This window comes from Augochlora pura, chromosome 1 (assembly GCF_028453695.1).
Source record: "Augochlora pura isolate Apur16 chromosome 1, APUR_v2.2.1, whole genome shotgun sequence".
NCBI classification, from domain to species: domain Eukaryota; kingdom Metazoa; phylum Arthropoda; class Insecta; order Hymenoptera; family Halictidae; genus Augochlora; species Augochlora pura.
Genome location: NC_135772.1, coordinates 5765139 through 5905766, shown reverse-complemented (window position 1 = coordinate 5905766; position 140628 = coordinate 5765139). Strand labels below are relative to the sequence as shown.

At 36.4% G+C, this 140628-nt stretch overlaps 1 protein-coding gene across 1 annotated transcript; it reads right to left on the bottom strand.

Annotated features, from left to right (window-relative positions):
* Positions 1 to 58145: 58145 nt before the first annotated feature.
* LOC144478688 (uncharacterized) lies at positions 58146 to 123277 on the bottom strand. The gene is made up of 6 exons (XM_078197270.1): positions 122861 to 123277; positions 94262 to 94403; positions 85690 to 85832; positions 78475 to 78613; positions 73840 to 73954; positions 58146 to 72843 (listed from the first exon to the last, which is right to left on the bottom strand). The coding sequence occupies exons 1-6, from the start codon at positions 122922 to 122924 to the stop codon at positions 72727 to 72729; spliced, it is 720 nt and encodes a 239-aa protein (XP_078053396.1). The 5' UTR covers positions 122925 to 123277; the 3' UTR covers positions 58146 to 72726.
* Between the last annotated feature and the right edge of the window lie 17351 nt (positions 123278 to 140628).

Genomic DNA, 140628 nt, shown 5'->3' with positions numbered 1-140628 from the left:
AGATTTTATACAAGCAGCACAGAAAAGATTAAACAAATAATTTCACCAATTACATTTCACATTTGTTTTTTATTTGTGCAAGTTTTGCATACGTTACACAGGAAAAAAATAAATTTATCAATTGCACTTAACATCTGTTTGTCATTCGTACAGGTTTTGCATAAATTATACAAAAATTAAATCAAACATTCTTGTAATTGAAATTTTGTTTTACATATACTTTTTAAAGGTACATAATATAACGGGCATATCCTAGCAATAAAAGAAATACAAATTTATTCAAACGACACACAATGGTCCAGATTTTAACGAATGTGAAGAGAGTTCTGTTCTTTCATTGCATTCAATGTCTACCAAAATTGTGGTTACACATTCTTTCACCTATAACCTAACTCGTGGCGCACCTACAGAATACCATAAGTTATTTAGAACTTTTTTCGGGAAACTTTGAACATGGGAAGAACGTCTGTTCTTAAATAGTAACACATAATTAACAATAAAAAAATTTAAAGCTGGTCATTCAAATAGTAATCGTAAAGTAGGCGATGATGGTCCTAAAAACAGATTTCAGTAAATCCTGGTTGCTCGATATAGCTTAATACCAGCTGAACCAGTCGATTTCGATGAAACTTTTAATATGTTGATTGCGAGAAAGGTATAAATAAATCCGAACGTTGCTTTTTCAGCTTGTCAATGGAATAATTGCTTCGGAAGTGAATTAGATCTGAGTTCGGCGACTTTTTTTAGAAACAGATTCCACGTCTCGTCTGAAACCCTCCCGAATTCCAAGCAGGCTACTTTCCTAAAAAAGTGCTCCGGAAGATCGCGTATCACGTTTGCAGTTTTAATCAGAAACTAGATACTCTTTGAGAAAGCGAAGGTTCTCGAAACAACATTAAATAGTCGACCCTTAAGGAAAGCTCGCGCAACTGTAAGCGTGGCGTATACGGTATGTCGAATGTAGAATTTCAGTTGCGATTGTAACATTTCCTATACACGTGTAAATTGCTGTGTCGAAGCCAATATATTGTCTATAGACAATGCGATCCGATGTTAGCGTCTATTTGACTAAAACAATAAAGTCAACATTAGTAAATAATTGTCAATGGCATAATTGTCAATTAACATGATAATTGCAGTGTGAAATATTTGTTGAGACTCGAATCGTATAATATTTCGTACGTTATTTGTTTTAAGTTTCTCTCTAATTCTTCTCACTTTATTCGCAATTCTAATTTTGCTGACTTAAATAGTTCCACACAATTAATGTATACAAATTGCTCATTCAATTAATAAGATACGGCAGATGAGAGTCGACGCCATCGGTGGATGAAATGCACAAATTTCCACAAATTATGTGAATAATAAATACTTATTTGCCGAAATGCTAAATATTTGCATATTGAATTTGATGATTGTATTGTTATAGAATGCGTTTCCTCAATGATTCGTCATTGTATAATGAACGTGCAAGTATTTCATAATCATTTCATCCATGAGTATCGAATACGTTAGCATTTCATTTTATTTACCGAACATTAGCAACAGCGCATAAAGAATGTTTACGTTAACCATCACTTCAGAAAATGTTATTTCCAACTTTATACTAAAAAAATGGTGTTAAATTGTATTATTAGCAATTTCCAACTTCCCATTTCAGTCAATGTAAATTTTTAATTATCGAAACTCCAATGGTCGTGTATTACTTATACAGTTGCACTTTATTTGTTTCCTGCATTTGGACGTAAACAAGTATGACGCAGAATATTTGTCAAACATGGTTCTCTGTGCAAAAATGAATGGTGAGGCTGACACAGATAAAACTTCTATATTCTCAGAAGCTATACCTAGCGGGCGTAATTACCGCATCATTTATGAACGAAATCAAAGGGAGTTTTCGAACGTGAACAAGTAAAGAATATTATAAGCCAGTAAATTGCAATTGTTTAAAAATCCATGGATACTGCTTTTACGAAACGTTATTATTATTTCGAAGCATTAAGGAATTTATTGTTAAAATGCATTCTATTCTCTGCACAAAAGTTTTGTATAATTTCATTAACAACTACGGTTTTGTTCCAGTTTCATATTAAATCGAAATACATAACGATATGGGATTTTATTATCTATTGATACTTCTATTGATTTCTATACTATAAAAAAATGTAGAACCAGATACGTATGCGAAATACAATAGATTTTTTTACTCCTCTGATAGGTACTATGAAGGAACGTAAAACATTCTAAAATATCCTGTCGCATTGCTGCAGAGCGTGGCTTTATAGTCCTCATAAATTCCACTTTTAATATTTAACACTTAAAATAGACTTTGACAAAGTATTACGCTTTTAAGTATTCAATAGTGGAAAGTGGCTGAATCTGGAATAGAAGAACACTACATTCCATCATTCTAATACGATACTATCAAGTGTTTTTCGTATTATGTTTATTAATTGTTTATATGATATCATTCTAGATGCATAACCCGCAACTTGTGCTTTTCATGTGTACTAATCGACTATTTATTGTAATGGGCAAATATTGTATTATATTATATTGTATCGTATCGTATTGCGTTGTACTATATAGTATTGTATCGTATTGTATTGTATTATATTATATCATACCATTTTATACAATATTATATTATATTATTGTATTATTAGTACATTGCATACAATACTATACATATATAATAGTATATCTCGCTAAAAGATCTGTGTTCTCCTCAATATTACACAAATTTTATTTGGGCCATTTCTCCACATATCAAATAGTGTTTAAGAACTAATGATTTTGGTGTCAAATCACTTTATGATTGAATAACTACAAAATTCTTATTTCGTATAATTGATTCGTAACGATGTAATTATAACAGCATTCCATGTGTCTCTATAGACAACGAATTCGAATGTTAGACGGTATTAGGGCAATTACTAGCATACCGTATTGTCGAGTTCAGTGCATCCTTTTCCTACCGGAGTCACGTTAATAGGGCAGGCTAAGTATGTCGAGCTCCTCGAAGTTCTGTGAAGCCGTGCATCAAGATCGAAACTTTTGAAGGAAACAGGACGCGTGATTCGTTATGACGAACATCACTGCTCTGTCGGCCGATCAACTGTCTGACGCGTTAATTTCACACTATCTGCCTCCTGCCGTAACTATTATATCTTTCATGGCTTGCCTTTCATGACTTCAGGTGAGTCATTATTCATATTGTGTCTAGAGTTCAGTTTAAAACTTTGATGATACCACATCCAGGTTAGAACCGGTCGCTGTTTAAAATAAGTCGCATTAATTACAAATTGCCGCTTGCAGCAATTATTCACGACGCGAAGGCATGCAGCCATGTATGGAACACCGTTCAATTTTTACAAATGCAAATTTGTGAAATTTACAGCATTCGCAATTTTTATAGACAATTTGAAACAGATTTTAACAGATTTTCCATACTATAACAAGTATGGAATATTGACTAGTATTGACTAATATTCGATATTTTTATACCAATTAATTTATTTTTATTCGAGTTAAGATAAGTACAAGTTGTAGAAATTTCAAAGTAACACAGCCATGGAATGGGTTACTAAATGTGGTACTTTCCCGTTACGTTAGATCGCTACGGCAGCGAGCAGCCATTTATTGGGAAACCTAATTCTAAACTAATTGGCAATTATCAATATTCCGATACCAATGAAGACATTTCGTGAATAAACTTCCTGTATACTTCCAATTAATTAACAGGCATATCCTGCAGTTTCGAACAATTGTACAAACAATTCTCCGTCGTGTGATATGCCGTACAGTTCATTTACCTTTCATAAATAGTAATTTTGTACTTTTGCTTCAGTTTTATCCTCTGCATAATATATCTCAATTTTATTTTAAACGATCATATTACTTACAATTACTTATTAGGAGGTTAACCCGTAAAGTGTCATTATTTGAGACTAGTCCTTTAATTTTATGAAATAATACATACATTATAAATATTAAGTATTAATAGTAATATGAATTAATAATATCAATTAATAACATTAATATTAATTAAATAATAATATAATTTAATAATGACATTGTAATTTAGACACATGATAAAAATGTATAGTTAAACGATACAAATAGTAAGATACAAAACTAAATTAATTATTAATGTAAAAGGAAGCTGAATTGATAAATTAAATATGTTTGTTCGAATATAACAAGCGTAATAAAATATTTTCTTAGTTAATAAAAAACTATTGCAAATCATATAGATGTATTTTATACATTAATTCTTCACAGCTGAACACTTCGTTCTTAATATAATATCCAGAATTGTTTTGGTAACTATGATTTTCATTGTGAATTCGCAAAACATTCCTATGTTCAAGAATATTTGAAACTCGTTAGGTCTAAACATCCTGTTTCATTAATAGTCTATATCTGTGTTTAATGGCTCGTTATCGTGTTCACGAAAATGCGTGCGATAACTTTGGATGAAGATAAATGAATCCCATGGCTGGGACAAGACTGCTAATTTAGAATTTACTGGTGTGGCTGTCAGTTGGTCAACAGTATCTGAAGCCACCGCATTGTATACCGGTGTCCTCGATTCTAATCTGTAATATCGCCATTCTTTTTTTACATCAATTCTGCTCCTGCAAATGTTCGAGAATATCCCACTGAACCAAGTTACCACTGACGCATAAGAAATGTATGTAGTTTCGTATATATGTATATATATATTATGGGCAAGCACCTATTTCAGCTTATTCTATTCCTAGCTGACATCGTTGCTAATACTATGGCATCATTTAGTGTCATCAATACTTGTTCTAATAATGGAAATCAAATGTCTTCGATTATTGCTATGACGTTAGAAGGCCTGAGTAACTAAAGTTTGCCAATAATTTCTGTAAAAAAATAGCAATTGGTTGGAATGAAAAAGAAAATAAATTTGTGTCTGAGCTAGTAATGACAATTTAAACAATACATTTTGTAGAATACTAACCGATATGTACGCTGAAAATTTCATCGAAGTTATTGGATTTATAATAATGTAATTCAAATAACAATAGACTATAAATATTTAAAAAATGGAAAATAACATCTCCCAGCACTCGACATACATTGCAATTATAATAATTAATAATTCATGCATATTATTCATGCAATTATCTTTTTTATTTCTTATTACAAGCTACATTCATTGCAAGCATTCACTAAAGATTCTTTTACATTAACTAATTAACATTTAAACTAAACTGTATGACAAAATTGAAACAGTAAATCAAAAAACACAGATGGTACAACATTAAAACTGGAGGAAAAGAAAATAGTCTCACACAGTCATTCCGTTTCGCATCCGATTCTCGTCAAGCCTCCGCGCGTGTATTCAGTCTATTCTCCGACATTTTCTTAGAGCTTTGAACACTGCCGAGAAACGGGTAAGAAACCAACGGAAATTAGCGACAACTGTAAAGAGAATTCGTCAGCAGATCTGGCGCACTCGTGCGGCCACCATTAACATTCAAGTTACTTTGCATGTTGCCCAGTGAAACGTGTTGTCGCTTTCCTTGCTTATTCCGCGACGTATATACCTGCGTCTGAAACATTACGACCGTGTCGATTTTCTGCCACGACTGCAGCCGAAGAAAATGTCATGTAATCTAAATTGAAGTGAACGCGTGTTTCCTTTTGAAGGGCCTCTTTAAACCGCTTGGGCAAACTTCTCTGAAAATAATTTCATGCCCGACTCTTCTAGACAGAAGGGAAACGTTTCTATTTTTCGAGTGAGCAGAGACCGTTCATCGTTTGAAAGCGAAATATTCTATGAATTCGTAATGGACACGAAATATTGGAATGAGTTTACCACCCATTCAGTTTAAATGAAAATCTAAAACTGATGAACGGATGAAGAAATGGTATTTTAATGGGTGTTATCTGTTTTCTGTTTTTTGTATGGTTTCTAAACCATTTTAAGGGATCATCCTTTCGATATGGAAATAACCTTGACTTTTAGGAATTCTTTCTGAAGAATTAATGGACCCCTTTTGTAGAACCATTCCATCCATTAAACACCAAAAACGTCGCGATTACATGAAGAATACCTTTATTATATCAAATATTTCCATCGCGTTGTCCAATGGCTGGACAGTTGTCGAATATTTTTCCTGTCACAAGCTTCCCATTTTTGGTTCATAATTCTTTCAACGGAGAATGAAGTGCCAAGAAATTTAGGTTCTATAAATACACTGACTTTTAAAGGTAGCACCGAGAATGTGTGTGTCGATACTTTTTTAATGCATCGTATTACTTGTGCCGGGCGAAAAATATGGCTTACGGAGTGATGCATGGGAAAAAGGAAAGCTGATAGATGAGTGAAACACGGCGGAAGCAGTTAAGTTCGATCGTGGAGAGAAAATCCACGACAAGCAAAACTGGTAAACGATCGAATTCGTTCGTCAGGAATTTTCACATTTTCGTTTAATCTCCTTACGAATTCTCACTCGTGCTATTCTGAATTCGGATTATTCGTGTAACCGTGGTTCGCCGGAATAATTGTAATAGTCTCTCTGAACCTACACACACGGCATCGGTACTGCCAAAGGAATTTGTCGCAATACGACGCCAGACACTGCGAAGTTGCCACCGCGAAATTATACGGGAAGATGCGACACAGAAAATTGAACGATTTCGAAAATCGACAAGACTGTAAAGTCTAAGCAGATGTCTATTTGAAATTTTCTTGTTAAATATATTTATTTAGATTTGATGCACCATTAGCCGTTGAATTAAACGCCAGTATTTGTTGTTGCAGTTATTTTTCACGGTTTTTGAAAAAGTTTTGCGAAAAAGAAATCGTTCGCCCTTTTATTATATTTAGAGAAAATTAAAATTGGATTCGAAAGTATCTTTAAAATATTTAAAAAATCACAAATTTGATAATGGAATGCGCGTCAAAGTATATCGATATTTAATTAGTATTCACAGATTTGTTTAGATACACACATTTATTTTGTCCACATTTACACTCACATTTATTTACGAGAAATATTTTTACGTTTATTTTAATTAACAAGATAATATCTATGATCACATTAAAAATAGTTCCTCGCTTCTTTGTTAAACATACCTTTCCAGTTGCGTCACTTTCCTGATAAGAGTATGATATATTTATTATCAAAATTGTAATGCAGGAAAACATATTTTTTAGAGTCGTGTCAAGAATCTCAATACATTACATAATTATTTAAAAACTTATTTAATGAGAAAATTGGCACATTTGACCATATTTCTAAAATAAGAGAAAGTTCGTAGAAATAGACTATACACTACATGTAGTAAATATCCGAAGATCTAAGTTCAGCTAATTGTTTAATAATAGCACTCTATTAGCGGGGCAGACATTAATAATCGAGGTTTCATCTTGGACTTTTGGAGTAGAGCACTCAAGGGCAGCGGTTCATTGGTAAGAAGTTAGCGATCATGTCGAATTTATAAGAAATAAAAAGAAAAGAAAAGAAAAGAAAAATAAATGAAACCGCAGCGTGCAATCTTTAAATTCCAGAAGAACCGTCACGTAAAACTTAATTGGAAGCTCTCCGACATATCTTTACCACAGCGATATCGTGATTCACGGTTCTGCAGACCGACGGAAAGGCCGAAGAAATGAGAATAAATGTTCCACGAGAGAAATTACTGGCGTGGAATTTACCTTTCCTTGTTGAATTCGCAAATCATCGATATCTGAAGTTTTCATTACTACTGAAACGAGGAAACTTTCTAATTGGTAAGCACTATTGTACGAAAGCAAGGAAAGGAAATTCTTGCCACTGGATTCGCTCTTTCATATTTATTTAATTCCCATTTGGCGCTATTCACTGACTTTGATCACGTAATTATTTTAAAACTCATGCCACAGACGTCTATAATATAGGATTTTTAAATTAGTCTTTTATCGGGTTGCCTTGAATTAAATTGCAGATGTTATATTTATTACGCAATATGCCGTTTAAAGCGACGATATCAGTTCATTATATAAAATATTCGAAATAAAAATATTTTTCAAATGAACCTAATTCGTTCTTCTGCTATCAAAGCTTAGGAATAAAAACAGATGAAACAATGAAACAAAGACTGTTTCGTTCTGTCAGGAATATGATTAAGAGCAAAGAAATGCTGAGGGGTAAGTGTATGGGGTTAACAAATTCAACACCTATTTTTTTTTAAATAGCGAACACATTCAAAGTGACTTTTATAGTTCCAGGTCACTGCTCGCAGAATAAATTCCATTGAAATGTTCAGTAAGTATGAGACACATTCCTCATGTTATTCGCTGATCGTGCAACCATGCGTTCCTTCCGCAGATCGGATCGAGCTCGGCTCCATAGGACAATAGTTCACGCATAGGAAAACGCAAGCAAGCTTCAAGAAAGCCGGGATCATCTGTACCTACTTTACTTTAACTTATCTACGTCAACGTGTGCCGTATATCTTGGGGAATCAAATGAAATGGTTTTGGGATGTTACTTACACCGAAGTAATCCTAAGATACAAGTTTCTTCAGAGAGCGGCAATGGATGGCGGATATCTACAGAAAAGCCAAAGCTACCATTAATGCATTCACCCATTTACTCCGAGGAAGCTCGGAGCTCCATTTCCAATGAAATTACTTATTTATGAAGTTTACATTCGTCCACTAATATTCTATGGCTTTCAGCTTTCGAGCCAGAACTCGTATATTCGTCTTACGACAGTTGCGGAATAAGATAATAATTAATATCAAAATTTTGAACATCCCTACGGCTGCTTGCGTCGGGAAGCCAACTTTCACCTGATTGAGACGAAAATCTCTCCTTCTCGTCGTAATTGCAACGCGATTGATCATTTAAATAAATTAATGGAGACTTCGGATCTTTTTGAGCAGAAGCTCATCTAGTTTTATTAGCGTTAGTGAAGATATCATTACTATACTGCTAATTGTATGTATTTGTGGCAAATTTGGATAAGTGAAACATAATATGATCACGGGAAGCTAAGAATGTTGACGTATGAATTTATACTCATTTAAATCATTTAAAAGAGCAGAATAACTTGGCATAAAGCATAAAACTTGGCTCCTAAGTCTCGCAAGACGGTTTCTATTTTTCACAAAAATCCGCAGTTTATGCAAAGATCCGTTTACGTTGTTTCCTCGGCACGTCTGAGGATTTTTGTAGATTTATCCACTTTGGAGGTTTTTACGCAAAGTAGACATTTTAAATTCTTTTATCTTTCTACATGCGCTGCGTTTGGTCTTTCCACGAGCTTTCCTTGAACCAATCTACCGCGTGAATGATGAAGTAGGTGTACTTTTTTAAGACCTCGCGGAAGAAGGTCGAGATCTCCAATAAACTTTATTTTAGACTATTCCAGTCGTTCTTTGGTCTTATAAAGAGTTAATGTCAGCTGACTCTGAGCAGTTGTAGGGTAACTTTTCTTAGAAACACTGTAGAATTCTGCTTTCTTTCTATTTTCAATCGAGAGTAATCGGCGTTTTTTTCTGGTACCATCAATTCAACTTTGTAACATAAAAGCAGACAGCTTAGATTATGTTATTCGGTCTCATCTTAAGGAAATTTTTGGGAACATTTTGTTGGAGAAATTGCAGCACATAATTGTTCATTTACTCTATCTAAAGATCGTAAAAATTGGTACTACAGCGAACAAGTTTTTAAAAAGATTTGAATAAGCTACATTAGTTTGTTAAAAAAATGGTAAGACACAAAACTTCTGTGAGTAAAGCATTCAGTTGTTTTCATTACATTCCGTAACGAATCCGAAAGCAGCATTCGAAATGGCAGTATATTAGTGAATTTTTCATTGAATCTATCATGTATAATAATTTGTCGAAGCAGCTGTCGTAACTAATATACGAACGTGTAATGCGTTACTCGTGACGTAGGAACAGTTTGATGGGTATGCATCGTGAATCGTGATGCAGTAAGGTACAACGTGTCAACACGTTTCCTCCTAGAAACAAGCTGCTGGCTGGAACGATCGTAAATTCAAAATTAATTGCTGGTACGATAGTTGGATTCGCCTGCTAGTGGCATGCAACGAATCCTTATAACATCAATGCGGTGGTAATTAATATTAATTACGCTTAGGCGTTAAATGTTTAAAATCTACGTATACTGGTCCTTAACGCGTTGACTATCACACCAATGTTTATAAGAGTAGTAAAAAATCGGAAAAGCATAGCTATCAAACTTTGATTGATTTGAATAGAAATCGTCTTTTGAGTTTGATAAAGAGATATTCTATAAACAAAATACTTGACAGCCAAAATGTTAAAAAGAATATTGTGTCACAAAAGTTCATTAATTTCCTGACACGAACCGATCAAATATAATTGGGTCGCATAATTTTGGATCTATCAATCTTGTTATTAAAAATGAATTGACATAAATTAGATCGCGTAAATAAATAATTTTACATGCGTTAACGACGAAATGTGAATAGGCACGTTGTACTTAATTATAATCAAATATAATCTACGATTTAAAATGGTATAACACACGAATAGTTTTATTCTAAATGTTGAAGCAATGAAAACTGAAATTATTTTCCCACCGATCTGATACATATTACCCCATGGTATCACCCGGTTAAAATTAGGAAGCGACCCGTAAAATAGTAAGTAACGGACTTCCATATTCCATTGTTCTTATCTCGATTCTGGTTTCTACCAGATTACTTGCCTTCACAGTGTACCCGTATCTAAAAGCTAGTGCTTAACGGGTTACATAACATTAAACTATTATATAAAAGGGAATATTAAGATCATTTTTGTACATGCAAAATTGTTCTTCATAAATATTCAATATTTACGTCTTGTTATTTGTCATTTCTTGTTTCTGAAAATTTTAACTATAATTTATCAATAGAGAAAAATGATTTGAAAAATCACTATTTTACAAAATGTAGTATTTTACAAAAAAAGAAAAATGAACGATTGAAGAATTCATATTGTGAAGGATTGGGCAAATAACAGTGCTTAAAATATTAAAATTTTGTATACTTTTATTGAAGTTTGCTTAAATATCTCAAGTACTGATTATGAAAAAACACGTTTAACATTTTTAGAAATATAAATCCAATAGAGCCATGAATCCCTAAATAAAATTTTAAGAGAGCATTTTCAAAATGTCGTATTAACAGAATATGCAATTATTATGTCACTTTAGTATCGAAAAATGTTTCACTATAAATTCTCACCATGATATTTCAACGAAAGTATTTGATATTATTTATTTATTTGTTTAATGCTTTAAACCAAGTGCTTATATTGCGATGAAATATAATTTAGATAATACTAGAGGTGGGCGGGTACGCGAGATTCTCGAGAATTTTTCGATACCCGAAATCCTAAAAGCGGATTGGGGAGTATTTATAAATCACAAAAACTTTTTAGAAATTGTCATGTTATATGTTCCTATACGAGACGTTGGCTGCGTGTGGCAATAATATTCTGCGATAACATTTGTGACATTTTAATAATGTAACAACACTTCTTTTTTTTTTTTTTCTTAGAGGTTTTACGTCGCATCAGCTGCAAGGCTATTAGCGACCTTCTATTTAAATAGACCTTATATTTTGTTTATTAAGCCTGTATCTCTCAGAAATTTTAATAGGTCCTTGATTTTGTTGCTGTTTATGTTATCCTTGAGCAGTGGTTTTAGTTTGTGTTTGGTGCGCATATAATTGTATTTTCAGCAGTTTAAGATTAGGTGGTCCGTTGTCATTTGGGTGTTGCATTCTTCACATAGTGGGGATGGTTCTTTAGTTAGCAGATAAGAGTTTGTGTATCTGGAATGGCCAATTCGGATGCGGGTAATCGCTACTTGGTCCCTCCTGGGTAGTGTACTGGTCATTTGATAGTTATTGAAAAATTTTTCTGTAATGTTATTTATATGGAGTGAGGCTGATTGTTTCCATGTAGCTTCCCATTGTTGCGTTAGCTGGCTTTTGATCGTTTTTATCATGTCTTCCATGTGTAGATTTTGGTCATCATTTGGCGGTGTTAATGAACAACACTATTGATTGTCCCGAATTTGCACTTGTACTTCACGTATACAATTCACTGTACAACATAATATTCAATTCAGTCTTGAAAAAAGTCATTTAGTTTAGTTTTAAAACAGTTATACCGTTTTTCAATAATCGCAGGGTATGGCATTATTGAATAAAATAGAACGAATTTTTCAGGTTAGTAACAAAGCCTTCAAGTATAAGAACTATTAAAAAATATTAATCGAGATTATACCAATTCGTAAAATCTAGTTCATTATCTCCATTAAATTCAAGCCATCAGGAAACATTACTATCTTGGTTCCCGATGTTTATATCATAATGCAGTTCGGTACGTTGTGCTCACCGTAGACATTTCTGCGATCAGAACGTCATAATTTGCTGCACATGTGCCGCTAGCGATTCGCAGCTGAACGATCAAAATTGCACGATGTATATAACAATAACACCGCTAATTAGAGTAACGAACGATATCATGCATTTTATAACTTAACGCGTTCTGCGATACACAACGTGCGAAAGGAATGATATTACCTATGTGAATCTGTTTGGTATTTGATGATGATGTGTTAATCGTGGCGAAATATTTGGCTATCTAATTGGCACGATCACTTCCGCGTTTCGAAACGTTCCATAGCTACTCAACACTTTGTCTATTGAGAATAATTTAATAGTATTTCAACACTGAATGCATCGAGTTGTAACTATCATTTGATGAATTTGACTAATTACTACGATTATCTCGTAAACAGGCAACGTATTTGGCAAATAGAAATTAGCCAAAAACCAAAATCAGCGCTTTAGAGTTCATTACGTAGTGTTTTCATGGGAAGGTCCAAAGCAATACATTCAGTTAACTGATTTCCTGATTTTGAAATGACTTCATTCCGGCATTAATCGCTTTCTCAATTAATAGCTGTTACAGCATTGTTGCGCGGTGCGTTACAGCGTCGGCCTTAGTTGGTGACGATTAAATAACGCGCCTACCTCGCGATAAATTAATATGTTGAGGATAGATTTGAGGGTGAACTGAGATGGGGCAAGGTGTCGTATTTAACAAGGTTTAATAATAAAAGAGACGAACAACTTATAACAACTATGTACAAAATGTCGGTTGTCGGACCAGATGAGAAGTTACCGAGTGCGACGCGACAAGCATCCTGCAGTTCAGATAAGAATTTACGCAGTAACCACATTTAAGAAAAAAGAAAATGAAAAGTTTTCAACGTTTCCCTAATTTTTTATTTTCAATTATATTTATTCAATCTTTATCACGTTATTTTGTATAAGATGTTTCAAACGTCGTAGAAGAATTTTTCATGTCTTGATGATTTGATCATTTTACCCCTAAATTTTATTTAATTTCGTATTTTAACAAACCGGCAATATATTTAAGTAAAATAATAATACTAAATTCATTACTAAATTTAGTAGAGCTTAGTAAATTTCTTTTATTAAATTGATTGTTATTATTCATATTATTACTACATTTCTTAACAATTTTTCATACGCTCGTTGTTACATTTTTTAGAGGGCATCTATCTTATGTTCAAAAATGTTAATAACAATTTTGTAAAGTATAAGACGAATGTTGGAAAAAATTGTCTTTTCTGTTCATTGTTCCTTTTATTTTTTTGATAATATCTCTATACAGTATTATTATTATACATAAATCTTTCAGCATACTTGTTCAAATTCGAAATTTAATAAAAATTCGGGTAAAAGAGCTAAAATTGTAAACATACAAACTTCGACTACCACTTTTTAAAGACCTAGGAGATTTTAAAAATAGTCATGCTTGTGATATTCACAAAAGTGTCCCATGCCTTGTGCTGTGGTTTCGGCGTTTAATAGAACTATAACAAGTGACCTATTGGCATAACGTCTATTGGCTTGCTTAATAATGTTTGTTGTATGAAGTAGTAATTTGTGGTTTGCCCGGGACCTACAATGCCAGTTATAATTACTAACATACACTTTCGCAATTGCGAAAGCATGCCTCTGAAATAATTGTGTACTTATTGGCAATTCTGGGGCATTGTGCCGGAAATTATCGAGGAACAGTATACATACATGGTTTTTGTCCAATATGAAGCAATTTCTATACCTTGTTATGATATGACTTAAGTCAAATATTGATTTCGGACATATCTGTATGAAGACTATTTTTAGCGATCTTTTTGGGAGAAATTAAATTTCTTTGCTGCAATCATAAATCTCTTGTGGAAATGCATTTCTTAAATTACTCTTCTGACATAAAAATATTAATCCTTATAATCATGGTATTAACCTAATTAATCATAGCATTAATCTATTTCATTATAGCATTAATCTATTTCATTATAGCATTAACGATAGCATAAACAATTTTCTTAAATTACTTTTTAGTTGTTCTTCGTGACCAAGATTTCAAACAATATTTACTAAATACGAATACTAATCATATCATTAAAATTCAAGTGAAAATTTCTTTCGCTAGAAATATTTGGCATAAAATAAATATAATTTTCTACTTTCTGTTGGAAAATGTTACTGTCGAAGAAGTTTTAATCATTATACCTGCGAAAGAAGTAAGACGAGGGGTTAAAGCTTCGTAATATGCTTACAATGTTACGGTAGCAACTGCATCTCATAATCAAGATTTTTATTCAAGCAAAAGTTCGCGTCTGGTGATTTATGTGCGGGAGTGTACGTAGTTTGATAAATACATTAGAATCTTTTATCTCGCATTTTACCTCGCTAAATTGGCGATCCGTCCGACGGTGTGTCAGCCCGACCAAGAGTAGTTTCACTCTTGCGGTTTCCATGCAATTTTTCCACCGTGCGACAATCATGAGCCTCTTTATTCTACGAGCGGTTACTCTATTCCCCTTACTGTCTCGCATTTTTCACTTGTTTCTCACACGGTAAAATGAAGCGATCATGAAACCGGTGTAAAACAAGGTTCGCGCGATGGTTATGCATTTCCGTGGCATGATGATGATACCACTGTCGCTCGCAGATCATTAAATCGCAATTATTGACCGTGTTCATTTTGTAACCGAAACACACAATAAGATCTAATTCACCAGGACCACTGTTGATTTGAATATTTCGATATGTACTCGTCAATCCAAATTAATTGCCGTAGCTAGGTTTGAATAATTAAGGTGTAACAGACAAATTAAATCCCACCGAAAAATCATCAGTGAGTAAATGTAACCTTGATAATTTCTACGTATTTGTTGCGTCGAGTCCGCGTACGCAATTGCCGCAAATCACTCGAAGGCGCGTGTGTTGAGATAATTGAGGAATCAACGGGTTTTAGTAATTAATAATTTATTGAAATTTAATGATATTTGAAATGGGATATGTTTCGGATGTGACGGAGCCGATGTTGGATTTCCTAAATGCTTAGGAAATGTATGATTTAAGTTTAAAAAAACACACACACACACATTCATCACGTTCGTTTGGAATAACAATAGCTTGAAAAAATTATACAGGATGGGTCGGAATTCGTAGTACGGTCGGGCAGATGGTGATTCCACGTGAAAAGAATAAGAAAAAAATTTGGTATAACATTTTTTATTCGGGGATCCGGTTTCTCAAATATTATGGAATAAAATATAAAAGGTTGTTAGAAATGATCCAGTACTGTTGGCGAACTGTTAAAGTTGATTTTCTCCAAAATGGAGCATCTGATCAAAAAATGTTATACCAAATTTTGTTTCTTATTTTTTTACTCAAACACCACTTCCATTTTCAACATTTCCCGATACAATTAAATGACTCGCGTATACTGAAAGACATGTATTGATCTAATACTCCCACGATTACAGCAAACAATTGCAGCAACTTCTTACGTGAAATTATTCTTATTTCTTAAATGGAATTTTAGGGAATGTTACTTTACCAAATTGTATATTGGAGTATCTCTTGGCAACGATTTCAGGTCCCATTTCAAGCTTAAGCTTCTCTACTCTCCTCTATCTAAGCCGAGGACTCTTACTTGCTCCCCGGAAATCTATTCTCTTGGCAACGGCTTAAGCTCTCAAGAGATAGGCTTAGAGTTTTACTTTGGTTCAACCTTATTATCCTTTCGCCTACATGTTAAACTCACAAAAATGTTTAACCAATTTAATGATACCCATTTATCTTCGTACGCAATGACATTTGCACAATTTCATATTATCGATTTTTCAGTAGATACATTCACACGATATAGTTTAAGATTCGACAATTGAAAACTTTACTGTCATTAGGTCTGGACCTCTTACCAATAAGAACGATTCGGAACGGACAATCTAATAAAGAGCGATAAATTCTGATAATTAAATCAAAAACTATTTTCAAGAACTATTTTCTATATTTATCGTCGATCCGAAATTATCGCGCGATACATTGGAATAGGCCTACAGGGAATACCACTGTCAAAGAAAACGCATTAACAATAGTAACTAACAGCGTTGCCCTAATACGACACGATTAGTTATTACGGTACGCGCCTGAGGTGCTGTGTGCCGAAGGGAACAATGCGGGGAGCGAAACGGTGCAACGTCACGTTGCGTTCCGAAACGTTCTAAGCTCTGGCTTCGACGATAAGTTTGATTGAAGAGAAACCGCAAAAAATAAGAAGTTTCAGGTTGTGATCATCTCTATCACAATTAGTAAACTTCTAGCTCATGAAACAGTTTCATTGATTGCAAAGTCCATCAGAGCCCAGAAATGATTCTTATCCGCGTATAATACTTGTTTGCGCTGCGGCATCGTTTCAAAACGATCATTTTCTGAATCGGGCGCAGAGAACTGGCGACATACGAGGACCGAACAAATTCTGCATCGTGAAATGATAATCGGGGGGTTGACAATCTGCTCCCCTTAGCGGGATCACTTTGAACGTCTCGATTGAAAAACGAATCGACTCATCGCTGTGTTTTTTCACCCCGATATCCGATGGTTACAGAAAAAGAAAAAAAAGATGAGAGAACCAGGCTTCGGGAACAAAGAAGAAAACGAGGAAAAACGGGAGATTTTTTTCTGAAGCGATCCCTCTCTCGTTTGAAGTTCCACGGATGACAATAACGAACGCTTTAGCGGTGTGGCGCTTTCGAATCGATCCGACAAAGGGATCGGGGCTCGAGAAACGGCAAAGCGGGAAAATCAGGGATGGACGTTCCCGTGGAGTAAAGACAGATATGAAAGAAGAGGTAAATCGAACGACGAAGTGGCTACGTACCCGTTCGTGGAAGCGGCGGCGGTGGTGGCGGGAGGCCCTGAATGAGAAGGGTTAGGGGGCGAAGGAAGAGGCGGTGACACGAATAAAAGGTAAATTGTTAGATGAAAGCGGTGAAAAAGGAAATAAAGTATTGGAAGGAAGAGGTAAAAGTACAGGCAGACGAGAAAGATTTCAAAGTGTGAAGCTGGAATGGAGGAGGCGGAAACGACGGAATTTATCTCCTCGCAGAACCGGAAAGAATAAAGGAATGAACAGCGAAATTGAAATAGGATTGAGTTTCTACAAGCGCAAAATAAAATGCGGGGGCAAACAAACATTTTCGATTCTATGAACGGCGAGCTATGAAATGCTATTAGCGAACTTTGGATCATTATGCAAAGCGAATTCTCTTCTGTCTTCGATTTTGCGATCTTAACGAGTTAAAAATAAAATGCGGTTCGAAAACTGGTTCATATTACCTTTCAAGCATTTTTAACAGTTGATCGGATAAATGACCTGAAAAGAAGTTAATCGTTCTATAAACGACTATAGTTATATTAAGAATTTCAAGAAAGCTTCAGTTCGACGAAAACTCGTGAAATCAATGCCTGCGTGACAATTAGTTACAATGGCTAGAATTACAACAGTCGTAATCATTTCTTAGAACAAAAAGTAGATTTATTGTGAGCTTACGTTTACTTGAATACTGAAGTTTTTATGTTGAAACTGTTTAATCGTAAAGACACTTTCACAGGAAATAATTCAATGAATATCTTAATTCAAGCACGCATTATGACAAAAGTGGCAAAAAGTCTATATAAATTTAGCGCTGTTAATTATGACAATGGAACAGAATTTTATATCGATTTAAAAAAAGGTATCGTATTTATACTTAACAGATTATTCCACTTCTTAGTAATTTAAAGCTTGCTTCAAAATTATTAGGAGCACAAATTAGTTCGGTCCGTTTTCAAAAGATAGCTTTTCAAAAGATGTTATGACTATTTCATAGTAACAACTGATTTCAATTGTTTCTGAGAGATTAGATATCTGCCAATAACATTCAGTTTCTATTGCTTCGAGTTTCATTTAATACACCTGTTTTTTACTCTGTTGAATATGTCAAGTTTTGTGTTAACTAAGCAGCATTTGCGGGAGATTTCAGTTTTCCGCTTTAATTGGAAGAAAAGTGCAGCTGAAGCACGTCGAATGCTTGTTCAAGTCTATGGTGACAATGCAAAACTGATAAATCATGTAGGGAATGGTTTCGACGCTTTAAGAATGGTGATTTTAGCGTTAAAGACAAGCCTCAGTTACCCAACAAGCAGTTTCCGTACGATTGAAATCCATGGGAATGATTGACAAGCAAGGCAATTGGGTGCCGTATGACAATTGGGTACGATCGGAGACATGACAAAGTCATTCTTCTCCATGATACCGCTCGAACTCATGTCGCAAAAGTTGTGAAAAATTATTTGGAAACGCTCAAGTGGGATATTTTACCGCACCCGTCGTACTCGCCGGACATTGCTCCTTCTTATTACTCCTTCTGGTTGTTCCGGCAGATGCAGCACGATTTGGCAGCTCACAGATTCACTTCTTTCGCAGAAATCGAAAATTGGCTTGCAACTTGGATCGCCTCAAAAGTCGAGATATTTTTTTGAGCTGGAATTCGAAAATTGCCTGAGAGGTGGGGATAAGTAGTAAACAGCGATGGACAATACTTTGATTAATCTGTTAATTCATTTTGTTCTCGAAATAAATGCATTTTCCACCACAAAAGAACGGACCGAACTAATTTGTACTCCCAATATTTACCCAAAAGTTGAACACGATGAAACAAAACGAATTTCAAATTGGTTAAAAAGTTGGTGAAGTATGTTCAAATTTGTTGGGCAGTGTAATTAGAGAAGGAGAAGGGGCAAAGAAAAATAAGGAAAGCGAGCTAACAGCCGAGCCAAAATTTCAGAACTAAAGGATCGAATGAAAGCTCTCCGACTAATACACCGTTGCGTTGGAAGGTAATTTAATTGAAATCAAACGCCAACAGCGATTTCCCTAAACGGTTGTCGATTGATATCTGATCGGGCCCTGGCAAATCGAAATGGACGCATGTTGTGTACGGCCGACTTCAAAGACGACCAGATGTTCGTGAAAGGAAGAGAAAGAGGTAGAAGGGTTTTTTGATCGTGGAACTGTCACCGTCAGTGCCTCATTCCCCCATTACTCTCATTCCGATCCTTAGCCAGACTTTTCATCGTAACCGGATAGTCTGAGTCAATAATTATCCGCAATGTATAACACTTGCAAAATTCATTACAGCATCAATAGAGTAGTTACATTCATTACAGTAACATTCATTTCTCACATAGCGTCCTTACTTTTTAGTGGAGCTATTATTTACCAACTAGAAAACGATTCCGTCATTAGGATTGCAAGAACTGAACTGTAAAGTTAATTAAAATTTTCTAATTAATATAAGAAAGACTCACACATTTGCCAGGGTTCGAATAAGGAAACCTAAATGCATGAATGCAGCCCAGCGTGAATGCGTGACCGCTGCTCGATGGGCCAGAATTTTTCATTGCAGCTCAGATGGAAAAATCTAGTTGCGCATCGAGCCCAATAGAATTTCATTTACCTCGGCCGGTTAAATATTTAGACGGGTCCGTAGAATCGGATGTAGCCCTTTTCGAACTGATCGCGTCTGCCTTTCTCCTCCCCACTTTTTTTTCCGGTTTCAATCCGGTTTTTACCATCCCCGCACTCCTGCTCAATCCCCTTTCAATGGCGTCAACCGTTGGTTCGTCGAATAAGGGAGAAATATGGCGATTCACACGTGCCAGGTTTTTTTTTTATTGAACCCAAGCGCGTATTCACGTTCCAGAATTTTCACCGGCAGCAGTTTTGATTGGACTTTAATTGCGTGTTGCCTTCGTTGTCTACTTTATCATTCCGTTTTTAGCAATAATCGAAGAATCTGAAGATTAAGGGAGTCTTGACTGTGCCTTTGCGTGTTAAAACGAATCTTTTTTATTGTTGGCGCGAACTTTGCTGCGCTTCTTCTCTTCGGTTTTGATACGGACACGTTTCTCTTCCGTCGAGTATTCGATGTTCGAATCTTGAAAGAGGTTTATTTCGAGTACACTAATTGTAAGGTGTAAACGATAGATAATACAAATTCTTAAGTAACAATTTGTAATATTTGATGCGGCGATTTTCATTGACACAATGAGAGAGCTTGAGAGAACGAAATATTAATACGCAGATAAATATGTCTGATTTCTCGTGAAGTACAAGATCAGAACTATAATTCGTGGAAAGGTTGAATCACTTTATTAAATACATTTATCGTCAAATTCATCGATCCAAGTATTAAAACCCGTTCTAACGCTTTATCATGTTCGTATTTGATTTATACTATATACGAGATTATTTTTCATTTTTAATATACGTGAAAATCATTCTTTCCACAATCGTATTTACGGATTCGATCACATATTTTCTGTCGAAGGTTAGTATGAGCGATATTTCCAGTTGTACTTTAATTAATGCTTGATGAACAAAATTGATTTCAACTTTTATGACACAATTAATTATTTTTTAGAACCGGTTGTTAGGTGACGAAATCCATATTCCTTTTTACTATATTTTAGGTAGATAATTATATTGTTTCTGTCGCAATGGGGGAACAGATTTGTGAATACTTTTATGTGAAGTAGATAAAAGCTTCCCGTATCGATTCGGAACAGTATACAAGAGTGAAGTTTCCTAACTCGTAGACAATATTAATATTCGGTTAAATGAACTGGAATAATCCGTACTTTATCGCCTTATGAAATCATGAATTAAATTTTAAACAGATCGTGCCTCGTGTATGCAACTTTAGGCAATATCGTGCAGTGCATACAGCACTGAGCAATTCTGAACTTGCCAATATACGTAGAGAAAGTTTTAAATTATCGATAAGCGTTCCTGCGGGGCCTTATATACGGCTATAACGTCTCACCAGAAATAAATTCTGCATTTTTTAATATCCTTCGACTAAAGCAAACGAGTCAACTGGATCAATATTTGTTATGAAATTGAAGCATGTCGAATATCTAAATGTCATAGCCAAATATATAATTTATGGAACATATCATTCGACTGCAGTATTTTAAGATCAATTTACCTTACCGGTTTTACTAATATAACCTCATAATTTCAAAACGGTGAGGCAGCTTGAATCTAAAATAATACTGTGATCGAAAAGTAAGGTGAATTTGTTTATAAAATGTAAATTCTTTATTTATTCTTACAAATCAATTTCATCTCCTTCAAAGTAATCCCCGTCCGATAAAACGCACTTTTGCCAACGCTTTTTCCAGTCCTCGAAACATTCGGAATAGTCTTTTTCCGGTATAGCCTTCAAGACTATACCTTCGATTCGGTTTTTATCTTCTCAATCGTGTCAAAACGGGGTTCCCACATTGGCCTTTTGAGTTTGCTGAATAGCCAGAAGTCGCACGGAGCCAAATCAGGCGAATACGGTGGTTGCGGAACGATATGAGTAGAGTTTTTGGCAAAAATGTCGTGAAGAACCAATGCAGTATGACATGGCGCGTTATCGTGATGAAGGAACCAAGAGTTGTTCGCCCATAATTCCGGCCATATCAGACGAATAGCTTCACGCAAACGATGCATAACGCTCAAATAATATGCTTAATTGTCCGTAATTGTCAATCTACGATTTTCAAGCACCAAATCATTGATTTTTTGGACGTGGCCCGCGTCGGTAGACGTTGATGGTCGTCCAGGGCGCGGCTCGTCTTCAACGCGTTCTCGTCCCGCTTTGAACTCGTTTGAAATCATTTTATTACGTGACAGCAAGAAGAAAAAACGTTGTTGATCCTTATTTCACAATGTTTCAAAAATATCCACTAATTTTTCGGGACTGGAATAGCAAGAAGTTTAACCGTGACAGCTGTCTTAATTTTCTGGTGTGCATGGCTAAAGTGGAGATTGACATTAAGTAATATGGCACTTTAAATAACTCCGTGTAGAAACAGATTCAGCGAATAATTTGCCAAGTTATGTTATAAATAAATAACCTCGTTAAAACGTATCGTATAGTTGTAAATTCACATTATTTCGACGTAGAATTTATTGACCTTGAATCACTTAAGAAAAACGGCATAACTGAACTGTATACGACCATTGGACCCTCTCAAGATTGTATTGGTTCCGCTCCCTTTTCTATTGGCTTCACTTCCTTTGTATTGGACCTGCTATTTCTTAGTTCTGCTCCTTTTGACTTAGTTCACACACTTTTGTATCATCCCCACCCTCTTTTGTATTAGTCCTTCCTCTTTGTTCGTAATTGTCTCCGCCCCGTTTTGACTTGGCCCCGCATCCTTTTGGGTTAGCACGCTCTGGCGCAATTTGTCCTAGATTTATGTCAAAAAGGCGTCCTTAATCTGTCCTAAAACTATCCGAAAGTTGTTCTAAATCTGTCCTAAATTTTACGTGAAACTGCACTAAATCTGCCTGATAACGGTCCTAAAATTGTGAATTTAACAACCTTAAAATATAGAATTTAAAAAAAAAACATTTATCGCAACAGTATTAACACTATTCCTACCAGGACCGGTCAAATGACCGTTTTTAAATTTTCAATTGGAATTTCCTACATTCAACGTAAGTGAATCGCCTTTAAACTTTACGACTTTTCCTCATATATATGTATGATACATTTTTCAATATTCACTTATTTTTTTATTGTTTATTTTCTGAGAAATATTTGTAGTCTGCCTTACCTACCACGACCGGTCATTTGACCGGTAGTACGATTAATACATTTTTATAATAGTTTCTCTCTAAGACTCAATGCTAAAACTATAAAGTCGTTACAAACGAAAGGTAATGTAGTTGTGGCACGATTCTATCCGAGAAGTGAATTCCAGAACATGGTTTACGGCACTTCCAAGTGTTTACAGTTCTGGCTCGACTATAGGGTTAGCGTTGTTTATTTGCTTGATCGATATCCGATACGGTCCAGATCCTCGAATGTTCTTACGCCATCTTATCTACTATGACGTAAAATAAAGAAACTTATAAGTGAAGGAAATGTATAGAGGTCTTCTCACGAATTCAAATCAGTATAGTCTTGCGACACGAACAGAGTGCATCGAAACGTGAAAGTCACAAAGAGCATACTTGGCAGTCTTTTATTATTATTTTGTAATATTTTATATCGTATTACGTGTTATAAGTGCAATTTTGTACGATGTACGTAGCAAATATATAATAAACGGCTTTCCATATTTGGGAAAAGATGAAAGTAGAGAACCAACAGTTCCTCTTGGAGAGTTTGTCACTATGAAATTAGCAGAACCGTATGTGGAAGAAATATAACCACGGACAACTTTTTTACAAGCCTACCTATAGCAACAAAACTTTTTGCAAAAAAACTACGATTATTGGGACAATTAGAGCAAATAGAAAAGTGCTACCAGGACTGACAAAACTGAAAAACGACGACATGGCACTTTTCTCAAGCAAACTCCATCGCTCAAATAATTGTATGTTGACAATTTACAAAGCCAAACCATGAAAGAAAGTTCTAATTTTCAGTTCAGTGCACAACTCCGTACAAGTTGAAGAAAATGACACCCGAACACCGGAGACAATTCAATTGTATAATAGCGCCAAATTTGGCGTAGATGTGACCGATCAAATGGCCAGAAATTATTCGATAAAATCTAAATCTCGGAGATGGCCTTTGCAAGTATATTTTAATATCTTGGATTTAGCCAAGATAAATGCATGAGTGTTATATAAAGAAACTACGAAAGGAGAAATTACAAGACAGGAATTTCTATTCCAATTGGCAGAAGAACTTCCCATCGAATACAAGAGCTCGGCAAAGAAAATCAACCAATACCCATCGCAAGTACAAATACAGGTTTCCGTGAACGGAAAACATGTCAGATAAGGTATTGTAAAGATAGTAAGACGAACAAAATCTGTTTAATAGTGTCTGTTTTCTTCGACATGATTTACGCTGTTTTTTCTAATTAATTTATTGTTTTTAATATATTCTGTAATACAAGGGATAAGTAGCCCTTTTAATAAATGAATGAATAAATAGTACAATGATTTTATAGTGCCGCAATTGTCGCAGATATATTATATGTTCAGAGCTAGGCGTTGTCCGGAGTTAGGTTCACTCTCCTTACAATCACTGAAGTAGAGTAGCGCAAAGGAAGTGAACCCAACAACTAGCAACAAAACTCGCTTGATCTCTTTTCATTCGTTGTGCCACCTAACGCGTCGTAGAAATCGGCGATGTTGCAGAATACGCCTAAAGCCACAGCAGTCGACCCCGAAAAGCTGGCGTTCTGTAAACTTATTGTAATCCGGAAAAATCCTGTGCCCTCTGGCTCGGGCCCCGCGAATTCACCTCTTTTTCTGTCAGCGGTCAGTGGCAAGTCACATGCATGCTACTCCCACACACGTACGTATACTGTTACAGTTTCAGAGCACATCTGTACTCATATCTACGTTCCTCCAGTTTTGGTCTTCGTCTACCAGCAGAGAAGCCCACCAATGAACGACAAATACGAGTCTCTCTGGTAGCTCGGGAGAGATCGCGTTTCCTCGTATTAACTTTCAGAAGAAACGCTTAATTCCAAGACGAACAATGCCAGCTTTGCCGTGGCCGTAGATTTACGGGTATGATACCGTTTTCAGGTTTTCTCGGTCCTTTTCCGGGGATATTGGAGGCCAATGAAATTCACTAGCATTGTCGGAGCTCGTAAAAAGGAACGTAACGAAATTTTGTACTGTTTGATACCGGGTCACAGAGCAAAAGATGTCGTACGACACACGCATTATGTCATTAACGTTGGAACTACTGGTCGACATGATTGCTTTCTGCTTTCATTTTGTATTGTTGCTGGCGGTATGAAAATGTTACTGCGACAATAATTCTTTTCATGAAGTTCTTTATCCAAGGATGTCGTCTCATTAGAATTCTACGGGGCTTGAGTAAATCTTGTCATTCTCCTAGAATATCATACGTTACACGTTAGTCACGTTTTCTTTGTATCTGTAGTGTGCAGTTATACGTAAGCGTGACACGTCAATTTTAATTTGGACATAATTTGTTTCAGAGTAATTTTCATTTAGAAGGTTCGGTATTATGCTATTAACATCACTGTTCATAGTAAAATCGGAGGAACTTCTTTATCACCTTGACTATCACGATCAAATTGATTTCTAAGATAATTTAGAGTTAAGGTAATTTATCGCAACTTTATCATTTATTTAGTTTGTATTTTTAACATTTTAGCACGTTAGATCACATTTTAAGACATACGTTGTAATTTTCGAAAATATGACTTACGTCACTATGATGTAACTATACATGAATTATACTATCTTTGGCAATACATTTATAAAGAAATTCATGCTGTGACATATTCGTGTAGATTATATTGTTATTGGTATTTGTAACAAACAGAAAGGTGTAATGTATTGAATTCAATTCAATTTTTCTGTTTGTCAGTTTCCTTGAAAAGTGCGACTGACAAGTTTCATTACAGTAATTGTTCTCGTAACCCTTTTACACTTTGCTCATCTCCAAAGAAAACAAAAATGGCGTTCGTATGCAGTTATTACTCTCGAGGTTATCGGTTATGTTCTGACCAGTGTCGGTGTGTCTGTGAGTCACAGACTGTGAGACTCTCTGACGAATCTAGCTGCAATGCTTGCTAAACGTTGGTGAAATAATTCTACCAGAACACGGCTAATACCCAAAAGCCTTGATAGTAAGAACTGTACGATGTCGAGACCTGAAAGTCGTAAATCTCTGCCGTCAGTTGTATATGCCTGATATGACGCCGAAAATGTTGAAGGATAGCGTCTACGTATTAGGTTGGGGAGAAAGAAATCCATTATTTTTACGTGAACTTCAAGACTTTATTTAACATGTTTCGGATTGTCCGATTTAGGTCAAATATGCATTGTTTCGTCCTATAATTTGTTGCCATTTTAAAGGTGTCTTCATAATGTCTTTCTCGTAGAAGTCTTGGTCCCCATTATCGAAAAACTCTTGTAATCGATTTTTACAATCTTCTCTCGATGCCAATTTCTTATCACTAAGGAAGTTTTGCAATGCAAGAAAAACATGATGATCGCTTGGTGCCAGGTCCGGATTATATGGTGGATGCATCAAAACGTCCCAGCCAAGCTCCTGAATTTTTTTGCGAGTCACTATAGATATGTGTGACCTGGCGTTGTCCCGATGGCACACAGCACCTCTTCGGTTGGCCAATTCTGGCCGCTTCTGGTCAATCGCTAGCTTCAAACGGTCCAGTTGTTCACAGTAGAGATCCAAATTTACTGTTTGGCCATATGGAAGCAACTCATAATAAGTGATTCCTTTCCACTCCCACGAAATGCATAACAGAACCTTCTTGACCGTTACTCCTGGTTTGGTCACCGTCTGACCTGCTTCACCGAGCTTTTACCATGATCGTTTTCGCACAATATTGTCGTATGTGATCCATTTCTCATCCCCAGTCACCATGCGTTCAAGGAACGGGTCGATTTCATTCCCTTTGGAATGATCGGTTAAAACCGTTTCATGGTCAATCTTTAGCTCCTGGGCGATGCTACTATGAGGACCACCCTTGCTTTCCCAGAACTCCACTATCTACATCCGGTCACTCCACGAAATCTGCACGCGGCTCTACCATACTAGATGTATATAAGGCGTAGACTCAATAAAAAAATGTTCAGTTTTGTTTCAATCAAAGCCCTGAAGCTGTCACTTCATTACTCGTTTTCGCGATCTTAAAAGTTGTTTTTTTCGTGACGTCTGGATTCGTCACACTACGATGCTAACATGCCGGTCAACTTCGATTATTTCTATGATTTTGTCTACATTTTCTACGACAGGCCTACCTGTACAAGGCGCACCTTTAACATTAAAAATTCCTGATCGGAATTGACGAAATCAAAATTGCGCGTAATTGGCTGTTACAGTATCGGGACCATAAGCACCATTCACAATTTCAGCCGCTTGACTTGCATTTTCGCCTTTATCAAAGAAAAATTGTAAAATGTATCGAATTTTCTCAATGTTGACTTCCATTTTTAACACCCTGTAGCTCAGAACTGAATGGACTAAGTAATAATCAGAAAAAGAATGGTTTGATCGATACTTTAACAGATATCGATCGCTACAGCCGTCTACCGAAAAAATAATGGATTTCTTTTTCCCCAACCTAATATTATTCGTGGAATCTTAAATCTATCTCTGGCGACGACACGTGTGTACTATTTTTTCATGGGAAACGCAAAAGATCCTCACAAAAAATATATCTACAAAGTGGGTACAATTTCCATGGACGATTTGTTTCTATTTAATGAATGAAGCGTTACAATTGGTATCTTCAATTTTTCAATCCTCTCAATGCAACAACTGTGATTCCAATTCCGTGTGACACTATTCGAATTACTAAGGAATAAACGAAAAATTGCAGATCGAATCACGTCAGTCTTGCATCGTATAGAGATCCGTGCAACGAGATAAAAAGTTGTAACGAACCTCGTGCGGCACGGTCTCTATGCAAGTTACTAATGCATCCACTGCTGTGCCAGTCATGCGTGCGGCATGTTCCGACTGAATGTAGAAAAATCTGTTATTTTCAAGTTATTGAACCCACAGAAAGCTTTTTAATTGAAATCTGGCTGATGTAGGGGCGTATATCGTTTAACGAGAACAGATTTTTGTTAATGCCATTATTGACGTTCGATTTTGTTGACTTTTTATTAGCGACCTTTTTTGCTTTCCACTGATTTTTTATATCGGCTATAGCCAAAGAAAATTGTTCAGGAATTAATATGATGTTTAATAGCTTAGAGAAAATTGAGAGATCACTGTTAAAATTATTCGCCACTATTATATATAACCAATTCAAGTGGTCACAACACCTCCATAAAATCGAAGTTATCGTTAACACTTTGCTGACCGGTAGCCTATAAATCCGCTTTTTCCTCCGATTGGTAGCCTATAAATCGTTTGCCCTGGTAACTAATAATTTAATATCAATTACTAAAATAAACTTGTTAGATTGTACTATCGTAAACTTCAATATTACTAAATAATTTTCTAAATATTAGATACCTCTCGCGATTAAGAAAATAAATAAAGTCAAAATAGAAACGAAAATTTAACATTGAGCTACATTTTTACGGTTGGTCGATAAAGTGTTAACATGCTACGGAAACAGCATAAGTAAATATTTTTGACAACAATATACATTTTGAAAAGACGCAGATACAATATCTAAAGCTATTTAAAAATATTATAGATATTTAAAAGAACAATACAATTTTAAAAGGGAAACTATCTATACATTACAATACATATTTTCTCTACTTAAATGATTAGTTTTTGGTAATTAATAGATTGACTATCAAAACTGCAATAATGATTCAGCAACATGTTATAATTGTGAAGGCAACGGATATCGTTCTTCAAGATAAGAAATTTTTAATTTAATGGAGTACTATTGTGTCACTTTTCTTCGAATTAGTACCAAAAATACACGCGAAGACGCGTTTCTCTATCCCCGTGCATCTTGGTTTACCGCAAACTTCTTAATTCGAACTAATTTCGAACTTCTCCTAATATTCCGGACAATACGATTTCCGATCGTTCCTAACGTTTCCCAGCATTCTGTCCAAGAACGTAAATATTCGCATTCCATAATGAAACACGAACTCAATAAATTTGTCAGTGGAAATTAGTATGAACGTCCAGCCCCCGACGTTCCGCATTACGTAACGAATTTATCCATAGCATGGAGGGAATTAAATTAATGCATTAAATTTTCTTGTTTGGTTCCGTGCAGCCGTATTGTCCTGCAACTGCACTGTGCCGACAAAGAAATTGCGTCCATGACGCGGAAACGTTGTAACGAATGCAATATTGCCTTCTTATTAATGGATTCGAATTACGTGCTGGTACAAGTCGTTGTATCAGCGCCATTATATCAGCCCGGTTTAATTAGTAAGTAATAATTAATGGACATCAATATTAATAAATCATCAAAGGAAGCTGCGAATCGATAACTGTGTGATAAATCCTTGGATGCATAGATTCCGCGGAAGGTTTTTCATGAAATTTTATCCGCAGTTATGTATAATCAAATTTTCCATAAGATTTAAAGAAATTCTCGAGAGTACCGTAACATTTGAGATCGGCGGTGAAGCTCGTAAATAAAGTAGTAGCGCCAAGAATAAGGATCGTAAAGGTCACAGGTCAAAAGGCACGTAACTTTCGTCGTAAAGCTTGAGGAACCGTCGATTCCATCCACCGTTCTAAATCATTGTTATCGGGAAATCGTTGCATGTCGATGAGAATTATCGCCAGACTGGAAAATTCGAGTTGCGCGTTCCGTAGACTAAACAAGCGTTGTAGTATTGTTCGTCTCGGAGATTGTGGGGGGCATTGTTGTAAATTGTTGCATTAAAATATGATTCAACATCCCAGTAGAATTTGGTAAATAATTGTTCCCCGGGGAATTGATTGACGAACGCGATGAAAACATTTCCGGCGTTGGAGCTCATTGGCTGCGATAACAAATATGTACGTATTGAGTGTAGCGCGATGTCGCGCAATGTCGCGCGGTGTCAGTTATCGAAACCCTGGAACAGTGGTCCTTTGTTAATCTCTGCACTTCACGCTCCGGTGCCGCTGATTTTTGATAGTTCAACAATTTTCTTTGTGCCTCGTACACCTCGGAACAGTTGGCAGATAAAATTGACCCATAATCGTCAACGATGCGAAAGTAATTTCAATGTATTGGTGTGCTCGGTTTGTTCCCGTGATCACTTAAATTTTACAAATTCCACGCTAGTAGAATCCCAGTTTTTTAGCAGTTTATTGTGCAGGATAGTCTAAAATTAATTTTAGTTTTAACACTTCGATCGAAATCTCAATTATCACTAATCTGAAAAATCCAATACAAAAACAATTTCATGAGCAATTTTTACATATAAAGATTTGCAAAATTTGTAAAATTATATTGCATTTTTTATTCATTTTTTCCATGTCAATGTTAGCGTTTAAGTGGGCCAACAATGTATTTTAATTGTACAAATTTCTTCAGACGTATTAACAAATTAAAATAGTAAATTATATTTTCATGTATTTTATACATGATTGATCATCTCCATTAAGCGAACAATTTTACCTGCAACATAAAAATAACAAAAACGTATCAGTTTCAGTTCCTTCAGTTTGAGAAACATTTTCATTCAAATTGTTATTAACACATATCAGATTGTTACCTGAAAATGTACAAGACTTGTGTTTCTTATATGCCATTTCAAAATAAAGATATACTATTATATTTATATTTCTCGTTTATGCCTGAGATTTCAATTGTATCGAACTGCCAAACAATTTGGAGGTGTCTGACAAGTTTCGGATTGTGCGACAATTTCGGACTGAACGTTCGTGTGTTACGGACGTTCGACTTTTTCCGTGCCTGAACGAGTTCGATAACTCGGTACCGGCATACCTCTCAAAATGAACAATTTAGTAGGAGGAGGTACGATTTTTCAAGCCTCATGACATCGCTTTTATAGTCACCGATTGTGAACAACTATAGAAACGAAAGGCAAGGCTCGAATAATCGAATCTCCTTTTCCCAAATTGTCTAATTTTCTTCACAAGCTGAAGGACAATTGGGGAGAATTTACTGTAGCTTCGTTAGTATAACCTTTATTAATAATCAACTCTAACAAGGAGACTAGAAGAAATAATTTGATAAATATTTAAAATATAAGACGTATGTATCTATCAGGAAAAATCATCATTAAGCTTTCGAAATGTTGAATGTTGAAGACTTAAATTAAAGAACATAAGGTGAAACTTAAATTAAAATAAAATAAATGTTGACGAAGCAGCATTCAGAAGTAAAAAATTTCTAAATAAGTTTAGTTCTTCAAAGTTTATAAAGCTGGTTTATAGTTCGAAAATCATGTATGAAATATCACAGAATCATAGTACACGTGTAAATAATTTGTTTCAGATCGTAAATGGAGATTAGTTGATTATAATTACGTGATTTTATTGTAGTAACAATATTATAGATATTTATTAATTATTACAAATTGTGGATTCAATAGAAATTAAGACTACATTGTACGATAGTTGCGCGGTTCAACAACTTGTCAATCTATTACTACAACTTATAAATACAACTTTCGACTTTATACGACCACGACAACTCTCTACTTTTTACAACTTAACTTACGACCCTTTCGCAACGACTTTCAAAACAAAAATCTCCGAATGTGGGCATTCGCGTCGCCGATGGGCCTTCGGTCCATCGGTACTCGCGGCTTGAGGCAGGTCAACAACGCTTTCCTTTTTACAACTATGTCCTTAAAACTACTCTTAAAATTATCTACAGGGTGCCGAAATATTCCTGATACCACATTATTCTCATTACTTTATACGTAGGGCGTATATACTATTCGAAAATCGTATACTATATACATGTACGTAATCTGTTAAAGTCACACATATGTCAATAATTTGTTTCGGTGAATGGAAATTAATTTTATATTTTAACGACCCAGAATAAATTACCATCATATAGTGCAAATTTTAACTCGCACGGTATAAAACGTATGAATGAAGATAAAGGAAGGAAAACGAATGTTAATTGAAGTGTGTGGAAGCGAAAACGGAAAATCGAATGTGCACGCGTGCACACATTCGTTACTACCGGATGAAGAACATAATGTTCATCAACTTTCGAGACACGTTTTTACGAAGGACAATACGGACAACAGGAATGTTAATTTTCTGTTTGTCGTCAGCTCATAACGTGCCAATTCCAGAATGCATTTGCATTCACTGTAATTACGAGCGACAGTCGCGGTATTTTTGGGATTTGCGTTGTGCGTCAAGTCTTCTATAACCGGAGATTTAATTTGTTTTGCTGCTCTATCTCGTTTACGGCGTAGTTTCAATGTTCTGACATAAAGAGGCTAATGAAATTCAATAAAATATCGTCGAGAGATTGAATGATCACGCTGAAATGACAGCTAAAATCCTGTATTCATTTGTACTAGATTATTTAGTTTCCAGCACTAAATTATTTAATTTCGGTAAATGCGGTCGGGCGATAATTCTTTCGAATCTGATATAGAAATTGTGTCGATATTATAAGCTCCAATAAGTCGGCTGCACACAAATTAATACTAGATATGCCGAGCGATCAAAGTGATTGATCTTAATTTATTTTGCTCGACCTTGTTGAAATGTGCTGATAAATAAATCAACCCATTTGCGATACAACAAGCAATTTTCTTTCCTCATAAATGTAAAATCAGAAATCTGAAACGGTAATGTTGGATTGCGTAATATTTGTAGGTTCATATTAATAATGAACTATGAAATATTTATTCGCATAACGTGTTTCCAGTCTGTAAAATATTAATTCGTCATGTGCCACCAGTACCTGTGTCGATAGAATAATCTTCATTAACAAAGTATACAAATCAGAATAAATTGTGACGGTAATAATGAAAATTATTTGAGATAAATATGTTTGTATTCAAATTGAAAACACGTGAAATAGTCGATTACAGTAAAAATAAAATGTTGGCAAACAGCTAGATTATAATAAAAACATTTAAATTGTTATAATGTAAAATAATATAATATATAATATAATATTTAACGTGTTGATGAAGAGATCGTTAGATGTGCCAATACTCCGAAATTATTGGCGCTTCAGTAATTAATAATAAATTTCTGCAAATAGCATGCAACCTAATAATAATTACAAGTGAAATATCAAATATACGGTTACAGTTATTGTAGAATTCAATAGATATCAACCGTTTATCAAGCATTGAGATATAGCGAAGTACTGTTTTTATTTCACTGTGAATTGATATGAATAATGTTCGTGACGTAGCTAATAAAAAAAATGGCACTTTGTTGATTACATGGGGCCCACTGTAAATGATACTGAATTATCGAATACTGAGGTATTTTAACAAAAATATGTGTTCAGGTTTGTAAGTTCTGTTTATATGATTATACTATCTAGTTTATATTGTACTATATTAATAAGTGAACAGTGAGTAACGCGAGTCTTTCACAAAACTGAATTAGCAAACGCACGAAAAAATTAGTTGGATAAAATTTCATTTTTCAGTAAGCCAAGGATTTTACTGAAGCTGAGAAGATTGTCAAGGAGTACTTTCCTTCCGAAAATATCCCGGATCTGCAATGGCCGCCTTAATCCTTCGATTTAAATATAATTGAAAAACTGCTACGGAGAACTCTACGAGTACAGCATACAAATGAAAAGAACATTGAAAATTAAGTTAGTTAATATCACTTCATCAATTTGTCTTAAATTCAAATGTAACCATCTTTTACGGCACGAATTAATATAAATAGAAAATGAAGGATATTCCAGATGCTACTTTACCAGATTAGTTCACTCTTTTATACGTGACTATACCTGAAAATTCGTAGTACAACCGAGCAGAGGTTAATTCTTCGTGAAAAAATAATAAACAAATTTGGTATAACATTTTTTCATCCATTTATTTTTGTAAATACCCCAGATGCAATAATTTTATCATGTTTATTTACGCTGGAACTTTTTAAAGTTATTCTATGAAAATAATAAGAATATATTGAATCAGCTTCTTAGTGATTTTGATCAGGATCTATTTATCCAGACTTTTAGTGATTCTTATCGGAAATCTTATTTTTTTGAATTTCAATAGTTGTCGAATAAAGAGGACTTGACGTTAAAAGTATACCAAATAACAATTTGTAATACTTTATTCGGAACACTCTGTACATTGTATACGTGCACCATTGCTGAACGAATGTTGTCTGATTTACAGGCTGGCTCGGGTAACTGATTTTAATTCGCATTCCGATCCGCGACCGGGCTTTTGTCTCTACAGTTTTACTCGTTCGGCAACGATTCCAAAACGTCAATCACCGTTGATCAAATCGCCTGTATTTTTCAGCATTATCACTGCGGAGCTCGCACTCTGTGTGTTCATAGGTCCATCCTCACGTGTCATGGGAAGGGTGATCGATCACCGTTTCAATTTTCTTACTATTGGATAGGCTTCCATCTCTATCGATCCTATGCCAGATTACTGCATTGACTGCCAAAGTGGTCAAAAGCCGTCAATTATTTTGTAAACAATATATGTATTTTGTTATACAAAGTAGTTATTTTTGCGGATAAATGATCGAACTTTGTGATTCACGTTTCTTCTCATGGAAGTCGTCTTTGCGACAGTTTTCTTAATTATCGGCCATTTTTAAACAACAATGTTATATCTCTATCATTGCATTATTGCGGCTGATGAAAGATGAATTTTAAACATGTAAATACATCAACTTTGAAACGATCGTGTTTACGAAACGTGTAATAATTTTTATTTTAATTGGTCAACTTTGACCATTTCCATAGTTTTACTTAAAATTTTTATTATTTTACCAGAGCGAAATATTTTACAAATAATTTACCTACCGGATTCCTGTTTAGAAACGCATGAAAGTGAAGTTCATATTAATTACATATTTTACCACATCAGAAAACGAGGGGGGATGGCTTCAGCAGTGTAATTCCTTCGACTAATGATTCAGCAAGCATCATTGCAATGCAAAAACAATCCACACACATAGTAAAATGTAAGAACCTTTAAATGTACTGCATTGGATTCGTCTTTACTTTACCTCAGGAAAATATGTTACGCAAGGAGTTGCATAGGTGACGCATGCTCCGGAAGTCTCACATAGTGGTATGGCACGTATACTGGGTCAACGTTATAATCCTGAACTGCGATCAGATAGAGGCTTTACGTCGCGAACGTAGTTTAGAATTATAATTGTAGTCAGTAATATACAATCTGATTTGAGAAACATCGATACCTTGAAATCTTGAAAAATGTGACCTTTAGAAAAAAATTATTTCCACTACACAAGCCCCCTACGAACCATACAATGTGTTCCTTCTACATTGTTCAGCACCTATCTTTAACGATCATGAAGAACATTGCTCTGAGACACTTTTAGTGGAACACATAGAATAATTACAATAACTTACACACTTTTCAAAATGATTGCAGCAACAAACTGGTTAAAGAGTTAACCTCTATAAATAGAAACGCAGAAGCGGTTTATATTATTAAATTAAATATCAAGTGAACATCAAAACATAGTTTTTTTTTGTAATTGAACTGCTCCACATCGAAAACCGAAAGCTTACAAAGTAACCCGACTCCACAACTAAATATTGGAACAGATCGAAAAGTTGCGCGCAGTCTACATTCGCGAGAATTATCACGTGAAAAATTCACGGCGCTGGTTGCGTGTGCGTATGCAGCCGAATACCGGTCCCGATTCGAACCACTTTTGCTGGCCTATTTCCATTCGCAAATGAACCGTCCGTGCAACCACATCCCGCGAGCTAAAGCAGACTCCTGCAAAGTTTCCGACCAATCTGGCCCGGATTCGAATTTGAATTTCGCCGCAGACCGACCGTTCTGTTCGATTGTACGCTTTGCCGTCGGTCTCTTACGGCAAACATCGGTCGTCTGACGACCGAGTAAACCGGGAACTGCAGCCGACGCGACGACGGCGCCGAATGTTGTAACGACGCTTTTAACCGCGCTTACATGCCACTTGTCTCAAATCTCGACGATTTCGACTGCTACTCCAGACCGTTTTTCCCCTTAATAAGAGCGATGAGTCTGCGAGCTTTTCGCGAGATCTCCTCGTTCCCGGGAAAACCGCTTAAACTCGACATCAAGAAATTACGATAACGCGAACGGAGCAACGAGGACATCGGTCTCATTGAATCACCATTATTACGTCATTCAATTTTTCCCTTAACGAGGAGATCAAGATTCAAGGAGGCGCAACTTTAAATTATAATTTCAATTAAGCGCTTTGGAAACAATAGGTTTGTTTACGTTTACATTCACATGATGAACATAGACAATACAGTGAATAGTACGGAGGTAGGTTGGTTGATAAATATTCTTAACGCTATTGTTACTAAATCGTGGCTCACCGCTTCGTGCTAGTAGAGCTCGCCTCTCATTGGCTACCGTTTTTCTATAACTGGTAAACACAGCTGCGAATGGAATTTTCGTAAAGGAAAATGTTATTTCCAATGACTCAAGGAATCCTTCATTTCCCGATTGCAAGTGACGTTTGGGACACCCTGTATATGTATACCATATATAGGGTTAAAATCGACACAGAATACTGAAAAGCTCGTATATAGCAAATATTCGTTTAACAGCTTCAGAATCAGTGTATTTCTCCGTTACCGCTTATTACTTCCGCTTTGAATATCCTTAAGCCAGTTGATACGAAAGGAACGTAGAGGGTCCCTGCATAGCCCCGGGGGAAGTTTTCGATAGGAAAAGCATCACCAGAAACTTCAGGGATTTATCAGTAACCGGGACGTTCCAGGATGAGTTATCGTTCTCGCAATACGAAGCCGTGCGCAGGGGGTAATGCGTATGTCGGTGTGTAGCGTCAGCCCACTGTGATAGAAGTCCGAAGAATTGGTCGACGAATAAATGTCCGCCAGATAAGAGCGGTAGCTGCACTCGGGAGATGCACTTCTTGATTGTACATAATGCGAATACACACGGGACAAACGCTCCAAGCGATCGATCAGAGAATTCTTGGATTAATGCCAGTTATTTGCATGGAAAATTGAAATTTGCGGTGGTTTCTCCAAGAAAAATAGTATCAACTAAACTCTGGATTGAATTCATTTATAACAAAATTGAACAGATCAAATGAAAAATATTGTGGACAATAAAAGAAGAATTTAAGTACATTATTAAATGGTTTTCAATTTATTACAATTATTAAAAATAGGAAGACAGTTCTATCTAATTTATGTTTCAACGATTAACTTTAACAACTTTTATGCTGCATAAAATTCGGCAGTCTAGTGATAACTAATACAACGGGGAAAATGGTTTCGATGTATTAAATGAGAAATTGCAGAGTATACAGAGTGTTAAACTGAATTTAATAATTCACATATACCATGCACGTGGAGATATTAGACAGGACGAAATTAGTTTAGCGTTTACAATTATGTACCGTAGTTAATGAACATCATTTTGGGCATCTGTTACACTCAATTTTATTTATCGATATTTCTGTTACGATTATTTTATGATTACATTAATTTTCATTCATTTCATTATCCCTGCAAAAGAAATTTAATTATTTAGAAACGTGGTATAATTTGACAGATTTGAGAATTTTACATGATGAAAAATGCAGCGTAATAAGAAATCGTTAGAGAAAATTAATGCAGGAGCCACTCTAATCTCCGTTATTACAGAAGTTCTACTGCTGAATTATGTAAATGGTCTACGGTGGAAGTATTTGTCATGTTATTTCGAATTTCGTTAATACAGTCTCTTTCTCCCTCCCCTGTCTGCACTTCCCCAACATTTGCCCATTAAGCCGAACAATTTAATCAGCCACGAACTGTTCATTTCACGTTTCTGGATCGAGTTAGATACGATAAAGCGTCGGACTAACGACTTTTACCTCGTTACCGAAACGACGATTGCGATGAGACCCCATATTGCTATACCTTCTACAAATCTACGAAACAAAGGCAACAAACGTGGGCGCCTATAAATGCAGAAGAATTTTTTGCTCGGAAATGCCATCGACACAGCTGAAACCCCCTGGCTCGTTTCGGATTCTGAAATATCCTAACTATCTCTTTCAGTTTCAATGGTTATGAAAAAGATGAGCACGAAGTAGATGTAATAGATCTTTAAAAATATCCTGATTTAATTTTTCATTTCTAAGAATTATTAAGACACGTGTATCTTAGAGACAGTTTTTATTTTGCATACAAATTCGCAGTTCTGTTCATAACATGATAGAAAAGTTAATTGAATGTTGTCTTCTAACCGAGGTGAAATTTATATCCTGAATAAAACAGTAATTCATATTTTTAATGGAACATATCAGAAGAAATATTTCCTTCAAATTTTGATTTTAATTTTCCTTCTCTTTATTATTTTCTTAGGATCGTGTGAAGATGATTTCAAGGCTATGTCAAAGATACGTGTTCTTAGAGTTTTAACAGTAATTCAAACTACGTTCCTTTTGTGATTTGTAACATGCTTTCCAAAATTACTTCTCGAATCTTTCGCGTGCTTGTTGCTAAACCGTTTGTACAGATATATTCTCCAAAATGATCGCAGAAAACCGCTGCATTTGCAAGTATAATATAATCTGAACGTATCGTCAATTACGGAGAAAAGAAAGGTACGCGTACAGTTTCCACCGTTCTATCTTTTTGCATTGGTAACCAAACAAAAGATACAGTCAGAGTTCCGATCGCATGATTTACTTTGTATAAATGCAGCAAACACGGTTGCAAACTGATTGCGCAGATAGACTACATTGATAAATCGTGGTGGAACGGTTAAAACAAACGACCCGAATAAATTCTGACAAGCAGAATATCTCGAAAGAACTTTGACAATGAATCACTCGATGTAAAACACACAGGGATTATTATAAAAAATTGAGATGAATTGCGCGTCAAGCTAGGCGCACTATGATTTATTTCGTTTCAACTTTTTCGTACACTGGATCAAAATCGTGAACCCACAGACTCGACTAAAAAATTTTAGCGAAGTTTTACAGCACGTCTGTATGTTTTTCTACCGATCCAATTATGGGCTGTGAATTCAATAAAGCATTAGTACTACAGCATATTATTGCACTTTTTTGTTGAGATAAAAAAATGTTATACCAAATTTTCGTCTTATATTTTTCACGTAGAATCAACCCCTATTCGATTGTACTACGAATTCCAGCACATACATATATTGGCCCACACTGTGTTATCCCAGTTATGATTTCCATTTAAAAAGCAATGTCGAAGAGCAAATTGCAGAATTTTCATTTACACATCGAACTATACAAAATTTTGTAACAATCGGAAGACTCGCGTCCGAAAATATTTTGCGTGGAATAACCTACGTATAGTACATGAAACATCGATTGAGCATTGACTCATAAACAGATGTATAAAATAATGCATATATAAGAATTCAGATTTATTGTAAGTAATAATAAGAACTAATAATAAAAAATAATGAAGAAACTTCTCACAAATTAAATAGAATTTTGGGCATATACAGAAATAGTTACCATCGGAAAGTAATTTTTTCGGGAAACGTATGAATATCTGAAGAAGAAGTTTATGAATAATTTCGACTTGTCAAATGTCCTAAAACATGCAACGTGATCGGATCGTTCATACGTGAATACTGGCACATAAAACTGTCTGCGACCTAATTCCTACGTGACTACTAGCCAAGAACCAAGACTAGAGCAGTGTTTATTACACGTATATTCATATCCACGATTGATGGTAATTAAAATAATATTTCAACAGCGAGTACGATTATTTATTGCAGGTGGTGAATTGTAATACGTAATACGTCCTCTGTTTGTTGTTACAATTTTCTCAAAATATTTGATGTTGAAATAAATTTGGTATAGAACGGAATTTTCTGTTATATAACCACTAGACTGTAGATTTTTATGCAAAATAACAATTTCCTGTTTCGATTTCATCAAATAGCGGTCAAATAAAAATTTAGTTTCATTCTTACCTTTTCTGGAAGGTTGAAAATAAACTAGCAGTATTCTTTAATTCATCCCCTATATTTACTATATTCTACCAACTTACTTTTTCCATAAATGTATCAAATCCATTGTCTAATCACGTTTCACACGTAATTAAATATCCAAGGCGATCTGTATACAGCAATATTTATTGTACAAGTCAGAAAACATTGAATCTAGTAATGTAAAAAATTTAAATAATCAAGATTTTATTGCATTTATCAAAAAATCAGAAGTCTTACAATTACCATAATAATCGTCGAAATTACTCTATACTTACAATAGATCTTACCATAATGCATGATTTTCTATGCAATCCAGTTTTTTGCTAACATTTTATCATTTCTTAACATCCTGTCATTTTCTGGATGTTCATTTTATTCATTCATGCGGAAGGTTCTTCATATGATTAAAATTAGACTTTGACTAAAAATAAATTTGCTCTTCCTCGTCGCTCTATTCATAAAACGTTCGTTATTATACATAAATATATGTAATTTATTTTATCAATAGATGTTCCCCCGGGCTTACATAGAATACCTGGGGGTATTACAGATCTACCGCTATTTGCGGGCGCTTAAAAGGATAATATATAACAGATAATAGTCGCGATTTAACAAATATATAAGATATAACTTGGCTAATCATAAATAAATAAATAAATATAGAAAAAGAAATAAAATAAAACAACATCACGTTCGTTATTATACATAAATATTACTATATCTGCGACTTACCATGAATTTTGTTACTTTTTATTTGCGACTTCAAATATTATTTTCACGTCAATTTTTATGTTATTGTATGTGAAGCATTTTTGTTCGAAAATTTAGCAAGCTTTGCTGGCCAGGATGTAACAATGCCGTAATAATCGTTGTAAAATGTTACGATGTAATTTGGGTTTTAAAATTTTCAGAGGAGGATTGACAATTTTACGGCCGAATTTCAACAGGAATTTTAAATGACAAATTTTTTAGAAATAGGATTTGCATATACGTACATACGGCGCATCCCGTTTAAGCATAAATATAAGAGACGATTATTTCGAAACGATTAATAAAGTGGGAACGTTTTTAAACGAAATTATATATATATATTATTACCACCAGATTACGAATCTGTACGCAAAATTTAAATCGTGAATAACAGAAATTGAACGAAATGTATTTCCTCTTTTAATCCTTTTATAATAACTTGTAAACGATATAAAAATTTCTCAATTCTTTTTAGTTTTTTCATTGAATTTGCAGGTTAATTATTACCTGTAGATACAGTGTCTAAGGTATACATATTAATTTTATATACAGGGAACTGTATATTTTGTTAGAACCATTTCCATAATTTTCAAAGTATAAATAAATTTTTATTAAAGTATATGTTACATCAAATTAGTGAACTAGATTTACAATACCAACTATACCATTGTTATCTCTTCTCAATAGAAATCTAATGCACATTTTCTAAATATTGTTACAATTTTATTTCACTGCGATTATGTCAGGTATGAAGATAAATAAAGAGAGAATGCCATTGTTGGGAAGCTTACGAAGATTTTCTTTTGTTTTTATAATGTCTCTAGAATGTACACGAAAATAGTTCTTAAGTAATCTGCTTTGAAAAATTTACATTAATTGGGGTATATTGTGCATCTTTTTCGAAATAATCGAACAGATAAATAATGGGAAATCCTGCAAGTGGATGTATTGTCTTTCAAACGTAGCTAGCACAAAACGGGTTGTGTGGCAATTACCAACACTGAGAGAGAACCATAAAACAAAAGTGGCCGGTCGGATCGGCATTCGCTTTGAATGACGGTGCACCCCATTGTAGCAAATTTGAAACTTTTTCGCGCAAAGTTGAAAACGTTGCCTTGACCCGATTTCAGTACCTTGCGCCTTGAAAGAAGGAAATAATAGGATGGCTCACAAGTGGTTGGAAATCGAGTGCATCCACTTCAAGGATTTTGAATGACACTCCTTCATAAATTATTAAGAATTCTCGTACGAGGGAACTTGTTCGCTGTCAATTCTCATTTATTTTTGGTACAGAAGGTTCCGCGAAGCTCGTAATGACATACAGTGAGTCACGGAAGTATTTAAAATGTGAAATAAATGTCAGATCCATTACGAATTACAGATTATTTGTATTCCTCTAGTAACATATACGTATCACGGCTATATATGTTAAATTTCAAGCGTCTGCAATAACGTGAACCATACTTATGAAAGATTTGTTGCCAACATCAGCTAAACGGACGCCACAAAAGTATTCGAACGTTTGAAACTTGTACACAAAACAATCCTTGAATTCGACAAATTGTAAACATTGATTCCTTCAGTAGATATTACACACTTCCCCTGTTCAGTACTGCAAGTGTTAAGAAAATTGTGGAATTTGTATTAATAATGTGTTCAAAAAAGTCCGAAACTATTGATAGAAAATTGATAATCAAGTGGCACAATGAAAGCAATGGTCTTGGAAACCTCGTCATTATTGATGGAATATTAGATAAATATAAACATATGCAGATATTAAAGGATAATTTGAAACGAAGGGCGGAAAAACTAGGGATAGTAGATCATTTTCATTTTCAACAGGACAATGATCCTAAACATACCGCACATATTGTTAAACAGTGGATCATATACCATATAATGTACCCCACATTTTAGAAACACCTCCACAAAATCCGGATACCAATCCCATTGAGCACTTAAGAGCAGAAATTAGCAGATAACTAAGTAAATATAATATTAATTCCAAGGAAGGATTAAAAACAGCAATTTTTGATGTTTGAATAAAATAGGAACAGAAGTAACAGAAACTTTGGTTGACAGCATACAACGACGTTTCAAAGCCATAATAAGTGCTCATGGAGGACCGACAAAATATTAAAACTCTACATTTATGCAATAAATATATTACTAATTTAATCGTTCGAATACTTTTGTGGCGTCCGTTTAGCTGATGTTGGCAATAAATCTTTCATAAGTATTGTTTACGTTATCGAAGACGTTTGAAATTTAACATGTATAACAGTGACACTTGCATGTTATTACAGGAATAAAAATATTTTGTAATTCGTAATGGGTCTCCTATTTTTTTCGCGTCAAACTTTTTATTTTAGAGCGTTCGAATACTTTCGTGGCTCATTGTAGGTTACCGGATTTGTCTTGACCTTCTCATAAAATCGATTTGACAAACAGCACATTGTTCTGCAATTAAAATTTATTTTATTCCAGTTTTCAAGAAGCTGGAATTATCAACATAATGAATAATAATGATTTAAGAGAAATTTTCTGTTAAACGAACTATAATTTTTTAGATTTTATTAAACTGTTCAAAGCGATGCGTAGAAATTGTTTTATTATTTGTATATTTTTCACACAGTTCATAGAATCGATCACCCTATTTAATACGCTATAAAAAGCAATGAGATCCACGAAGTATACGTATATTATCATGTCATAATATTTATAATTATTATCGTACACAATTGCAAATGCAAATTCGCAGAGGTTATTTTAATTCCTTCATTTTATTATATTCTGTGTAGAAATATTTATCTAGTGTGCACAATTGCTATAAACAATATTAACTGCTACATAGTTGTAATGGTACATTCGCAAATGTTCTTTCTTAGGTATGAGTAATTAGAAATAAAAAATTCTCAAATCACAACTATACTTTGTTTAAGGTGAACCGGCACAACACATAAACAATTGTACGCGAGCTACGCAACGTGTGATCGGGCCAGGGTCGAATCACAATTTTGGGTCCTCCTGCATGAGGCTACTCTCCATGCGAGGGCCCTCGATGAGGGTCCTCTAAAATTCGTCCCCGAGTAGCGGCGTCTAACAGCCACTCAGCTGCAACTGCACCACCGATCACGTGAATGTTCTGTTTACATTTTATGCCAGTTCTCGTTCACCGTAATATAGACTGTGTAAAGATCCACGTTTATATGACATAATTATAATATTACATGAAATGATTATAGTATTGTATGAAATTATATGTATAAATTACTAATGTAATGTAAAAATAATTATATAAATCATTATTTCAATAATGTTAGTAGCTCAAACGTGATGTAACAATATTCTTAAAATGTTATGTTAACGTTTCAAAACGGTGTTAATAAAGGTTTGAATTCTATGTTACTAATAATGAAAGATAAAGTAAATAAATAATACAATACAGAGATAAATAAAGAGATTAGAACAACCTAATAAAATTGAAACCATGAAAACCGTGCGAAGATAATTTCATACATTAAAATAAAATAATTTGAAGAATAAAAAACTAATATTTACTTTTCCAAATTAGAACTATTATTTCCCTTGTTTTATACCGTAAATTGCTGTTTGAATTTTGTAACAATATCTTTTGCAGTATTAGCGGCGGCATCATGATGCAGCCTGGGGCTTATCAAACGTAGAATAAAGTCTAAAGGGACTTTATTTCATTCCTCCATTAAAACTTTATACAATTCTGCCTTGTTTGAATATAGTTCTTCTCTATCAAGGGACATGACCGTGTTCTAAAATGTAAATTAACATGGCAGACGGTGTGACAAATAAAATAGAAATTCCACGAACGCAAAGTGTTTATATCTAAATAATGATATACTATAAATATATATGCGCATATAAAAATATACAGTAGTACAAAATGATTCAACGTTGCTTCGATACGAAATTATTTTCATCAGTCTGACTTTTATAGAAGTAATCTTTGAATTGAATAGTGATATTAAAATAAAAAACTCACTTATGTAAAAATATAATCTAATTATCTAGATGTAAAAAAAATCACTTATTTAAAGTGCAAAGCTAAATAATAAAAAGGTTAATATTGTAATGGCATTGTTGTAATGCATAATCAAAAGAACGTTATAGTATGAATAATCATAAAATGCGCTGAAATTTAATGCTAAATAATTATGTTGTTTAATACCAACTGTGCAGAAGCAAATTATGTTATTTGCAATAATGTATAATTTAAGTTAGCGATATATTAATTGTGCAATTTCACGTGTCTTCAAATCTTTACAAAAGTCGGACGATTTCGAAGATCGAAAGTTGACTTAATTAAATTTGTCTACAAACAAAAATTAATTATGATTTCTTTAATCGAATTATGTATTTTTTTAATGCATTTGCCGTTGTTCATCCTTTCGTATAAAAGAGTACCATTGCAAGGAACAAATTGCTCGATTGGAGACACATTACTTTCGGTTCCGTTGTTTGGAATGTACAATACAAATTGCTACCGCTACCGTGTAAAAACATTCCAGTGTCTCTACTATATACTGCTGTGTCACCGTACATGACGTTGCTCTAGCAAAGAAAGTAGTGAATTTCAAAGATCGAACCGAACGCCTCAGTGATTTATTTATTCACACGCACACAGCAAATACCGGTGCGCGAAATAGTGAGCTTTGAGCATCGATGCATCCTTCGATTCGAAAGCGTTCCGATACGTATCCACAACACAGCACGTCAAACTTCATTTGAATCGATCGCGGTGGAAACCCTTCTGCTACCTTGTTTTATCTTCTACGATTCGCAAGCCGCATTTTATTTTAATTTTACAGGAAGAAAATCCTGGAATAGCTAGAGTACTCGCGGACTATTTCTGGTTTCTTCACCGAGAACTCTGACGAGTTCCTGTTAAAATACTTCACAAGAATCTGGACCAAGTAGAATGTCTACATATATAGTCCGAGTAACGTGAACATCTTTGTGCGCGTGAAACGAAATGCCTGTAGGTTGGTAAGCAATAAACAAACTAAGATCAATGAAAGATACTGCCAGGCGTTTATGACTTCTGACCTACATCTTGCGTAAACAGGTTTAAGGAAGTTATAGTTTACCGGTGTATCTTATTCTCGAATTTAAACGTCAGATGGTAAAATGTAATTTCTGTAGAAAATTTTCGACGCTCAAACTGTGCGAACGAATATTAGGTTCGAACTAAAGGCAATTGCTTATGATACTCGAATAAACAGTAACGGTAGTAAAACAACGAGTAGCTGCATCGTGTGAACACTGTTACTGAAGTAATTATTGCGAAATAAAAACAAAGGTGTGCAAAACATGTAATGTGCATCTGTGCTTCATTTTGAATCTACAAACGCAATTATCACCAAAACCGGTTATTACTGAAAAAATATTTCCAAAAGAATTTATTCTGTTTCGAACAGACAATCCCCTCTACACTGATATTAATCTTTGTGTGCCATAAATGCAGTGGTTTAAGAAACATTTAATTTCAATGTTAAAAATATGTATAATATATAGTTGTACTCGCAGTCTACATGCTCCATAAATTAATACCTATTTAAGAGACACATCTCCCTGCATCGATTATTATAAAGAGAAATATACGATTCCGGAAGCTTCACGTGTCAAATAAATAAACTACTCCGTAACTAATTGAATCTAACAACCCCCAAAATATGACAAGTCATTTTACAAATACCTGCAAGTTATAAAGTGTTGTATTAGGACCTTGAATAAGTTCTCGCTGTTTTCTTCCCAAAATAAAAACTTTATTTCAAACATAATGTTCAAAATCAGTTCACTCAAAGTATTGCCCACTACTAGACACCACTTTCTCCCATCTTTCTGGCAGTAAAAGAATTTCGAGTCGGAAAAACAATTCGTCTTTTGAGGCAATCCATTAACCGATCCATTTTTTAGTTTCTTCGTAAGAATGGAAGCACTGCTCAACCAGGCTATGTGCCATCGATCGGAATAGGTGAAAATCGGAAGGAGCTATGTCTGGTGAATACAGCGGGTGGAGTAGAACTTCTCATTTAAGCGTTTCCAGGTAGGTCTTCACTGGTTTTGCAAGATGTGGCCGAGCGTTGTCGTGTAACAAAATGACTTTGTCGTGTCTCTGCTCGTATAGCGGTCGTTTTTCTTTTAGGGCTCGACTCAAACGCATCAATTAAAGTCGATAGCGATCTCCTGTAATAGTTTCATTCGGTTTGAGCAGCTCATAATAAATTACAGCCTTCTGATCCCACCAAATGCGGAGAAGAAGCTTCGAACCATGGATATTTGGTTTTGTAGACGATGTTGATGCATGGCTTTGCGTACCCCACGATTTTTTACGCTTTGGATTATCGTAATGAATACACTTTTCATCGCCAGTGACGATACGGTGCAGAAAACCTTTTCTTTTCTGCCGTTGAAGCAGTAGTTCAGACATCAGAAAGCGCCGTTCAACGTCTCCCGGCTTCAATTTATACGGCACCCAATGCTTCTGCATCATTCCTAACCTTTTTAAACGTTTTGAAACTGTTGACGCGTCTACCTGTAATATTTTTCCAAACTCTGATAGCGTCTGACATGGGCCTTCATCAAGCAATTCCTCTAATTCTTCGTCTTTAAACTTTGTCAGTGAACCAGAACGTTCCTTATCCTCAAGTTTGAAATCATTATTATTGAAGCGTCGAAACCAGTCTCTGCATGTCGTATCCGAGAGAGCATTGTCACCGTAAGTCTCAACAAGAATTCTGTGTGTTTCAGATGCAGATTTCTTCTATATAAAGTAGTGCAATAAAATTCCCTGCAAAACCACTTTATTCGGCACAAAAGTAGACATCTTCGGAACCAATAAACAAACACGTGGTTGACACTATAGTGAACAATCATATACTGAAATTTAAGGTAACATACAATATTTTCTTGCCAATGAGTCACCATTAGAAATTCTATGCATGAAGTACTATTAATGCTATCTTTTAAGAAACAGCCGGAACTTATTTAAGGACCTAATAGTTGTACTCGCAGTCCACATGGTTCATAAAATAATACCTTTTTACGAGACAAATCTCTCTCCATCGACTATTGTGAAGAGAATTATACGATTTCGGAAGCTTCACGTGTCAAATAAACAAACTTCTCCGTAATTAATTAAATTTAACCATCCCCAAAACGTAAAAAGTTATTTTACAGACACCTGCTAGTCATAAAGTAAGGTAAAACTGCAACAGAAAGCGAACATGAACCGCCGCCCAAGCTTGTGCCGCTCGAAACGCGAATGCCACGGACCTTCTTCGCGAAGCGTCCTCTTCCGCAGCCAATAGAGTAATAACTCGCAGAGAAACACTTCGCGTATCGTAACGGTTATGAAATTATTTAAACGCAATCATCTGCATATTCGGCCAGCTGATGCTCGAGACGCAAAAATAAATGGGAAATACGGTCGGGTTGCCGCTGGGAATCATTCCGCCGTTACCACCCAACTCCCCGCGGCGCCCCTCTTATCTCAAACTTCTACCTGGCCGTGGCAATATTTTCCAACGAGAGGTAAAAGAGGAAGCAGTTTCGAAGATCGTCCGGAACATCTCGATGCATCATATCCGATCGAGAACTCGAGCCGGGAACGTGATCCTCCTTCGGAAATCGAGGGAAAGAGGGGGGGGGGGGGGGACGCTGAAATTCCACGGAGGGTGGTAAGGCACGTGCGCCGTATGTACGACGTCGAATATTCATACGTCATCGGGGCCCTTTTATTTACGACGTGCAAGAGCTCCCCGGGAGGCCGGTAAAACTCGGCTGCCGGATCGCACGAAATCATGATCGCGGCTACACCACCCCCCCCCCTTGTTCGCCCGACTTTCATGTAGCGCGACCGAGCGAACAGTTGGCAGAGTGTCGTTAATTTTCATTAGGCTATGACAAAACTAGGACTGCTCGCGGTACCGGTTTTTCCTCGATTTTGCGTCCTGTAAAACTGCAACGGCGGAGAACGCGAAACAGTGACGATTGCACCTTGGAGTGCAATTTGGACACTACGCAGTCTTCCCTTTATTCCAGGGAGGCGAGCTCGAAAGTAACAATTTCACTAAGATTACACAATAATTAAAATAATTACAAAAATAATTTTAAGCTAAATAAATCCATAATAATAACGTTTAGAATTATATTTATAATTTATTACACGTTGCAGTAGAATTTCGATTATCTACATGTTATCTTTATTGATTTGTATAATTAATCGTTCTGTATTAGGTTGGCGCATATGAAACGTCGGATGTTTAAGTAAATATATAAAACTATATATCTTTTTTCAAAAGTTGTTGATTTAATCAAAATATGCTCTGTTTGTTTTATTACATCTTTTTCAACGAGATTTCAATACAGAAGTGTCTGTCTTGAACAAATCTTTTCTGTAGAATTAATAAACTCTGATATGGAATATTTCATTTACATATTATTTGGCCCGTAAAAACTGTCCTAAATGTTTAAAATAGTGAAAGTCGGTTGGTGTAAGATCTATATTTTATAAAACTTTATATTTTACTTCGCTTAATTTCGCAATTGTTTTGTACGACGTATGCGTAGCTTGTATGGGCTGAACAGTATATAAATGGAAACAGTTTAAAAAATTCCATACTATAGTTTATTGATCCGAAAAATCAGAATTTCTTGAAGACAGACATCTATGAATTAAACTCCCGTTGGGAGAAGTGTATTGAAATAAACGGGGTACATTTTGATTAAATAAACAGCTTTTGAAAAAAGACATGTAGTTTTATTTACTCGCTTAAAAATTCCGATATTTCATATGCACCAACCTAATATATGATACGTCTTCGACTGAGATAGTCACAAATAAAAAGTACTTAAATAACAATGATTTCGATATCGGAGAATTGCGCCGTGCTTCGCTATTTATAGTAATGTTAATGCATATCTACATGATCAAAATGATGAGTATGTTGGAACAGTAGTGTTGCATAATGTCTCGAAAATTCGTAATGATAGCCGTACTAGATTTGAAATTATTTACAATGCTAAATTAATTATGTTCAGTTGCGTATCTCATTGTGACAGCATCCAGTTAATAATGGCACCGAGTTTACTAGCACAATATGCAACGTTTACACGATTTATGTTTGATGTAGGATGTTATTACGTTGATGTAACAAAAAGATACTGTGTAATAAATCATACAAGAATTAGATTGACTGTAAGACAGCACTGATAATTTACTCACAGATTTGAGTGTCTTATTCTAAAAGTATTAAACCGAGAATGAATAAGTTCGTATATTAACGAGTTCTAGTATCGACAAATTTTCTGCAAAGCCATTTTATTGTGAAGTAACTGTAAAACTTTTTATCGCTGGAAAAAATAAAAGTTGTGGATACGAGTAAGGAGAAGTGAAAGTACTTGGATGTAGAAGCATAAAAGTACACCTTACAGTGGCTTTTTCAACGTTGACTCTTCTGACATGGAAAAAGAATGAAATGCTTAATTAGCAAAGGTTTATCGATCGACGATTCACGGAATTCGTCTCCTAATTACGATCTGTAAGCGATTCGACTTATGCAGGTGCATAGCCGCACTCCGTGTTTAACGTGGGAGACTAGAGACGAATGAATATCCAGAAATTCCATCACCGATTGCCGCAAGCTTGCGGTTTGAAAAATCGATTCATTTATTAATTCCTTGAGATATAAATTAAAACGTTCAACGTTACACCCCCAACGATTAAACAGAATTATTTGCCTAAGCATTAGTGGTACTTTTGTTTATGATTTGAAAAATACGAGAGAATCGATAGAGTAATTAATATCATAATAAATAAATAAATAAATGAATGAATGAATGAATGAATGAATAAACTCCTCTCTCTCTCTCTTTCCGTTTCATTAAATAAAATTCTTTTATTTTATCGAATTTTCCTATTTTCGCACTTTGTAACTTGCCATTTATGTGATAATAACAGAACTTTTTAAATGCTCGATATTTAATGTCGATTATAATGGAAATGAATAAATTTATCGCGGTTGATTTTGGTTCACACGATAACTAGGGGAACGTTGCCAAATTCGTACTGGTCACCTAAATCATATCTCGCGTAACTAATTCATTATTATTTACTATATGCAGCATCTGGCGATAAACATCGCATCTATAATCTGTTGTTTCTATAATGCTGACTTTTGCATAACAATTTGTTGATTTGCATTCTCCAAACCGAGTTTAATAAATAAGATCAGTTACATGTTTGCAATTTAATTTCGGCTTCATCTGTACTTTTTGCGCAGTAGCGTGTATTTTTCATTGCATTGTGTAATGGTTAAAAACACATTTGGACATATGTAAGCGTATGAACACAGAGAAAGATAACGACACCTGCTAGCTTTCATGTTGTGCTAGAATTTGAAAGACGGGCATTTCCACGTGTTACTTCTTTAACCTCAAAAGGATCCGCGCAACAAATTGCACGAACATTAAAATTTTTAATGACTTGAAAGTGTATGCACCGCGTTTTCCGACAAGCGAGAATTTAAAAGTGGCAAAATTGTAACAAGGAGTGCCTTTATTTGTGATACGTAAAGAAGCATGTTTACATATTGCACGTAATTATGATTCCTGAGAGACTAGCGGAGGACTGTAATATTCAGAGACTGTGAATGAATTCAATTTATAGGTACCCATTGGTTTAGATTACCATTTGCTTCGAGGAACAGGTTCCTTTCAAGATGTTGTCAGAGAAGTAGTAGTAATATCGCAGTTTGCACCGACATTGACTAATAGACTGCAGATTTTTTTATTCGGGATACAATCTGTTTTTAACCCCTTGCACTATGACTCCTTGTACACTGCGTCGATTAGCACGGATTTGTCTTTAATATTTTCCTTAAGAGAACCAGATAATTTCTATTTCTTGTATTGTCTTTATTTAGATCCGTTTCTAGACTTTGATAACAAAGGAATTCAATTTGATTTCGATTTGGAAGAAATGAATAATATTCATACTTAGGAGATGTTGCATAAAATCTTTATCACGAGCCTGACTCGTTATTATAGTGTAAGGGGTTAGTTGAAAGAAGACGGGATCGAAAAGGCGTGACATTCTGCTACTGTTCATTTTAATCAGTTAATATTTGATTAGTTAATTAGTTGATCAGATAATAATCTTCAACTTCGTCCAAACATTTGATGACTCCTCATTTAACAATTCTTTTGCCACAAACGTTCAAAACTCTGTCTATCGATTTTTTCGATAGCATAATGTTTTACTGAAAGAATAGCAGGGTCAACAAAATCGGGAGAACAAATTATAGTTGTTATTTATACGCTTCGATATAATAATTCTACAATACATACCGCGAGATCGATGCGATAATTAATTAGAGTAAAGTGACTCGAAGGAACAAATTCTTTCGATCTATTTGTGCAAGGACGACTAAAAATCTCATCGTTCGTTTCGTTTGCATTCGTTTTTAATTTTTACGCGTGACCAGCGACATATTTTTCCGCAGCTTCGGTACACAGGGAGTTACATATTTATACATACGATATCGGCGTGGCCGTAAACTAAACTCTCGAATAGTTGCAACGATAAATGTCGATACGTTTCGTTCTGAGCGCGTCTATACTAAACAAAATGCGATTTATTTTCGTTGAAAGAATTGCAAAACTCGTAAAAATACGTAATAAATAAACTGTAAACCTTTATGCATTTACGCGCAGATTTCCAAAATGCAAGTAAACGTATAAATTAACGTCTGATAACATTTTTATTTCGTTAATACAATGAAGAATTCGTTATTTGACGTAAAAAATGTTATTCTAATTCTAACTTTCGTAAAATTACCTATGGAAATGAGAATTCGTTTAAATATTTGTTATAACATGTATAATCGTTCCAATTTTTAAGTATCTTTGAAACGCGGAAACGGAACGAATTTATATTGATACACGATATGTACATTGATTACAAAATATTATGTCGATTGAACACACATGGAACCTTGGTTGACTTTTGTAAAACACCTAATAGAGAGGTCTGTAGCACTATACATCGCAGATCATCTGCTCATACTTTCCTCTCCATTTCACTCGCACTCAATTTCGTTTCCGATAAATTCAAGAGGCAGGCGAACCGTGTGTTGGTTGGGAGGTTGGACTCGTCAATTCCCAGAACAGCTACTACCCGCATAACAGACGTGTCGCGATGCTTGCAGCATTTGGGGGACCATATAGAACTGTCCACAAGTATCTAAACTCTTGTCTATTTCGGACACTTAGAAGTATCTGACATACGATATAAGGTATTACGATATTATATTTGTTCCTCAATAAAATTCATATTGTTTTAATAGTTTGTTATTGTAAAAATAACAGAATTTATTCAATATTAATCAGGTATCCATGTTGGATACACTGATCTCACGACTGTTTTGGTTTTAATTTTCTAATTTACTTCAGCTTACAATCTTTTAAAACCGTAAATAGGGAACTTAACCCTTTGCATTCCGTTGTCCCCTCTCAGGGGACATCGTGACTCTAGTATATCACTAGACATTTAACAATAAAACAATTTCTCTGACTTATAGCATTTTCATTTTATATGACAAAATGCATTTTATTGAATATTATTATAATATTTTACTTTATTCCAAACGTATACTATACTATTATAATATACTATGTATACCATATAATATAAAACTCGATAAGGGTTGGTAGATAACATCCATGATGGCGCGGAGTGCAAAGGTTTAAGATTACAGGTAATTATATGAGATGCACTGCGATGAGAAAAGACGATGGAATGAGATATTGTGCATATTTCTACTTACGTTTTGTAGTACAAAATTTAAACTCTTGCCATAGCATTTTCTTTACAATTACTATGATTCGAATATTTTCGGTCGCACTAATTTCTCAGACGAAAATGGAATTTTATATTTATTGTGTGCTTACGCCCTACTCGAATGTTTAAATATTGATGACGAGAGTATAACAGTTGATCCCTATTTAAAAGAACCGATGAACTTTCACACCTAATAGTTTATTATTATAAATCTCCATTACGAGTCTGACTCGTTAAAGTACGGCAAGGGGTTAACGGTACCGTAAGGCGGCTGAACTCGGCATAAAAGAAATCTTCTCCCTGCAGAACTAGATAACATATATGTACAGCCAGTCCCATAAGAATTCGTACACTCATTGCTTATAAGAGAAATTTGTTGAAATCAAGGGACTCATGTAAGATAATTTTGCAATAAACTTTTTATTATGAATGAACACATGTATAAAGTTTATTTACATATAACAAAATTGATTAACTAATAACAAAAATATATTGATTTTATTCCACGTAGTACGTAATAACAATCCACAAAAGTATTCGTACCAGTGTAAATTTTGTCAAAAAATCGCATATTAGAGTATCTTTTTTACTTTATATTAATGTTCTAGCATTTAGTGGGTCCACCTTTATGCATACTTCCTACCACTTTTAATATACTATTTGATTCAATACTATTCCAAACTTCCAAAATTTTATTTTATCGCATTTGCTTATTGAAAATTTCATGCTCGTGCAGTCTTTTATCTATTTCCGCCCATAAATTTTCTATAAGATTTATATCTGGACTCTGAGGATGTGTATGTAAAAAATGGGGAACGTGGTTAAGTATCCACTCACGAACAATCTGAGCAGTATGCTTTGGGTCGTTGTCGTGTCGAAAGTAGTAGTCATCTTCCAGACCAAGCTCAATGCCACTTGCGTGCAGATTTTCTTCGAGTATATTTTTATACTTTATCTTATCCAAAATTCCATCGATAAAGACAAGTTTGCCCACCCCGGATGCCGCCATACAGCCCCACACCATTATGGAGCCTCCGCCGTGCTTTACGGTTGGTTGTACATTTTTTAATTCTAGTTCTCTATTAGGCTTTCTCCAAACTTTCCCTCTTCCCTCACATCCAAAAATATTAAATAAGATAATAAAAAGTTTATTGCAAAATTTTACATGCATCCCTTGATTTAAATAGATTTCTCTTATAAACAATAAGGGTACGAATCCTTATGGGACTGTCTGTATATAAACTAACGTATGCGTAATCTAATGTTCTCCATATTTCAAGAAATCCATAATGCCCCGAACGGTTCGTTCCGTGTAACGTACGTTCGTATAAACGAAAGGAGGGCGAAACAAAAAACACTGAAGCATTGTAATATAGTGCTAGCAGCAGGGAACGGCGGAAAATCTTTGGTGAAACATGATGTACCGTAGTAATAATTCCACTAACGATTTCACCGAGCGATTTAAATCTTCTCCAAAGACATCCCCCGATCGCTGGTATTAAAACGCAATGCTATCGACGAGAAAGAATATCGTTAGGAAACGGAAACAATTGGAAAATAAAATACACGAACTCGAAAACGATTACAGAAATTGATTTCTCACATTACCACTGGTCTTCAAGAGCATGCGATTTACTATAAACTTTGCGCACACTATTCTCGTAAGTGACATTATTGGAGCATTGAGGTCTGCAATAATTCTCTTGTTTGTTTATTTGCTAAAATAAATTTTCTCAACTCGACGTTTATCGAATTTTTGTCGAATTCTACATCTTAAATTATATCTTCGAGAATAACAAAAATAATGAAAGAAGAATTATAATAATTAGAAAAAATATTTAGATATGAATCTATCGTGACCACCATTGTGCTGCAGGAAGTTACTTTTCTTTTTCAGGACGTGTTGTCGGGGCCAGGTATTTTAGTTTGATCACGTAATCAAGAACGGTGTAGGGTTCGTGTCGACTAAAGAGCCGCGTTTTAAAGAGTTAATCGCAATGTAATTAATGAACTTTTGTTATCGAAAGCTACTAAATCGGCTTGTCACTGGCTACGTTCTTTCTCGACATTTTTGGTTCTTGTTTGACAAACTGCTTCCGAATATTCGATTCTGATGTGTCACCAATGATAAATGCAGTCGTGGCGCATGAATTACCACCAAGGGTTTGTAGCTTTAGACTTACCGCGTTTTGAAATTCAAATCCGTGGCGACTCGACTATACCATAAGCATCGAGCCATTTGTCATCAATTCTTAATACTGTTCATACATTGTTGTATATTTTATATCGTTCACATTAGAATGTTCTTTTCCTAACTATCATCTTCGTGGCTGAACCGAGATTCGAATAAAGAGCAACGAGATATGGACCGTTTATTTTAAAAGTGGTGTAAGTCCATTTTTAAAAAAAAATAAAATATCACGTAATTCATGCTTAATTTAATGTAAATTTTTTATGTGTAACTAGTCTGTATTTAATTTCTTAAAAAATTCCCATGTTTCGTACAATTTAAAATTGGTCGGTAAATAAAATTGCATAATCATCGATTAGCCTGTTATTTTACATTTGTTTTGTATTACGTGTTAATAAAATGTTTACGTTTTTTTTTACTTACGAGAGAATTTCGTTTCAATAAAAATCTTCAAATTTCGATTAAAAAACAGATAAGAAAAAACACTAATGGAGATCAGGTAAATTGGTTGCAAATATGTTGGGTGAGGTATCTCAAAAGTGCACCATACATTATTTTATATAAAACATCGACGAAGGACAAAGAATTTAAAACTATAATTTTATTACCTACACGTCCTGGAAGACCGCTAAAATTTGAAAATATCACACTGGCGCCTTTGTATCAAGATGCCAGGCCCATTACTTATGAAAAATATAAAACTAACAAGCAGTTATTACCTTATATACCTCCGGTGCATCATGCATATTTGCATGCAAACACTGCCACATGCAGAACATAAGTAAATACTATCAATATCTTGTAATTTTAACAATGTAATTAGAATTTAAAATTGAAAATACTACTCCTATTTTATGTCGTGTCATTATTTGTAAACAAAATTAGATTAATATGAAGTATATTTTAAGTGATATTTGATTTTTCAAAAGTGAAATTAAACGATTTTTACAATTGAAAGTGGTGTAAGTCCATCTGCAGCCCGTATGTATACATCACTTTAGTAAAATACGGCTAAGACATATTTAGATAACCAAATGACGTATTAATAAAAAAGTAGAAACATTGCCAGACTTCATATAATTTGCTTAAATTTTTTAATTAACAGCTATGTTAACCTTTAATTTTCTCGAAACAAGAGAAAATGGACTTACACCACTTCCAAAATAAACGGTCCATATAATTCCGCGAGAAGAAATTCGCTTTTGGAAAAACATAAGGAAAAGTAAGATAAGAAAAGCGTAGGCTAATTAGCTTTTCCGTAGTCTCAAGAGCGCAGTCGAATCGCAATCATAAGGAGTGATTTTAATTAGACGTTCCCCGATGTCACAAATTCGGTACACATGCTCGGCGAAGTCTAATCGACGAGCAGCGATTTCAAAGAAGAACGAATCTGTGTCTAACGCGTATTATTCTAAATGCGGAGCTGGCTCTTTCACAGGCAGCGCGGGAGTGCATTACGCGTATTAGCCGAAATCACGCGTCACAAAAGCGGCGCGATGTAACGTTCGGTGGAATGCGGAGGTGGCGTATTAGAGCAGCGTAGAATTTCCGGCTTTTGAGTCACTGTGAAAGGGAAATTATGTCCGATTTCGCTGCTTCGATCGTCGCGGGCGGGCCTGTGCGCGTATCTATGTGCAACGAGGGCTCGACTGGCAGGGGGCGCATGGCTTGGCGCGTACAACTATCTTTTATGCGAGCAAGCAGTCGAATACTACTCGACGAATAGTCAATGCCGTTGTCCCGAACTCCAGGATCCGTGAACGCTAACGACGACATCAAACGACCACTACACGCCGGCAAAAGTCGATCACAGCTCGGCCGCGCGTAGCAGCCTTCGCCGCGAATGAGGCTGGTCCCATTTGATTAAGCGCAATCTCGCGATGGGATCGGGAAAAAAACGTCGAATTCAATGCAGCGGGAGACTCCGAGAAATTAACCCTTCTTGCGCAGATTGAACAATTTTGTTTTTAGGAGACGTGATCGATCTGTTCGTTTTCAGCGTTCAATTAAAATGCCTCGGGACAAGGGATGGAGACGAATGGACTGCGTTTAAACCATTACGCTGCAATTTCTTTCACTTCTAGTTTCATTAACATTTCTTTGTCAATTCGAACGCGAGAGAGACAATTCTTATTTCGAAAACGGGTGAATTGTTTTCCAAATCTTCTGCAACGATGTAACAAAATCTATAAAAGTAAATTTTTAGAAAGGTATTAATACCTGTCCCGTATATAATGTGTTAAGAATAATTAGTACTGGGAGAATTTGTAACAAAAAATAGAATGGCTAAATAATGGTACACAGCGTTATAAAGAAAAATAATCGATTTTTATTACGAATGTTTAGTTACCTTACATTCAGTACCAGGCATCTCTGCCTGTGAACAATATTTTACACGGCTTCCTTCGACTATATTATAAATAAGTATTCTCTGGCTTGCGAGTCGCGTCGCGTCGATCCCCCGGCGCGTTAAAAGGATTTCAACGAGCTCGTCCACTAATTTCGTTTCCCTTTGAGGAAAATGCACTTTCTCTATTGCAACCGGGGAAACGAAGCGGCAGAGAATATCTCTCCCACATTCTTACTCTCTCGTTCTCTCTCTTTCTGTTTCCGTCTATACAGTCGCACCACTAAAATACAACGGCGCAAGTAAAATGTACAAACGACTTTTGCAAACGATAATACCTTCCAGTGTTGAAAATACGAACGATTCTACGACGCGCGAACACAATTTACTTTTTCTCTTTCATTCATACTCTCCAGGCTATGTACACACGCAGATTATATACACTGGACGCGTAGCGCACACGCACACTCGTTACAACAAAATTGCGACATACACACGCACACGCGCGCGCGCGTGTGCGTGTGTGTGCGGTTCATGCATTCGAAGCGCGCAATGATTAGTTACCGTTTCTTTTTTTTTTTTTTGCGGAATTCAACTGCATGGTTGGCTATTTAGGATCTCAATGGTTGGTGAACGTATCTACTCTATCACGTAACTGCGAAAGTTTCGATACGAACACATCGGATTTCGGTTATAATACAGATTTCATGTTTTGTGTAACGTGGACCACCTGTTGGTTTCTTCTTAAAATAGCTATAAAGAAAACCGTTTAATGAGCCGAAGTTATTTTCCGTAATTCATCCGTAAGTTCGCTCTTTTTGGTAAAGCAAAAATCTTCGGAAAACGTTGAACGGTTATTTTTATAGTTATTTTTGGAACAGACGACTAACCTTATACAACATCATTTACGAACGATTTGAATTATTCACAACGGCGCGACGTGCTCCCGACAATTTGCATGCAACATTCCGTTAGAACGTAATTAAACACGCGAGGGCGACCGAAGCTATTCGAAACACCTGCAGGAACACTGTCGCGAGTGGACAAATTTTCACTTCGTCGAATTCGAACGTAAGATTAATCTGACAGTTTTTTATGTTCCGAACTTGCGACGGCTTTCCTGCGCGACACGCGCTTCGCGTTTCTCTCAACGCAGAACGATAATACTTTTTGTGAACACCGAATTCCTTTCCACTACAATTGACATTTTCATAATAATCTATCACTTTCACAGCCGCGCGGTCTCCTTCACCTTCATCTACTCGAAAATTACAAACAAATAACATATACGCCAATAAAGTGAACCCTCGTAAACTATATTTTCTTTTTTAGATACCGGAAAGTCTGTTATTTCTCCTTGACTGCGCTGCAATTTTATGTGTCCGTTCGGAATACAAATTACAACTAAAATACAACGAATTAAAGCGTAGAATTTACGAGGGTTGAAGTATTTTATTAATTAACGTCGACTTCACTCCATCTAGTTTCCATAACACACGAAACGATTACAATACATTTGCTGTAAAATATATTACACACAATTTCGTGTATATTAACCATTTAGCTTTAATAAAGCATCACGACAACACTTTTATAAAATATATAATTTAATAAGGCAACTTCACTTTCCCCAAATCGAGATAAATTTTTATTCCTTCGTTAACAAAGTCTGGGAAACTTCTACCGTAACGAAAGTAAACGAACGCATACCAGAAATAAAAATCGTCTCGTTCAAATTTTTAACATTACATTTATAAAAGAAAAATCGTAATGTTCTTATGAAACCAGATGGAAACAGAGCCACGCAAGCACCGACGGTCGAAGTACGAAACGCGATACACGATATCGACAAAGTGATATCGCGTGCAAAACATGAGAAGCATTCAAAGAATTTGAAAATGCTATTGCGCTGCATTCAACTTATTCAAATGATTAGAAAGTGAAATAGTTGACAATTTTTCTTCTGCCCTAATTATCCGCAGTCTAAAATGGTAATACATAATTAATCAGACGCTCTTAAAACAAACGGTGCACCGGCCGTGGAATTTTACAACGCTGGCGGGTGATTATCGACGAAAATTCACGGAGGGTGCACATTAAATAATGTTACATGAATGGACCGCTCGAACGTTCCATCTCGGCGCTATCTAAGTCGCTACTATGTACAAGACTACGAATGATTAAATACGTGTCTGTGACAAGACCCGAGTAAACCAGCCAGCGGGCGAACTTTTCGGTGGAACCACTTTCAACTTCGCGGTATCGAAACTGTAATTCAAGTTTCTGGAATATACGTACGCTCCCGATCGTCGAAACTTTTCAACAATTTCAGACTTTCGACGGCACGTAGACGTTCGACGAATATATCCCGCATTAGTCCTGCGCGAAGTCCGTTATACGCACCTCGCCTCTTGGCGGGTGCACGAAGGAAGCGGCGTCGAAGTCGCGCGCGACAAAAAGAAAACACGAAAAATAAGGTGATATTGGAAAATTGTTTATAGTCGGATGAGCTTCGGCTTCTTTGTGAGAGGGGGGGGGGGGGGCGGCGTGCACGCAGCGGCATCGATCCGATTGCGAGATGCAAATTTTAAACGTGAACTTTCGGTAGCTCGTAATACGTGCGCGCATCCACTGCAATCGAACATCGATTTTATTACACGGTGTCGGCGCGCGTACGTGCATTCTTCGGAATTAAATGACCCGGGCATTGAACGCGAATACCCGCTTCCTCCAGACGATGTTTTAACGATGTTGAATTTTCACCTGGAAGTTCAACGATAACGATTTTCTACTGTTTAAAACGAACGCTTCCAGTTTTCATAAATACTGATATGCTTTAAGAAATCATCGATAACAATTATGTGATAATACTAAATTTTTTACTGGAAGTTTAATAGCTTCGGTTCACGAAAGACGTTTAAATTTCATAGCAAACGTATCTTGTTAATGGCGTTCCTAAGAATGAATTTTTATAATACGTGCTTGTATATGAACGCTTTGGGTAATAAGATTCTTTTGCGGCTTGAATGTTTCTGTTCAACATTGTTCATTTGGGTTATCGGAAGAAAATCTATTTTATAAAACGCGGGAGTTCAGTTGAATTGTAGAAGGACTCGCGTTTTAATATTGTTTCCAAAATAAGAGTAATCAATACAGTTAGAAAATAGTGTAAGAAATTAGAGGGACGCGGGCCGTGTAAGCCACGGCAGGGTACCTAGGCCGGCCGAAGGTGCAGTTTATGATTACGGTGCGGACGTGCTTTAGGCTATTTTTGAGATTTAGTGAAACTTTTTATTTTTATGAGCCTTGTCAGATTTAGTATTTTAGCTAAAGGTCTCAATAGCCATTGACGTACCGTAAAACATCTGCAGGCCAAGCGCGAGTCGATGAGGGCTAACAAACTAGTCTAGCTAGTCTTCCCTTACCCTGTCACCTCTTGGTGGGCGTAGATTAATATTAGAAACGAATGCGATAGGTTTTCAAAAAGTAACCGCCTACGTAGCGAACATTATAGGAGGGCGCAACGTGCAACGGTCGATTCATTATTCGTTATTATTCTTAGTGAGACGACTCGTTAGTAGTTAGCCGTTATTGATTATTCCGAGTGATATTCTTAGTGATTATTCTTATTCTGAGTGGTTATCCTTGTTAGTCTTGTTAATATTGTTGGTTGTTGCGATTGTAGCGCGAACGAAGATACCACGAGGTTCGTAGTGAATAAACTGTTTTATGAAAGTCGGAAGACTTATTGTTTTAATTCGGACATCCATCCTTGACTAGACTGTATTACAATAGTATCGTATATATTCCAAATAAAAGCTGAAGAAAAATGTGGCACAGCATTCTTTAACTTCAGTAACTTCATCTCGTGTGTAAATGTTCAGTTTTACATAAAATGTGAATTGACACAAGAGCTGTTCTATAGAACAATGCATGAACGACGAGCGATCCTCTTTCGAAACGGCAAAATCTGCTTGCTGCAGGACCCAGAGACGACGAAAGGAGATATTTCAGCTAAACAAGATGTTGAATTAGAGTTCGAGGAGTCAACCGAGATAATGGGATAGAACAACGTGATCTTCCGGAGAAGACGGTCATGATTAGCCTTGAGGGGTCTTTTAGGAATAATAATGGTAGCTTGCAGGAAACTTCGCCAAGATCTAATTTATAGGTACGCCTGCGGAGGAGCATGTGGATTTGAGCAACGAAGGTAGATTCGTAAGATAGCATGAACGTGACTTCAACTCGCGAGCTTTTAGTTACCGAGTAAAGATGAACTTTCCATTTTTTTCCCCCAAGTATCAATTAACGAAGCACTTCCGAGTCGTTTAATATTCGATATTCGCGTTCCAGGGACAACTCGCTACTGCGCTGCCCTTGCGATCAAATCATGAAGGAGACGGTTCAGTTCCACTTCTTTAAAGTTCACGTTGAATCGTTTACCAATTTATTCGCTATCGAAGTCTTTCAATTTCTCCGACTTTCGTGCGCGTTGCACGTTGCTCGATTTTTCCTGTTCGTATCGGTATGGTTATTAGAGGAGAATAATTATTTGAATTAAACATGATACAATACCGCGAGGGATTGAGCCAGCGTATGCACCATTAACAACTAGGAGTTGAGAATAGCAACACGATGTTGACAACTGATGAAACACGAAGACTAGTGTATCTCGGCTCTTAATCTGTACAAGACAGAAAAGTAATTGAAATACTTGCAACGATTTTCAACTTTTTATTTGTTTGTTCGTTTAAACTTCGATATTTTAGATATAAAAATTTGATTGAAGCAGGGAATTGTTTGCGTTTTGAGAGAACGGTAAATATGAGAAATTCTGACTTTATAGAAGAAAATAAATAACTATACTAAGCGATTGCATCAGAATTAATTTCTCTCAATAATTTACGCGATGATATCACCTCCAATATCATCTCATAACCATTCGGTAATTTAACGTAATCCCCGGCTAAATCTGTATAATAGTAGAGTTCAATTGGCAATTTTCTTGAGCGAGTAACTTATTCTGAAAAAGTAACGCGTCTTTTATTGTTCTGTTTAATGACGATTATCTCTGTCGATGGATATGTGTTCGATATTTTCATCCGACACTTCCGTACCTTTTCGTTGCATTTTTTTCCTCTAAAAGTCATTCTGCGAAATTTTCTCCCGTACTTTCTTTGAAACGTTTCATTCAATTTCTGCTACATTGCCTCTTTCGCGCAAGTTGGTATGAAACGATAAAGTCTCTCAATCCTTCCTATATTGAGTATGAAAAATTTCAAAGACAGAGCGTAAACGCTTCACCATAAATCACTTTGGAACGCTGAAGTCGAAAATTTCCCACAAGAATAATAGGAAATATGAAACACGCTACGCACCGGTCGTTTTAACAATGCCAAATAAACAAAAGGTTAGAACCGTTCTGAAGGAAATTTTGTAAAATCTGTACATTGAAAAATCAGCGTTTTAAATCAAAGAAATAAACGAAACGAAAAGCTTAGAAAAAGCTGAATTGACATAGGAATAATTGGAAAGAAAAATTTTAAATGAACGCTAAAAAAAGCAGAATGGAAACGCGACACGCGAACAAACAGGTTATGAAACATGGCGTATCGTACGAGAGGACAAGTGAGTTAAGCTAAAACATTCATTACAGTCTACATGAGGAAAATTCTACATTCGTGGCCTGGAATGCATCAGGCACTCGACGTGCCAATAATTTCTAATTTGATGCAAAACACGAACAAAATGAAATTGTTCGACTTAAATGATGGTAGAGATAATAAATGATCAATAAATAGGCATACGAATATAAATAAATTAAGGATAACTTGAGCTAACCCCGTTTCGACGAAATAGGCGCTCCGACACACAAAGTTCACTCGTAGTTTGACATAATCCCACGTCTCCGCCCGACCAATAACCGGAAATCGCACTGTCTAAACTAATTTCATTAAAGCTTTGGATCCCGTTGCACGCACGAACGTCCGTTCGACGATCTTTCCGTGTGATAAACCAGCGGACTCGCGTCTCTTGTTCCCGCAAGGGGCCAGACGCGTTGTCGACATTTGTCGATTTATGGTTAAACATCGAGCGTTTTTCCAAAATGAGTATTTCCTTCATTTGCGGATCGTAGCTCACACAATGGCGGAATTTTACTCGCGAACAGAGTAAACTGCACAATCAAAACCATTCGTGTCCTCGTGGCCTTCTATTATTCTTTCATATTATTTTCAACCAATTAACAATATTTCTTCAACAGACTAAAAATCGTTTCTTTAATATCTTTGGATAACATTTAAAAAGAAACGATTATTTAGAATAGTTCTTTCAGTTTAATGAAGAACGAACGTCAACACTCTAGTAATCATTTCATTTATCCCTAATCCGTATCAACACAATGCTAATCAATGGCGGAGACTTCGTCATTCCGAAAATTTCCCTTTTTTGACTTTGTAAACATTATTTGTTTCGCTTAAATTCGGTTCTTCGATGTGAAAACACTTCTTAAATGTAAGCAGCCTGGATCTCCGTTTTCTGTGTATCTTCCAAAATACGTAAAACATGACAAAATTGTTTTCTAAAACTTTTGCGCTTCATGAAACTACAGAAAACTGAATTAACAATTTTGTTATGCTCAAATAAAGAAAACACCCTCTATCGGCGACGTACAAAACCCATTTTGTACTTTCTGCGTATTGTATAGTACGCAGAAATAGCGTTAACTGATACCGCATCTTGTGTGCTGCTTAATTTTAAGACTGTTATTATTGAAAAACAATTCAAGTGATCGGCAACGTGGTAAATGTTCAGCAAATGTACGTGTCTCATCATAATTAGATTACAAAAATTTGTATTTCACATCTCTGCACGATTTAGATCAGATAAATTTGATCAGCGATCAAAACCGGAAATTGCATCAAATTACAGTGTCGAATTCATTATTGTATAAGTGATTAGATAAAACGAAGAGATGAACTCGTATTTAATCCGGTACACACAATAAGGAACATTATCGAAACTAAAATTACACAAAATAATCTGAGAAAGAATACGTTTGACAAAACAACAGAACATTTGTCAAACTGAATTAAAAGCTATAATTCATATTTCAGAAATTACTACACACTTTTATGCGAAACTATCGAAATCTAATGATCACGTATACTGTCCAATGCGTTGCACATGAGTGTACCTTATCGTCCTCGTCAGTTAACCGACAATTATAAATGTATTTACACGTACCAGCAATTATTCTACGGTGGCAGTTTTTTCGTAAACTAAGCATCAGATCAACAGTGCAGCGATTCGCAACAAATTCATAAGCGGGTTATGTTTATTAGATAACTATTCCGAAGCAATTAGTTGGCCTTGCGATTCTCGTTAACATAACCAAAACGAATTGTGCTGCTATCTCGCTGAAATACTAACATCGATTCGTCAAACGTAATTTAACTCATAAACACGTAGAGATTGTGTAATTCTCGCTCGGTGTGCAGACAAATATTTACAAGTAAAACATAATGAAGCACCATTCGTACGAATTATAATTGAACGTCCAATAACGCGATTGGCCGCGCCGCATTGAGCGCAACTTGAACAAGCAATCTTCTGATAGGTATGATCCGTGATACGACAAAGCTGTGAATGCAGCTCTTTATCCACGTTCGGGTTTTTACGTCGTTTCATCAAGGAAAAGTAAATTCGGGGGAATGTGTGTCGACAAGAAATGATCGACCACCTAATTCCTGCCGTTATCGTGAGACGGCGAGTGTCTTCATTTTCTGATTATTGATGATGATTATCGATGTCTAGACAAATCTTGTGCTAGTACGTAACAAAGAAAACATTACGGAATTCAATTTAAAAGGTAATAACTAAACTGTGGATCATTAAGCAAATTCATGTTTTCTTGCACTATTTTATAAAAAAATAAAGAAAAATTTCTTTCGTGAACTAAAACATTACCCGTTGCAAAAATATCGCGAACATGCTGTTAATTTATGTAGGTAAAGTTATATGTTTCAATCAATTCTATGAATCTGCACGTGACATCCGCAGTACATTGATAACAATCCCATGTTATCGTTTCATCAAATTTCTCGCGGACTTCGAATGATGTCGCAGATGAAGAACCTAAAAGTGACTAGCAATTTTAGAGTAATAATTTAAAGAAATGAAGACACTCGCTGCGTGTTACAAAATTAACATTCACTCCGTGTTTAATTGATATCATTGCTGCTTAGGAGAATTTTGCATGTTGCGAAGTCGGTTGGCATCCTTGTTTCTTTGCTATGTTTATATCAAGCAGGAAAAATTATCTACTAACTTTCAATAACTAATGCTACTAGAAACGTGGAAGAGTACATTCGGAAATATGGAAAATGAAAAATAATATACTAAGCAACATTTCTGTAATATAAAATAATATACCTGCAACATTGATTTAACTCTATTACTGAATGATACTGTTATATCTGTATTGCTAAATTATACAAAAGTAGCCCGTGAACTTTAAATCAATTAATTATTTAAAAGCAGTAGCAATTAGGAATTGAAGAGGACAGTCAAACAATTTGTTCCAACTAAAGTGTAACAAATGAAACAAAGAAATCAGTACGATGACATTCGACAAAGTTTCCAATTAACTTTAAAACACTGCGAAAAAGAGATGCATATTCTCGAACCAGACAATTTTTAGTTCCAATCGTTTCTCCTTCATATAATAATTCTTAGACAGCGCGCCTGTACAGCTTTATAACGAATAGTGCTGTACAACAATTCAGCAAGCAGATTTAATATCCTACTTCATTCAATTCTTTGAGGCACGGTGAGATTAAAAATGTCCCACCTGTTTGAAGTACGGTAGCGCATGGTGGGCTATTTTTAGACCCACCTCGCAATATTGCAATAGCTGCATGCGCACAAGTTTATATTTAGTCTTAGTTACGTAAAGCAGTTGGTAATACCATCAACGAATGTTGTAAATGTTTTCCCTTGTGTTGGCAACTTTCAACGTGTCACTACAGATTCTTCAATTGTTGCAAACAAAAGTTTTGTTTTTCATTGTAAAAAGAATGTGTTAGATGAGTACCATTTATAAACCCGCGCGGCAGGTGGGACTATTTAAGTCTCATCCTATAACAATAAGATCAATTGAATTGTTACTTCATCCTGCTTTTATGTTATGTGATTCCTTTGTTAATAAAAATATACCAATTTCGTTTAATTGGAAATGCATTAAAATTTCTGTGCAACATGGAGCTATTTATTCTTTGAAATCATGTGCCTCAAAGAGTTAACAGAAATGTTTACCGAAATAGGATATAAATAGCAATAGCTCTATGATCGTAGACGTCTTTCAAGGATCAAACTTGCTGAACTTCAGTACGACGCTTCGAAAGAAAATGGGTTCGAGAAAACGCTGTCCCCTATTTTTCGGGTCTCGGAAGTCGGAGGGAAACAACGACTCGCATTCGAAATATCCAAAATCTCTGTCAGACCATGAGTTTCCCACGGGCGTAACGTATGCTTCCTGATCGCGGCACGAAAGTGATTTACCTGCATCCTTGAGATATTCGCTGTTTGTTATTTAGAGCGCGTTCCGAGTCGAACTAGAGGTGGGTACGTGCGCGCAAATCAAACCCCGTCGAAGCAGCTGACACTCGATCCATTTCCTCTTCTTTCTTATTTTGGTGTCCGTTTGCGTCCATTCCAGCGAGACGCTTTCGCCGGTTCTTTGGCCCATAGGTAGCAAGAGGACTACGGAGAACGATAATCTTTCACAATAAACGTGCTTGCGATCTGTTCTCAAAATGACGTTCTCTTTTCTGCCATTCCAGCTTCCTCTCTTGTATATTTCCAATACAAAGAAATCTGTGCTAGTACTCGATCGACGTTCCTCTATCGAGGAACCTATACCTTCGAGTTTCCTAACTTTTCAGTGATTTTCCAGCAGACATCCCAAAATACAAGGAAAAGTCCTAGCGGAGAAATTGATCGGACAAGCGATTGCGCTTCGCCGTGGCTGCTTGATCAATTGCTTCCTCGAGGAATGCAACGAAGTGGCATGAAAGAATGCGACAAACAATTCCACGCGCCTTCGGAAGTATCGTATCTAATCCGTTTCCGACTCTTGCGTTAAGCCTTAAAAAATTCGAAAATGTCCAACCATCGGAAGGATAAATGGTCGACGTTCAGGAACGCAGGAAATATTTTGCCACGACTATTGTCGACAGCGACGAAAGCGATGTCGTATCACGATGCAGGTAATGGAAGAGCAACGGTTCGAGCAAGTACAGCCCATAACTTGCCGTACGTACGCTTACAAGACATTTTCGATAAGCAGTTTGAGGAGCTCGCGAAGCCGTATTTGGGTTTCAGAATTTCGATGGAATTTCTAAGAAGCCGGGACGGTGGAAGTGATTCCTTTTCAGGGGAGAATCGGTTGTTCGGGAGCCGGTGCTGTTATCTGCCCACGATAGCCGTACCGAAGCACGTACCGGAAGAGAACATCGTCCCCTTCTTGTCCTGGTAGGGAGGACCAGCGCTTCTTTTTTTTGCTTCTTTCCAGTTCGCTTGCAACGATACACTCGTCTGCATGGAGAACGGCGACAATCCCTCTCGACGTTGGGACTGACGTCTCCCGCAATATTTTCTGAACCGAGAACGCGGACGATTGATCTGACTATCCGCGTTCCCATCGGTCATCTTGAAATAGGAGAAAATAACATATCGGCTGGCACCCGTAGCGTTTTACTTCCAGTCACCGTTTGTCGCCACTTTGGCGGACTCTCTGCCACTCCGTAAGTCTGTAGATGTTGACTCCAACTTCGTTACATGCCAACGGTTTGGTTTACGCGACGCTTCAGTGAACGTAACACGCTGGCGAGGAGGTAAACTAGACACAAACTAAATAGATCAGGCAATATATGTCGGAAAAAAGAAAATTCGAGAAGACAATGAGAACTGGATTGTCAGCGGATGATGAACTGATTCGTTTAGGCATAATGTCTGTAGGTTAAATTAGTACACTATAGAGTTTTCCTCAACATTTGGGGATTTCTGATAGACTATTTGAGTGGGAAAAAGTGCCAGTGGTACTTGTTATTTATCTTGATTGCAGACTGGAACAAGCAAACGTAGATAAACAATCTTCCACTCCAGACGCTCCAGTAACCAGCGTCGCCTTTGAATCGACAAAGAAATGGATCCCTAAGAGAGGTCTTGGTTCAAAACTGAAGAAGCGAGAAGTCTTCACTCGAAAGAAGAATACCACAGGAATGGTTACCATGCAGGAAAAGAGTATTAACAAATTGAGAGAGAAATATGGTACCCTTTCCACTTGCGAATCTCTCCATCCTATGGATGATAAGATGATAAGAGAGATCGTCATGGGTGGTGATGTGAACCGGCCTCCTGTCGAGGTGCTGTTATCTTTGGAGGTGATTCCGGATCTTGTACGTGAGACAGTATCATATCTCACAAATAATAAAGTTGAATTGAGGCCTGAGGACAAAGTAACTTTGGAACAGGTTACTATTTTCCAAGTTAGAGCGAAGGTGGCGAGAGCACGGGCTTCTACACCCGTTGCCGCTTTCACCGGGAACGATCCGTATATTGAGCGGACGACAAAACATCTGACACAGGCTATTGGTAGTCATCAGCTACTAATAGATCAGATAGGGATAGTTGAAAATTGCAGGCAGACTATCATCCCAAAAATCGTCGCCCCCCCCCCCCTCCCACTCCAGTGGCTGAGAGAACGGTTCGTACGAACATCGTTATAGAGGGTAGGCGACTCTATATTCCCGAGGAGTTTCAACAAGACCTCTTCCAGTGTCCGGCCCATCGGCGAGTACTGATTGATGAGCATCGGGTGGTTAATTATGACCAGCTACTCGTTGATTATCAAAATTTGATACAACGTATTTCCCGTAGGCTACGGTGCGCTATGCGCACTATTGATTTTAGTAACGTGACCGGTACAATGGCTCAAATGGTCGGTAGTAATCGGCAAGAGTTCAGAGGATTGGAACAGCGCCTAGCCTGGTGTTGACGAGATGTAGGAATTGCCACTCTTGTTATGGGTGGTGGATTCAGACTCGGTTATAACTCTCTCGATCCTTCACATAACCAGAGCATTTCAATCGTGAACTATTCATTTTGTCCGGCTACGTTCCTCGCCAAAGTACAAGAACGGAACAGAGAATCCTCGCCTTCTTGAGGAATGGGGATCGGTCGCGATGAGGGAGACGTCCTAAAATCCTCCCAGAAAATAGTCCTGCATAGGGAGCGACTAAAAACTGCCCTTATTGTGTCTGGATAAATCCAGCATATGCTCATGGGACTAGCGGTTAGAGGAGACTATTTGAGTTAACTCTTGCACATTCAAAGATTTAATCCAACACTGCAACCGCGTAATTGTTCTGTTATCCAATCTCTAGTATTCTTCCCATTAATTCGGATAACCGAGGTTTCGTTGTACCATGAACTTTCATTTGATGTTTTTAGCTTCTCATCCCAACAACTTCCCATCAAGTTCATGAAATACCACGATATTTCTTATTAATAAAAATCTGTAACGACGAAGAAAGAAATCGACAATTGCGTTGATATTCGGATGGCCAGGCGTGGAGTAAAGCGTTGTCCAGAATAATCCGCCGACACGATCGACTTGAGCGTTGTCTTCGTGGAAACAGTTCCCTACTTGCCGTCTATCATCCGCTTGTCACCGTCAAACACCGCTTTCCGGTTATCTCATTCCGAGCTCGCTCAATGACTGCATAAGCAATGAAGGAACCAAAAGTCTCGAGTTGTTCTTCATCCCGAACAACTTTCCACTTTCGAGACCGCCCAGTTTAGGTTCTGCGCGACGGTTGCGCCGGAAAACGCTACTCGAACGCGAATTAAGTAAGATTCATTTTTATTACATCCAGCCGGTCCTTATTCCGATGCCTTAGACCAGTTGAAGGGTCTGTCGACAACGGCGCCAGAATGAATTCTCGCCGCGTTTCCATCGGCTCCGCTGCTTTCTTTCATTCTTCCTTTTGAGAATCTCTTCCGGACCTGCTAAGCCGTCCTCGCTTCTCCGTAGAATTCGAGGGAGTGAGAACTTTCCTTCTTCCGTTGACACCGTTTTCAATACCAGACACTTCGCTGCGTTCCCCGATGGAGTGTTCGTTACAAAAGGGTCGCCGCTATTATCGACAGACAAGATGAAGTGCTCATCGCGGGGACACTTGGTTAGTAAACTGGCGGAATCGCGCGGTTGTCGGCCGATAAGATAACGATTCCATCCTACCAAACATTGTTCCATTTTTTGCCTTCCTTTTGTCGTTTACCGAAAGCTCCCCGAATAATAGAAACTCGATATAGCCAAGAACTGGGGCCGGATTCGAAGGCACCGGAAGACGACATCGTTGCTCGATCGAACGGCTCCGGAGAAATAGAAGTTTCGCTATTCGAATCTCTCCCGTCCTTGAAATATTCAGATCTTGCGTGGTTCTGCGTTACCCGAAAAAAAATCAGAAGACTCAGCGATCAGCAGGAACGTAGAAACGAAAAACGTAGAACGGTCATCGATTTCCTTTAGCTGTATCCTTTTTTCAGGCCCGGATCGCTTTCAGTATTCATAGGTCGTCCTTTGCCTGTGCTGTATCGCACGCACGAAGTAATCATTCTTGCCTCCATCGGCCACGAAGAGAAAAATATCTCACCTCGAACCTTGATCATTCGAACGGGAAAATGATCGACAGTTATTCAGGTATTCCTCGGATCCTTTCAAACATCGAAATTTGCCTGAGAGTAGAACACATATCGTTGACTCAGTCCCGGCCGTTTTAATCGTCCGTTCTCAAGACGTTAGCCCGATATTCTTCGGTGTCGTTTGAAGTAATTAGAAAGTCTTATAACCGAGACAGAGCGCACGTCGAGCGCCAATAGTTTGCAATTTCGTGTTCCCGACGTTGACCCTGAGTTCGATGGAGAATCGTTTTCCCGGACCAAGTATTCAAATATCCAGTCCGGGAATTGGTCGGCGAACAGTTCAACCGACACGTGTCTTTCAATTGGCCGATTAAGCTTGCCACGGTGTCTGAAAGCACGTTCTCCTCTTTGTTTTCCACGAGGCTCGAGCCTCGCGTCAAAGAGAAACACACTTGCCGCACGAGTGCAGAGGATAGTAGTTGCAAACTTTCGTCTTTCCTCGCAGTGTCGTTGCTTTGATCGTTCCTGCTCGGTCCATACCTTTCCTCCCTCGACTTTTCTTCGTCTCCTTTCCTCCCTATATACTCCCACCCTCTTCTCCTCCTCCTCCTTCTATTCGTCCTCCGTTCCTCTCGATACTCGATGCGCTTCGCATCCGTGTATGTGTGTATGTATGCGAGCAAGCTCTTTTTCTCTCCCTGGTTCCTCTTCGAAAAAAAAAAAGAAATACGCTGGCGAATCTGAAGTAGAGAACGAACGGAGGGCCCCTGGTTTCAGCACGGCGCTCGTGGTGTACGGAAATCGTTCCCTTTTCCCGGCTACGAGTGGTGCTTAACCACTTACGTGAAGTACCTTGCGAACAGAACCAACGCCACAGGTACCGCTGTCAGTATCCTAGAAATGCTGGCGTCGTTGCCGATCGCGCACACCTTCTCCGTATACGGTTTGCAATGCACCTGAAACCAGATCGCACCATCGCTTCGTTAACCGATGTCCTGAATCGGGCAATTAAGCGGATATTCCAATCTACGTTGTCGCTTTTTAAATCTTATATGCGAATATAATATTTCGTTTAGATGCATTAGAAATCTGTTTTATATCGATTCCTTGTTATGTACGTATGTATTAAATTGTTCAGAAAGTGCGTACGGTTTTCGGCGTAAGAGAACTCTAATGTGTACGGAGAGAATGTAATCATAGAATGTGTGCGCCAAACGTGGTATGCGAGATAAAAGCAAAAGCTCTGTATCTATTTGTTAAAAATTACACGAACTTTCTGATCAACCTAATGCATAAGCTTTCGATATTAAATTAATGTACATGTACGCTTTTGCTAGAAAAATGATCATTAAAAGCAAATATCCACTGTTCGATCGAGCAGTGTATGGTGTTGAAAGTAAAATGTAGGTGATAGAAATTGGCCGATTTTAGAACTTGTTGCTAACGAAAAAATTCAGGTTAAAGCATTTCGACATTTTCCAAATAAAATTGATAGTATTGTACATACGAAAACTTTACTTTTTATTGCTTGAAATGATTATTTCAGTGATAAATCTCTATGCGAAGCAGAAAATGTTGAAATTAGTTTAACTTATTATTAATATAAGTATTATGGACAATAATATTTTAAAATCTATGCATATTTTCTATATATTTTGGACCATTCGTCAGATGATTGTAAATTGAGCAAACTTTAAAACGTATGAAGCACTGTTCAAAGTTTCTGGAAATAAGGTTCAAAATCGATTTTACTTTTGCCATTGTCCCCTTGATGCTGCATTCACTCGCATAGCTTATTATTTCGATTTTAGAAAGGTTGAATGCCATCCAAAGGACACGTGACAAGACGCGACACACGTTCTAAAACGACGAACTTCTAGCTTTATATGACTGGACTGCATCTCATAATGGTAACAACGGTCTCTTCTCAACAAAGGCTAGCAAATATTTACCCTTAACAGCGAGCCTGACATTCTGTCAAGGAACTCCTTTGTAAATTGAGCTGTGTCATCGCCACATTTTCGACGAACGGTGTGGTGCGAGCAATCCAAATACTCCTTGAAGCCACTGAAACAAACAAATGCAACAATTCTCTTCATTACATTCGATTATCGAGAAGATTCCCTATAAATGTATATGCTGACTCATTCGAGTATGTCACCTAAGTTGTGTATGAACTATTTATTATAGATAAAAATTAGTATTAAGAAGAGTGCGCACTGTATTGATCGGTTTTATGCAGTATTAGGCTTTTCGATGAAAATATAAAGGTCCGCTTCGGTTCTTTAATCTTAAATTAATATATTTAATCGTACACGTAGTAAAAATGTGTTATGGTACACATATCCAAGAGTTAATGATAAAATATGTTCTTCGATGGAGGTACGACACTTTGAGCATTACTTACGTAAAAAAAGATTTAAATATTATCCCGAAAATTTTTAATTTTTGACCCTAATCAATGACATTCACGTGATATTCTATTCAACTATAAGATTGAATTTTATATTCCGATTAAAAAAGAAAAGAACTAAATAGCAAGAAGATTATGCCTCTCTCGATAGCTTTTGTTCAGAACAAAAGCTTTTATGCAACACTATTGTATTGTAAAAAAATCAGTGAGCATTTAATTTAGCATTGTAACTAAATATATCATTCTATTGTACGCCCGTTCATATTTTTTAAAGATCCCCTGCAGTAAAACTTTGCGTAAAAAAGATAGGACTAAAACATCTTGCCGTAATGAAGTTACGAACAAGACAACAGAGAAGTCGAGACACCTTTACTCAACCCGTTGTTACGGAAGCAAAAGACGATATCCATTATCTTTTATTTTTTTCTTCCCTCATAAACGACAGATATTGGAGGACATGGCAAGGTTTCGTGCGGCAATGTGCACGGCTAAACGGACCGCTCGCGAATGGCGAGAAATTTAAGGGTCATCCGAACGAGCTCGTAAAAAAATGTTGAAGTCGGTTGTTTTTGAAGGATATTACAATAAAATTTTATCCTGACGTCGAATCTATACGCCACGCCGGACTGGCCGACTCCAGTTTCCGGCGGGGTAATGACAAGAGAAACTCGAAGCGGAATAAAAGCAACACGGCAGCAAAAAGGTTTATAGTCCGCCTGTCCGAAATTCAAGCGGGGAAAACAACCGATCGTAAACAATGATATCAAAGATCGCTATACCGCCGGGAGGAAAAAAAAACACGATAAAAAATGGAAGAATAATATTCGATGTGTGTTATGGCCGCGTTGCAGGGAACCATGCGCGGCGGCTGTCTTTAGCGAAGCAGCGTTTTCCTTCCTTTCTTTTTTTCTCTCTCCGTTTTCTCTTTTTTTTTTACAGACTCGTATAAACACGAAACAGGAGAGAAGGCTTTTCACACTGATGGTCGCACAGAGGGTGGAATGACATTAGCTTATCTGTACCACGGTCTGTTGCAGCTTTTGAAATTGCGCATCACCCGGTAGGGAAAGAACTGTAAGCCGAAGGGACGGAGAAGGGACCGGGAGAGAGGCGACAAAAGTGGAGTACAAACGCAATGGAAGAACAATCGCTGGGGAGAATGAAGTGCGCGTTAAAATAGAGAAAATGAGTAGTGCCGAAAAAACAGAAGAAGATTTATTGGATCAAGAAAATACTGTAGAAGGTAATCCCCGATGGGAATAGAAGATAGTGATTATGAATAAAGAAACGCGACGAGGTAAAAGTGACGAAAGGATTAGAGGTTAGAGGAATCGAAAGAAAAAAAAGAGATGGTGATAGGCAAAAGCGTTACGACGCATCGGACTAGTTAAATTGAAATAGGGGCAGAGGAAAACGGCCGCAAAAGGAGAGAGGAAAATTTAAAAAAATAAGAAGAGCCGTAGGGAAGGAGAAAGCGAGTCAGCGGCCAATGGCGGCGCAGAAGGGAGGCGAAAAAAGATCTCAAAAACATTCACCGCATATGAACACGTCGACGCTCCCTCAACACGGTTATCGTGTAAATTCAATTGCACTCTTGCCATTGTGCCTGCTCCTTTTGCATTAAATCTTTCTGCTGCGCTTTCTATGGCGTTTACTGTGTCTAATGGAATAACTCGATCGAAGAAAATACTTTCAACCACCGCATTTTCTACCCCTTCTTTATTCGCCGTTAAAAATTTCTTTAATCGAATTTACCTTGCATGGAATATTACAGGCATAGCGTTCTTAAACGCATGCTGACAATTTTCAAGAGACCGACGTGTTGGTCGAAATAAAATTCGTTTTACCTCTATTGTGAAATAGCAGCTTACAAATATCAGGTGGGAATTGTTAAAGTAAAATTAGAAAACAAAACGGCATATTATAATTGCTAAAAATTATTTCAGAGAAATAAAAATATAAATATAATAAAATATAAAATAAAACTTTTGCGAACAATTAATTTATTGGGAAGTTAGAAAAGACAATGATAAGAAAATAAATGAAAAGAAAAAAGTATGATATTTTAGAAAATATGAGTGAATCTATGCAAAATATAGATTGATAAAATATTAGAACAATTTATAACATTATTTTTATACGACAACGCGTATAAAGAATATTCATTGTAAAATTGTTTGTATAATCAACAGCGATTGAACCTCTCATAAATTGGTTTCTATCTGCGATTTTACAAATTACGGAAATATATAATCGTTTATTCCATAATATTTTCTTTGTACGTGTTGAACTTTTTAACACAGACATTCTGCACGTTTTATCATCGAATTCGTCTCTAATCGTTGATGAAACTATTCTTTAAAATGCCTTGCTTGTTTTATGAGATCATGTTTGTCAGAGGTCGTACACCGTGGCATTAATGTCGCGTCTTAAACCTCTACCGGTATAGCCTTACAGGTATTTTAGAGCATTTGAGGTTTGAACTCGACGGCGAGTTCAAGCGGCTTGAACTGAAGCCCGTTCGCGTCGAAACAAGCACCGGAATGTGCTTGAGCCCGATTAAACGTTCTCACACGGCGACCGACAGCACATTGTTATATGTATTTGGTGAAAGTTGTATACTGAATTATTGTAAATGATTAATATGATACATGTAATACAACCAGTGCGTTGAAACGAAAACATTGTTATCGTTATTGACAAATTGGTTTCATTGAAATAAGTTCGCAGAAATTAGTCCAAATAAATCATACAAGTACAGAAACGAAAAGGCTGCTATATAATTACGAAAAAATAATAATCGATCGAAACACACGAAATACAAAATAAACGCTTCTGGTTTCGGTTAGATTTCTGTTAAATGGTTTCGCTCGAACCCGACGTTTGACCTGGCGAAGCTTTTAATCGGCTTAACCAAGAGCCAGTAATTATCAAGCATTCTTATCGAGCGCTACAGTAACGGAGAAGACGCAACAGAAACTTCTAAAGCCACGATGGAAAGAGACGTCTGTACGTTGTGGTCTGAAAAAAATGCTTGTGTACCAGTATACAAAGGGGAATAGCCTCAAAGAGTTCGAACGATGATTAAAAGTATCGGCTTTCGAGGATAAGTCCTCAATTAACTACCGAAACTAGTCGATAAAACAGTTTATTTACCTGTGCCTTTAATTACAGTAATTAAGCCAATTAATTACCTACGAACGATGGTAACACCAATTAGTAAACGTTACCGACGTTACGGAATGTATTCATGCGGCAGCAATTGCCTCTGAAACGATGACAGTGGAACAGGAGAGAAATCGAAACAACTATAAAAAATTGCAATTTCGCAAGTAGAATCGGAGAGATTGAAAACAGATCTGCGAAGCGATGTGTAAGAAATATTTGTGCATCGTAGTGACCTAGATGAAGCATAGACATTAGTAATACAAAAAAAAGACGGTTAATAATACCATTCATAAGTTCGCAGATAATTAAAGGCTGTTGAGCGGTCTAGTAACAAGGTAACATTAAATAGTTACACGAGTAGTTTATAATTACAACCGCAAATGGACATAGGATGATTAGTTTCGTAAACAGCGCGTCTTATGAATATTGCGCGAGCGATGTGTAACACGTCTAGCAAGAGATGGCTACATAATAGAGAAGTATATAAAGTACGAATTAATTTTATTGAAGAATAAAATAGTTTCAGAGTAGATGGACACTCGAAGTGTGGTGTAAAAAGTTTAAAAAATTTTCTTTTCTAGAAATAAGTTATATATTACTAAATTATTATTTATTTATTCATTTATGAATTATTTAATTTTATAAAACAAAAAAATAATCGTTCTAAATAAACATCTTTTTTGAACTCGATTCGACACCGTTTAAACATCTTTTAAACGGTGTCGAATATCAACAATGCAATCCGCGTTTGATATTCGATACTGTTTGAAATTAATTAATTTCGACACCATTATAAAATTAATTTCATTATTTCGCAGAAAAATGATTGCGTTTCTTAATTAATTTAATAAAAATAATGCAATAGTATTGCTTCAAATGTTTTTTACAAATTATTAAAAATTTGTATCCCATTGAAAGAAGTTCACGATTTGTTGAAATTTTAGCTTAAGATCGCCAGTTAATAAATAAGAATGATTTTTCTCAGTTTATGTTAATTATGACTCACCAACACAGGCTTTTCATAGATCCATCTGGACTTGTACTGTTGTTCCTTGAAATGTCTTGAGTGATCCGTTGATATTTTTTCATGCAGAGTTCGTAGAGCGGCTGTACCTTGTGCATGCACGGTGCATGCTTCAGGAACTCTGGAAACGAAAATGCATTGATCGATGAAATTTCTGTGGAGAATGGAGATTGATGATTGTTATAAAATTACAATGTTCGGTTACACCGGTATTTCATCAAATTTTACATCGGTTCTCTGATCATATACGTCGTGCTTATTCAGATGTAACGATCCTTTGTCGACGACACACCGAACGATAATTATAACGAAACTGCAAACCTTAATCTAGTTTGTATTATATTTTCGTCAAAATGTTATTAATAAATTTACGGAATGCAAATGATTTGCATACGTGTCTATTTAAACATCGTTCAAGTGATTTGTTAAAACTTAGTTGATAACATAGATGAGAGAAAGAGGCGACGAAAGGAACAGAAGATTCAGAATAAATAAAGCAATCCACCGACACAGACAGAAGAAAATTATAACTACAGTGCATAACGAAAGATGTGCTAGCTCTAAAAATAAGGCTAAAGGAAGTCAATGAAGTTGTTAGGAGACACAGAGACAGTCTAGCTCGTCTCTTTTTTCCACTTAATCCCGAAATGCAGCTTGTTATTTGAAAATGCTGGCAAACTTCGGTATCCGATGGTACATTTTCACGGACACAGAAAGTTTGTGAATTTAGGATAGAAAGTTTATAATAGTTCTAGCTATAGCAGTTTTTATCGGGAAACCTCACGCCATCCACCCTGCATGCAGATTCTCACGCATCGCATCCTCGAAATTGAATTCATAGCGTATGCCGTAAGACGTTCTTCGCATTGTAGATAATGATCATTAGACCGAAAAATATGAAAAAAATGCACTTTTTATTCAGTTTCTATTTTTAGCAGTTGACGTAGAGAATTTTTATTTTTCATAAAAATCAGCAGTCTAATAATCAATATAACTACGTTTTACCTCTCGGCTGTAGAACTTTGGAACTGGCGTAAACAACGATTCGAGATAAAAATAATAATACTTGGAATTACTACCTTGACATTTTTATGTACATTAATCGTTACTTTTTATATAACAATGATGTTACATTCACTCATTTAAATCAATTATTTACATTCGTATTAAAAAAAATTTTAGCTGAAACGTGTAACTGATTTTACTAGAATATATACCTGAATTATGTACTTTTCAACATGAAATGGTTATTTAAAATATACAAGATAGGGTTAATATTTGTATAATCAAATCACTGATGTTATTTTTGTAAATGAACAAAATTCTGTCTAAAAACTGTGAAAATGATTTTCTTATGTTTCATATAAAACATAAGATATCCGTTGAAATAATTATTTCTCATGCGTTATTTAAAAAATATTATTTCTTCCATATAATTAAGTTACTACCATTTCGTAGATATTTTCAAATATTTTTGTATATAGAACAGAAAGCAATTGTTATTTGAAATATTGTGTCCAACATTTTTTATTTGAAATATATCCAATTCTGCCGCTAAGGCAGGAGCAAGATAAACAGGTTAGGATGTGCCAGCAGCTAGAAATAGGATAAAAAGGAATGCGAAATAACAAGGCGTTGAAGCGAAGAAGATTGTATTACAAATTGGAAAGAATAGCCAGGAAAGAAGAAAGGCAGCTAATGTTAACGCATGAGAGCTTACAGATGAGAAAGGAATGGTGTAAATAGATTGGGGAGAGGAAGATATTAAAAAGTGGAAAGAGGAAAATCTGGTAGCGGAGAAAGTAGCGATAGAGTGAAGAGAACTACAAATAAGAGGAGAGGCAGGAAATATGCAGGAACTGAAACTGCTGCTCCGGAATGTAGCGAAACTGATGAACAAGGAAAAAAGCTTCAAACAATCAGTTGAGGAATGGGACATTATTGGACTAGTCAAAACTGTGTAGTGGAACGAGCCCGAGAAAAGGCGGGAAAGATATTACTAGTATAGATAAGACATATAGCAAGCCTAGAAGATAAGGAAGAATGACAGAGACGAACGAACGATGTTGATTAGGATAATATACGAAATGAAATCTTGAAGTGTATTCAATTCTGTTAATAATTTCTGTTAATAATAATGTTTGGGAAGAGGAGATACGATTATTAAATAAGAGAGTAAATCTATCTCATTTTAATAACGCTAATAAAAATGCTATTAAGATGAATATATAGACACATAGTAGGCCTAAAGCAAGAAGGTAATGTTTCATATAATAAGAGATGTACATAGTGATTGCAAAACGTTATCTTATCAAGATATAATAATGAATGGATTTATTCCGATGTTGAATAATAATTACTTGATAGCGGATCTTTATGCAAAATGTTCTCTTATATCCTCCTGAATTTATTAAAACTATTCAAACGGAAAATACATTTTTATTTGAGTTCCATATTTTACAATTAATTCTTTTTTTAGTTTAAATAAATTGAGACGGATATAAGAACATTTTTTAATTTATCCAACAAGCAACGAGCATCCACGGAGACTTTAAATAAGTCATCATTTTTCCAGTTAATTACTGCTGGGCACCGGATCGTGGAAAAGCTACACACGCATGCGTACAAATTAATTGTATGGACATCATTCTTATCCCCCGTATTGATTTTCGATACCGTCGCACGGTTCGTTTCGATTCAAATCGACAGATCGGTGCGGCAACCGGCCGTGGTAATTAAAAATGAAAGAATTAACAGTTACGCGATTACGAAGGTAGTCGCGCGCGATCCGGTCCGCAGGATCAACGAATAAATTCAGCTCGTTCGATCCCGATAATCGAGGACGTAGGGTTGATTACGATTCTCGATGCCGGTATTGCTCTTAACGAGGCGCTAATCGCGTAATCGATTTCGAGATAGCGGTGTAGCTCGATCAGTAGCCTGCCACGCGGTCCAGCACGGCTCGATCACCACTCGACTTAATAATGCATTCTATTCCCTCAAGGACTGGAACACTGTTTCAGCTTGTCTCAAATTATTTCAGCTCCTGCCATAAAGCGGCTATTTATTTTCTTCTCTTACACCACTGTTAACGAGTCTTTATAAGATTTGCGAATTCCATTTGCGAGCTTGGTGTATCATGAAATGTCCAATTTCATTTAGTCATGAGAATTTCATCTACTGATTTCGTTATTCTTTCGTATTTCGTATAACACTTTGAACAAAGACTAAAAATAAATAAATAAAATTCTGTTCGTTTTATTTCCGTTTGATATTTTTCGAATAATAAATAATATTTTGTTTGTCAAGATCTTAATTCACATCGCGCGCAACCCTGCAATGTTACTTATTCCAAAAAATAGAAGGGTGTCGTTCCAGGTTTAAGTAATTTTTGGTCAAAATGAACTAAAGATTTAGGTAAATCTCGACGTAATTGAGCGTATAATAGAATTCACGCGCGGTAGCGTATTATTTGGTTTCCCTGAGAAGCTATGGCAGTACGAGTAAAACGAGAAAATCGAAGGAACGAATTGGAGCAAGCATGCGAAATGTTACGAAGCATGATAAATGGCATGTGACAAATAATAATTCTGTCGACGACGTATGGTAATCACTGCATCTTTTAACTGATGCCTCATGGAAGATTTGCATGACAATTACCGCAAATATGTCCTCGCGGTGGAGACTAATCCGGACGAAATCCATCGGTCATTAACGTCAATAATGCAACTGGCACTCTCGAGAGATTACATGCAGAACGTCGACACGCGGCAAACGTATCTCTAGATAGCACAATAGTAGCATTATAATCTTGTAATGCGTTCACAGTGTTTTACATTTATTTAAACAGTTGAAATTATTCATAATAATTCGACAACGACAGTATTATAACAAAAAGTATCGTACAATTGTTTTCCTTTATCGCTTCTTCATTCGTCAAAGATAAATCATCCACCAAAAATATTAATAAATGCTGTTCTATTTTCTTATATGTCTTGGAAACTGTAGTCCTTGAAGCGTAGCGCGATGTCAGGTCCAAAAGCTCGGTAATATATCTTCTAACATTTGGTGGGCCAAGCGTTTCCGCCTTTCAGAAATTTCGACTACACTCGAACAGCAGAATCGCTTAGAACTTGGAAACCTTTACGATCATAAATTTTCAACCATCTCAAACTTTCTATTTTCCTGATACAGTCATGATGCTCCAACAAACATGAAACTAATTATTTTTAGTTGTGTACAACAAACAACCACTGTTCTAATTATATTGATCTGGCTTATATCTCATTCATGTTTAGTGTATATTGCTGAACACTTATTTCGATGATGAAACTTAAATACACAAGTAAGAATCACCTACTTTCTAAAATTGATACGTAATCTGTAGATGCAGAACAATGTTACAAGTCAACAGGACAATAAAAATATTGGAAGAATTTAAAATGTATCGTCAAACACTATTTTCAAATGATTACAATAATATTAAACGAAGAACTGCATTGTTAATCAATTACGATTTTATCTAAAGATTATTCATTTAAGATCCAAAGTTTAGTAATCTGTTGGAAATATACGATAGAATAAAACTGAATATGATACTACACAGAATAATTAACTAAATTCTGCAGGAGAAAAGTTTTATTTTTCCCTTTTCTGAAGATACGAATTCGAATTTAATAAATCTCTGAAATTATGTCAACACTGTTCATTGCAATGTTAACTATTGTACATGTCATGCGACCGATTCCATAAACTAGAATAAATTGAATTCTTCCATTATCCGTAATTTCGACAGACTTCGAAATATGGATGACAGACGATCTAAGATGACCTATCAAATACTTCGCTCAATAACTCGTTCTGCACTCTCGAGATTACTGAAACATCATGGCTGTTTCCGTCACCAGATACGAATTGATTCAAGACGATTTCAGCTTTGCGAACGATATAAACCGTAAATACCTAAGTTTGAATTAGATTAATTACAGCCCGTTTCATCGTAGAAGCTACATCACATGGTACAAGTAAAAATTCAATGCATTTATGTGTCCCCGGGATGTTATTAAAACAATGCGCAAAAAAAGAACAATTTCGTTGCAGAGAAAGTACTGTTATATCGCGGAAATCAAATTACCTTTCTATTGAGTTAGTATAGGCTTTTAATGTTAGTTAACTCTGTTCTAACCTAATTTAATTCATCCTGAATATGAAATTTTAAAAGCTCGTTTCGAGGAGTTAAAAGTGTCTCTCTTTTTTCAGAATTCCATAATTTAAACTGCGTCAAACTCATTAACACATATTTACGCAAGCGTTTGAAAAATAAAAAATTACTGGAATAACATCATTTAATTATAGCTATGAAATATCTACGTTAAATGAAAACTTTCACTTATACAAATCTTTGTAAAAATATTTAAATGTTCCTTAACACTTTAACGACCGCACATCTACGCGATCAAACGTCGCTAGGGGCCGGCAGTATTTTTGAAGAATTAATTTTAAAGAACTTTATTAAATTCACGAAAAAGTTAACATAAAACAAAAAACATTCAAAATTTAATCAAAAATTAAAAATAGGCGATAATTACCTATAATCAAAGACGTGACAATGAAATATGAAGCCAATAGCAATATCCACACTTGTTTACATTCATAAATTATCACACAAAGAGTGTGGTACTGGTCAACAACCTTCGGCGTCAGCATCACACACATGTTGTGTGAGCGGTCGGTAACGGTTGTTCCGGCTATCACACACATGCTGTGTGAGCGGTTGTTAAAGTGTTAAGGAACATTTTCCTAAAATATATTATTCTGTAACATAATTTATAAATTAATGTTTATTGTAAAGTGCCTGTTTGAGAAAACATAATACAATCTGAACATTCGCAGTGGTTTTGTCATACGAAACGTATGAAGTGTAAGAACATAATGAACACTATGAAGAAGAGCATAAAGTAAAAGCTGAATTGCGATGCGAGCACTACGGTATCGACGCGTGATGCCGGTGTCGCCGATATATTACCCGCCAAATTAATATTGGGTAACGGATTCAAATGGTAGAGCAGTGGTTGCGCGTACTATGTCGTTTTTTAACGATTCAACTCGAGGTTGAAGACTGACTGACTGGACTTGTATTGTCTCGACTGGGAGACTGTGATGTTGGACGTTTCCTCGACTGCTGGAGATTGTGAACGAACGAATGTGAACCTCGACTGCTGGATGTCGTCCCTTGATGTGAACTGGTTGAATTGTGGTTGCAGACTTCAGTCGAAGTCAAGACGAATCGTTCGACATGATCGCCGTCGAACTAGGATCCGTCGGGGGAGGGGGGGGGGGGGGGGGGGTTTCTGCCTTTTTGGGGGTTCCGCGAGAACTTGCAATTCGGCATGTAAGAAGGGCACTGATTGGGTTTTACCTACTGCTGCATAGTACCAATCAGTGCCTCCGTTGACTTGGTGACACCCTCTTGTCGCGTGCGAAGATTGTATGTATGTAATTTACGACGTTAAAAAGTGCTACGGGAAATCGTCCAGGTCAGCCTTCGACGGTTACGGTACCGTTGCGTACTCGAGTTGTGTGACCCTTCGGATTCCCCGGTTTACGGCACGTCCCAGCTGTGGGTTTCAAAAATGCTATTAGGAAGTTCTCTTAGAAATCTTAACTTTATGACACGTAATGGTTATTGAGGAAGGCGGTAATGAAATTAACATGCTTCTGGTCGCCAGATGTAGAAAAAGCCTTCTTCTCAAACATAAGCTTCTTCGCGTCCGTGTCATAAACTCCATCGGCAGAAACTCCAGGCGATTGCCCTTCGGGACGGAACAAAGCATAATAAAAAATGAGTGAAAAATTTTTATGTTCTTGAATAGCTTTATCTAAAATTTACTTTAGTGATCAAAGCATTATGTCGTGCGACAATAGATAATCAGAACTGAACGCCAATATCTCCACACAATAGTATCAAGAACATAATGGTCATCCCTTCCCGTGAAGAAGGCTTTTCACTGTTGTGACGAATACAGCGCGCTAATATGTCACAAAGTTCACTATGCTTTGTACAAAAATTTTGTACAAGTTACGAACATCCATTCAATATCGTATGCAGAATGTTCCTCAGCTCTAACGACCACAATATCTTTGGCACCGTGTACATAGTAACTCTTGTATCTTGTGAAAGTTGGATGTTGAACTTACTGTCCTGGTAAGGGCCATCCTGACAAACTTCCATGACCACTTTGTTGACTCCCGTGTAGAGATTATTTACATGATCCCTTTGGTCCCCGTCCAGACAATCGAATGTGTACGTCTGAATGCACTTCATGCTGGATTCCAAGACCCTACAAGAACAAAAAAAGAATCCTCGATGTAAACGCGATGGTATACGGATAATAGCAATTGCAATCAGTAGTTGGGCGAGTTGCACCGACAACAACGTAACTTTAGATGCCCAAAGTAACGAGAGTATTCTCTGTGAATTCGGTTCCAGTGAATGAATGCATGTCATGTCGGAATGAAGATTGAATGAAAACTGTCCGGTTGCAACGAGAAAATGTTTTCGACTTGTCGAGAGCAGTTCTCCGCAGAGGAGAGCAGCCTTCCCTATTATCCCTTTCTTCCAGGACTTTCCCAATTTCGGTAACGGTTAATGCCGAGTAACGAGCCACAGCAAACTAAACTTTTCCGCTTCGTGGACTCGGGGAAACTGCACAGGATACAACGGCGCATAATAACGAAGAGAGACGCCAAGTAAATGATTGTTCTTATGGACTGATCAACTTCTTGACAGATTCTGCGAAATGATTCTGCAGAACTACGTACTGTCAACAATTTGGTAGAGCAGCGATTTCGCGACGCTTGACTCAGCGGCACAACAGGTTGGTCGAAACCGTTCAACGATCGTGGCTCACTGATTCTGCAGCCTCATCAGAACTGTTTGGGTCTCTGAGGTCGCACGCTTAAATGCTAACCACACTGCGGAAATGCGCTCTGCAAATATCCCTTGAGTCCCTCCAGAGAAGATTTTTACGACCGATCATTCATTGGAGGTTGTGAAATAGATTATCAGTGGAAAATCAACACGTTTACTACCTGAATATCAGTTATGAAAGATTCTGCAAAATCGAGATAGTTGAAACTTTACATGTATTTATAGGTATTGTATAATTTTACAGTTGTAGGTATGTTCGTTCAAATCTGATTAAAAGTCTCCTTTGCTGTAGGTCAGAAAAAAAATCAGAGAACGATAAAGTGGAATAATTATGTAGAAATCAGTTTGTTTTACTTTCATTATTTAATAAATTATGGAAGCATAGAGAATATTTTTTAAAGCGTCGTTGAAGTAAATATGCGTTGAATAATAACAATTTGAGAGCATCTCAAAAACAGCGTAAAAACATATATCTGTATTATTCATACTTCACATTTGAAAGAGAAAGGCAGAAATTTATGCATCAAATAAATATTTATTTACTAAAGATCTTATTATTAGCAAATGACAGATTAAAATGAGATATTTTCGTGAACTTCTTTTATTATTCTCAATAAAGTTAAAATAACAAAGAAGATACTTGTTTACAAAATCCACTAACATACACTCTTCAATATAGCAATTTGTATTCTATTGTTACAGCAGTAACCGTTACCCATATGGAAAAATGAGAATCTCTCTGTCCTTGGCAACGCAAGTGTATACAACGCGAAACAAGCGGATAGTGCAAACAAGAACGTTCTGCAAATAAAAAAGAAAATATGGAACAATGGTTTCCCAATTATAGAGATCCATTTACGAGTTAATTGAATTTGAAAGTATGTTGGCTAAAACGTCTGTCTACGATTTACCGTTTCTACTTCTCGTAAGTACCATTGTGTAATACACGCAGCCGCGAAAAATGGTCAAACTTAATTTTCTCGAAAATGCAGCTACTGAAAACCCGTTTCTACGTTTTACATTTCATTCCGTTTTTGCATAAGGAATCCTCTCCTGCTCGCTTGTGCTGCCTATCTGGCATAACCAGAATAAAAACGAGTTTCCCTCACTAATGTGTTAATGTACGCTTTTAGTTTCTGTATTTTAGTATTTCTTGTTAACTGTGGTTAATTTCATTCTTAGGACAAAGAATTCTTAAATCTCTCACTGTTCCTAATATTTATAGCTAATGATATTATCTCACAAAACCCTTCTGTTCTTTCTTATACACTATTAACGACTTACGCTCGAAGCAATTATAACTCTAAATCTGACAGTTCTTCTGACTTGCAGAATTTTCATTTCATATAATTTTTTGCTACATTAAGGTAGGAAAAAATTTCTTACATATTAAAATATCAAGGGATTACTTTTCGTCTAGTAAAACGATTAAAGAAATAACTAACTTTCTGTTTAAGAAATTAAATCTTGAGACTCATTCAGCCGTCGTACTTAAATATACACAAGTCTGATAATGTAAAAATTATTTTCCAAAATGAAATAACAATTTCTAGCGCAAATAGTTAACAGGAAATCTACCTAGATTTCAAGATAGTAATATCGACTGATGCGCGTCACCTCATAAAAAAGAGAAGATCGATTGCATTTAGATTTAAAGAAGGTTCTATGATAAAACTCACTGCAGAAATGTAATTTATTCAAGCAAGCATTTCCCATGAAGAAGTTTGTACATTTGTAAAATAAGAAACCGATGATTTTGACCGTGGTAAGTTTAGTATAAAACAAGTAGACCTTGTACTACAAGTAGATCCGCTTTTAGGCAAACCATGGAATCTCCGTTCTAGATTGAAGAAGGTTCAAACATGAAAAATTCAAACGTGTGCAGAGGAAAATCTGGTATGACAGCTACAACATCCGCCTTCTATGTTGCTTTCTTCCTACTGATGTTTCTTTATATGGTTTTCCAGCGTGCTGGACTTTTGTTATACAAGTTAGACGAGCAGACCCCCGAGACTCTCGGTCAGTTACATCCTCGTACATTCTCCTCGCCATCGAATTTTTCCTTGTCCGTTACTTCCCGTAACTTCCCTCATAATACTTTCTATTTCTAACGAGTTTTTTTTAGAATTTCTTGTGGGTTTTACTACCACCGTTGGTCTAGGATAAGTGACCAGAATCCTGCACGAACCGTTGCACTTTCTCCTTTTATTGCTTGACCACTTTCTCCGAGCTTTACCGCGCATTCAGCGTCCAAGTTTCGTCCGACGTTACGACGGGAACGTGACTTCTGTGGTATATCTTTTGCAACTGAGATTTCAGTGGACGTCCGCACCGTTTCGTAATTTCATACAATTCGTTAGTAGAATCAGGATTTTATGCATTTGTCGGTAAAGTGAATCAAAGAAATATAAAAGTGTAGCTACATTCGAGTAACTTAAGAAAAAGAAAGAAACTTCTGACAACTATTATCTTTATTTTTCAGTGTGATTCTACACTTTCTCGTACAATGGTGTGACTCCAGAAATGTTTTTTTATTTCATTTTGTAGTGTTTTCATTACTTGATACGCTGGCTAGGAATTCAATTTATTTATAATTTGATTAATACACATTTTGCAATTTTTACTATTTAGTGTGTAATTACCCTTGTGCACTAGTAATTTTTGTAAGAATCGTAAAGAGATCTTGATTAATATAGCTGGTGAAAAACATCGCAACACGCAGTATTACCGAGTTATTTTTGAAATCGTTTCTGATTGTAATTATTGATACCGCAGCTTCTGCTTTCGTACGACTTCAGCATCAGAGGCTTCTGATCGAATTTTGTTATCATTCGCACGGCTACGAAGATACCACGAGTCGTCGAGTCTACAGCATAAAATATTACAGTCTTCAAATCGTTCGGTAACGAAGTTGCGATGTATCTATTATTCTGGAAGGTGTCGTCATCTTTAATATTCAATGAATTCCGCGTCGCTGTGTTCGTGGTATTGTTGCACGCTACTTGCAGCATTATTTCAGATACAAAATCTAGTCATCTTTTCGATTCCTGGTGTCTATCCTCGCGTTCAGATTCTAAGACTGGAATTAACTCGATAAGATATAATGTCTTATTTTCATTTCAATGTTTATTTAAGACCATCATAACAATGCTGGTTCGCTTAAAAAATTACAAAAAAGTCGCTATAGCAAATATTTTTGAACGATTGCTTTTGGTTTCTTAATCCGGAAAGTTGTTGCTAAATTAATTTGCAATGGTATGAATAATTATATACTTAAAGAAACTTTTACAAGTTTAGTGATATTTAAATAAAAGTGTAACAAAACTTCTTATTTGTACATCTATATGTTAGAAATAGGGAATAAAAATATACAAGTATGATGTTTTGTTTAAATATTGATAACAATGTAAAAATTGCCTTGATTCTATAATTATTCACAACACTGCATATGAATATTTTAGTAGGATTGGAAGATTCGGTTGAAATTGACTGGTAACAATGCACAATGGTTACAAAAATGTTCAAGAGAAATCACCGTGTAGTGCGAGTCGAAGTAGTACAGGCAGGAATTGGTCAGACATCAAACCGACTGAGTTCTGTAGAGCCAGCGTAGAGAATTATTGCAATGAATACTTATTTGAATAACGAATAACGTATCATTATATGTCTATTCAATAATAAAGAACGAACTTTGTTTATTTATTAAATAATAAATAATGAATAACAAATATTCTTCTTCTTCTTTGAAATAATAAATAACTAAGAACGAGAATGAAGATTTTGGATGATATTACATTTTATGCAATATTGCACTCTATATTTTATTATAAAATTGCCTTGGTTTCTCGACTTAGCAATACGAATTTAAAGTTAGATAAAGTATTGATTTATAACGTGGAGTCAATATTCTTTCCATCGGACAAAAGGTCACTTCATGGTATACGACGGTAGAGAACATAAAAAATTATCAAAAAGAAAATAAAAAAAGAAGAGGGACAGATATTCAAAAATTAAGTAGCTATATACTACAAAAAAAGTGGTGCGATAAGTTGCGGAAAAGAGATAACACAGAATTGAACAATTTTGCTCAAAGTTTAAATAGCGGAAATTAAAATAATATTAGATTGGAAACTATGTAACGGGCGTTTTTGTTTAGTCTGTGTTCAGCTGCGACGCCCGTTTCATAGTTACACCAACCAAATAAATTAATGTGTATCTTTCTTCCCAGCTTCAGTGTGAGATGAAGGTTACACTGACGTTGATAAGATATTACGATTATACCATAATGTAATTTCTTATTTGATATTCAGGTAATATCGGGACCTCGCGTTCCGTGCGGAAAAGGGTTCCAGAATCACGGCAGGATTTCCTAGTCGCGAGAATTTATGGTTTTCCGAAACGGCCTGGACGACTCGGAAAATCTCGCGCAATCGTCCTACATTCGAACATTTTATGTACACAGACGAACACGGTTATCGTTCTGCCGGTTGATTTCACAGAGTTCCCAAAATTTGCTGAACGCTGTCCGAATACTTTTCGCATCGATCACTTTTTCGGTATGAACGGCCAGGTACCGTTCCTGTAAGCAGTTATGCTGTCCGATTTCGGAAACAGAAATTTCTTTTTCCAATATTTGCGTACGAATTATTCTTTTGTCAACTGTTAAATTGTCTGACACTATAGCCGTGATTGGTTGAATAATTGCATCTACTACTGACCTTGGCAAAAACATCAGAGTCATAATTATCAACATTATTCTTGCGCTTGTATTTAGAAAAGGAAAAACAACCAGAACAGTATTTCGTAACTATTTGTATTAATCGTTAAGTTTATATCATTCAATTAATTTGGTGATGCAGAAATTAGGATTGTTTCTCTATACATTTGTTGCGATAATATTGTAATTTAATAAGCACTTATACTTCCATTAATTTATTAATGGCTGGATTTCTCTTTGCAAATTGTTGTATTAACCTTGCAGCTTAATAAAAAGTCCTCATTTTATAGAAGTTCCTCCACTAATTTATCTTATTAGTTCTCTTTTCAAATATTTTCATTTCATTCTGCGATTTAGTAAGTGCCAGGTTTATATTATATTATTAAATTATTGGTGATAACATACTACTGGTAATGAACATTTTTGAACGAAATAGAGAGAAGAATTTTAAAACAGCAATGACGAATGACCGTGTACTGTGATGACCAATTATTAAACTAAACGGAAAACAATATTTTGTATTCATTCACGCTAATTGCAGAAATAAAAAGTATTATATTGTCGTATAGAGGCGTAAATTATTCGTGTAGTTAAATGTAAAGTAATTAATTCTGATATTCAAACAAATATTTGTGTAGCTGATATAGACGAGATTTAATATAATTCAATTAAAACACCAGAATAAACTAATTATATTTCCTTGTGTAGATCTTATTAGTTTAATATTTTCATTGTCATCAACATCAATATTCATATGTTAATAAATTTCGAATTTATAAAATACGTAATTGAGAATGTAATTAAAAACATATTATTTCGAAATATAAACAGCTCTGGAATCAAGATACCGAAGCTGTAGCAATCGTTCAATTCGTATAATTTGATATACGTGTACTGCAAGTGAAACAGTATTCGAAGCTCTGAAAAACGTTGTAACCGTTTGTTCGACCAACTGCCTGGTAATTAGTTAAGAGACTTGTTAAAGTTCCCTTGCGGTACTCGGAACTTGTTCCCCCGAAGTTACAGGGCCGCGAAAATAAACGAAGAATCAATAAACCCGGCAAATTAGCTATTCGAAAAAAGCTTTAACTCCCATTAAAGTTCCGTTGATCGATCTAATTACAGGTACAATCGAATCGAAAAACCGGGTAGTAAAACCACTCAAACTCTAACGACATTGAGTAAGCAAGAATTTTCGTAGCTTGTGGTGAAGTTCAACACAGTAGCTCGATCAAAAACTTTCGGCCAGTTCACCCACAGTTTCCGAATATTCCCGCACTGCGGACAAAAATCAGAATTCCAAAGCAGAGACTTAAACATAAACTTGCATAGTACTTGTAGTAATAACGAACAAAATGTAACTGCATAGGCGAGAGAGTTGCAAGTTTCCATATCATAACGCGGTCAGCACGCCGAAATCTGACATCGATCGTTTAATCAATTTTTCACATCGTGATTGTAACCAAATAAAATTCTCTACATCGTCTCATAGACCTTATATTTTGTTTGTTACGTACGGAGATTTTCTCCCGACGTTTTTTTCTTTCCTTCTTGAAGACATACGCTAGATAACGTCGGCGGTGAACGCGGTCCTTTCATTCAAAAATAGAATATCTTTGCCGTATAGGCGCGAGTTCAATAAGGGTCATACATCCCCGATTCTCGGTACCATCCGGGGTGTGATCTGGGTCACGTAGGCCCGGTCCCCGCTACCAAATCTTCTAGTTTAGCTGCGTATAAAAAGGCTAAGATTTTTCTTCTCTTCGGGGCAGTTTCAAGTCAAATCGCGACGCGAGACGTAGCAAGATCGAGCCAAGTTCTCCTTCGAGCAATAGTTAACCCCCGCCGACTTGGTGCGAAAACCAGGAAGCATGTCTTAGGACTATCGCGAAACTTACACTACACTTACGCACTTGTAATAGACTGAAGTTGTTAGATTATATTAGTTTTTACTTTCAATTCAGTGTACAAGTTTATTTCATTCCATCTCCCAGTTTGAGTCAGTTGTTGGTAACGATCTCACAAAAATACACCTTTACCGCTCGAGGTGTATCTATTAATATTTCTTTGAAGTTACGAGGCAAAATTAGAGTCAATCCAAAACCCCATTACCCAATCAGGTGGCGATCCGGTGATGAAATAGGCATCGGCCAGTCCATGAATTCCTCCCTTTCCGCACAATCTCATTTACCTCCGGCCACGTGTGCAGTGGCCCTCGGCTCGTAACATGTTTATTAAACCTGTATCTCTCAGAAATTTTAATAGGTCCTTGATTTTGTTGCTGTTTATGTTATCCTTGAGCAGTGGTTTTAGTTTGTGTTTGGTGCGCATATAATTGTATTTTCGGCCGATGATCCGTTGTCATTTGGGTGTTGCATTCTTCGCATAGTGGGGATGGTTCTTTAGTTAGCAGATATGAGATTATTACAGTAATACTTTCAAGATTTCACCTAGCAGGTCTTTTATGTTCTTCTAGTTAAAGTTATCTTGCAGTGTATTTCCTATTTCATATTTTTTATGTAGCACATTATGGTTTGGACAAGTCAAAATAATATGCTTGATTGATACAGAAATTCGTTTCGTATAATTAGGGCGATATTTAGACCGCTTTAATTTCATTGAAACACTCAAATTGATTTCGACACAAGTAATGGAATGCTATTTCGGACTCCGAGTAATTCAAGTCCCTTGTTATTCCCAGGTCACATATAGCTCATGTGCGAGATGCTACTGCTTCATCAAAGCTTTTGTTCCGAAATGTATGGCAAAGCTGGTTTCACTATGAATAGATTTAAATTCCCAATTCACCCTTCCGAATGAAATTGACAAAACTCTTTCACTTTTAATTAGACGAGAAATGTCTTTTGCAACAAAAATTCCAAAAAAATGATGCTTGAAATCAGATTTCCCGAATTTCAATTGAAATTGTGAAATTTTCGCTTGAAATTGTGACTGAGAATGGCAGTATGTGAATTTCCACTCGAAAAGGGTACGATCGATTTACTTGTTCTGCGAAATATTTTCCTCGAATTTTATTGTTACTAAAACCGGCTTCAAATTACAAAATATTCAAATGGTCGGTGCAACACGGCTTCCTTTTATACGAACTCAAGAAAACTTACGGGCATTGCTCCTGCAAGTGCTCTTTTGTAGTCGCGAAGCTGAAGTCGTTATCGTTGATTCTTTCGAGAGGTCTTCCACACTTCACCAACCTATCATGTCCACACTCTCGACTCGTGTCTGCACTCCGGCAACTGCCAAGCACTGGAACAGGAACGAACACGTGTTCGAATTAGTAAAGCGACGGTTCAATCGTTAAATCGAAGATGGGTGGTAAATTGAAGCGACAATTACAGAAATATCGTTACTTTACCATAATAATCACACGCTCCATCTACTCCGACTAAAGACCATAGTTTTAAGAATACGTCACAATAAATACAAATTTTTAGGTCTAGATGGTTTCTAATAACAGAATCTGCTAATCTTGTTTCATGAACTATCGAACGATAATACATTGCACAACAAATTCGTATTGTATTATAACTCTTCTCTGTTTTCAACTAATTTACCCAACCAAACACCGGATTCCCAATATTTTCAGCATCCCGCGCAACACTACAAATTATATACAATATTTCACGTTTCACGCGTAAACGTTTGTGGATATTCTCTTGCAAACTGACATTACGCCGAGTACATATGCAATATTACGTTTATTTGCTGTATTAATCTGCGCTTAACCCCCTCGGATCCGAAGGCACACTATAACTGCCAGCTGTGCACCCGGTTTACACTGCAACCGTATTAACTTGTGAAATGATTGCAAGTCAGATATTTTTAACAATTTTATTTTATCCACGCACAATAGATATAAATTGTAATATGTAATATATTTGGTCAAGTTATAAATGTCTCCTGCTTCGGTGTACAAATTTTATTTATCAATTAAACGAACAATGGTGTTCCAACCAATTATGTATTAGCCATTATTTGCAACGACCTGTTGCCGATTTATGAAGTATTTCGTTTTGTTAATTGCAGGTAATTAGATCCCAGAAATTAATCGAAAATTGATTTTCATTTTCAATAATATGGGTTGAAAATAATATAACAATATCCTGAAATTCTTCTAATGTCTTAATAATTTTCTACTGAACCTATTAATTTTTGTCGGTAATGTCAATTTCTTTTATGGATGGTTTCCATGAACAATTAAAATAAGTTCACTTCGTTCATAACTGTTCTGAATAACTGAAATAAGTTCTCCTTATTGGTAATTGTTATATGTAACCAAAATAGAAATTTTAACATCAACAGTAAGTAATAATATATATAATAATGTATTAAAACATTTTAAATATATTTTCATGGTTGCAGGCTAACCCGATAAAGAAACAGACTTTTTCTGAATCGGTTCAATGAATTGAGTACAATAATAATCGTTCAGAATCCGACAAATCTGCGTGATATTAAATAAAGCTTTTCCATGGAAAACCATGACAGAAAGGAAAAGTAATAACGATGGAGTAGAGAAAATGCTGTCAGAATAGCCCTGGAAAGCTTTCGATTTGATCTGAAGAGAACCACTTGCAGCTAATCTCTTCCTTTATCCTCTTTCTGGTAAATTATTATTCGAGTGGCAAGTCCACAATAGAAAAGTCGATCTTGACTTCGCCTAAACTCCGACCTCAAGTTAATCGTACTGCCGGCAATGGATTTAGCAACCACATAGAAGAACTGCAGTTTTCTCCGTATTTTTTTCGTATTGATCCATACGTGAACGACTGAAAATTATTTGTAACTTTCTTGAACAATGTTCTTGGAGAATTTAAGGATCTCGTATCAGTCAAACGTCGTGTAACAGTATTGTTATATAAACCACCTGTTTCAAAGCATGATAAAATAAATTAAATAAAATAATAAAAGTGGATATCGTAACGTTTGTGATATCAGTTTCCAATGAAATCGTTTCTTCAGTGTCATGAAAAATTTCATTCTCATTTTATCACTGATCATGGATACGCATACGACTCATGAATCCATAAGTAGCATAAAACGTAAAATCTGTCGCCGGTGTGTCCACGTAAGCTTCCGGGACAAAGATTTAGTACGTCCATGTTGGTGTGGGTGGATCGAATCGTCGACAAACGGCGCGGCGCTCGTCGATGTGGGTACACTACTCTGCGTCCGAGTAATGTTCGCTTGATCCACTTGAGCCGAGCTCGCCTTTTTGCAAGGATTAAGCTATATTACGCGTGGCAAACGCGACCGTTGGTGTAACCAGAATTTAGATAACTTTACACAGACTATCCCTAGCACAGCTGCTATCTGCATGCTTACAAGCTCGTGACACTCTCTTGGAGGATAAACTATCCTGAACAGACGCCAAAGTGAAATCATTCGACACGTTGAACGCTGAGAAATTTTCGTACGTTTTGTCGACTGCAAGAGAAAATATAGTACTTTTTCAAAATACATACGATATGATTCACAATATTCATGTTGTATGTAACAGAAAAAGAAATTAGCAATGCTTGTTATTTGTTACCCTGTAGTTGTACATTGCAAATCTTAAAGACAATTCCTTGTATCGTATTTTATATACTATTTACTTAATGAATACAGCTCTATAGTGCATTTTTCGATATAAATTATTGGAACAAATAAATTACTTATTTTGAATATTCATGTTGTATCCTTGATATACCTGACAACTTTTGGTTTTACATACTTTCGACATTGATTTTCCTTAAAATGAATGTAACATGATTCCTCTTCACAGATGTGCATCTAAAGATCCCTAGGATTATTAACGGCACTAGTTATCAACTGATTAAACGTATTTTTAAACATACATCTTGTAGACAGGTCAGGTTTTCTATAATTTCCAATGTGAATCATTTAATTTGCTTGCAAAAAACTGAGCAATCGAACGACGATTTTGTTCGACAGTGATAAGATTTTTAAATTAAGCAACAGAGTTTTTATAGTGTAATGAATTTAATATTGTAAGAGAAAAAAATCAATATATACAGGTTATACACGTAAAGAACACTATTCAGTACATATTATGACGATAATTCTTTACAATTTCTATGGAACAGTTTGGTAACCTTTGTGAATCCCTTACAAATGAAGAATCGCTTGTATATTCATTGAATGTAAGTGGAAAATGATGAAGGGCAACTCACAGAATTTCCACTCAACATCGACGATTGGAAGAGACACAATAACGGAGCAAACGGAAATAAGAATAATCACGTAATATACTGGTTGACGTCGCGCGAGCACAATGTCGCGGCTCATAGCACGCGCGAAAATAACAAAAGTGGAGCAAAGAAGAGAGTTGAATCGCGAAAAACTAAAGGGGGTGAGGCACGGACCCGCGTATTCCAACCAAGCCAAACAAAAGACCATTAAATCCGAATCAACTTCTTAATTTGAACGAATGGTTTTTTGCCCGTCGTTGTCCTGCGAACACCGCCATGATAATAACCAAGGTCGTTCGTCATCATTAAGCGACCTGGAAATGCGTTTCCTGTGTTTTATATTTGGAACCGCCGAAATTTTTTGCCGGCAACCGACCAGTTACAAGCAGTTTAGGGGAACATCTGTCAGACAAACAGCAATCAAATTCCCCGCATCACAGGAATAAATGTTCGATCTCGGACAGTGAAATCGACATTTTTCAAACGACTTTTTCGTTTCGTTACAATTCGACAAATTAATATGAACAACTTATCAAACGATTTTGAGATTAAGGAATAAATTGCATAAAGGAAAATAAAACTTTAGCTCTCATTGGAGTTACAAGAACAACTTATTTCATAATATGCCTCAAAGAGAGAACGTTTTGCCACAATTACGTCTATGACTCTTCCGATTATAAAATTGTAAAATATTTCATTATGTAATATTCTACAAATTTAATACAACAGTATAAAATATTTTATAATGAAATAAAATCTGAAATACTTTACGATAATTTTATAATGAAATATTGTAAAATGTTTTTGTAATTTAATTTTTTATGACATTATCATAGTAAAATATTGTATTGCAAACAATCGTGAAGTGAATAAATTAATGAATAATTAGTAAAATGCGAGGAATATGTGTTCCTTTAAAAAAATCATAAAATTCCAATTGCTCCGATTTCATGCAATTTTACTACAATATAGTATGTACTTAGACAAGGAGATTCATCAACAAATTTGTAACGAGAGCTTTTTATTATTATTATTTCAATAATTGTGTAGAAAAAAACTAAAATTCTGATTTGCGCACTAGTTGTTAGACGATTTGATTGGATTAGTAACATGCTGTATAAATTGATACTGAAACGAATTGCAGCGCCGGAGCATATTCTTATACACTGGGGAGACATACACCTAGGAACGAAATTAAGTTATAACGTTGTGAGGAAGTTTCAAGTCGAACTCGACAACTTTAAAGGTCCGCAGTTCAAGTTTGAGTATGAAGGGAAGATGTGAATTCATCATTTACGAGATTCCACATATTCGACTGAAATAAGTTAGATAGACGTTGCACTAATTATATGTACCCAAAACCCAGTAGAGTAAAATAATTGTATCAGAAGCAAACACGTATGCTCATGTGAACGCATAAATCTGAAAAGAATTTTCCATCATCTCTAGTGAAGCGAAGCCATCGAGTTCAATTGTGAGTTTCAGGCATCCTATTTTCCGCGAGATTGTCTTTCATGAAGTAATGCACGATATCGCCGAAGAAAACTGAATCGGCTGCATAAGATTTATCTAGGGAACTGAAAATACACGGTGCAGACACCTATCTATCAAATTTCTGTGCAATTTCCTTATTTGCGGTCCACAATTCGTCATCCTCGATTCATTTTGTGTCATTTAACGACATACACGTCACTGGAAGTGAAATTAGATAATTACATTCGCAAAATTCTGTCATCATATTTGCGAAACACATTTAGTGGTAAAATTATTCGGATGCCCTTTAAAATGCAATATCTTTTTACGACTGTATTAAATGATATTAATTTTTTTTAGATATTAGGGAGACTAGTTTAATGTACAATGACTAAAATACTGATGTTTTATTTTGCTATTACTTAGAATAATAACAAAAATAGAAACCTCACCTTCTTCCAACTTTCTTATGTGAGCTATAAGCGTTATAACAAAAATAAAAAAAAAATGCTTTCTGTATATTTCGGCCAAATTACAAGTGTGAAAATTTGTGAAAAATAAGATTTTTGCTATCTTTAATTGTTTATATATGATACTTACGTAATTTTCAGTATCTATATAAGTTACCGAGATTTACAAATCGAATACTTTAAATTTTTGTTACTGGTTTAGATAAGACGAGAGTTTTTCATTAGTTCTTGTTATTCTACGTAAAAACAAAATGTGAAAAAAGTATACCACTCATTCCACAGTAATCTAGTTCCCTTAACATATAAAAAGATTCAAGTCATTCAGTCTTGATATAGTACGCAATACCTGTGACGTAGAGGCAACGAGGAGACGTCAAAGCTCCGTCAATGAATAATTCGTACATTACGATCAATCTTGCAAACGATTATCGCACATGCATTACCTGTAAATAGCAGACGTAGACTATCTGTTCCAATATTTAAAAGATAGCGGAAATTTTCGCAGCGTTTGCTAGACGTTTCAATTAAGAAAATTTCCAACTTGAAAAAGTTTGCAGGAAGACGTCTCGGTCATTCATTTATTCGTATCGTCCAGAATACGCTTAATTGCCCCTAATGGATTCTTCAAGTCTTTCTATTCGAGCACTTTCAGCCCTTCTTTTAAGTTGCATCGACTCAAAGCACATTTCGCTCCTTTTTGGACAAGCAAATCAGTTAATTAAGCGATTAATCACTTCAACAGAGGGTTTCGCTAATTGATCGTTATCGCGAAATTTTCCACACTTTCTGTAATTCGGCTCCTCACATACTTATTTACTGAAATTCATCCCAATATATTTGTTGAAATTGATTCGTGTATTAAAAATTTATAAATTCTGGAAAAGATCAAGAAGTAATGTGGAAAGAATGTTCCTTAGAAGTCTTATTAAAGAAACCCGTAAATAATTGATAGTTCACAATAAGATCAAATTAAATTAAACTTATGTATACCTATATATAATTCTATAGATAATTCTTAATTAATTGGGTGCTGCGGAACACGTCTGGTAAATGATCAAAGGAATATAAGTAGAGAATCACTGAACATCCGAGGTCACTGAAAACAGTGTCGATTATATCTGCATCGATTGCTTAACCAATTTAAGCGAATAAACGGTTAACCACGTGGTATGGTTTCTATCAAAGCGCCCACTAGACATGATTAAACGTAATAGCACTTGCAGTGTGATTCGGGGTTCGAATTTGACAAACGGAATGAAAACGGGAGCAGCGTCGGTGAAGGGATTAGCTTCGTGTTACAGTAGCAAGCTATGTATTATATTTATATAGAAAGACTTTAACGCGTTTGCTGCTAGCACAAAATCTGTTATGCAAATCCATTTCATTTAATGTACACCGACGAGTTATCACAATGTTTAACATGTAGTGGTTTTAAGTTTTCAAGTAGAATGGTATAACACAAAAATTGAGGGTGAAACGTGCTGCGCGGGGCCAGAATTTACGTGTAAATTCTGGCAGACGTTATTTTTCATTCAAACTGTTCCGGCATCGAATTCATCATCAATTTATTACGATGGAATACATTTGCATACTTCTTACAGTTTATACATTATCAGGAGTTTCGTCGTTGTCGGCTTAGAAATTCGAAACCGTGCTAGATACACAAAGGGACCCGGCTATCCCATGTATGAAATGTCGGACAGAACAACCGCCGAGTTTTTCAACGAAATCGAAACCGATTTGCACGGTAAAACAGTGTCGCGCGCCAGTTCAAACTTAAAAGACAGATCGTTCCGACCAACGGGATTATTCTCCTCTTCAGTTTTCCTGCCGGACGTATAATTCCGCGACACTCTATTCAATTTACCGACTTGACCACACGCCGCCACCGTTGCATAGTCACCATATTGTGGTATCGAGATGTTTCCGTTGCGCAATATCGTGTTTCCAAGCTTGTCATATTACGGTATCGCAGCATCGAAATCGGTCGTTAAAAAATTCTGTTTACCACGTAGGTACATGTCCTTCGCAACATGTATTATTATGTACATACATTATCGTGTGTTATATCTCTGCAAGAGACCCGCGAAATTGAACCTTTATTCCTCGAAATTAACCAATTATTATAATCATTATTATCCAATTATTATTATAATATTGTTGCGATCTTCGGATATTTAACATAACCTTCACATGATCAATCCTTCCACGATGCTTGAAAAACTAATAGTACTTCAGTTCCATAAACACGATTAAAAACTACATTTATATCTTTGGAAATTTGAGACAATGTTTTTAAATTTATTTCATCAAAGGCTATAATAATTCATACGAGGATATCGTAGAAACAACATTGAAAATAAGCACTATGTGTTTAACTCTAATCAGTTGACATGTTTAATATATAGTAATATTTTTATAAAACTTTTCCGAGATTCTTCGTACATTATAAGTGCAGAAAAAATGTTCTCTTGATCGCTTCCGAAAACACTAAATACCGTTCCTAAAACTTATAAAGTGTGCATAAAGTAGCCAGGCTACTATTTAACGAGAAAAACGTCAACATAATTATTTTAAGGTAATGCAGCTATTTTTAAACAAATCGACTAGGTTTCGAAATCTAGTGACCTGAAAGTGAACGCAGTACGAGTTCATCCAAAGGAAGTACATGCGCAGCGAAGACAGGATATCGACCAACGAAATGCCTTTTGTTTCGCGAAAAACTTAACGAAACAAATCGTTGTGGTTCTTCCCTGGACAATAACAAACGATGATCGATAAAGAAGAAATAGTTGCCGAGTAATTTTTTTTTTTCGGGATTATATCCCGTAAAAATTTAATTAAAATCGGCCCGTTATAATTTCAAGTGACGTCCCCCGCGAGCTTAACTTCTACTCGACTTTGTGAGAAGGCGACCGTCTTCGAGGGTGACCCCCCTGAGGATCCTTTCACTCGTTATTTTAATGATCGCGGCCGAGCAGAAACGGTGCTACACCCCCCTCTGCGTACGGAATTAATGTTTGCCAGGGAGGACTGTTCCCGATAAAGGGAAACGGGAGAAAACGAGAACGGAAACACGAGACAGGGAAGAATCAGGGGCGGAATCGAACACGCTGAAAACGGAAAGGACCGTGGCAGTATTTGTCGAAGCACGAGTCACAGTGTCGAATCCTCTCTTGACACGGAGGGGCCAGATCGATTCCCGATTATCGTCCACGGAGAACGAGTCCCGAGACTGTTTCTGTCTCGGTGAAATGCCAACTTGATTCGATGCTTAATTAACTTCCGCTACGCAGTCGTTAGTTCTACCTTCGCGACAGTCGCGTTATACTTAGGTCAAAATTCCATTCATTTTACCTAGTAAACATAATACAGTGTCGCCAACTGCTCTCTGTAAAAATCTCAACTGTTCCACATCTGTACAGCAAGCACTGTCTCCGACTGATCTTATGACACGGACGAGGGAATTTATGAGAGTCAATTATTCTATGCAGTTAAGGGAGTCTTTCGGTCTGGAGAGTTATTTTCTTGACTTTCTTACGGAATACATTTATTAATTTAGTGAATTGTATGGTTTTGTAATTTCGTAGGCGCGTTATATGTATACATACAACGTATAAAAATATGAAAATAATTTAAATTATTTGCACTTTGAGCGAATGTTGATAAAACCATAATGTGTAAAACTTGTGATGAAAATTTGAAATGTGATCTACAAAATATGTATGAATAACTCTTACGGCTTTTAAATAGAAATAAAATGCTCCCCTCCTATTCTATATCGATATTTAAACATTGAAATAATTGTTAATCAACAGTTTCTCCAAAATATTTCTAAATGCACCTTTCATCATCAACGTTATTTAATTTTTTTCTTTCCTGCACCTTCGCGTCAACTATACTTTTCAAAACTTTCCGATAGCATTGGAACAAGTAATTGTATTTTCAGTACTCCCTGAGACCTATAGTAATAATGGCTCGCCGATAATTTGGAGGTAGCAGTCGTTTACCATTTCCCAGCGTCATCCATTAATCCTGCGACGACGCCGACGAGATGGAAATGAAAAATGAAGACCGGTCGATATCCTCTATCGACGCTTGCGTCGTCCTCGAATCCTGTCCCTGGTGCATGTGTGCAAACCTGTAAATCGTCGACAACTTCCGCGGAGTCCGTAAGCGTTTTAAAGCAGACGCCGAGGCGAGCCGGACGGATCCACTCCACGGCGCGCGGCGCACAACAGTGGGACAAAGTTCTATTAAAATCGAAGAACTTTTCATAGAAACAAATTAAAGCAATGATCTTTTTAAGTTAAAGTGGAAATGTTGCAGATTAAGGGAAAATAGGGAGAATGAAGAATGAGAAGAATTTTTTCATCTCGGAAATTTATCGAATCACGTAACTTTAAACAAGCCAAGATTAATATACGTTAATACAATTATTTAAAAATTCTTGTAATCCTCTATTAACAGCTCATGTTTGCAATGTTCCAACGTAAATGTACTTGTATTAATTTGGAAATCTGAAATATTTAATGAGACAATAACAGATAGTAACGAGCAGTCCGGTTAATGCTTGAGATTTCGTTTAAGAGGAAATTAAGTTTAATCATTTGCTCGATGTATGGTGCAGTATCAAAGCTCCAGATTGTTTTTGTAGTATTTTTCCTGGAAAAGTGGCTTTATAAAATTTGTGTTAATATGATGTATGATAGTGCATTACGGAATTTTTATTAATATAACACAACATTGCATTATGAAAACGCATAATGTAAGAATAATTAACGTTATTCGAAAAGGTTAAACAAATGTCTGTCTCATAATAATGCTTCAACATTATCAGAAAAAAATCCAATAAATAACGCAATTTCAAGGTATCATACTGTATATAGAACAGAAAAATTCGTAGTTTAATCATAAAATCGTTTTGTTTTGCTCAACTACAGTGTTCTTTCTAATTCAATTTCTCTGACATTTAACAATTGGAAATCTTGTTTAACCCTAACTGCGAACAACCATATTTGTGACAGCAACATGAAGTCTATCAGACTTACAGTAAAATATATCGTATAAAAATGAATATGATTAATTTGAGGATGTAGGAATTTACGAATGTAGGAAGATACGTGAAGGTACTCGAAGTAATAACTTCTAACTCCGCTTATGGTAGAAGCAATAAGCAATAATATTTAGTGTAGAGTCCGTGAGTCTCGATGTCCGCAGTTAAGTGTTACTAATACGCATACTAATAAACCTACGTCGACTGAGAAAAGTTTCCACCACACCGGAGAGATCAGTTCGACAAAGTCTCCCTGTTAGTTTGCATTAACGCGTCAAAGACAAGACAGATAAACCAACGACTGTAATTTCGTGCAATACACGCTATTCAAACACACACAGAACTCCGAATTGGCACGATTTGCTAGCGACAACGGAGCATCTCGTCCTTCAAAGGGAACCGTAAGCAGAGCTGCTATATACGATCATAATAGCTTCGTCCGAATACGCACACCTTGTTCGCACAAATTATTCGTTTTCTTCTGGAAATAGTATCGTATCCACGCTATCCCCTAGATATTTTACAGTTCGGGACGAAAAAAAGTCGCCCATTTTAAAATTAACGTAATTTTTACTTATTTAACTTAAACGAACAGCTACAAAGTATTAAGCAGTAAATACCATTCGCTAACTTATTGTATATTATTCTTAATTAAATGTGCTATCATTTTGTTCCACTGTATTTCCATGCAAATTCTTTTTCTGTTCAAATGAAGTTTAAACTGGCGAAATTCAATTATATTCCATTCATGTATGTTTCTAGTGGAATTTTATGTGCGCTATCTGTTTGTCTCGAACTATACGATGATTCTATAGGACGAGCATTACAATTAGGCGTTAAGTAATCGTAAACTTTTAGCTGCGATTATATCGCGCTTACGTCAGCGGAGATAAATACAGTGACGTTTATCTGCATAGATACGGGGCACAAGGATTAAATTAAAGGTAAAGGTTTATTTAATCCGGAACACGGAGCAGTAAAGGCTGAACTTTACGATTTCGAGAAACGTAAAAATGCAAAACACCGAATCATACCCGGTTCACCGGCGAAAGTGGAAAAATAAATTGCCTTCATTCTTTTCCCGGAGACGCAGTTAGAAACTACAACTTTTTACGCGTATGCAATAAACATAAAAATGGAAGAAAGAATTTTTTTTCACCGTTCTATTTCCGGCGAAATGATAATAGCTCCGTGTGCCTACGTTTGAACTGTCCCTTCGTAATATGAAACAATAATAACTCGATTTTAGAAATCTGTATTCATCGGAAACTTCATAGACTGGTTTTTTATAATAAATAAATAATAGTTTTCGCTACTAAAAATAACTTTAACAATTTAATTGATACTTCTTAAAAACGCAGAATTGTGTTTTTTTCTACCAGTCGAAAACACAAAAATTTCAAAATTTTTCCTCAATATCAATTTCTCCATGAAACAAATATTACATCTTTGAATATTAAGAAAAATCTTACAGTTATGCTGCCTCTCTTCATTCCTATGTCTTTTCTCCCTTTATTCCCTCGACCTAATAGAAACATTTCCCTCCTGAATTCTCAATAACGAATGCCAATATGTTCTTCGCACTGCGCACACCATGTATGTGAGCGTCTTCTGACGATACTACTTTCACACAAAAACCATTTATGCGATATTCTCCTGCAATAGTGTCGTCTCTCGGGACTGGCAACGTGACTCAGAAGTCTGGGACAGCATAGTCAAGTTTTATAAGAAATCGTTATCACAAATAAATTTCGAATAATTTGCATTGAATCATGTATGGACTCATGTATGGATTAAAGAACGAAGTCAAAAGTTGTAAATCGTAAGCTAATTACGAAAGTGAAAAACACGCTTGTAAACAATCGATTACTCGAAAACAAAATCCTTAATGGGAAGCTCAGTAATAACAATTGCTGTAACCGATGAAGATCCATTTTCGTCACGACATCCTGTCAACACGTTCATAATAGTTTGCGTAACACTGCAACTGCGTTGCAAGCGCAACAGCATTTAACAACAAGTGTTAGGTAAATGCACGTAATTGGTCAATGACCGTACGATTTGAAACTTCTTTTTTTCTTCGCCGAGAAAAATTCGAGGATCTGTGTGTTCAACGGACGCGGGTAAAATTTGTCCGGGCGCGCAGAATTGGACCAATTAGCGAAATTCTGGCCATTTTCACGATAAAGCGTCCGACTTCCAGGATTCCGCTGCACAGCCACAGGAAGGAAATTATGCCAACCAAGGAAAGTTGCGCTTGTTAAGTTTGTTCGAGCGTCTTCAGAGATGTATGTGTATGATAGAGCGCTGCCGCGAATCGCCGACCTGCCTGCGATTGACACGGTTAAGAGAGCTAGAAACTGCCAATCAATTAATTATTCTGCTGACCGAACGAAATTTTAAGGCTCTTTCTGATCCCCATCTAATTAATTGTTTCCAACGATAATTTACTGATCCCAGTACAAAAAGAATAATTCGAGTTTTCGAGGAGATTATTGAGAGAGAACAATATATTTTTAAGTAGCAGAATTAGAAGAAACGAAGTTTTTATAGGACTTTACAAATATAAGACTTTGGAGGAAGTTATCAAGAAATTAAAGAAATGTTTACCAGTTCAAAATTTAGCAAATGTTTATAATCTAATAAATGGCGTAAGGAAGGAGACAAATATTTTCAAACCGACTATGTACGTAGGATTATGCCATGATCATGATGCAACGTCTTGTCAACGTCAATCACTATTACATGTCAAATGGATCAAATCTTGAATGTGATCCAGACTAAAATACTTCCAACTTAACCGGCACGTAATTATCAAGATATTCAATTTAACTGATATCACGATCTTAGTTAAAATTCACCTTTGGTTTCAATTATTATGCCGAAAATATATTCTAGCCGAGAATCTAGATACCTAATACCGCATAAGAGATATGAATTCACGTCTTGATTTCACAAAAATGTTTTTGTCGTGTGAAAAAGTGAAGCAAAACTTTATTAGAATACCCTCCTCTTTACTCTTTTCTGGAATCCAACTTCTGATGTTTCTAAAAAGAGACAAAGATCAAAGTGTATTATGGTGAGATGCCTGCATTACGACGCACTATAGGTAACATACTATCTTCCTGTAGGAAGTACATATTGATCGAAGCGTCGAGTAGCGAAATTTAGATCTTCGCCGATGTGTTTTAGAAAGCAGAGCACACCTGTGCCCATAGCAGTTCTTCGACAACTTATAATTCAAAACTTGCTACCCATAGTCACACACTGTGTTGGTCTGGTATGCAAATGTGCCGGAAGATGTCCTTCGACACGGCTACGAAGATAGACGTGCTGGCGGCGTATACCAGACGCCTAATCGCCGCTGATACTGAACGTAGGCAACGTATTTGCATTTGAGCATGCACCACATTCGATCCCATAAATATGTCTGAAGATGAGTTAAAATTCACCGCGTAACAGCAGGTCACCGTGCCAAGAGTATCACGATTGCAATTGAACCTTGATGGTTGTAGAAAAACAATACTAGAAGCGCACGCAAAGAAGTATTACATACCAGGCAACTAATCAGACAAACAGCTGGCGTAACAGTACCGAGCAAAAAGTTATACCGTATGCTAAAATAAAACTGCAACAGAAACTAATACTTCATTAACAAAAATTCGTGGAAATCGCGTATTTAGAATTTTTAAGTAGAATCGTCTGGTCGTGTACAGACGACAGTACCGCCATCTGTGTCCGACGAATTTTTAAATTAGCTGACTAAAATAAGTTCTTTATACAGGATTAAAATATAAGTTGGAAGAAACGACGAAATAACTTTCAACCTTCATGCAGTTTTAAATTATGAAGATTATTCAATCGTTTCCTATGTGAAGCTCTTAATCCGCGAGGTTTTCTAGTTATGTATCTCTATCGACAGATACCTAATATACAATACTTTCGAAAAGCACCGCTTCAACTTTGGTTGACTACGACAGCTTCCATTGTACAATCAAACAAATGCATTAATTCGCAGGCATTTTTGCAACGTATTCCTCGTCAAAGAGATTCAAATATTTCATAATGGAAATGCAATTACTACCTCATGTGATGAAATCCTCACGTTATACAAAAAATTTGGATTTATCTCAAAATTATTCGAATTGTCTCGAATAAATCTTTATCCGAGTTTAATTTATATTCATAATCCAAATGAATACTTTTTAGTCGAATATTCTAATTTGAATAATTCTTAAGCAAAAAATTGTTCGCTGTGTTTGCTTTTACGTAATTTTGTAAGAATACTTTTATACAAATACATTAAAATTTCGTTCAATTTCAAATACTTACAGAGTTATAAAATTGCCGACACAATTGTGAAAATCAACATGGAAAAAATTAATAAAGAAACTATGAAAAAACAGTACATTCTATAATTTGTATTCAAATCGATTATTTTCCAAATTAATTTCTGCATAAATGAAGTCTTGTTCCAATACAATTTTACCTTGATAGATTTTATTCAATTGCGTATTTATTCTGTAATGTTGAATAAAGTTTCGTTCGTTAATCTGTATCTCTTATCCGTTATTCGAATAAAATTTTCCTGAACCGTGATTTGTACGTATGCTGCAATGGATGTCGCGGAAAATTTTAAGCATACCTCTTGCTGGTTTTAGACTAATTACAGATGAAAAGTGCCAATAATGATTTACTACCAGCTTTTTGTATCATTACCTATGGAAATCCCAGTGAGTTCAAAACCGGACAATACTTCCCACTAGACCATTAAAATGTATTAATGTATCGACGTTGACAATATAACAATGAATATCTTAAATATTAAAGAATTTTGAGGATACCACTCCAAAAATCGAGTGCACTATACAATAGTATTTATGAAAATAATTATACGCTTAACATTTTTAAGATATTTTCAAGATACGACAGTAATTTGATCTGGACAAGCAGACGAAAAACCAAAGATGCGAGTTAATACGCAACAAAGGTTTCACATTAGGAGAGATCTTCATGTTAAGTAATTTTATCCTAAGTATTTCTTCTACCATACTTTCTCAACTCAATCAGCACCGAAATGGTCTATCGAAACTGGTGTGTTTCGCTGAAAGATGATCCATCGTGGAATGAAGAATTCGACATTGACACAAAGCGCACGTCACTGACGCGTGTGACAAACGATCATAATCCTAGAGTCAGTAAAAAAAAAATTGCGCCACCCCGGCGTCGCCGTCACAAAACAATAAACTTGGCAACGTCACGAGAGCGTGCGTACATATCCGTTGGCTAGGAGAGCCAGGACACTTTGGTAGACTCGTTGAATCGCGATTGCATGCACAGATACGTGTATGCGAACGGCGAGGTGGCCGCAAGGCCAAACCACGAGATGCCTCGCGATTGGTCGCACCGACATCGTACGATGGTCCCGTATCGTTATAAATAAGATCCATTGCCCCCACCCCCTGACTGCCACCACTTCCCTACCAACAACGTGTTCGCGGTGCGGCGCTGCGTCAGCGCGTACGTTAACTGGATGCCGAGGAACGTGCGTCGGCGAGCCTCTCTGTTGGTCCGCTAGCCGAAGAGAGGATGACGATGAGAGGGCAGGGGCCGATGGCACACCGCGTCATCAGCGTCGCCCGGACACACCGCCAAGTCGCGACGGACAGACGATAACAACACTGTGAAAGTGTATCGGGTTAATGAAACTTTCTAGCCGACGCCGCGCAGACTCTCTCCCCCGCGCCGTCTTCAAGACCCTATAGCTCGTTTCATCCGTAACAGTTCCGGTCGCGGGAGATAAAACAACCAAGAAGTTCCAAGTAATGCCTCCTTACTTGCGGATCAGTACGGGTCTTTCGAAACGTCGAGGTATTGGATGACGGTACCAAAGTATTAAATGGCGATGCCAAGGAACTCAGAGTGTGACTGCAGAGTTTTCAAGGGTGAATGAAAAATTGAATATCAACCAGGGAAAAGATCTGGAACATATTTCACCCCTTACACTTGAAGCTGTTTGAAACAAATGTGATGCTATAAATTATTGTTTCATTCATTTCTGCTATCAAGTAATAATCTTCTTTACTTTAAACCGTTATTTGATTGAAAAATATAACTATTTAGTTAGCATAATCCCAATAATAACCCCGATAGTAATTTAATAATTTCTTCGAAGAAAAATAGAATTTGTATTACTGTGTACCTTTATTTCCTGAGTACTTGAATATTGATAACAGGAGAACAAAATTATTTTCCGATTTAAAAGAGCATTCATACTTAGCAGAATATTACTAAACTCCTCCATCACCAGTGAGTGAAAGGAGAAGGGTAAACGCCCTGTTGCAAAACTCTGCCACAAACCCTTATTAAACTTCATTTTCGAATATATAACATGCTTTATGTTTCCAATATTACAGTGTTTTCTTACGTAATATCTGCAATTTGTACTAAAATAAACTTAATAAAGAGTATTCATATCTTTAGAAATAATAATGATGTTCATGTGCTAACTCTTATTTAGCCAGCACGTGTAATAGTTATATTTTGACGAACGTCTTGCATACGTAAGTTTTTGTCTTGACTTTTTAAGCAAAATATTCGAACTAATAAGAAGCTCGCGACTGAGATGTCGCAACTAAAACTACTAAAAACATTGTGCTATTCCTTTTATTGATATAATGTAACATCAGCGAAAGCCTAGGAGTATTGACGTCAATTCGTAAATCAATCCTACGGAATCTAAAATATTCGACTAATTTTTTTGAACTTAGTAGTTTAATACATCGTGTATTTACATAATTTCTGAAATGTTAATGTAAATGAGCATGCAAATACAAACTAAAAAGGAAAATAAATACGAAAAATGTGAACTTTCAGATTCATTGAAACAAAAATAAAAAAGCGACATAAATATACATTTTTCCTGTTAATAATTTTAATCATCTGAAAATAATACAAATTTACATACTTTTAATGGCTGCTGACTTATATGGTTTATTAATATGCGTACATCACTTCCAAAACTTGTCAAGCTTAACAACAAGATTCCAGAATATCTACTTTAACGCATCGATCCTTTTGCACGACTTTTACCCATTACCCTCAAGAACTATGTATCTGAATTTCCTTATTTTTTATTCTTTGAAGAAGAAAAAGTAACTCGAAAACATTCCGTGTTTCTGTTTTTATTTTCCTAGCTGACAATGAATTGTTCGCCCATACTACTATCTCAGACATTATATTATACGGTAGACCAATTTATTATACGGCACAACACGAGTAAAAAAAACATACTAAAGAAGCATTTCTTTCCGTTGCTATATGTGCCCATTTTTCTTCAATTTTTACTGCGCCAAATGGGAGCAGGCAACAAGGGACGATATTTGTCGCCGCCAAAAGAAACACGAGGGAGCTTGCTTAACCATCGGTTTCTTTAAGAAATGTTAAAAACATTGACAACAAGTCACTTATTGTTGATTTAGTATTGCGATGTATTGTATTAGTATTTCTATACTAGATCACTTAAATTTCATAATTGGACTGCGGATTTGATGCACTTACGATGGAAATGAGTAGACCAAAAATATAAAAAAAATAGAGACTCTTCAAGAATTTAAAAATAGTATTGTATGATTGTAGTTACGTTGTTATAAAAAAATGCCGCTTTCCCATAACGAGTATATTCATCATACGCAGCTAGAGGGTGAAAAATGAGAATTAACCAACTGTATGGAACTAGAACAATTATTGTACTGCTTCCGATAATAGCCAGCTAGTCTCTCGAAATGCTTAACATTGTAATTGGATCAGCATCCACATCGTGGTATTAAAACGAGCGCATTGCATGCTTGGAATAAGATTGGCAATGAACGGCTTCATTAGATTAATGAAATCTTATTATCATCGAGTTCATTCCGTGGCTTGCTATTCACCGAATTACACGAAATACCAAAGGTATTATTGTATCAAATTACAAACACCTCTGAATTCAGTGAAATAAATCAGAATTCCTACATTGGTAACATTTTATTTAAACGCTTTTTTTGTATAACCGTCTCACATCCATAAATTTTATCATTAGTTACAACACTCTACTCATTCACAGAAAATGTTCTATGGCCGAAATGTTCATTCATGAGTGATTAGCATTATTTTTATGCCAGTATAGGTAATTCGTTAACACTTCTAGTACTGACTAAAATATCAACTTGTTACACGTCATATCCCTATTATATTAATGTAATTGAAATTATATCAATCGTGCTTACGTTATATACGTTTATTTATATTATACAATAAAAATCAAGGCAAATTAAAGTTCTGAAATAAATATCACATATTAAACAGTACAGTCTAAACAGCGAACAATAAACAATGTTTATTACTCTGATGCGTAAAACTGCAATGAGTTAATCTACTGAATAAGATTACTGCTGGTCTCGAATAATGCAATCTAATCAGTTCACTAATTCGTCCACAAATACGAATGATCCACTTACTATATCGTCAGCGCGTACAAATATGATATTAAATTCGATAATGGTTCAATTTATTACATAATTTATCAATCCATTAGTGTACCAACGATTAATATTACGCGTAATCGCTTATCTGTTACATGGTACGAGTCATTTCGATAAGACAATGGAGGGATGTTAATACGGTCTTCATAGTACAATTCTCAGATAGGCTTATCTTGTTAAGATTCATTACGGACACAATTCAACATTTGTGTTACACAACTATAACATTGATATATTACCTGCAATCAACGGCACCGATTAATTCCATTACTATCTAAACAGGGGCAAATATCAATTTTAATATGATCTATCGAACATAAATTAGCGAGGACGCAAACTTGGAAACGCAACTACTGTGAATTATAATAAGCAATGTTGAATTGTTTCGTACCAATCCAACAATTTGCTTATTAATGAATGTGCATTATCGTCTACTGGATGCAGGCCAAAGAGAAACAACGCATTCGAGATTATTCGAATTAATCAAACTTTGACAATATTGTTTAATGTCATTGACGCAAAAAACGAATCCGTTGCCTTCCTTTGTGTTTACTGTTTTTTATTCAAAATAGTATAAAGACATTTCTTTGATTAATTTTAAATCTGGTTCAATCAGCTTTCAAAGGACTCATTTGTGAAACATTTGTTATAACGAATTTTTCGTTAACAACCTATAAAGACAAACATTTCGGAATAATATTTAAATGGAATGAATGTAGTCATCCACTAAAGGAAAATTAACCATGAAAATGTTAAAAAAAAACTGGACTAATTTATTTTCGAATGTATGACGTCCTACCACGGTAATACATACTTTTTACAAAAAATGCGAGTTATTGGTCACTATATGGATTATTCTATTGTGACTCACAACACTGTCTCGTTTACAGGAAATTTACAAATTGCATTAAGTAAAATAAATGGCATAAATGATTTTCGTACGTTATTCCCAATTTTTTGTGAATGTAAATTTCCTTTAAATGTTACTATCAAACCTGGGTTAAACTGTTACAACTAAGCAATACAAATATCTGGAACTGTGTTATTTATGTATTATATAAAATACTAGCTGGAATACTTAATTGAAATAAATATTTTTTCTCATACGTGAAGTGAAATACTTGAACATTATTTCAGGTCTCATGTTTTTCCTGATTACATATAGATTATAATATTTTGTTAAACCATAAAATGAAATTGTTAACATATCATTACAAATATACACAAGAAACTCATTATTGTACTTTAGAGGTCTGTTAACTTCACAAAATCGACAAATAGAACAAAAGATTTATCCCGATCTCCTTTGTTTCATTATTATCTTCATCACATTGTGTTTTTGAATGTATAACATTAAATAAATCTTTTTTAGCAACTTACAAAGACAGAAAATGTAGAACAGTATTTTTCAACAGTGAACGTCGAATAAACTGTAAATGTTCATTAGCAGCTCTCGAATATGAGAAATAGACGTGATACAGTCTATCAATCGATACGTGTATCAATTATACAGCGGAATAATACAGAAGCTGGCAGAGAGTCAAAAAGTGAGCGAGAGGGGGCCTGTGGTACGCTCAATTACAAATCAAACAGAACCATCACCAATGAGAACGCGAAAGTGCATTAGGTTAATGAAATCTGTTAATAACCCTCGGGTCGTAACGCTTCGTACACTGGCTATCTCAGTATCGTTTCAATATCAACTAGGACAAACTGGAATGTGTTGCTCTTTTATACGAGAAAAATATCCAAAATTCAAAAGAAAAGGCAATTTATCTGAAAGAAACCTGCATCGTCACGAAGCTAAACCGTTGAGTCTGCAAAAGTGATTACACAGTGAAATGAATCTTGCATTTCTGATTTTAATAAACCCTTAATCGGACTACTCTTACAATCTCTCTAAGAAATGTGTCAAGTTACTGTTTTCTTTATTTAATGAAGATTATCAAAGTATACAATGAATGTACTCTCCTATAAAATTGTAGCATTACGGCGGGTGCCTATTTTCCTGCCCAGTTTTATTATTAGTAGGAAAGCTTTAAATGCTTTTCTGTAACTGCAGTGTCAGCTTTAACTATATCCAAGCATACAACACAGTAAAAATAACAAATATAAAGAAGTGCTAAGAGTTTTAAAAAATTATGAGAGGTCCATATAAAATCTGCAAATATTTTAATGTTCGTAAGATTATAGCATCGGCAAAAGAAACATCTCATGTTAACTAGCACTGTCTCATAGAAATGCGCACCCAGAATATGACAGATCTAAGGATGCAACGGTCGAATTCTCTATGAAAAGGAAAATCGTAGCAAATAATCCAATGTAATTAAAATCGATGGCCCCATTAATCAAATACTGTAACGGCTGGCGTTGTTCGGGTCAGAGACAATATATCTAGCATGCAGCCGATGTCCGTTATCTCCATCGCGATAGACAAAACAACGACGATAACGCTGTCATCGCGCGTTGTCACTCCTGCATCAGCCGCATACTTCGAAACGTGTTGCTGACATGCATTTAACGCGTTCACTGCCACGACAGTCACTGATAATCAACACTGCAAAGCTGTTTAAAAACGATTACAGCTTAAATGACCATAATATTATACGCTGTTTTCGAATTAATTTCTCGTTAGTTATTTGCTGTATTAACTACAGAGCGTCATACATTATCATAATCTTAGATTTACTATTATTTTATGCATTAAAAAATTGTCTGCGTTAGTTGCAAGCAATAGGCACTAAATAGTGAGTCCATTCTTTCTTTGATCACTTTAATAGATTCAAAATAAGGCGTTGACATTTTTTTGAATCTTTCTTCTATTTTCAACTGCAACCAGCCAACTTTTCTAAAATTCAAAGTAAAAGAAAAGAACTGCGAATTTGACACATTTACATATTATTTTCAATTCACTAAAATGTTTGTTGGAATCAATAAAGAATTTTTGTTTCGCATAAAGATCAATAACCTGGTAATAAAAGAATGGTTTAAATTTAAATACGTGACAAATGTGCGTAACGAAACTAATATGATATTATAGAGCAAGAAGTTATGTGTCTTTAATAGAAACGTGGCGTCTATCATTTTGATGTGAAAAGTACAAAACGTACGCAATAACCGGCGACAATATTGCAAATAACGCATGAATATGAATTTATCGGGCAAATTTCGACCTGTCGACCTGCAACAGACCGTTACGCGTTCGCTTTTTCGAAAAACAGAAACGAGTCGTATAGCTCGTTTATACTGCTGACGTTGAATACGAGCCATCGATGAGGTGCTTCGTGAAATGATACAGTTAACAGGTTCCTCGCTTTTAATTAAAGCTCGTGCCTTTAATCGCAATTTTAACGTATGTCGTGTACGCAGTACATAACGATCGCAACCGGGTCATTCCTCTTTCTAAAAATTTCATCAAACTTCTTGCAACTGTAAACTACTTTCCATTTCTCTTGTAGTGTAATGGCAATGAACGTGGATTTTCATGAATGCAACACATTCTTTCCATTTATAATTAAATTGCGCCTCTTATACATTTATAGCGTTATTGATTGTTTCAAACACATCGCAGAAAAATGATGAACAAAATTTCTGTTCGTTAGAGAGCGGCAGTAATATCTAATAACCCGGATTCACAGTCTGGTCAGGATAATATATGCGTCTGTAAAACATGGAAGTACGTCATTTCAGGAAAGTCATAAAGTACCTGAATATAATGGTACGCGTTATAATTTTAAATAATGATACGAATAATATTCGTTTCATTATCTTTATGTAAAATACGAAATAGTGTTAGTCACACGTGCTGTCAAGCTCGGTAGCAGTTGTATTAATTATCTGATAAACAAGGAAGCCGATATACATAAAAATCCAATATTGGCCAAAAGAATATATATCATCGTGTTAAAAAAAGACGTGTTTTCAAATCTAATTTTTATCATACTCTATAAGAGAACGAAACATATGTACAGCGGTACATATAATTATACACTCAAAATAACTTCGCATTTTTAGAAATATTTTTAAAAACTTAGGAAGACTCATATTTATATATTTCTATATTAGAGATAATAGAAAATAGGAATATATAAATATATGACATTTTTTTAAGTTTTCCTTTAAATATCAGCAACAATGTAAAAGTTACTTTGAGTCTATAATTATGCACACCACTACTGTTGCATTTATAAGTCCAATGCAATGAAACTTGCTGTATTGTTTGCTTCCTTGCGGAACTAATTCTATGCTATGTACTACTACTTCGTTCGGCCAGTAAAGAATATGAAAACATGCGACCCAGTACTCTAACATTCGAAAAACCATGTTGTCGCCACAGCGATATCTTCGCAGTGATGGTAATTTATTATTTATCGACAGTAAAATGACCGACATTTGAGCGAATCGTCTCGTCGTTCTTGGCTTCATTCGACGACATTTCTAAGAGGCATGACCCTGCCAACGTGCGACCCTGCTTCTCCCGTGCCAAAATTTTCCTGGTCGCACGATTTCCCTCCCAAACAGTCACATTACGTTCAAAAGCTCGAGTTAATTATAAATCTGGAGTTCGACTACAAATGCTAAACTACACATTTATGTTCATATAATCCTGGTAACTCAATTACTGATTCGTAGTCGATTTATGTTCACCTTGGAACTAAATTGATTGTAAAATGGTTGCGAGAAATACTTTTGTATTAACATAAATTTAACTTTATTTTTTCTAATTATTTCGATATTGCTTAGCATTTCATGCTGCATTTGGAATAAGTAGAGTGACGTTTAGCGTTGTTATCCTGTATACAATGTACATAATGTACAAATAGCACCTAAACCAACTAATCCATATCTATTAAAAACGATAAGAGTGCAAAAATTAACTCGATAGCATTTAGACACTTTTATAAATAATAAATAAGATTACACGTAATAGTTGCATTATTTCACTGCTTCGAACTTAACAATCGATTTCATTAAAATTTTCACCTTCGAGTAGCGGATTTAATATTCCAAGAAGTCTAATATTTTCGGTCGAAAATAATTGTTAGATTAACAGTTTACGTCACAACAATTTTCGCTAAATAAAACAATATGAGAATCAATCTGATATTGTCGGCAGTAGAAGTAAAAAAAAAGATACGAGTTTCCATAAGAAACTATGAAAAATAAAAACTCGGTTAGTCGTTCGTTTAGGAAAAAGAACTTCAAAACAACAATTATATGCGTTTGTCAGTTGAAATACACGAACGGAACAGACGCGAATCGAAGCAACAACAACAGAATCGATATTCGTCTCCGTTGATATATCGAATAAAGTGTGATGTTGCAGAGAATTCTCGATGAAAGTTGATTTTTAAATCAACTAAATCCAAACGAAGAGAAAAGTTCGATCGAATGTTAAAAATCAGCTGCTGCGGGCTAATTAATACTGAACAATCTTAAGGAACGACGAAAATTTTCGATAACTCGAAAGATTCGAGCACACGTCAAAAGTACAGAGTAAGATTTGTCGGATGGAACACGAAAGACGCATCCAGTACATTGACCTATCCCAATATTTCCCTTAATGAACGGTTTGCTGCGGAACCCTCTTAACATGATTAAATTCTGCTTACTTTGCTTTATCCCTGCTTGTCTAGGACCAAAGGAATTCCGGTTTCGCCTGTTGGCAAAATTTTACTGCTCTTTAATATAGTTTACCGTCGTCTTTCCTTTAAATGGACCATGGAACTTCACGGAAATGGAACTACAATTTGTTGTACGGAAAAAGAGTTCCTTGATAGAAGGATATGATTGAATCGGTGCAACGAAATAGCAAAGAGTACTGCGGATTGAAGGCGACCAAAGACGAAAATCATTTCGCTGGAAAACTGTTTATTTAGGAAGAAGAAGGCTCTTCTTTCTTTTTAGTTCAAATTCGTTCTATCTATCTACAAGATTATTTTCTGGAATGCATGATATAACGCTACGTCCATTTTGACGTATTGGTACACGTGTACCATTTCTAAGAATTTTAATAGAACAGTTATAAAATCAATACCTTCCAATGTAAAGATAACAAATTGTTTCAACTCTGATTTTATGCAGCATTGTTTCTATATTTGTTTATAATTTTAATTGCAATATGTGACATACCATTGTAATCTCAATATTTAAATGTCATTTGAAGAAATATACTATAATAAATAATATTAATATAATATGCTCCACTACGTAATGTAAACTTAATCTACAATATTATAATAGGTAATTTTAAAAGTAATATGCTATATAATGCATAATGTTAAAACAAAAAGTTCTCATTTTCTTTAGTCGTTCAACAACTTTTGCTACCTCAGTATTACTTTATCATAATCATGGTTAACAAAATCATATCCTTCAAATTGTTTCAGTTTTGAACTGATTCATGTTTCACTTAAATACTTTTGCAAAGGCAAAAGTTCGTTAGCGAACATTGGCTTGCAAAACATGCATCAGTACAGTTGTTGCTTATAGTCGTCGCTAAAAGTGATGTTTTATGGCATTAAATGGTTAACAAAAGCCAAAAAAATATTGATGATAAAGTGACATACTATTTCCAAGTAAAATAAATGATTGCAAAATGCACAGTGTTTAATACGTGTACAACTATTTTCTTAATTTCCATTACCATTGGAGAAAATTGTATAGAAAATAAACTACACAACTTATACGTAGATAATTTTATAAAATGATTCTCTGTCGATGAACAAACGATGGATCTTTTTGCTAAAAATATAATACAGTACTATTTTAGAACATTCATAATTTCATTTCCTCTTTCCACATATTTTTTAAAATACTCCTTCTAGATACATTATTTTTCCTCTATGTAAACCTTAATCAAAACTTGAATGAATTGTCAGAGAATACACAATTAGTCCAAGTGTCTAAATGTTAAATTAATTTTGCTATAAAATCTGTTGCTTATTACCAAAAACCTTGCCAACCACCAAAGATCTAAAGACGCCTTAATATTTTAGCTACACATTATCTCGTGTAATACAATGGTAGGGATGTCCATCAAGTTCTAGACAATGGAAGATTTACAGAAGCGAGTTCGTGGAATCTTAAAAACCGAAAAGTTGATGCGCAAGGTCACCGTAAGGACAACCGTAATCACAATAGACGACGTGGCTCGGAAAAACGACGAGGAGCCTAGTTACAGAATCGAGTGCGAATGTGTATCGCGTGATAATACTATTTGAAATTCCACGGATAGCGATACCTAGCGGAAGAGAAAAAAGACGGATGTCTGGACATCCGTCTAGCTTGGCTGCAACGCGTGCTTCGTATATGGTCGGTTACCAAAAGGCAAACTTAAACTTTGCGGAATGCGATATAAGAAACCGGCTCCGCTCGCAAGGAAACGACCAACAACGAAAAAGACTCCGAAGATGTTTTTAAAGCATGAACGTAACCATCCTCGTCACCAATTCAAGAGAATCCTTGATGTGCTATTTCGTTCGCGACGCGACGCTCCGCGCTTGCCGATAGTCACAGAACCGCGACTGATTAGCGCAGTTCAGCGCAGTTAACCTTTCGTGATCCAATTTACGTCTGTTTTTCTCTAACATTTGTGTCAAGTGGTCCACGTAAACGGTGACCGCAAACACTATTTTAGCGCTAGCTTCAAGCTTTGAATAGGAAGTATACTGTCAAACTTGCTGCAATACTTATAAGGTACAGCTAATTAAAATCGTTCAGCACGTTTCGGAGGATCGTAAAGTGAAAGCTTCAATTTTCAAATCTATAGTAAATTCAGTTGTGGGAAGAGTTTTTCAATATTTTTTAACAAATTTCATTTACAACATTTCGAAGAGAAAGTGTATCTTTAATTTCCCATTCGATATAACATTATTGTACTCTTAGAGCTTGAAATAGTATGGATTTATTACTTATTGAAATTTTTACAGTTCACATATTAACAATTTTTCAAAAGTCGTAAATTCAGATATGTAAGGAAAATTTTATAGGTACTTTTTGGAAATAAACGAAGGTCAAATTCAAACTCACAATAAGTCCTTTAACGTGAGAGAATTATTTTGCGTTATTATTCCATACAGCAGGTGAGAATAAAAACTTCATCAACTTCATTCATTCATTATAATCAACAATGAAAATTTTATATGAAAAAATTGTGCAAAAATTAATATATGATCGGAAGATCTAAAACTTAAAACTAAACCATAAATAGCTTTGATAAATATTTACTGGAACGATGAGAGAATATTGTGTCATCACTTACAAGGTCTACAAATAAGAAATGATCCGAGTATTAATTATCTATGATAGTATTTAAGAGTGGGTAAAAGGCATCATCTATGTCATGTGCTACAGAATTTTCAATCGAGTCAGAATTGTGGAAGTTCTTTATATGTCTGTATAACTGTATAACTTATATTTTCTGATAATAACTATTTTCAAGCAATATCAAACTGCATTGTATGTATAAATTTTTAAATATATTTTCCTTAAAGAACTAAATAAAAGGTAAAGTATATGCTGATCCATTATATTAGAAAATTAAATTATTTGTTATTATTATTATTTATCTTCTAATTTCATTTTTAAATCTACATTAACTACAACTACATGAAAATCAGCCGTTTAATCTAAAAAAAAAGGAGAAAATTGGAAACATTTAAGAGGAATTCGAAAACACATTCTAACATTAAAAATTTTCGCAGCATGGATTTATTCGCTTACCAATACGTTTACACGTTTTTTTTTGCCATGAATAACTCGGAAAAATCAATTTTTCAAATTGTCTTGACGGAACGCGAAATATCAGTTTTCTCTACAATAAAATCAATAAGATTTTCTTTGAAATTGAACGTCACTAACACGCTACGTTCCGCGAAAAACGCCTGACAATTGAATTGTTCAGTACATTCCAAAGCCCGGGTCAGTCCCATCGCTATACGTTGGCAAGGTAAGGCCAGGCGCACGCCCATCCGCTCGACCAATCAGCGGCTGCGACGTCATCTCGTACGATGTAACGGAGAGACTCACCCACGTGGTAAGCATCGCGCTATTTTAGTATCTCGCCACGAGAAAATCTGCCGACCGCATGCACCTTGTCTCGAACGACTATTTTAGAATTTCGTGACGATCAATTGCTTCTTGATTAAAAGCAATTAATTGTATAAACTGTTTGCACCTTTTTCGACATTTATCTTCCCCTTCTTTTCCCCGAACATCGTTATGACAAATTCGTTTCGCAAATCCAATGATGATAATAAACGAGTGCATCGTGATGGCGCGCGGCAACATATGGCATGGGACCGATTACAATTCGCAGCGATCGCATCTAGTACATTGCTTAATTGATCAATTAAACGGCAGATTTGAAACATTCATAACACTGCTTACGTTTGTTCTTTTCGAATTTTCGCATCAATATTATCGGATGAGGAAATAACGGTTGGAAGACGTATACCGATATAACGTAACCGTTGACGTAAGTAACGCGATAATCATCCGTTGTCGAAACTCTTAAACTGGACTACTGTTTACGCAATTAATAAAGTCGGTCGAGAAATACGTCCGTATCGCTGAATGAAAACAAGGACAAGCAGATGTTGTGCTCATCTATGTAAAAGTGTGTAGGTCAGTTAGGCATTAATCCAGCGAGACGTGACAGTAAATAAACAGACTGAATTGAGGAAATACGTTATAAGTACATCGCTCGGCTAAACGGCCTGTGAAAAACTCAATTGCAAAACACATCCGGAGTGAACCGAAAACCTGCTAAAGATAGAACACGGATAGAACGCTGGTACCAATGCATCGCGGACACTTCGGTCGGTGCATTGGAAAACCGGTAGCTGCCGAACCTCTTCAAATTGCACGTAATTTAATCTTTCTCGCATTTTATCTGTCACACTCAGTTTCATTCATTGCATACGTCCTTCAATTATCTAGCCAAATCGCGGGTTTGAGAATAGAATAAAGGAACAAAATTACTCACGAGAATAGAATGCAGTCACGAGCAGAGCAAGCCAAGACAGTTGTCTCTCCACGAGATTTCTCATCTCTGGGTACTGTCAGCGTCTTTCACAGGTTCCTCCCGAAACGCAGCGGCAAACGCGAAAAGTTCACGCACTGGAAATCGGTTGTCGTCCGGAATGCGAACGTTCCTCGTTCGGCGATCGCAACCGTTCTCCTCGAAGGGAACGTAGAAAGCAATGAGAGAGAACGCGTCACACGCACGCTTTTCTGCACGCTCTTGGAGTTTCGAACTAACGACCAGTCAACGTACTCGTATAACACGTGATCCGTACGACGCGACCGGCTGTGCACGACTGACTCATGGGAATGCGTTTTGGCGGTACGAAGCTTTAAAGGTGTGCGCAAACTGCGCACGCGCCGATCGCATCACGCCACCGAACCCGTTTGGTGGGGGCGCCATTAGTTCTTTCTCTTTCTGCCTTTTCACCTGTACATCTCCGGTATTTTCTCTGTTACGCCGCTGCTTTACACTTTACAAAACCACGCTGGCGCCGCTGTCATTACGGCTTTCGTTCAGGCAACGTGTAAGATCATTAATTGAAAGTCTTCGCGAAACAACGACAGCAGCCGTGATCTCGTGTTCCCTACTGAACAGATTTTAATTAAGAAGGGGGCTTTCGTTGTCAGCGAACAATACGGGCAGATAATTAACAGATTTTGATGGAATCCAGATACGGCTGATTATCGTATCATGCAACAGAAATTTAACCCCTTACCTCGATGCTCGGCCCCCACATTGCCAACACGGTTGACGAAGTGGCAGTCAAAAAATCCTGATCCGACTAACGAGTAACCTTTAACGATAAATAAAATTTATTGTTAATCCATTGTGGCTTTAAATAAAATACACAGTGAAAACAAAAATGTAACGATAAATTAATAGATTAAAAATGTAGTTTATATCACTGAGAGTTACATGCATGCTGAAAAATTCAGCTTGAATGAAACAGTTAAGAGATATGAGTTTTTAAAATTTTTTGTGTCATTCCAGCTAATTGAAATGTTTAAAAAAACAACTTTTAATAGCACAATGTATATTGCCGAAAAAGTGTGACCTACTTATGTCAAAAATGAATGTGAACCAATCTCTCATCTTGTCTGAATCATTCATCCGTGATGTAAATGGTCGATTCTGTAATGTAAATAAATCTAACATTTAGTGAACAGTAGTTTTATTGGATAATTTGCTGCAATTAATTTCTACTTTGTTTCTGTTGTTTCAATTATGGAAATACGTTAAGTATTTGACGAAAAGCATGCATTGAATATTTAATCAAGTAGAGTGCTATGGAAATCTGCAAATAAGTTACATGGGTTTTACACTGTTTAATTTAATCATAAATTAGTTTATTATCACATATTTGGGGTTATTACTATTATTAATATTATTACCTTGTGTAATCCGGTATTTTCATGTAAATCGCATTCAACGGAATTAATTAAATAAGTAATATTCCAAGCGGTTTATCAGAATAATAATTCTCTGTTTCTCTTTGCTTTGTTTAAATTAAATTTGTTGCTCTGCAAAATTCAAGCATATTTATTAGTTCTTTTTAAAGACAGGACTCTCTTGCATTTTTCAAATTACGTTGTCAGTAGTTCAAAGTATTGCGTCATTAGTTTTTAGAAACTTTTTCAATATCGTATTTACATATATTATATATAATATCATAACACGAATTCGTGCCAAGAAAGATAAACTTTAAACAGCATAAAACAATCTTGAGTGTTCTTCGAGGACTAAAATGTTTAGGTCAATGAATTGACCTTAAAATTTACAACCTGCTTACATTGAAAAGGTATACATTTCCATTAAGAAAAAACCAGGATCACCTTGAAATTTTGGAAGCATGTTCATGAAAACATTTATAAAACATTTTATAAATGAACTGTAGTTTCAAAGATGATGTAATTTCGCATTACTTCAAATGGGACACCGTGCATAAATTATACATATAATATTCACAAGTTCTCTCCATATGTAAAATAATTTAAAGTAAAATTTCAATTCGCACAAAACTGAATCTCAATAACAAATAGCGTCTGACACCATACGAACTCATCTTTTAAATATAGACGTGCGCGCTTGAAGTTGTCTATCTATGTATTGCCCAGTACGTGTATGTATGCAAATCTGTGTTCGAATAAGTCGAACAACTGCAACTCTTTCAAAGTTGTTAACGTGTTCCTAAAGCTCAGCTTCAAGTAATTGTCGTTCAACCAATTAGTTATAAGCTGCAAGGGCCAATAGATTATTTATCTAATCATGTGTATACATGATTATATTTTTATACATACATGATTAGATAAATCATGTGTATACATATAAAAATCTAATCATGTGTATACATATAGAATCGATAGAATCGTTATTACAAGAAAAGGATATCCAATGATAAAATGATAAGAGGATTTTTCTTGTAAAATGATCAAGTTTCTTTCCTTGTCAATACAGAAAAATCCATTCGTATAAAATATTTAGGAATAGCAGTACTCAACCTAATTACAGAATAAACTTTTAAAGTACCGCAATTCGGCAAAGAAAATCAAACGATAGTCTGCTTGAACTCAATTTAACCCGATACCAGTGTGATATAAAATGTGACGTGATAAGTGTTGTTAGATATTACATACTCGTGTCTATTTCTTCAACAAAATATTTTTGAAAATTAATTTTAATAAGGAAATTATGAATACATTTGTTATGAATATTATAAAAATAAAACGAAAATGCTTTATATGTTATTATTATTATTATCCTTTTTTCCTCCAGTATTACATCTGGGTTTTAATTCGATTGACGGGCTTAGAGCCAAGTCTTAACCGTTGTTTCAATCTATTGGGTGTTTTTTATGTTTCTAGTTGTAGGAACGACCGAACTATTTGGCATGTTTTTAGTATTATTGGTTTTTGAATGTGCCTGTGTGTTTTTTCCTTTCAATTTAACTTGGCTAAGTTTTCTGTGAATGAATGTGGTGTGATTCCTGTGGCTGATTTAATGAACGGTAGTACTATGACTTTCCTTTGTTTCCATATTCTCTGTATTTCAATTTTGAGATCTTTTTCTATTTTTTCTTTGTATTTGGTTATTCTGTTTGTGTCACTGGGGATCGATATGTCTATGAGGTAGGTAGTTTTTTCTTTCTTGTCTTGCACTGTTATATCTGGTCTATTATGGATTACTGTTTTATCGGTGCGTATAGTGCGGTCCCAATATATCATGTAGTTTCCGTTTTCTATTATCGGTTCTGGTGTGTAATTGTAGTATGGTATGTTGTTTGTACTAATTTCATATGCTTGTTTTATTGTCTGATGTATTATTTTTGCTGCTATATTATGTCTGTCCACGTATTCTTGTCCGGCTATGAATTTGCATCCACTGATTATATGATCTATTGTTTCTTTTGTTTGGTGGCATTTTCTACAGGTATCATTTTCTATTGCATTATCTTTTATTATATATTTTCTGTAGTTTTTAGTTGCTATTACTTGATCTGGATGGCCATCATGAATCCTTCTGTTTCCGGGAAGAGCTGTCCGTTCTTCAGCCATTTATATGTGTTTTCTTTGTTTATTTCTTCCTTATTTACATTGTACCAGTGTTTACTGTGCATTTCTTTGGATTTCCATGTGTCTATTTTTTGTTGGTAGATTTGTGTTTCATCGTATTCGTCATTGTCTTGTGTCTGCTTTGCTAGGTTCAATGGCGTGTGATGTTTGTTAGCTATTACTATGGCTTTGTGTAGTGGTGTTTGTTTACTGTGGAAGTATTTTCTGAGCGACTTGATCTGTTTTGCGTGTAGTATGTGGATATCTATGAAGCCTCTACCTCCTCGATCTCGGGCTATTGTGATTCTGTCTTTGTTTGCGTTTGGATGTACATTTCTATATTTTGTTAGCTGTGTTCTTGTTGTTATGTTCATGTTTTCAAGATCTGTGTTGGACCATTTTATGATGCCGAATGAATATGTGAGGATTGGTATAGCGTATGTATTTATTGCTTTAAATAGGTTTTTTGAATTTTGTTTCGTTTTCAAAAGTGTTTGTAGTCTTTGCGTATATTGTTTTTGAGGTGTGACTTTATTTGCGTATGATTAATTCGTGTGTTTTGTTGAAAGCCTAGATATTTGTATGTCTCGTTTTGTTCCAAGTTATCTAATATTTGGTTATTAAGCGTTATTGGTTCGTCTTCTTTGATCCAGCGACCTTTTTCTATATGTAGTTGTTTGCATTTGTTCATACGAAATTCCATTCCAATGTCTATTGTTATGTTTTCAACTATTTTGAGAATTCCTGTTATGTGTGTTGTATTTGATCTATATAATTAGATATCGTCCATGTACAAGAGGTGATTTATTTTATGGTGTGTGGTGTTGTCCGTTTTTATGGCGTAGCCATAGTTCGTGTTGTTGAGTGCGTTTGATAATGGATTGAGGGACATGCAGAACCATAGTGCACTTAGAGAATCACCTTGAAAGAGGCCTATTTTTTATTTTTATTAAATCTGTTACTATTTTATACGTTTTGGTGGTTATGTGGATTCTTGTTCTCCAGTTTTTCATGGTTTCTTTCAGAAATTGTTGTAGTTGCTGGTCTATTTTATATATCTGTAGTACTTTTAATAACCAGGAGTGTGGTACTGAATCGAAGGTTTTCTTGTAGTCTATGTAGCATGTGTGTAGATTCCGTTGTGTTTTTTCGGCTTGTTTCATGATGGTGCAGTCTATTATTAATTGTTCTTTACAACCTTGACTATTTTTTCTGCATCCTTTTTGTTCTTCGGTCAGAATGTTATTGAGAGTTAAATGTTTGTCTATTTTTTTGCATATTGTAGCTGTTATTATTTTGTAGAGTGTCGGTAGGCATGTGATAGGTCTATAGTTAGCTGGGTTTTGTGTATCTTTGTTTTTAGGTATGGTGTAGGTTTTACCTTCCGTCAGGAATTTTGGGGTTTGGTCGGGTTTTTCTATGATGTGGTTGATTTGCTTTGTTATGTATTCGTGTGTAAACGTTAGTTGTTTGTACCAGAAATTTTGGATTTGATCGATCCCAGGGCTTTTCCAGTTGTGTGTGTTTTTTATGGTTTCTGAGAGTTCTTCTTTTGTTACTGTATGATCTGTTTGTTTTATTATGTATGAATAATCGTGTTCTTCCTTCCTTATCCATTTGGCATTTTCATTGTGTTGTTTGTTTTCTGACCATATGGTTTTCCAATAATCTGTTATTTCTTGTTGATTTGGTGCTGGGTTGCATGATTCATTTTTATTTTGTATGCTTCTGTAGAATTGTTTTTCGTTTTTTTCTGAATATAGCGTTTTCCTTTATTATTATTATTATTATTCCCCCGCGTGGCCGACGCCTTGTTGTGGTGCGGGGGCACAAGTAGCTGCGAGGATGTCTGAAGCGATGCCGGCGGGAACTTCGGTTCCTGGCAGGGTCTCCCTTGCCGGTAAGATTCAGGCGGAGTGGTGAAAAACCAAGAGCGACCTAGGGGAGGGAACCCCGAAAATAAACCAACTATGGAAGGAAAACGTAAGGAGAGTAAGCTTACGGTGCAGGGGGTCGGATCCCCAGTACCGGCGTCTGGTGAGGGTGCGAAAGCGGGCCCCCAGACGTCGTTATCCAACAACCGCAGTGCTGCAGGAGTGGACCACATGGCTCCTGCAGCATCTATTGCCACAAGCGACGATCGCTGCCAACCTGGCAGAGATAAGGTAGGGCCGGAGGTGGTGGTCACCACCAACGACCTGCAGACCTCGCTTCGGGAGCTGCTCACGCGATGCCGCGAAGTCATCAAGGCGATGACAGCTGCTACCGCGAAGCAGAAAAATGTGGTCATGCCAATAAAGTCCGGCCTGCCGAAGTGCGCGGAGCTCGTCGACGAAATGGAAGCAATCCTCAGGGCGCAGCCTACGCTTCAGCAGGAGGACACTAGCGCTCGTAAACGCGGCCGTCAGACCCGGGGAAGCCCTGCCTCTCAGCCTTCACCGGCTGAGAAGAGGTTGAAGGAGGGGCAAGAAGAAGAGTAGCATGCCGTCGCCACCAAGAAGGGGAAGAGGAAGAGACCGAAGCCACAGACGTCCCCCACAACGCCCGAGTCGACGCCACTGCAGCAGGGGAGAGAAGTGGCGAAAAAGAAAAAAGAAGAAAAGAGAAGGAAGAGGAAGCGGCACCGGAGGAAAAGAACCGCCGCAGTTATTGTAAGCCCGGCTGAGGGAAGAACCTATGCCGAAGTACTTACAAGACTGCGGTCGCAGGTCAAGCCGGAGCAAAGCGGCATAGAAATCCGGCAGATCCGCTCCGGAGACGTTCTTCTCGAGCTAGGAGGAAACGCGAAGCCGGAGCAGAAGGCCGCTTTCAGCGAGGCCGTAAGGGGGGCCATAGGTCAAGAGGGCTCTGTGAAGAAGCTAGAGCCCCGCGAGACAGCCGAGCTAAGGGACCTTGACTACCTCACGACAGAGGCGGAAGTGGAAGAGGCCCTCAGGGGCGCGCTTGGAGAGGCCACCGCCGACGCCATCGTGACGGTTACCAAGCCCAACGCTAGGGGCCAGAAGATGGCAATTATCGTGCTAGAAAAAAGGTCCGCGTCTAAAGGTCTGATGAAATTCGGACCCATTCCGATCGGCATGGTCCGTAGCCGACCCCGTCGAAGATCCACCGTCGCAAGGTGTTTTAAATGCCTCGGTTTCGGGCATCTTGCGCGGGCCTGCAAAGGGACGGACCGGAAAGACGCGTGCTACCGATGCGGCTCCAAGGGCCACAAGGCGGCGGCATGCACATGGCCTCACAACTGTGTTGTCTGCGAAGAGCGCGGGGTACCTCCCACGAGCCTGTCGCACACGATAGGTTCCGGCGCCTGCAAGACGTTCCGCGACGCCCTAGCGGCGGCGAAAGCCAGAATGACCAGAAATGGCTAAGGTGCTGCAAGCCAACATGCATCGAAGCAGAGTCGCGGATGCCCTCCTTGAGCAAATGCGGCTCGAGCGGGAGACCGACGTTCTCCTACTCTGTGAGCCGTACGGAGCTCGGGAAGGCCCCACGTAGTTCGCCGACACGTTAGGAACCGCCGCCATCTGGATACCGGACCCATCCAAGTTCCGGGTCCAGAGACACGGTGCAGGCGCCGGATACGTATGGGTGAGGGGAGAGGGTCTTACGCTGATGAGCGTGTACCTCTCCCCTAACGACCGTATCGCGGAATTCCGCGACAAGATTGGGGCCCTCGAAGACACCATCCAGGAGCTGGAGGGGAGATGGGTTGTCGGAGGGGATCTCAAGGCGGGGATCTTGTCGGAGGCGGCTCGCCTGAACTTGGTGGTCCTCAACAGAGGGTCGTCCACGACCTTTCGACGGTTCGGCTATAGAGAGACCATCGTAGACGTCACGATGGCATCCGAGGATGTGGCCCCCCGTATAGATGACTGGAAAGTTATCGAGGACTACACGGGGAGCGACCACCAGTATGTGGCTTTCCGGATAGCTGGAAAACAGTGGCGGAGTCAAGCCCTACCCTCCTCTAGAGGATGGAATATGAATTCTCGGTGTAACCCTACTACTCCATCTTAGGGAGCTCCGCCGAAAGGCCGCCGTATCACCTCACGGGCCGAATCCTGCTGTGAGGACATAAAGGGCACCGCGTCTCAAGCGACGAGCAATGGCGACTTCCCTCCCGAAGTAATGTGATAAACAGTTCCGGGGGGAGTTCAAAGTCGCGAGTTGGGGAACGGTTTTTTAGTGGGTAAGAATTCCACATAACCTGGGGAATACACGGCCCACCCCGCGTATCTTGCTGAAGATTTTTCCGCTTCCCTGCCCCAAAAAAAAGAAAAAAAAAATTATTATTATTCCCTGGAGGGCGCTTCCTCGACAACGGCTCCGAGAGAGAGAGCATGCCGTCTGGTCAGCGCGACCATGGACGTGATTCAGGGGGCCCGCAACGAGGCGGTCCCAAAGAAGGTACTGGTGGACCAGTGAGATAACAGAGCTGAGGAAAAAGTGCCTCAGAGCGAGGAGACTGGCGCAAAGAGCCCGGAGGAGCGACCATGACCTGCCAGAAAGGTTCGCTGACTACAGAGGACATCGACAACGACCCGTGGGATGGACCGAGGGACGCGGAGACGAAGGACAATATTGTACAAACCCTGTTCCCCGATCACCCCGCAAGACTTACGCGCCGGCACGGACCGGACAACCTTGAGGTGCCGTCTTTCACGGAGAAGGAGCTCTCCAACGCCCTAGGAACCCTGCGGAACCGAAAGGCACCGGGCCCCGTTGGGCTCCCGGCGGAGCTACTGAGAGCCGTAGCAAGCAGCCAGCCCCAGCTCATGCTGAACATGTATAACTCTTGCCTGATGGCGGGTGTGTTTCACCCTCGCTGGAAGACTGCGCGATTGGTGCTGGTAAGCAAGGGCAAGGGACCGCCGGATGCACCTTTGTACCGACCCCTGTGTATGCTCGACACCGCGGGCAAGGTGTTGGAGAAGCTTTTGAAGCCTCGCCTGCTGGCTGCTGTCCGGGCGGCCGGCGATCTGTCCGAGAGACAGTATGGTTTACGGAGCGGGAGATCCACCATCGACGCCGTTCAGATGGTGGTGGAAGCAGCCGTATCCACCGAGAGGGGTAACCATTTCTCGCGCCCCATCTTCCTCATGGCAACTCTCGACGTGAGAAATGCGTTTAACTCGTTGAGGTGGAAGGACGCCCTTGAGGCACTGGAGCGGGACTTCGGAGTGCCAGAATACGTCCACTGCATACTAGGCGACTACCTGAGGGACCGCTTACTGGTCTACCAGACATGGGACGGACCGAGAAGAAGGGCACTGTCGGCCGGGGCGGCCCAGGGATCCATACTTGGTCCGGATCTCTGGAACATCACCTACGACGGGATCCTCCGTTTGGAGATGCCGGAGGACCTCCTCCTGGTCGGCTATGCGGACGACGTGGCCGCCGTGATGGTGGGTCGTGACCTGGAAGCGCTTCAGATGCGCCTCAACCAGGTGATGCGTCGGGTCGGCCCATGAATGGAGCAGCACGGGCTCGAACTAGCCGCAGCAAAGACGGAGTTGGTGCTGCTAACAAAAAAGCGCATACCGACTTCGCTGTCGATGCAGATTGGAGTCGAGACCATCAACACCAAAACGGTCACGCGGTACCTGGGGATGATGCTTGACAGCAAGCTCACCTACTGGGACCACATTCGGAAAGCCTCCGAGAAGGCGGCTACAGTGACGACTGGTCTCAGTAGGCTGATGGCAAACATCGGGGGACCGCGTCCTTGCAAACGGAGATTGCTGCTACGCGCAGCCGAGGCCATAATGCTTTATGGATCTGAGGTCTGGGCAGATGCATTGAATATCGAAAAGTACCGGAGGCGTATGGCTAGAGTTCACAGAACCGGCGCCTTGCGCGTCACCTGCGCCTGCCGGACTGTCTCAGAAGCAGCAGTAATGGTCGTGGCAGGGATCATACCCATTGACCTGCAGGCCCAGGAGCGCAATGACGCATATAACCTGCGGGCTTCTGTCGGGAAGACGAAAGCTTCCGAAGAGGCCAGGGCGCTAACGTTGCGGAAATGGCAGGATCGGTCGGAATGCGACCTCCGAGGAAGGTGGACCGCCCGGCTGATCAGGGACTTAGCAGCATGGACGGGGTGAGGACATGGTGAGCTAGATTTCTACCTCACCCAATTCTTGACGGGGCATGGCCTGCTCCGGGCCTATCTCCATAAAATGGGGAAAGTTACGGAACCGGAGTGCGCTAACTGCGCGGCTCCCATCGACGACGCCCACCATACCTTCTTTGTATGCGAGGCATGGAGGCATAAAAAAGAAGCACTAGACGAAGCATGCGGGGAGGTTACGCCCGGTAACGTTGTCGGAGTGATGTTCCGCAGCCAAAAAGACTGGGCCAGGGTCGCGACTATCGTCCAAACGATCCTGCGCCGCAAAAAGGCGATCGAGGACTCCAGGAGACCAAATTAACGAAGAAATCCAGACCTACCATCGCCCTGATGCGGAAATAAAGACCCAGGCTGTTATGTGATAAACGGGTCTAGCCTGGTGTCCTGGATAGGAGGTAGGGTTTTAGTGGGTTTCAAGAGTCCCACACACGGAGCCCATAGCTTTACGGTGCATAATGCATTTCCCCACCTCAAAAAAGAAAAAAATTATTATTATTATTATTATTATTACTATTGTAATTAATGTAATTTGTTTAAATCAGGTTGATCGATTTATTGGATATAGCATGCCCCACCATGTCGACATACGACGCCGGTTTAAAAAGCGAAGCCTCTACTTTTATATTCCCTAGTTCATTTTTTTTTTACTGAACTCTATATTTTAAAAACGGGGCCAGAAAATTGTACTCAGCTTTATTTAAAAAAATGTTATTTTACTCCACGAAGCTTCGCTTCCGCAGTTTGTTTTAAAATGCCTTTGTAAAGGAGGAGTTACCTTTTATAATAACTCTTGAAAAATTGATGTTCAATTTTTTAGCACTGTATTATCACGCTTTGAATGAACAGTGCAGCGCATAGTTTGCAGAATTTGTCGGAACAAAAACCATTTGTAGTTATCTGGAGCATTCATTTTCCGTGGATTGATATCCGTAAGAATTCTATTCACAAATGCGATAGTGAAATTGCAATCGATAATTAATCTTTGAGAATTGTTAGCAAGAAAATAATGAATACCTATAAATAGATGAAAATAAAATATCAAATCATGACTTCAACACGTTTTTTTACTTTGATGTGTATTCTTTTAAGGTATATTATACAATACCATTAGCTGAAATAATTATTTCGGTTAGAAAGGCATCCTGGGATTGAAGATACGTAATTTTGATACGCACTTGTGAAATAAGATCCAGGCGACACCTCTTTTGGTGTCACCTGGTCATGGGTCATGGGTCACGTGGTAAAATAAATTTTTTTGCAAAATATATTCATCCTTTTACGTATAATGCTACTTGAAAGAAGGGTGCACTTTATTAGAATGTAATAATAACTAAACTTCGAATCTTTATATGATATAAAATTATAAGTTCATGGCATTAAACATATCTTGCAATAATTATTATAATAAGTTAACAATAATGTAACAATATCTTTAAATTCTTCTAGAATCTATCCTCTAAAGTTCTGTATTTCGCTTATTCATTTTCATCATGAATGTACAATATTTGAAGCCTAATAATAATTGTTTCTTCAATTTTTAAACATACATTTCATCAAAAGTTCCATAATTATAACACTTTTTAAATTGCAAAGAAAAGTTGCAAATCTAACTAATTGTAATATCAAATCACCTGAATTATTGGTAACGAATAATCAACAGAGCTTGCATATCTTTATATGTATAAGTTGTATATGTATATGCCAGGTGTGAAATTACGAAATGTTAACGTGGACAGTGCATTTAATTTTTTGTTGGTTTCAATTCGTCGGTGAATTTGTGATCCCATAAAATTTCAACGGTCTGTGTTTTTCTAATTCGTTGAATTTGCATTATGCAAACGTCCAATTTGATTACATCAAGCTGGTGACCAGGCGGAACTCCGTTACGAGTCATGTCTACGGGGAACGGAATAATTTTCGGGAAATAATTTGGCCAATCGTAACTTATCCGACGGATTAAATTCTACTCTTAAATTCTACCGTGCAACACGATCCTCTGTTCAACGTTGCAAAACCAACAAAAATAATACTTTGCTGACACAATGGATAAAGTCACTGACGCGAGGATAAACTTTTGTCAACGAAAAGCTTATCAGCATATTTGCATAATTAACATTTTATTCTCTAAAGTATTAGTAACAGGCTTTTCATAAACTAAACTGTTTAAAAAAACTCGATAATTTTTTTAAATAACAATTTCAGGATATAATGTTACATGATTTATGTTACATTATTTAATGTTACATGATTTACGTTACATTATTTAATGTTAAATGATTTATGTTACATTATTTAATGTTACATGATTTATGTTACAAATTGCTGTCACTTTGAAATATTCTGTTCACAAGATTTATTTAACAGCGCCATTAGAAAACTGTTGATATATAAAGCGTTGATTAATACAGCATATTTTAAGTTAATGTTAACTGAAAATTATGAGACACAATTCTTCGTATATCTCTAAAAATTCTTTTTTATGTTGGAAGGGACACCTGAAATTCAAGGTTGCGCTCGTGCGTGCTACCGGCACTTCTACATACTTAAACAAAATAAATAATAGCGAAGCTAGCACTCAGAAAATGACTAGGTTTTCGCACCGGGAGACTACCACGACAAAATGTGTTAGATCAACGTAACAACGAAACTCGTAAAGTTTTACGACCGGACGCAACTTCTGCCATATTTACGAAAAACGGTGTGTTTCATACATATGCAGTTTTGGACAGTGAGGACAAATTTAAGGGAATTAAAACCGGCTACATCTTGTTTTTAAACAGCATTCCTTGTTGAAAGACACGTGTGTATGAAGAGTACCTAGGATGACAATTTCCGCGAGGAATATTTTTTTAGAGAAAATTAAGTTCTGTCACTATTATTCACACCACGTTGAATGGAAATATGTATTCAAGAATAAATATAGTATATCGTAGCACTCATAATAAATGCATAAATATTCAATGAAAACAATTTCCTCGATAGATAAAAATAAAGATTATTTCTGAATTTTTCAAAGAAACATCTTTAAAAAGTATTCGGTGTAAAATCATATATTCTAATTATAATATTTTTGTATTATTACCATGTCTTCGCTGATAACAAGGTACAAATTGTGTAAAAATGATTAATGAAATAATTCTATCATTTTATCCGTAAACATTTGTAAATACGAGTTCGTGCAAACTTTTCCTTCAATATGAAAATGGAGGTCAAAATTACAAAGTCACAACTACAAAATTTACATACCCCGGTAGGAAGTCAATGACACAAGAGGCTATTTGCTGCATACTCAACTGCTAAATGGAGACACGTTTCAGGCTGTCGTTTACAACTGTTGACAAATCAGAAGGTGTATAATCTCTTTGTGGTAAAAAGAGAGATAATGATTGCAAATTATGAGTACACAAAATGATGCCTCACTCCACCTGAAAAAGGGAGGAACGATGAAATAATATCATATAGTTTCGTTCATTAACTTGTTGGCAACGATTGATATACACCCATATTTACAGTAACAATCAGCATCTGCAATATGTAATATATCATTCAACGAGTTACACAAGTGCATCATCTATCTTATCTGTATACGTAATTGATGAGAAAATCTATTATAACATGGAAATGCAGAATTTTCATGAATGTTTCATCAAGTAGGAAATGACTAAGTAAGCACATATATCTCAAGTAGTTATGGCGTCTTAACAATTAATATCACTTAATCTCTTGTTAAACTTCTGATCCTCGTGGTGGGAAACTGTAACACGCAATGTGAATGAACCAGTGGAAACGTGTCCTCCCTTCCTAGTATGTATTGGCTCGGTGACGCGTTATCATTTACGTAAATGGTCGTACGATTCTGACGTGGCTCGTTCTCAGCTCAAGCAGTCCTCACCTGATACATTTAGCAGAAAGAGTTATGAGGTGTACACGGATGATGTAGCATTTTACTATCATCATAGTGAAGTGGATTGATGACTTTTTATTGAAACTTGTTAACACTTTTATACACTTAATATTTACTTTATCAATTTCCTGTGTTATTGGTGTATTCCCTAGTATTTGTTGTACTGATATAGAAAATTCCATAGAATTTATAGTAGGATCAATTTAACAAGTAAAAAGAATTGCCTTCAATAATTTTCTTTACTAATTTGACTGAATACAAAGGTGCCTAATTTATTTAAATCTTGCATGACTTGTATTTTTATATATAAATATATCAAGAAAGCCTTTCCATTTTAATAATACCAAAACAAAATATAAAGAACTGGGTATTTCATGGACAATGATTGGTTCAGTATTAAGACATTGTGTGCGGGTACATTTTGCAGTGGAATTGTACCGGGAGCGGGCGTTTTGCGCGTAAATTTAGTTATTCACTTAAATCTCAATAGATCGAAAATTATTTAATTTTTTAACCAACTTTTCGTATTTTATATTGATATATATAAACAAATATATAAATAACAACCATAAGTATCAAATATCAATCGTCAGAAAACATACTAGTACGTGTCCCGCATACAATGTGTTAATTGAAAGAAATTGCAAATTGTTTTGGTTATAAAATGATCTTCTGATTGTAAAACTTTATTGAGAATGACGTTAAATATTTTCTGAATACTTTGTTCATATTCCCCTAAAAATAACGGCAGAGCGGTGATATCCATGACAGAAATAAGTGTGTGATGCGCAACATGGAAATATTTTAGAACGGCAGGGAAATGCGAGGAATGTTAGACGAATTGCAAAAATACGCAAAAGCAAGTGGCTATCTAGGCCAAGTATCTTTTCGCTTTTTGCTCACATTTTCTGAACTACCCTTTTCTGTGTTATTATCGACGCACGCCCTTCGACTGCCGCCTTCTCGCTGGCGACGTCGTGGCGCCTGGCGTCCCCCGTGCTTTTTGTTCTGGCTATTTCACCCCATCCATTTCTCCGGAATGATGTATGTGATCGTACGGAAACTTCTGAATTCAAGGACGTTCTATGACATTCAAACTTATTTTAGTAGGCACACTGTGTTCTTATGTTTCATAACAAACAACTCAAATGTGGAGATCTTCGATTTTAATGGATTTTAGTAGATTTAACATCAAGAGGCAAGATTAGGCTATATTATTAAGTAAAGAATTTATAGATATGAAAACACAAAATAATTTTATAGTCTTTAAGTCTTTAAATAGTCGCATATCTTTTCTTAATCATATTTTTTAACTACAACTTTAGAGAAAAACATATAGGGTTCTTTTTTAAACGGAACTTCTCCGAAATTAGATGAAACAACTTAAATTTCTTGAGACGTTAGATTAGCCAGTTTAGTAGGTAACATCTTGGAAACTTTTTACAAAAGTTATAACTTATTGGAGTGTTGTCATTTTGTTATTATTTTACTCAGATGTAACTTCGGCAAAAAGTTTTACCGAAAACTTTTATCGAAATTGGTTGACCTTGTTACGAACTAGAAACAGTTGGCGACGATGAGACATAATACGTTTCTGTAACTTTTGTTTGCCTACTTATCATATGAATACGTTTCACGCATAAACAAGTTCACAAGCCAAGGGCGGTCTATATACGCATACAACACGCCTTAACCCTCTGACTATTAAAGCGCGGCCTCTTGTGCCGGATTCATTTCTGATCCAGGCTAATATTCCACTAATACATATTTACGGTTCTCCCCATTTTTGCTCGCCGTGACTCCGACACAGTAAACGAAGGGTTAATGAATAAATCAGCAAGAATACAATCTAGTACTGTAACTAATCGTAACTAATTAAGCTATTATTCGAACACCTTTGTCTCCTGTTTGGTTCTAACGATCGAGGCTCTAATAGATAATTTCATCCATCAGGACTCAAGCGAGCTCACTTTTTACTGGTCTCTCTCTACTCTGGGTCACATCCCTGTGAATCTTCATAGCGAACTTTTTTGCGAGACGATATACGAATTAAAACACGACCTTAATTAATTTACGAGTATTAACGAGCACCCAGAGAGGGCGGGATGGTCCTTCGAAATACCGATCGAGTCGGTTGTTCCAGTGTTTGGAGGATATCAAACTTTTGCAACGTCACACGGCATTGCGAGATAATCAATAAACACTGTTCGACAGGTCACGAACTGCTATACATCTGCAGACACAGTACAGCGACTACCATTAATATTCGAACATTTATTAAAACGAAATAACTTTTTTAAAACTTGACTATATGACTAAATTGTCATTCCAAGTAATTTTAAAAAATCTAGATTAGTGATTAGTGAAAACTAGGTTTCTATCGTGTAAAAGTGAAATTCAGGTCTTTTAGTCAAGTTTTAAAAATGTTATTGCGTTTTAAATGTTGTCTGAATATTAACGGGAGTCATCGTATCTCGGAACTGCTAGTACAACCTAAAAAATTCATATGAAAAAATGTGACGAGAATTCAGAATTAAATGCTTCGTAACAGCTTTTACTGAAAATAGTTAATATTGCATTTAGTTAAATATGTGTGTTATTCGAAATATCAGCCATGACTAAATTTTTCGAATTGAATTTAATGCGTATAGCTGAATAAGTTAGGCTGGCTACTTTTGAAAAATTGAAAAATTATCATTGAAGTGAAATTTTCTTCAAAGGATTTCATAAAACTGTGCACTTGTGACGAATTTTAAGTTATTTTTGGTTAATAAATATCGATATCGATTCAACGATTACACTGTAAATAAAAGGAAAGTGGAGCCCTAGTTTACAAAATTCCATTCCCGTGATTTTTTTATAAACAGCGAGCCGCGTGGTAGATTGGAAACAGTTGTGGATGACCAATGGGGAATCTTGTTTCGCGAATAAATATTTACCATACATCAACAATCAACAATATCAAGGAGATGGATAAATGGCTGCAGCGATTCTCTTTATTTTCAGCAAAAATCCTGCTTCTTATATGCATCGATATCATAGTAAATGCGTTAAGTCATAAGTTCCCCTATATTAGACACTTTTGAAATATTGCTGAAATATAAGAATTTAAAACGGAAACAGAATATAAAGAATTTTTTTGCAAGACAAAATTTAAAAATTGATTGAGAGGTGGAAGAAGGCGTTTTGAACTTGACAAAATATTTCGAAGATTAATGTGTAGAATATGCATTTTGTCTAAACAGAGCACAAGGAAAAAAGACCAATCACTTTTGCATGGACCTCGTATTCTGTTGCTTTACTGTATCTTTTAGCTTTTATCTATAAATGTTTAGTGAAGAATTAAATACGGAATAATTAAAAATTCGTACTTGTATCCTTCATGAATCTAGTCTTGAGAATACAGTAGCAAGAGCAACCAAGTACAGTTTAACTGTTTATAAGTAAGATTCCGTTCGCGAAAGAACAGCGCAAAAATGATTTAAACGGCGTAAGAAATGCGATTATTCGTTGAAGGGCGAGTTATATTTGCGACGTTCATTTGCAATTAAAGATGACGAATGCATAAAGTGATATCTCGGTTTACGCTGAAAATTCGTACTTAGAAGACAAAGCGGTAAACGAAGTAGCAATTAATAAGGTCATCTCAGCTTAGTACGTAATTTCGTATAACCTTCAGTAAAGAAAATAACATTAAAAATATATATGTGAAAATTGAGCATCAAACTATAAAGAAGGTGAGATAATTGCGATTAATAAATTAATAATAACGATACAAAGTTAGTAAATCTTACAAAATTAGTCATTCTACCGATTTGTTTAACGTAGTTTATTTCTTAATTACACTAATTTATCATTAGTATCCAAGGTCACACGAAAGTGAAAGATGAAATCATTTGATTCATATTAACCTTGGCTATCGTACGAAGGCAATAAAAATATAGTCCCATTTAAAAAGAAACATCAATGACCTTTGAATCTTGAAAAATGTGCCCTTGAAAAATTGATTCGTGAGGACAATTTGTATATTATAAATCAGAAATAAAAATACAGTGTGAGCCGGAATTTGTAATACTACAGATGAGAGGCCCATTTTATGGGAAAAAATAAGTAACAAATTTCGTATAACATTTTTTTGTATGGG

What these genes read in the sequence shown, in the direction of transcription:
- LOC144478688 (XM_078197270.1), bottom strand. Translation starts at nt 122,924, where the DNA reads ATGAGAAATCTCGTGGAGAGACAACTGTCTTGGCTTGCTCTGCTCGTG. An exon ending in GGATGGCCCTTACCAGGACA is followed by an intron (nt 78,614 to 85,689) that starts GTAAGTTCAACA and finishes TTTCGTTTCCAG; the next exon opens with AGTTCCTGAAGCATGCACCG. An exon ending in TGTCAGGCTCGCTGTTAAGG is followed by an intron (nt 72,844 to 73,839) that starts GTAAATATTTGC and finishes ATCTGGTTTCAG; the next exon opens with GTGCATTGCAAACCGTATAC.